At 46.9% G+C, this 129,523-nt stretch overlaps 4 protein-coding genes across 7 annotated transcripts; 2 read left to right on the top strand and 2 right to left on the bottom strand.

Annotated features, from left to right (window-relative positions):
* The first annotated feature begins 8,450 nt into the window (after nucleotides 1-8,450).
* On the top strand, nucleotides 8,451-19,531 carry BET1 (Bet1 golgi vesicular membrane trafficking protein). Its single transcript, XM_068157027.1, has 4 exons — nucleotides 8,451-8,633; nucleotides 12,718-12,824; nucleotides 16,447-16,503; nucleotides 17,982-19,531. The coding sequence occupies exons 1-4, from the start codon at nucleotides 8,615-8,617 to the stop codon at nucleotides 18,135-18,137; spliced, it is 339 nt and encodes a 112-aa protein (XP_068013128.1). The 5' UTR covers nucleotides 8,451-8,614; the 3' UTR covers nucleotides 18,138-19,531.
* A 2,049-nt stretch (nucleotides 19,532-21,580) lies between these two features.
* On the bottom strand, nucleotides 21,581-100,457 carry LOC137450463 (probable acyl-CoA dehydrogenase 6). The gene is made up of 10 exons (XM_068157026.1): nucleotides 100,251-100,457; nucleotides 79,724-79,844; nucleotides 47,081-47,210; nucleotides 42,081-42,187; nucleotides 35,593-35,760; nucleotides 30,542-30,715; nucleotides 25,887-26,048; nucleotides 24,664-24,814; nucleotides 22,135-22,286; nucleotides 21,581-22,005 (listed from the first exon to the last, which is right to left on the bottom strand). Exons 1-9 carry the CDS (start codon nucleotides 100,368-100,370, stop codon nucleotides 22,196-22,198), a joined length of 1,224 nt encoding a protein of 407 aa, XP_068013127.1. The 5' UTR covers nucleotides 100,371-100,457; the 3' UTR covers nucleotides 21,581-22,005; nucleotides 22,135-22,195.
* Nucleotides 100,458-100,638: 181 nt separating this feature from the next.
* Nucleotides 100,639-104,939, bottom strand: LOC137450465 (guanine nucleotide-binding protein G(I)/G(S)/G(O) subunit gamma-11). 2 transcript variants are annotated; one of them, XM_068157030.1, is made up of 3 exons: nucleotides 104,921-104,939; nucleotides 104,379-104,482; nucleotides 100,639-100,933 (listed from the first exon to the last, which is right to left on the bottom strand). In XM_068157030.1, exons 2-3 carry the CDS (start codon nucleotides 104,472-104,474, stop codon nucleotides 100,808-100,810), a joined length of 222 nt encoding a protein of 73 aa, XP_068013131.1. In that variant the 5' UTR covers nucleotides 104,475-104,482; nucleotides 104,921-104,939; the 3' UTR covers nucleotides 100,639-100,807. The 2 variants fall into 2 exon arrangements, with proteins under 2 accessions (XP_068013131.1, XP_068013130.1); XM_068157029.1 differs by lacking the exon at nucleotides 104,921-104,939 and adding an exon at nucleotides 104,624-104,859.
* A 7,289-nt stretch (nucleotides 104,940-112,228) lies between these two features.
* Nucleotides 112,229-119,030, top strand: TFPI2 (tissue factor pathway inhibitor 2). Of its 3 annotated transcripts, none has more exons than XM_068157024.1 (5): nucleotides 112,229-112,495; nucleotides 112,606-112,785; nucleotides 113,271-113,450; nucleotides 114,669-114,890; nucleotides 118,055-118,143. In XM_068157024.1, exons 1-4 carry the CDS (start codon nucleotides 112,414-112,416, stop codon nucleotides 114,872-114,874), a joined length of 648 nt encoding a protein of 215 aa, XP_068013125.1. In that variant the 5' UTR covers nucleotides 112,229-112,413; the 3' UTR covers nucleotides 114,875-114,890; nucleotides 118,055-118,143. The 3 variants fall into 3 exon arrangements, with proteins under 3 accessions (XP_068013125.1, XP_068013124.1, XP_068013126.1); XM_068157023.1 differs by having other exon boundaries at nucleotides 112,249-112,495; nucleotides 114,669-114,842; nucleotides 118,058-119,030; XM_068157025.1 differs by having other exon boundaries at nucleotides 112,280-112,495; nucleotides 114,669-114,842; nucleotides 118,055-119,030.
* Nucleotides 119,031-129,523: the final 10,493 nt, after the last annotated feature.

The raw sequence follows: 129,523 nt of genomic DNA, 5'->3' as shown, positions 1-129,523 counted from the left end.
TTCAGGAAAGATATTTGGATAAGAGGGTTCAGCTGAATAGTTTGATTTCTTAGGTAAAAGGATTAAAAAATACCAACCTATCTTTACTCCTCTCTGTAGAACTAAAGATAGCAACTGTTCAAGGAGATGGTGGTCATCTGGGAAGCAGGGGCATAAAATGGTGTTTTCTAGGATGGATAAGCTGAATAAGGCCTCCTTAACAAAGCATAAAAGAGAAAGAAAATGTGTTGGATAAGACACCTGCTTGATTTGTCCCAAGTCAAACAGCAGGGTATAGAGTTGCAGCAGGCCAAGGTCAGCACTCAGGTACAGAAGACATTAGAGCAGTCTGGCAGACTTTGAGCTGTAAGCCAGGATCTAGCCCACAATAAAGCACTAGCTGCTGGACCTTGAACCAAAGAACTACCCATCACTGGACATAGGCTGGTCGACCTCGAGACATTCTCAACAGGAGTGGTGGACTTGTACTGGAGTTAAATGGGGTAGCCACCTCTTTACCCTATAGGCAGTTCTCCAGTCTTTTTACCTACCGGGGTTCCTACAGGGAGAGAGGATTCTGGTTACTGTCCAGTTATGGGTTGACAAGTATGGCTTGTAATCAAACAGTAGATGTTTGTTTGTGTCATTTACTTCTAACCTACAGATCATGTCCTGTTTGATGGTTGAAGTGACAATGACTTCTCGTGTTATTTTCACGTGAAGATTACTCCTGCTGGTGAATGGGCTGTGGGATGTGAAACCTTTCTTCATAACATCCTAGAAAACATAACTCAAGTTTGCTTCTATCTGCATTTACAGAAAACCATGAAAAGAATCTATATGACTTTTAATCCTGAAATATAATGATCCTTTCTACTCTATAATAAATGACCCTTTCCACACTGTAATTACTTCAGTCTTTGATCACATGCCATAAAAATTGATGAGATTTTATTACTGCCCTCATGAAAACCTAGATAAAATGCTCAGATTTTCAGTAAGTTAAAAGAGCTTTTTCTTGGAGGTGCATTGATGCATCTTTAAGGAAAACAATATTATGCTTTCTTCCCAGTAGCTACATCTGGCAAATAATAGGAATACATAAATTAAATATGTATTCTTACGGCATAATGTAGTGCTGTGCAGAAGCGCACAAGTGAACTTTGTTTGAACCACCTCAGTACAGGAAGCCACGTTGTCCCAGCAGCACCATGCTTCATCACAGAGCATGGGAAAGATCTCTAAGATCATCCAGTACAGGCAATTAGCCCTGCTGCTGCAATCCACATCACAGCCTGAATGAGAAAATTATCTTTATAAAGGTAATCTATAAGGTATTTGTAAGGCTCTTTTCGGTGGTGCCCAGTGACAAGACAAGAGGTAAAGGGCACAAACTTGAACATAGGAAGTTCCATCTAAATATGATGAGGAATTTCTTTCATTTAAGGGTGGTAGAGCACTGGAACAGGCTGCCCAGAGAGGTGGTGGAGTCTCCGTCTATGGAGTAATTCCAAACCTGCTTGGATGCTGTCCTGTGCCACCTGCTCTAGGTGAACCTACCTTGTCAGGGGAATTGGACTCAATGATCTCCAGAGGTTCCTTCCAATCCCTACCATTCTGTGATAGAATAGAATAGAATAGAATAGAATAGAATAGAATAGAATAGAATAGAATAGAATAGAATAGAATAGAATAGAATAGACCAGACCAGACCAGACCAGTTTGGAAGAGACCTTCAAGATCATCGCATGCAACCCATCATCCAACACTATCTGATCAACTAAACCATGGCACAAAGCACCCCATTAAGTCTCCTCCTAAACACCTCCAATGATGGTGACTCCACCACCTCCCTGGGCAGCCCATTCCAATAGGCAATCACTCTCTCTGTGCAGAACTTCTTCCTAACATCCAGTCTAAACCTCCCCGGCACAGTTTGAGACTGTGTCCTCTTGTTCGGGTGCTGGTTGCCTGGGAAAAGGGGCCAGCCCACACCTGGCTACAACCTCCCTTCAGGTAGTTGTAGAGAGGTCTCCCCTGAGCCTCCTCTTCTCCAGGCTAAGCAATCCCAGCTCCCTCAGCCTCTCCTCATAGGGCTTGTGTTCCAAGCGCCTCACCAACTTTGTTGCCCTTCTCTGGAAAACAATGCACTCGCAAGAGCTTTTGTAGTTTTATGTTCAGGCATTATCTGCTATAATTAGTAACCAAACAAATTGCTTTGTGCATGCTTTTTTTGACCCATGAGAAGAGAGAATTAAAGTACATGATGATATCAATTTATTCTTTTTTAAAAGTAACTCTGCAGTGGCCAAGCACAAAGCTAGCACAAAACTTACACACTAGCACAAAGCTTGCACAAAGCTTGCACAAAGCTAGAACAAAGCCTGCACAAAGCTTGCACAAAGCTTGCACAAAGCCTGCACAAAGCCTGCACAAAGCTTGCACAAAGCTTGCACAAAGCTAGCACAAAGCTAGCACAAAGCTTGCACAAAGCTAGCACAAAGCTTGCACAAAGCTAGCACAAAGCTTGCACAAAGCTTGCACAAAGCTAGCACAAAGCTTGCACAAAGCTAGCACAAAGCCTGCACAAAGCTTGCACAAAGCTTGCACAAAGCTAGCACAAAGCTTGCACAAAGCTAGCACAAAGCTTGCACAAAGCTTGCACAAAGCTAGCACAAAGCTTGCACAAAGCTTGCACAAAGCTAGCACAAAGCTTGCACTAAGCTAGCACAAAGCTTGCACAAAGCTAGCACAAAGCTAGCACAAAGCTTGCACAAAGCTTGCACTAAGCTAGCACAAAGCTTGCACAAAGCTAGCACAAAGCTAGCACAAAGCTTGCACAAAGCTGGCACAAAGCTAGCACAAAGCTTGCACAAAGCTAGCCCCAGCATACAGGAATCTGGATTCACATGCTAGGTTCTGCCTGTTGCACAAGGAAACAAGGATGACATCTGATCCATTTGTCTTGGGAAATGTGCTGTAGGAAAATCAAAACAGGTTTTGAGTTGGAAAGGACCTTCAAGATCATCTAGTTCCAAACCTTCTCCTATGCTCTGCCTAGATACAGGTGTGCAAAATAGCTCTCCCCTCACTGAAGTCTGTTTTTGTCAAATCCTCTGTTTTGACTGGTGAAAACCTTTCCACGTGTCCGAAAGGTCAACACAAACACAACGCAGATCATCAAATTACTGTTTAATTGCATCTTGCCAAGCCCTGGAACTGTCTGCTCCTTTCATCCCATATAGTTGTTTAACTTGAAATGAAAAATTACTTTGACTTCCACTTTTTATTTTAAATATATTAGCCCTCCTCTTTAGGCATTACAGTTATTAATGTTCAGGTTGCTGCAATGGCTCTGAATTCTTATCACCCATTCAGCTGATATTGTTACCCAGTCAAAGCTGACATCAGAAATGGGACCTTAATATCAGGAAAAGAAATCATGACTGGAATTATTCATAGATTACACAGCATACACTACTTGGAAGGCAAAGAATCAGCAGGGTTGAGTTTTTAATAAAAAATTATAGCCTGTTCCAAAGTCAATACAAAAATTCCCCATGACTTCAGTAAATTTTGATTCTAGCCCTGCGTAATGAAATTTAGGAGGGGGACCAGCCAGCAGTTGTGTTCATTGCCTTCCTTCTCTATTTTGAGATAATTCAACAACACTGACAAGAAATTCATAAAAATATGGCAAAGATTTCTGGACGTGTTCCCTGCAGAATCAAGCAAGAGAAGCAGCAGCTCATGCTACTAAAAAGTGACTCATGGAAAAAATGAGCAGAAGCACGGTAATAACAATTATATTTATATTAGACTATCCGTGAGCTAATGTAAAGCTCAATATTTCTCAAATATATCTTAGAGTTACAGAGTCAGAGAATGGTTTGGTTTGGAAGAGACCCTCAAGATCATCTAGTTCCAGACCCCCTGCCATGGGAAAGGACACCTCCTGCGAGCCCAGCTTGCTCAAGGCCTCAGCCAACCTGCCTTTCAACACTGCCAGGCTTGGAGCCTCCACAACTTCAGGAATTGATCTGCTGGAGGGTAGAGAGGCTCTGCAGAGAGACTCGACAGGCTGGACAGATGGGCAGAATCCAAGGGCATGAGATTTAACACATCCAAGTGCTGGGTTCTGCACATTGGCCACAACAACCCCATGCAGTGCTACAGGCTGGGGTCAGAGTGGCTGGAGAGCAGCCAGGCAGAGAGGGACCTGGGGGTACTGGTTGATGGTAGGCTGAATATGAGCCTGCAGTGTGCCCAGGCAACCAGGAGGGCCAATGGCATCCTGGCCTGCATCAAGAACAGTGTGGCCAGCAGGAGCAGGGAGGTCATTCTGCCCCTGTACACTGCACTGGTTAGGCCACACCTCGAGTCCTGTGTCCAGTTCTGGACCCCTCAGTTTAGAAAGGATGTTGACTTGCTGGAGCATGTCCAGAGAAGGGTAAAAAAGTTGGTGAGGAGCTTGGAACACAAGCCCTATGAGGAGAGGCTGAGGGAGCTGGGGCTGCTTAGCCTGGAGAAGAGGAGACTCAGGGGTGACCTTATTGCTCTCTACAACTACCTGAAGGGGGATTGTAGACAGGCAGAGGTTGGTCTCTTCTCCCAGGCAACCAGCACCAGAACAAGAGGACACAGTCTCAGGCTGCGCCAGGGGAGGTTCAGGCTGGAGGTTAGGAGGAAGTTCCACACAGAGAGAGTGATTGCCCATTGGAATGGGCTGCCCGGGGAGGTGGTGGAGTCATCATCCCTGGAGGTGTTCAGGAGGAGACTTGATAGGGTGCTTGGTTGCATGGGTTAGTTGGTTGGGAGGTGTTGGATGATAGGTTGGACACGATGATCTTGAAGGTCTCTTCCAACCTGGTCTGGTCTATTCTATTCTATTCTATTCTATTCTATTCTATTCTATTCTATTCTATTCTATTCTATTCTATTCTTTGTGCAACCCGTTCCAGTGCCTCACCACCCTCATGAGAAAGAATTGCTTTCTAATGTCTCATTCAATCGAGCTTCTTCCAGTTTGAAGCCATTACCCCTTGTGTTGTCACCCCATGGCTTTGTAAAAAGTCCTTCCTCAGCTCTCCTGGAGCCCCTTTAGGTATTGGAAGGCTGCTGTAAGATCTCACCCAAAGCTTTCTTGGTTTTAGGCTGAATAGCCCCAGATCAGGGGCTCACAGGACAGGTTCTCCTTGGATCATCTTTGTGGAAATACAACTCAAACAGTGAACATTAATGCTAGTCCACCTCTGTTTCCAGCCTGTGTCATGAAAGAGAATCAGGCAACCTAGAAAACTAACTTTTCTACAAGGCACTTGCAGTATATGAAAAAATAAACAAATCACAAATTCCATCTGATAAAAGCAGATTTGAAACATTAATCATGTTGGTATAATTTTCACACTTTGCTGCAGTAAACTGTGAAGAATTCAGTGTGCTCTTTATAAGCTGCATACAGACTCAGCATGCTATTTTGAGCCTCTCTGCGAGTTGTGAACACCTGACACCTAACAGCTTCCAGGTGCCTCGTTGGGATTTTATTTTACAGAAAATGGAAGTACAAATGAAAAATGAGCCCCTTAACCGGGAATTACAGCCACAATCCTCCTGAGGAGATGTCCCTTCCCTTCACCTAGTTATGTATTCATTGAAAAATGGAAGAAGAGTGACAGGGGGTTTGGGGAAGAAGGGTGACACAGACTATGCAAATACTGTCTAGAAAAACCTTTTCATATAGCAATGCCACCAAATGCAATCATATTGTTGGACAGTGTATGAAGGGAAAAGGGTAAATAAAATTATATATAACCATGAGAAGCTCAGCCCAACTGTTACTAAAAGACATTTTCCTGCTGCCTCTTGCAACCTCAATTTTACTCTTTGCTTATTTAGTTTCTGCATGGACTGTCACCCTACCCCTCCTTCAAGAACTGTTTGCTGCTGATATTGCTCCCAGCAGAGCCCTAGCTCAAATTTGAAGCACGCATGAAGAGGCTTTTCTCAGAATCTCTTCATTTGCTGTAAATCTGACAACATTTAAATGTTGCTGTTACAAGCACATAATTGTTTGGACGACCTCTTTGCCCTGGCAAGGTAAGAAATGGGCCCATCTGTGAACTTCAGATGGTTTTAGCATGAACAACATCTTTAATCTGGTGGTAGTACTCTTCTCTTCTTTGATACAACTGATGTGTTTCCCTGAACTGCTGTAAACAAAGTTTGAAGTTATCAGAGATGACTGCTTGCTGAGCTCCAAACAAAATCCCACTAGATTAGTTTCAGGCTGCATGGTGTGGGTGGTAGTTCTGCAGTTCGTTTCTTCTCCTTAGCTTTCTCTTCTGTTCAGCTAATGCCTTAGTTGAAATTTTGGATAAACCTCTGAAAGTATCAAATATTAAATAAGCTAAAGGGCCAGCTTCCACATTATACTCATTTTACTCTTTATAATGCTGCTTGAGATGTAGGCATCTTGGTGGGACTGAGAAGTAAATAAACATCAGCTTCTTAATGTCTGTAGTAAAGTTGGGCTGATACAAGACTAATGTCTCAGCTGAACTTTGACAAGTGGAGAGCAAAGCAATGCTGTGATAAGTTGTGGGTTTATGCAAAAAGAGTCATGGGGTGTCTTACAGCAACCACAAAGGATGTGTGTACATCTGATGTAATTAAAGATGGCCCTGCTTAATGCAGCAGGGGGTGGATTAAAGGATCTTTAAAGGTCCCTTCCAACCCCATGCAGGAGGACACAAGCCTTCTTATTGACAAGAGTTGTTTTATTCTTCCTTCTACAACGTCTCCAGCCCAGATGAAGATTCACTGAAGTATGAGATTTGGTCTGCATGTATACAGTGTGTATGGTATAGGTGGGTCTTGGTCCACTACTGTGTGGCTTAGTTTGTACTAGAACACAGTTAGTTACCAGGCAGTATATTGTAACTGGGAAAGCCAGGGCAGCTTCTTTAGCCTAATGGAAGCCACACCTGAGACAGCAGCCTCTGAATGGACTCCATGATGTTGTTTGCTTAGTGCTGGAGTACTGATAAATCATTCTGCTATCATCCTGGGAAATAAATCAAATCCACTGGCACAGAGAGTGAGTCATATCTTTAATAAAAGTGGGTAAAACCCATTTCTAATAAAGCATTGTAGGGGGTTAAATAATGAAGACGAAATTATCTTCATAAATGAAATTTAAATCATTCACAGAACTGAAGATTCAACAATAATGAACTCTGCAGGTTCCCAGACTCAGTTTGCTGTATGCTGCAGTAGTCTGCCTCTTACTTCCAAAGAAGCAGAAGGAAAAAAAGGTGGTAAAGCTCCACTCAGCATTGAATTTTAATGTTCTGCCTGCTGCAAGAAAACCACTGACAATCTCTCCTTCCCCAAAATTAGAGTGATAACATCCTGACTGCCTCCTGAAATACAGGCTGAGATTTTTCAGGATCAGTTCCTAAAAGTTTACTGCACACTGGAATAGGTAATGTATTGAGAACATTTAAGAATAGGGGGGTAGTGTTAATAGAACTTGCTCTTCTCCTGAAGCTGCAGAAAGGTGGCTGTATGGAGAGGAAGCTGCTTTGCCACTCTCCACTCTGGCCAGCAGCCAGGCTGACCCTCAATGCTACTCTGCCACCTTCTTCTGCCCCTGAAGCCACCGCCTCAGAGTCTAGCTCTTCAAAATGTACATTTTGAGTCCTGCACCTGGGGAGGAATAACCCCCTGGACCAGTACAGATGAGAGGATGACCTGCTGGAAAACAGCTTTGTGAAGGACCTGGGAGTGCTGGTAGACAAGAAGATGCCCATGAGATGGCAATGTGCCCTCATGGCCGAGAAGGCCAGTGGTCTCCTGAGGTGCATTAAGAAGAGTGGCCAGCAGGTTGAGGGACGTTATCTTCCTGCTCTGCCCTGGTGTGATCGTACCTGGAGTATTGCATCCAGGTCTAGGCTTCCCAGTTCAAGAGGAACAGGGAACTACTGGAGAGAGTCCAGTGGAGGCCACAAAGATGCTGAGGGGACTGGAACGTCTCCCTTACAAGGAGAGGCTGAGAGACATGGAGCTGTTTAGCTTGGAGAAGAGCAGCCTGAGTGGGGATCTTATCAATACTGATCAATAGCTAAAGGGTGAAGGTGACAGGGATGTGGCTGGGCTCTATTCAGCAGTTCCCAGTGGCAGGACAAGGTACAACGGGCAGGATCTAGAAAACAGGAAGTTTCATTGGAGCTCAAGACGACGACTCTTTGCTGGGAGGGTGCTGGAGCAGGCTGCCCAGAGAGGTTGTGGAGTCTCCTTCTCTGAAGCTATTCCAAACCCGCCCGGACTGTGCAATAACTGGCTGTGGGTGACCCTGCCGTGCAGGGGCGCTGGACGGGAGGATCCCCTGAGCACCGCCCTGCCCTCCCCGCGGTGCCTACAAGCCCCATCAGCCCCGGCAGCGCGGCCGGAACCCGCCGCTCCCAGCGGGCCGTGCGGCTGCGGGCGCTGGCGTGGCGCTCGCCGGTTGAATGGTCCCAACGGCCGGGCCGGAGCTGGGCCGCGGCTGCTGCGTGGAGTCCAGTTTCCCCTCGGCCGCGGTGGGTGAGGGAGTCGTTCCCCTTCTCTTCCTCCGTCGGCGGCTGCGGGCGCAGCCATGAGGCGCGCAGGGCTGGGTAAGCGCGGCGCTCCTCGGAGCGGGGCCCGCAGCCCCACTGCGGAGCCGGGTCGCGGCAGCCTCCCGGCCTGGCGGCGCGCCCGTGCTGGTGCTGGAGAGTGAAACAGCGGGGGAGAGGGCGTGAAAAGCTTGGCGGGGAGGGCGGGGGCCGGCGGTGCTGTGGTGTGCGCCGCGCTGTGCTGGGCCTGTGGGAGCCACTGCCGGGCCGGCTGGGCAGGGCCCGGCCCCAGGTAGGGGCTTCGGAGGGGGCGTCCTTGCCTGGGAGGGGCTGTGCTGGGGGGTGAAGGCTTGCAGTGGAGCTCCGAAGTTTTGGGGTAGGGAAAGCCCCTTACAGGTGCTCCTGTCTGTAGCTCATCTGGATTCACAGGGCAGCGCTGGGCTGGTATTTAATTGTGTAGGTGAGTGGTTGTAATGCAGTAATAGTTTGAGCCATGTTTAGGTGGATGAGCAGGTTTGCGCTCCTCATGGAATCATAGAATTGTTTCGGTTGGAACAGTCCTCTTAAGATCATCGAGTCCAGCCATTGACCTAACGCCACCATGGCCACTAAACCATGTCCCAAAGTGCCCTGCTCACAGGTTTTTTTGAATACCTCCAGGGATGGTGACTCCACCACCCTGACCCCTCTTGCACTAAAGGCATTTTTCCGAATCTCCAACCTAAACCTCCTCTGGCACAATTTCAGGCCATTTCCTCTCATTCTATCACTTGATAGTAGTGAGAAGACACCAACCCCAACCTGGCTTCAGCCTGCCTTCAGGGAGTTGTTACGAGGGCAGTGAGGTCTCCCCTCAGCCTCCTCCAGACTAAACAACCCCAGTTCCCTCAGCTGCTCCTCATAAGACTTGTTATCCAGACCCTTCACCAGCTGTGTTGCCCTTCAGTCAAGTCCTTTCCACCTTTTGAGTTGGTTTATTTGTTTATTTATAGTACTTGGGTGTGTTTGGATTAAACAAGCTTCAGCTCTTGTCATTTTATTACAAGTACAGAAAACTGTGTGGCGTGTCTGCTGAGTGTTTTGAGAGGCTTGGGCCTCATTTTTCAACTAGTAGTCACACTGATGACTAAAGAAACTTTGAACTCCCATGTCATGTTCTAGAATGACATAGGTGGCATGATCTCACTGTAAAACTCAAGTAATATCTATGCCTCAGATGTGTATGTCTGAGTTCTTCCTAGAAAGTGAGTATTTAGGAGGTAATAAATGTCATGTGGCTAAAGCAGGTGTGTCTGTTACAGCACCCTGGAGTGACTTCTTTCTACCAGAGAAGGCAATTCTAGGATGCACTTCTTACTGCATCAGGAGAGGGGCTTGGATGTTTATTATAAAAAGGTGAGCATTGGGTAGGGCTTAGGTCATCAGTGTCATGCTGAGATCTGCAGTCCTTTGTCAGACTAACAGCTTGCTCTTGGGTATGAACTGAGAGGGGTTAGACCAAAGGCCATCCAGCTTGGTATGATGAGTCTGAAGAAGTGAAGTGGTTTGGTTTTTTTTCTGGAAGGAGTGCAGGGGGAAGAGTTTGCAGATGCCACCAAGCTGAGTGGTGTGGTTGACACACCTGAGGGATGAGATGTCCTCTAGAGAGACAGGGCAAATTTGAGAAGTGGGCCCATGTGGAGCTCATGAGGTTCAACAAGGAAGAGTGAATGTCCTGCACCTGTGTTGGGGCAATCATCATTATCAGTCCAGGCTGGGGGATAACGAGGTTGAGAGCAGCCATGCAGAGAAGAACTTAGAGGTACTGGTAGATGAAAAGCTGGATGTGAGCTAGCCGTGTGCTCTCATAGCCCAGAACCAACCCTGGCATCGGCAGCCGGTAGAGGGAGGAGATTCTGCCTGTGCTGCACCCTGCTGAAACCTCACCTGCAGTGCTGGAGTCAGCTCTGGAGGCCTTGGTGCAAGAAAGACATGGACCTGTTGGAGCAGGTACAGGGGAGGCCACAGAAGTGATGCGAGGGCTGGAAGCCCTGTGCTGAGAGGACAGCTTGAGAAAGCTTGGGTTGTTCAGCCTGGAGAGGAGAAATCTCTAGGGAGACCTTACTGCAGCCTTCCAGTACTTAAACGAGCCTACAAGAAAAATGAGGACAATCATTTTAGCAGGGTCTGTTGTGATGGGACATGGGCTGATGGTTTTAAACTAAGAGAGGATTTTGACTAGATCCAGAAGAATTTTTTTATGCTGAGGGTGATGAGACCCTGGCCCAGATTGCCCAGAGAGGTGGTAGGTGCCCCATCCCAGGAAGCATTCCAGGTCAGGTTGGAAAGGGCTCTGAGCAACTTACACTGTACTTAGGTGCCTTCGTAAAACAAGGCAAAGGAAACAACCTCGACTCACTCAGTGATGTTATTTTAGTCAACTTTCTACACTTGGCATTGGCACCTTTGACTAGGAGAAGGGCTCTCAGGGGCAGGGCTTTCATAAGACTTCCACTGTGATGCAGACCTTTCACCCAGTCTTACTGACAACTTGTCCTTAGCTTCACATATAGAAGAAGATTAACAGAGTTTACAAGGACCAACTGAAAAACCATCATGATTTGCACTTAACAGAAACTCCCTGAAAGGAGCTGGAGCCAGGTAGGGGTTGGTCTCTTATCCCTAGGAACGAGGGACAGGATGAAAGGAGATGGCCTCAGGTTGCACCAGGGAAGGTTTAGTTTGGCTCTCAAAAAAAAACTTCTTGACTGAAAGGATTTTCAAATCCTGGCATAGGCTCCCCAGGAAGGTGGTTCAGTTTTCATCCCTGGAGGTGTTTTAAAGAGGCAGAGATGTGGTTCTGAGGGACATGGTTTAGCACCAGCCTTGGTGGAGTTAGAGAATGGTTGGTGTTGATGGTCTTTTCCACCTGAAAAAAATACTGTGACTTCCAGAACATCTTTAGAGAATATAAACATTTATATATATATATATATATATATATATATATATATATATATATATATATATATATATATATAAATAAATATAAATATATATATAAAATAATAATATAAAATGATATCTATATGAAAGCAGCAGCATCATTCTCTCCTTTAAAGTCTTAATGTGATGTATGCCCAGCACATGGTGAAACTTTTGAGACGTAGCTGTATCTAAGACTGTGTGGTTGATGTCTCTCTTCTCTCCCTTTCCCCTCAGAAGCAAACAAGGCACCCAACCCCAGAAGTCTCTAACCCAAGGCAATCTGACTAGCCAGATAAACACTGATGTATGGTTCACCTGGATTGTTGAATCAATCTTTATCATAGAGCTTGTGTTGCCTCATTAATTCAGCCCCTATCAAATCAGCTTGTAACAGTTTGTTTTTGTTTGTCTTTCTCAGTCTTGGTCTCTCTTCTTTGGTTTCAGATCTTTGATTTGAGGCCTAAGACTGGTTTTTGTCTAGTCAGGACACAGCTTTAATTCTTCTGTGCCCAGGCTAATGTCCAGCTGTTGTCTGTAGGACATCTTTATCGGAGGCTGGAGGAAGGGAGCATGTTGAGCTGAGGACCTCTTCTGAGTCAGTTGTCTGGTGAATAGTCCTGAAGCTCCAGCACCTGGAAAGCAAAGGCAGGAGGGGCACTAGCATGCACATGGTGACAGAAATGGCAGTGCTCTGCTCACACCTGGCTTCTCAGCTGAGGTCTTGTTTGTAGGGAAGTGCACAAAAAACCTGAGTACGCTTTCTCCTTCGAATGTGAGTGTGATCAGAGGTGGTTGTGTGTTACAGAATGATCCCAACTGTCCTATTTTGAGTTGGGTTTGCTGCTCTACGTCATGGCCTCAATGTTCTCATCACCTCTCCGTGTAATGCTGAGGTTGATTTTCATAGAAGTGATCTGAAAACACCCTGGTTTGTGAAGTTTCACCCTGGTTTTATTGAATTACAACCATTCCTCAGCTTTCCATCTGTGCCACACTGAAAGGTAACTTACACATCAGAAAAAGCTTGGATAGCTGAGGAACACAAGGTGCCTTTTCCTGGTGGCCAAAGTTGACGTTAAGAAAATGCATTTTTAAGTGGAAAAAGTTCTTTTCCACACATGAAGGGCACTTGCTCCGTGGTGTTTGCTGTCTTAACTGCTGACCCTTGCTTTTCCAGGGGATGGAGGTAACTATGGCTACACCAACAGTGGGTACAGTGTGTATGAGGAAGAAAATGACAGATTAACAGAGAGCCTGCGTACCAAAGTCAGTGCCATCAAATCAGTGAGTATTTAATGCTGTTTTCACTTTATTTTGCTTTCAGTTACATGCACCAGGGAAGCCATAAACATAGTTTAAAACATAAGCTTAACACAAGGAAGAAGAATCACAGAATCACAGGAATGGTAGGGGTTGGAAGGGACCTTGAAAGATCATCCAGTCCAACCAAAGTGCACAATCACTCATTTGTGTAACTGGGATCTGCCTTTAATTACATTTTTTAGCTAGAGGTGTCATTGTTGGCTAATCTTGAGGACAACTGTGGTGTTACTATCACAGATTGCATTGGGTTGGAAGGGACCCTCAAAGGTCACCATGTCCAACCCACCCTGTGGCTTGCTGTCCTCCAGAATGAGCTCCTGTCCCTGCAGAAGCTAGAAAAATGGAGTTTAGGTCAGTAAACTGGCTCAGGAGGATGGAATACTTGGGTTTGGTGCTATTAGAAGAAAGCTGTGGTGATAGGACAAAGGGCAGTGGTTTGAAACTACAGCAGGATAGGTTTAGATTTCACATTAGAAGCAGCTCTTTAGTATGAGGGTGGTGAGGCACTGGAAAAGGTTGCCCAGAAAAGTTATGGAGGCTCCAAGCCTGTCAGTGTTCAAGGTCAGGCTGGATGAGGCCTTGAGCAAGCTGGTCTAGTAGGAGGTGTCTCATAGGAAGTTGGAAGCAAATGATATTTAAGGTCCTTTCCAAGTGAAGCCATTCTCTGATTCTGTGACCACTGTGCCTCATCAGCTTCTGCTGTAGCAGCTGACAAATCTGTAATGTCAAAACCACTGTTAGAAATAACATCCTAACATACTCTGAAAGAGAAGTTGGTTGGTTTAATGACGCTGATTCCCTCCAGAGACTGGGGACTTCTTTCAGGCAGGTTGTTAGGATCGTATGGAGGTTATTAATATGTAATAGGTAGAACAGTTAATATAAATACTAATAACTTTATCAATAATAATAAAAATCCTGCATGAAAATATTAATAAAACCTATTTACTGCATCAAAATACTCGGCTGTGGAACAGACACCTCACCAGCAGGAACAGCCAACAATGGAAACAATATGAGCCAAAATCCTGAAACAACAAAGAGCAATTTAAACTGTGAAGAAAAAAGAGAAGAGCATAGGCAACATGTCAGAGATTGCCCACAAGGGGGGCAACAGACCTGTAAGAGATGCTTATAAAAATCAGATCTCATAATTACTCACTGCTCGTGGCACCCTGCGGCGCGCGGGGGCATTTCAACAGCACCAGCGTGGCATCGAGCATGCGAGAGCTGCAGGAGCACAGCTTCACCTTCTGTCAGCTTCTGCAGCTTGTTGCTGTAGCACATGCAGGGTTTATCTCCAAAGGCTTTGTAGCTGAAAGCTTTGTAGGCAAGAGGTTGCCGCCGAGGCTTGCAGGGCTTGTTGGCTTTGTAGCATTGCCTGTTTGGAGAGGTTCTTCAGCTGCAGTCTTCGCAGTGGTGCTTGTTGCTTCTTCCGGTAAAACAGAACTGTGCCAGGGACTCTCGGCTCCTCCTGGGCTTCGTCTCTTGGCCCGGTGAGACGCGTCTGTCTGCGCCGGGACACGTCTGTCTGCTCCTGGGCTTTACAACGCTTACAGCGAGGGTCTTGCAGTCTTTCTGGGTAAACTGAAGCACAGCTCAGATTCCAAACTGCAAGACAAGCAAGGCTTGTGACTTCTCCCAGAGCTTGGACAACTGCAAGGCACTGGCTCTTTGGGCTGGTATTTGTAGAATTTCCTGAGACAGCGATGGCCAGTGACAACAAAGATTCATAGATAGAAACCTGACACTTTCACCTGTAGAAGTAGTTTTCTCCAAAGGTGGCCAAAGGCACACACACCTGGCCCACTTGGACCCCAGGGCATGTTCAGATAAGCCTGGGCAAGGTGGGCAATTTCCTGAAAACAGAGCTGCTGGCTCCTGCCCCATTGTCTGATTCAGAGCATTTTTGTGTCTTTTTGCCCCTTCAGGACACAGGTCTTAACTGTAAGACAGCTCTATGATTACAATTGTGTGTGGAGTTCTTTTACTTAACAACTTCAGATCTTTTAAAATACATCCTTGGCAGTAAGTGGAGTTTCTGTGTATGTAGCCAATAAATTCTTGGGCCTAAACTCACTCAAATTCCTCTTGCTAATGATATCCTGGTGCTTCAAAGTCATTTGTTTAGTCTCAAATAGAAAGTAAGACCTAAGGGTAGGAAATTATCCACCTAAACAATTTAGAAGCAGTTAAGAAGAAAAGGTCTGACTTCTAATTTCTTATCTTCTTTTCTGGTTGGCTTTAGTTCAAACTGGTGTCCCAGGCTATGTCTGCAGTGTGGCTGATGGTGCCCCATGTGTGCTCTTCCTGCAGTTGGATTTTGTAGTGCATTGTCATGATCTTGGTGTATGGGGTAATCTTCAGATGATCCTCCTAGAAGCCTTATGTTTCACTCTTGACTTGATAGTAGATTCTGGTGAGATGCAACAGTGAGAAGTGATGTCACAAAACCCAGACTGGTTTTAGCTAATCCAAAGCATGGGGGCCTGGAGCACACTTCCCATGCTTCTTAGGAGCTGAGCTGGTTGCTCACGTTAAGAACTCTTATGGAGGAAGAGCTGCCAACAAGCCTCAGTTGGAGCTTCTGCCCTGTGTCACTTGGGTGCTGTTTAAAAACAGCTGCTGGTTTTAAAGGCTCTCCTGGCTGCTCCTCACCTTTGCTAACACTGCCGTTCTGTCTGTGCCTGGTCTTACACCTGCCTGATTCCAACCTTTACCCACCATGACTTTGGCTTGCTCTTGGACCTGTCTGATAGCTGTGATTCCAACCTTTACCCACCATGACTTTGGCTTGCTCTTGGACCTGTCTGATAGCTGTGATTCCAACCTTTACCCACCATGACTTTGGCTTGCTCTTGGACCTGGGTCATAGCTGTGATTCCAACCTTTACCCACCATGACTTTGGCTTGCTCTTGGACCTGTCTGATAGCTGTGATTCCAACCTTTACCCACCATGACTTTGGCTTGCTCTTGGACCTGGGTCATAGCTGTGGATGTGCTGGGTGATCACTAGGCTGGTGCTGACCCTGGTTCCTATCTCTGGAGCAATGCTCACTTCCACACACAGGTCACCTTGTCCTGCTGTGAGCTTGCTGCTTCGTGACACAAATCAGAGAAGGACTAGACAAGTTCTCAGAAGAAATGATCTACAGCATAGCAGCAGCTTGTCAGAAGAGATGGGCTAACAAGTTAGAGGTGTCAACCCTAGCAACAACCAAGTCAAAAGGAGTGCTCCTGGTCCTCTGTGCTTTAACACTTGTTCAAGGGGATGGGTGATTCATCCTTGGAATTTCTGCAAGTCCATGCAATAATGCTAGTAAGGAATTCTGTGGAAAAGGGGAGGAGGAGCATTGAGGACCTTCTGTGACTCTTTAGACTCATCTAGTAAGACGCCATTTACTTTCCTAAGGGTTGTTGACAGAGTGCTATGCATGTTGCTTTGCTTTTTGACAACAGCAGGTACTGTTTTCACTTGTTACCTGTGGAAAGCCTAGTCAGGTCAGGTATTTTAGACTGGATACTCTGTATCTGTAATTGCTTACTAATATTTAATACTCTTTTTCTTTTGTTTTTTAATAGCTTTCCATTGAAATTGGAACAGAAGTCAAAAACCAAAATAAAATGTTATCAGAAATGGTAAGTATTTAGTCACTAACTTAAGTATGGGGAGGATTAAGAAGTCAGTGATGTGAAGCTTTTAGTATAAACATTTGTGTTCACATCTTGTGACAGCTTATTGCTTCTTGTAAAATGTGAACAATTCAGCAGCAATATTTCTGGTTTAAAAATAATAGTATCATAGAATGGTTTGGATTGGAAGTAACCTCCAAAAGTCATCCAGTCCAACCCCCCTGTGTCAGCAGGGACATCCTTCACTAGAGCAGCTTGCTCAGAGCCTTCGCCAGCCTGAGCTTGAAGATCTCCAGGGATGGGGCCTCAACCACCTCCCTGGACAACCTCTAGCAGTGTTCCAGCACCATCATGGTGCAGAACTTGTTCCTCACATCAAATCTGAATCTGTTCTGCTCTCATTTCAAACCACTGTTATTTGTCCTGTCCCTGCAGGCCTTTGCAAACAGCCCCTCTGCAGCCTTCTTGTAGCTCTCCTTCAGGTACTGGAAGGCTGCTTTGAAGGTCTCCCTGGAGCCTTCTCCAGGCTGAAGAACCTCAGCTCCCTTAGCCTATCCTTGTAGCAGAGCTGCTCCAACTCCCTGATCATTTTCGTGGCCTCCTCTGGACCCTCTCAATCAGCTCCATGTCCTTCCTGTCCCCTTCCTGTGCAGAGCTGGATGCAACTGTGAAAATGCAGGGCTTTCAAAGGCTTTGTACTTCAGACATAACAGTTTGGCAAGTCCACATTTAAGAGTAGGAGGAGGAAGCAAAAAAATGAGGGAGTCAGAAATGCTTGCTTGTTTGTTTGTCTTGTTTTGCTTGGTGGGGGAGAAATCTCTGGATGAATTAGGTGAAACTTTTTCCTCGTTAATTTTCAGAAACTGCCTCTGAAATAGGTTTGGAAGATTCAAAAACCAAACCAAAATCCTCAAAAAAACCCCAATCCAAGCACCACTAACCAAGCAAAACCAGCAGCAGGAAAAACTATGCTTAGAATGCAAAGTTGGTGGGGGGCTTGGAGCACAAGCCCTATGAGGAGAGGCTGAGGGAGCTGGGGCTGCTTAGCCTGGAGAAGAGGAGACTCGGGGGTGACCTTATTGCTGTCTACAACTACCTGAAGGGGGTGTTGTAGACAGGCAGAGGTTGGTCTCTTCTCCCAGGCAGCCAGCACCAGAACAAGAGGACACAGTCTCAGGCTGCACCAGGGGAGGTTCAGGCTGGAGGTCAGGAGGAAGTTTTACACGGAGAGAGTGATTGCCCATTGGAATGGGCTGCCCGGGGAGGTGGTGGAGTCGCCATCACTGGAGGTGTTCAGGAGGAGACTTGACAGGGTGCTTGGTGCCATGGGTTAGTTGATTGGGTGGTGTTGGATGATAGGTTGGACACGATGATCTTGAAGGTCTCTTCCAACCTGGTTTATTCTATTGTATTCTATTTTTCTCTCAGAGTAACCTCCCTGTTGTTTTGCTTGCTTCCTTGCTTGTTGTTTTTATTTCATGTAGGAAAATGATTTTGAGTCCACGGGGGGACTTCTAGGTGCAACTATGGGCAGACTGAGGACACTCTCCAGAGGAAGCCAGACCAAGCTGTTGTGCTACATGATGCTCTTCTCACTGTTTGTTTTTTTTGTCATATACTGGGTTATTAAACTGAGGTGATGCACGGTACCGCTTGCGTAACCAAGGCCTTGATCAGAGCGGGCTAAGCCACAGGGCAATTGTTGTGGATTGCATTCATGCATTGGTTTAGAGAATTTTCATAATGGATCTGAATTTTTTGCCATCAGCCCCTGTTTTGGGGGGGAATTATTTGTAAATCTGCCAGAAGTATTACTATCATCAATTCCTGGTTTTTTAAGGGGGAAACTGATTTATGAATACAGGCAACAGCAGCTGTTTGAAGGCATTGCAAGTTTGCAAGGCTTTCCTCTTTACTTCTGCTTCCCATTCTGGGCCATGCTCTAAATTAGAGCTCCAGATGCAGGCATAAGATAAATTCTAGGTTGCAGAAGCACAAAGAATATTTAGATCTCTCTGAATTGTTTTTTCTCTGGATTTTTAAAAGTCTGGCCTGAAGCTAACAAAGAGTGGAGCCCCAAGAAGCTTTTTGTGGCTAATTGCCCTACTGTATGGGTTTAAGTAGCTTAAAATCTGTGTTTTGGGGAGAAGTTACTTAAAACTGGATTTAGTGGTGTGGTTTTTTTAATTGAAATGTGGTAATCCACATTCACACATTGGCTCTTGTGAGCAAATCACAGAACCACAGAATGGTTTCCTGTGGGAGGGACCTTCAAGATCATCTTTTCCAACCCTCCTGCCATAAGCAGGGACACCTTCTACCAGATCAGCTTGCTCAAGGCCCCATCCAATCTAGCCTTGAACACTGCAAGGCTTGGAGCTTCCACAGCTTCTCTGTGCAGCCTGTTCCAGTGCCTCACCACCCTCATGGGGTAGGATTGCCTCCCCATGTCTCATCTCAGCCTGGCTTCTTCCAGTTTGAAGCTTGGCCTGTCACTCCATGCCTTTGTCAAAAGTCCCTCTTCAGGTCTGCTGGAGGCCCTATTCAAATCCTGGAAGGCTGCTTGCAGGTCTTCATGCACCTTTCTCTTTTCCAGGCTGAACAAGCCAACTCTCTCAGCCTTCATGGACACAGTACAAACATTTTCTTTATACATAAAGTATCTAAAATGATTCCATTGAATCACCAGAACTTTTTTCCATTCCTGTGTTTACTCTTCAGTCTGTGATCCCTAAATCTGCACTGCCTGATGTCTGAGGTAAGGGATTTGAATTTTTATATTGAAGTAGAAGATGCTGCACCCGCTGGAGGTGCTGTCATTTGAAAGTGTTTTTATTTTTGAAGACAGCTTTGGCTCACCAGTTTCTAATAGTTGAAGTTCTTACACTGTGCAGTTTAATGTTGAAGAAACCTCCTTTTCCTAGCTATTGAAATTCTATCTGCAGGGTTCAAAAGACTTCTAGCAATACTGTACAGTCTGTTGCCATTAATAACTAATGATCAACTGACAAATAAACTCTCCTGTAGTATTGCAGCTGGTGGTGGTCATGGACATTCTTTGCTCCTGTAGAAGACCAGGATACTTTTTGGAAATGGTGCTGCATTTAAGGGGCTATGCTTACAATTGCTTCCTAATGTCTAACCTCAATCCAGCTTCTTCCAGTTTGAAGTCATCACCCCTTGTCCTGTCACTCTGTGTTGCTGTCAAAAGTCCCTCTACAGCTCTCTTGGAGGCACACTCCCAATACTGGAAAGCTGCTAGTAGGACTCCCTGGAGCCTTCTTGTCTCCAGGGTAAGCAACACCAACTTGCAGAGAATCACAGAATGTAAGGGATTAGAAGAGACCTTGAAGGATCATCCAGTCCAACCCCCCCTGCCAGAACAGGATCACCTAGGACATGTCACACACAAACACATACAGGTGGGTTTTGAATGTCTCCAGAGGAGGCTCCACAGCCTCTCTGGGCAGCCTCCTCCAGGGCTCTGGCACCCTCACAGTGAAAAAGTTTTCACTTCTGTTCCTGTGGCACCTCCCCTGCTCCACCTTGCATCCATTGCCCCTTGTCCTATCATTGGACATCCCTGAGCAGAGCCTGGCTCCATCCTCCTGACACTGCTTCTGTGCTCCAAGCTAAAGAGAACCTCAGACTTTCATCAGCAGGGAGAGGGTTCCACTCCTATCTCTGTAGCAGAGGTGCTCCTTGGATCATCGTGGTGGCCTCCCCTGTAGCTGCTCTAACAGTTCCATGTCCTTCTGGTGCTGGGGGCTCCAGACCTGGACACAGGACTCCAGGTAAGGTCTCAGAAGAATAGATTAGATGGGGAGAATCACTTCTCTCAGGCTGCTGGGCACGGTTGTGTGGTGGGCAGTAGTAAAATAAGCAATGTTGGTTCAGCCACTTGTCTTCCCTGTTGGTTTTCCTATGTAATGGAAGCACAACACTTGTGTAATGCAAAATGGCTCCACACAGACTGTGGAACAGCAATTTCCAGCTGATTGGATCTTTTGTCTGTTAAAAGGTCTAAAATACCTCTGCAAGTAAGAGAGCATCCAAGTGCCAGCGCCAGGATTGTCTTGATGTGACAATTGCTAGGCTTGTTAAACAGGCAGAGTATTCCCAAGTGCCTGTGGCTTCCTTGCTGTGTTTCTTCAGTTAAGGGTTTTATCTGGAGGTTGTTGTTGTTCTCTAGACAGGGCTGGAAATGGGGAGAAAGCACAACCACAAGGACTGTTTGAAGCCTCCAAACAACTTTCTATGTCTATTAGACAACACAAAGGGTTTTTTTACTTCCTAAGTGCTGACACACAGCTTTGTTAGGGGCTTTTAACATCAACATGTTGGAATGAAATGCAACTGAAAGTTACCTAGTGAAAACGTGACTTAATTCTGCACTCATTCTGCACAGCTCCCTTACTTCAGCTCCACTAAAAGGTCATGAGAGTGCTGCAACACTGCAGGAGGTTGTCCAGGGAGGTGGTTGAGGCCCCAGCCCTAGAGAGATTCAAGCTCAGGCTGGAGAAGGCTCAGTCCCTCTGGAGGTTCCTTCCAACCCAAACCATTCTAGGATTCTGTAAGTTGGTTTAGAATTGTTACAGTGACTTATATCAGGCTGAAATTGCTTTGACATTATTTCAGTCAGGGAAAGGGAACAGCAGCCTTAGAATTTTCCAGAACCCCTGCACTTTCCTGGTCATTTTTTGGTAGAAAAGTATGATTTGAGGACTCTGGTGTGAGTTTAAGCAGAGATACCACAGGAAAATCATAGTAGCATTAACTGTGCTGTTCCACAGTTGCAGTTCATAGCAGTTATGATTGTTCTGCATTTGCAAATCTTCTGGCCATCATTTTTACACAGTACTTGTGTGCATGTCTCACTTCAATGTAACTTAGCCTCTACCTAGGAACCAGGCAGATTGTTTACAGGTGGAAGGCAATGTCAGCTTTTAACTATCAAACTGTTAACCTTGCAGTGTCATGGAGAGTACCTGGGAATGCTTCATCACCACTTCAGTGATAAGGAGAATTCCACTGATGGTTTTTGGCTTTCCTGGCTAAGGAAGAGTTTAAATAATTACACACATTTTCCATATTGTTTCATATTCTTCTTTAATAATTACACAGAAGACAGGGTGAGGTGCTGCTGAAGTTCAGCCTCCAAAAGCTTCAGCTACTATTCAGCTGTTGCTCACAGAATAATTCTACAATCAAAAATCACCTCTCACTCCCACACATCCGTGGCTGTGCTGTGAGTCGATGTAGACCTAGCAAAGATGCCAGAGCTGATTTTGATGATTCCTAGCTAAGTGAAAATGGAGAAGATATTTCTAATTAAGAGCAAAATCACTTTTCCAGGAGCTGAATACAGCAGGGAATACTCTGCCTTAATTACTGATCTTGAAAGCAGAGCTCCCATGAAGTATGCCTTGATTTTCTTGTAGCTCTAGCCTGACTTCTTTTTTCCTGGGTGCTTAGTTTGGCTCACAGGACTCTCCAAAGCAGTAATTGCTGAAAAAATGGAAAAAAAAACACTTTGCAGGGAATGTTTTCAGAGAGGACACAGAATGGTTATGGTTTTGATGGCAAATGACTGATATCTCTACTTATTTACCCCTAAAAAGATGTAGTGGTAGTTACCTTCACTGTGCAGCTCAGCCGTGCTTTGCTTGCTTAATCTCCATGGCAGAGTGGAGAAGAGTCACTTGCTGGGAAGTATTTCCATGTGTTTGCAGATGATGGAAAGCATGATTTCATCTGCACCACCTCCTATGGAGAGCAGTCTCATGTCTCTAGAAATAAGAGTAGAGTTAAACATAGAATCATAGAATGGTTTGGGTTGGAAGCGACCTCCAAAACTCATCCAGTTCAAACCCCTGCAGTCAGCAGTGACATCCTCCACTAGAGCAACTAGCTCAGAGCCTTGGCCAGCCTGACCTTGAGTATCTCCAGGGATGGGACCTCAACCTGTTGCAGTGTTCCAGCATCCTCATGGTGCAGAACTTGTTCCTTACATCCAATCTGAATCTGCTCTGCTCTCATTTCAAACCATTGCCCCTCGTCCTGTCCCTGCAGGCCTTTGCAAACAGTCCCTCTGTGGCCTTCTTGTAGCCCCCCTCAGGCACTGGCAGGCTGCTATTAGGTCTCCCTGGAGCCTTCTCTTTTTCAGGCTGAACAACCCCAGCCTCCCTCCATTTCCTGCCTGGGTTGAGGGCTCCAGAGCTGGATGCAGCACTGCAGGTGAGGTCTCAGCAGGGCAAAAAGGCAGAATCACAAAAACCTCAAAGCACTGAAACATTTCTGCTGAAGCACCTCTGCTTATTTCCATAACCTGAAGGTTCCCCACCTTAATCTGGGCCTTGTTGAAGGCGGCAGAGCAGGAACAATGGCAGGTTACTTTGTGCTGCTGTGCTGCCTGCTTTTTGGAGCTGCAGAAAGTCTCTCCAGTACCTTCATTTTGCACCATCACAACACTGTGCCGAGAGAGATGAATTCTCGGAATTCCTTTGAGGTGCTGATAAAAATCCCACGCTTGCCTGCCACAGGCAGGCACCTCAATGTTGCGCTCTCCCCCTCTCAAATGATTTTCAACTAGCTTGTTTTCAGCATGACAACCAAAAACCATGGGACTTCCTCCTGCAGGAATTGTGTGAGGCAGCTGGGGAGGATACTAAAAGCCAGGTTGTGTATCAGCTCTTTAATCTAAGGTGATGGTTTGAGAGTTGATGTTGTAGTGCTGCATTATTCACACAGCATGTCAATATTTTAGTAGCTATAAATATTAGAATTTGACAGCCCTGGGTAGCTGCCCTGGAATGCTTTTGATCTGCCTTAGCAGCACTTTGCTTTCTGATTTCTCCCTCACCTTCTTGCTGCTCCCCCATGACACAGCAGCACATCCTGCAGCTCTGCTGAGGTGAGCACTGACCTGTGATGGCTTCACCCTGACCAAGGACTGTGAGGAACCAGCCTGCAATGCACCATCTGGTTCCACCAAGGTGTCTTGAGAGACCAGCCCCCTATCTGCAAAGAGTTTGAGTCAGGAAACCCCATGTCCCTGAAGCAGCCACGGTGGATGACAAGACTTATTCTAATTAGCCACAGTAAGAAATGTCAATGCTGCAAAGCAATCTACTTACTGATGAATACAGCCCCCTATAAAGAATTTCTTCAATGCTGTGCTTAAGAGCCACTTAAGAGGGAAGCTGAGGAGCCCTTCCCACCCACCACATGCAACCCAGGCTACCAAGAATCTAGGCAGCACCAAGAAGGACCCTTTTCCTAAATTATGTTGTCTTTGAGGCATTGCAGACAGGGGAGAGAAAAACCACACACAACTTGACTCTGGCTCTCTCCTGCAGAATCCTGCTGCTAGGGTAAAGCCTGGGAAGTCCACTCTGCCTGCTTTTTATATTGGATTTTTCCATTAAACGCTGAGATTCAGGCTCAAAACTTTTTCAAACCTGTTCCCCTTCTCACAATCCCTGCAACTGAAAATGAGTCATTTATGTACAGAAAATCAGCCCAGTACTGGCACCTAGATCATAGAATGGTTTGGGTTGGAAGGGACCTTCACGACTTTCTAGTTCCAGCCCACCTCCCACTAGCCCCTCTTGCTCCAGGTCCCATCCAACCTGCCTTTCAGCACTTCCAGGCTTGAAGCCTCCACAGCTTCTCTGGGCAGCCTGTTCCCTCTGTGGGGAAAAAGATAAATCTGATTTTCATTGGGTTTGGAAGAAAGCTTCTGCTTTGGTTTAGTTCTGATCTTGCAAACAAAGACCAAGAAGAAAGCTGCCTGCTTGCTGGTAGCCTGGTCTCCTTTCTTCCCTGTCCTGTTGTCTGGCAGGTACCAGAGGACCAGCAAGGGAAATACTTCTTTCACCTGCCATTGAGGCTAACCTGTGGGTAGTTCCAACTCCAGAGTTGGAATGCAAAGCCAAGATACACCAAAGGAACAGTCCGCCTCTGTCCTGACCCTCCAACACATCAACAGAACCCTGATGTCCTTTCATCCATGCTGTGCACCAGAGACATGCCCTTCAGTGGAGCAACACTCCTCACACCAGCCAGGAGCTGGTGCCCTTTTCAAGCAGGTGATCTGTTAGTAGGATACCTAAGAGGCCACAGTTCAGCAGAGCTCTTTCCTGTTCCCACCACTCACTTGCTTACCTGTAATACCTGCTCACCAGAACCTCGTTGGTGAAGCCCATCCCTCCCCAGAACTGGAGACAGCTGTCAGTCACTTCACGGGACAGGCGGCCTGCCTTCAGCTTACCCATGGAAGCAAATTTTGTCACATCATGGCCTTCCAGATAGAGATCTGGAAAAGGAAAAACATCAACAAGCAGAGTTACACACAGTGTCACTGACCACAGCCTGCCTCTCTGCCAATCATCTCCCCCTGTTCTAGCCTGACCATGTCCTTTGCATGAACTTTTGAGGCAACCTTCTTGACATTTGTTTTGGGCCCATTTCTCTTTAGTATCTTTATCAATTATTTGGACAAGGGGATCTGGTTTTCCCTCAGTAGGCTTGCAGATGACACAAAATTAGGTGGGAGTGGTGATCTGCTGGGGGGGGTAGGAAGACTGCAGAGTAACCTGGGCAGGCTGGATTCATGGGCTGGGGCTAACTGCATGAGATTCAACAAGAACAAGTGCCAGGTCCTGCACTTGGGTCACAACCACCCCATGAAGGCTCCAGGCTTGGGGCAGAGTGGCTGGAAACTGCTCAGCAGAGAAAGACCTGGGGGTAGTGGGTGACAGCTGGCTGAAGATGAGCCAGGGTGTGCCCAGGTGGCCAAGACTTACCAGCATCCTGGTCTGGATCAGCAATAGTGTGACCAGGAGGACCAGGAAAGTGTTTGTCCCCCTGGACTGAGCACTAGTGAGGCCATACCTTGAGTCCTGGATTCAGCTTTGGGGCCCTCACTACAAAGAGGTCATTGAGGTGCTGGAGCAGCTCCCAGGAGGGGCAAGGAAGCTGGGGAAGGGTCTGGAGAACAGGGCTGGTGAGGAGCAGCTGAGAGGAGACCTGTCTCTGCAATTCCCTGAAGGGAGGTTGAAGCCACGTGGAGGTTGGTCTCTTTGCTTTACTCTCAAGTGATAGGAGAAGAGGAAATGGCCTCAAGTTGCACCGGGGGAGGTTTAGGTTGGAAATTAGGAAAAATTACTGCAAGAGTGGTCAGGCATTGGAACAGGCTGCCCAGGGAGCGGGTGGAGTGCCTGGAGGTGGTCCAGAAATACGTGTCTGTGGGAGCTTGGGACAGGGTTTAGTGGGCAGTGGGGTGTTGGGTCAATGGCTGGACATGATCTTGGAGGCCTTTTGCAGCTGGGGCAATTGCCTGCTTGTGGGGAGGCAGCCCCTGTGGGCAGGCAGCTGCGGGTGCTCACCCACAGTGCGGAAGAGGAGGGAGCGCAGCAGCTCCACCTCGGTGGCCAGCTCGGCCAGGCGGAAGTGCATGGCCTGGTTGTGCAGCACCGGCTGGCCGAACGCCTGCCGCTGCCGCCCGTACTCGATGGTCTCTTGGATGACAGTTTCCAGGGGTACCAGCACTGAAAGAAGCAAAGCACAGAAGACATCATTTCAGTCACTGGGTCCTTCTCCTTGCTGAAAACCACAGTGGCTCTTCCACATGGTGCAGACAGCATCACCTCCCTTCACGCTTCATCCCTGCGCTGCAGACTGCATCCCACCAACTTCCCCCTGCTGTGGCACTGCCAGAGAGCACTGCCTGCACATGCTGTCCCCTCACATCCCATAGTGTGATCCCCTTTTCCCATTCCCCCAGTAGAAATAAGTATAAACAAAAGTCCTCCTTTTCTACTGAGCATGAACACCCTGTGGCCATCCCACTGCTGCTTGTCTGGGCAAGAAAACAAACTGCTCCTTTCAGGGACATTTCTGCTGGGGAACATCCTTGCCCCATAACACACCACCATGCCATGTAGAACACGGACAGCTTTCTCGTATCTCCGTGGTCTCCAGCTTGAGAGATGCTAAAGAAAGAGAAGGACACATGGGAAGCACACAGCCCACTCTGGGCTGCTGGGAGGAAAACTAAGCAGCACAGGCCAGCAGTGGGAGAGCAGAAGGGAGGTAAGAGTAACAAAATCATGGAATGGTTTGGGTTGGAAGGGACCTTAAAGATCATCTAGTTCCAACCCCCCTGAACTTGTGGATGGCCTGTCATTGGAAGTTTTCAAGGACAGGTTAGGGAGGAACTTGTTCAAGGACATGGGGAGAGACTTTTTACAAGGGCAGGTAGTGATAGGACCAAGGGGAATGGACTGAATCTGGAAGAGGGGAGAGTTGAGACTGGAGATTAGGAAGAAATTCTTTCCAGTGAGGGTGGTGATACACTGGAACAGGTTGCCCAGGGAGGTTGTGGATGCCCCATCCCTGCAGGTGTTCGAGGCCAGGCTGGCTGGGACGCTGAGCAAGCTGGGCTAGTGGAAGGTGTCCCTGCCCATGGCAAGGGGTGTGGAACTGATGATTTTAAGGTCCCTTCCAACCCAAACCATTCAGTGATTCTATGATTCATCAAGCTGTGTGGGGCTTTGAACAACCTGATCTAATGAAAGATGCCTCTGCCCATGGCAAAGAGCTTGGACATGATCTTCAAAGGTCCCTTCCAACCCAACCCTTCCTGTGATGCAGGTATTTACGAGCACAGCTTTAACATGGCAAAGCTCAACTGTGCAGCAAACAGCAACAAAACATAATGAAGACCACAACTACCAGCCTTGCACAACAGCACACAGTCCTCTGCCAGCCATGCAAGCATAGAGAAACACCAGTGTGAAAAGTGAAACTCATTTTCCCCCTATTTGTGGTGGCTTGGGAGTGTTTTTTTTCCTCATATAATGTTCTCCACATCCTCAGACAAGCTTGGCCCCACAGGTTTCAGCTGACAGCACATGCAGGAAAGGTCACCCTAGGGCAGCCTGAGGAGCACATAGTCAACCCCACAGCTGAGGGGTTGTGAAAGCACTTGGAGTTGTCAGAAGCAGAACAATCTTTTCCTCATTCCTCCATCAGCTTATGTGTTCCCACTTGAAACTTCTGCTCACTGCAAACACACTGCCTTCCTACAGCTCTCAAAATCCAACTAAGGATCTTTTTCTGAGGCTGTGGCTGCTCAGTCTCTAGTGAGATGGAGAGTAAGCTCCAGGCTGAGCAACCTGGCTCTTAGGGATGTGCATTGCCCATGTGGAAGGATCTGTCATCCTGCTTACTGGCCATGACTCAGAGGTGCTCAGAAAGATGAGACTACAGGAGCAGAGAGAAGTCACTACAGAAGCACCATTCTGCTCCCTCTCACAGAAGGAACTCCCTTTTTTGCCTCAAAGTTAGGAAATAAATAACCCCTATTTCCTGCCATAGCAACCTTCTTTTCCTGCCATCAGGTCCACCAAGGGACAGTGTTTAGCCAGTGTCACAACTCAAGATACGTGGCAGCTCTGCTCCTCTCTTTGGGCGAAGCAAGCAGCACAGTGGCTTTCACCAAAGCCTTTGCTGAAGTGGCTCTCAGAAGGCCACACCTGTGAGCAAATTTTGCAATTCCAGGAAATTAGTTTTCCATTTATGGTTTAAATTTGTTTGACTGGAAATTTAAAATCCCAAACAAGATGATGAAGGGAGGAAACTCCCCACACCTTCTGAAATCTGGCCACAAATAACACAACTAATAAAGAGAGAAGGGTGGAGGTTTACAGCTTGGCCCAAACCAGTGTGGTCCTGTCCCTGCTGCCAGTGCTTTCACAGAATGGTGGGGGGTTGGAAAGGGCCTCTGGAGATCATTGAGTCCAACCCCCTAAGCAAGGCAGGGTCACCTCGAGCAGGTTGCACAGGAACACAACCAGGCAGGTTTGGACCAGCTCTAGAGATGGAGTTCCCATCACCTCTCTGGGCATCCTGTTCCAGTGCTCTGCCACCCAAAAAGTAAAGTTCCTCCTCATGTTTTGAAGGAACTTCCTGCCCATATTACCTCTTGTCCTGTCACTGGGCACCACTGAAAGAAGCCTGGCCCCATCTTGACACCCACCCTTAAGGAATTTGTAAACATTGACCAGATAGCCTCTTAGCCTTTTCTTCTCCAGGCTAAACACCTGCAGGGCTCTCAGCCTTTCCTTACCAGGGAGATCTTCAGTTCCCTTAATCATCCTTGTAGACCACCACTGGACTGTCTCCAGTAGTTTCCTGCCCCTCTTGAACTGGGGAGCCCAGAACTGGACACAAATTCCAGATGAGGCCTCACTAGGGCAGACTAGAGCATTTTATACCAGAGACTGGATGAAAGCAGGACAAGGGGGCCCAGTGGACCTGGTGCTGAGGGACATGGTTTAGTGTCGAGCCTTCAGTGCTGGGTCGAAGGTTGGACTGGATGATTCACCGGATTCACAGAATACCAGGTCAGAAGGGACCTCAAGGATCCTGAAGGTATCTTCCAACCAGATGTATTGTGTGGTTCTGTGTAACACACTGGGCACTGTGTTTCAGGAGCCAGCTCCATCTCCCTTGGTGAGCTCCAAGGCTCTTCCTCCCTGATGGCCATGCTTGGGGAGCAAGGATGCCCTTTCCCAGGCTGCTCATCCAGGGTGAGGGTTTTCCTGCTCCTGCTGTGTTGTTCTGGGACAAAGAAAGAATTGAAACCTGGTGTCCTACTTCCTGGCAGGGCAGGGTGTCTGCTGGGTAGTTGTGCAAGGTTGGACAGTACCAAGTTGCCAGTGGTTTTCAGAGGAGTGACCTCTCCTGCCAGGCTTTGGCTCTTGATGCTGTCAGTGGGTGTCACTTTTGCCTGGGGCATGACTAAGGCAGCAGGCTGCTCTGCTGCCTGGGAAGCAGCTCTGCAACCCAGAGACTCTCATTGTTTTCACTTCAGAGTTCAAACTGAGCATAAAAACGCACAATGCATGTCCTTCCTCTCTGTGTACACCAGCATTAAAGCAGGACCAGCAGCAGGACCACGTCTCCTCCTTGCCTGAGTCTGCAGCAGCATCCCTTGCAAGCTTAACTGCCTCTTTGCTCAAACTACTCCCACAGTTGCTATTTAAGTCAAGCTGAACTAAGATTTGTTTGGCCCAAAGCGATGATTTTTTTAAAGCTGTTGAACTCTCAAATAGTTGGTCTGGGACCAACCCACAACAGTGGGAGATTTGTCATTTGGTCACTGAACCAGAAATTCACTTCTTAAGAGTTCCCAGCTCCCCAGCCACATGCAGTAACAGACCTGGTATGCACAACAGCTCCAGTAGGGTCACATTATTTACACCACTCAGAGATTTAGGGGCTCAGACTTCTTGCAGTGAACCACATAATACTGAATCAGCAAACACTGAGGGGCTGGTGGGGGGAAGGTTGAGAGACTGAAAATGGCCAAGCCAGACTTGGATCTGGTTATTACTTGGAACCATAGTTGGAAGGGACCTTGAAAGGTCACCTAGTCCAACTCCCTCACAATGAGCTGGGACATCATGGAAAACCCAGATTCAATACGACTCAAATACGTGGCTCTGAGTATAGCCTGAGTTCAGGGTAACAGGAACTCTATGACAGCATCACTTCAGGGAAAGGAATTTGCTGCTACACCACTTGTGTCCAAAGTGTACAGAAACAAGACAGATCCACCAAGCTCTTACATCCTGTAGGAGTCACTTTTTCACACAGCCACCGCATTAACTTTCCTCAATGGAGGATAAGCATCACAGCTTACTGTAGTATAGTAAAAGTCATCAGCCCTCTGTTCCATGCCACTATCTGGCAGCCTTTGTACTGTATTTCTAGCAGACATAACATGATGCCATTTTTTCTTATCAGCAGAAAAACAACAATAAAAAGAAAGCAAAACAGCCTCCAAGCTGCCTCATGAAGTATTTTCTGTTTCAGTTTTTCCTACACAAAGCTTGTCTGCACCCAGGCTAGGACAGATTTCAGAAGCAGATGGTAAGGGATCAATGCAGTCTGCAGTAAAGGAAAGTGCTGTTAGTCATGAGAGGGGTGACCCCTGTGTCCCTGCCTGGCCCCAGAAGCACAAATGATGACTTACCAGAGGCTACTGCCCACAGCCTCTCTTCTTGGAACTGCAACATCTGGTAAGTGAAGCCCTTCCCTTCCTCACCAATGACGTTTTTGCTGGGCACTCTTACGTCTTCAAAAAAGATCTGAGCTGTGTCTGATGACCTCATGCCCAGCTTGTCGATCTTTTTAGCAATGTGAATCCCTGAGAGAAAACAGGGGGCATTGGAAAGGTCACCAAAGGTAGAAGCATTAAGTACAAGCAGAGTGTTTTAATCAGGTGAAGTTTGTAGATGTGCAGGTATGTGCCAAGACCACAGTGAAACCTACCTCTAGGAAAAACAAATAACAGGATCCTGGAATTTAAAACTCAAAATTCAAGTACAACAGAATGGCCCAAATACCATTGTTAAGACTTCCCCCCCTCACCCTTACTCAACTAGCAAATCAGAAACTGCAAATGTAAAAGCTTCCCTTTTCATTATGTCCCCAAACAACACCACTTGGTTCCTAGTACCAATAAACTTACTTCAAGCACGCCTTGAAATGAAATACTTGTTTGCCCAGGGTTGAGTTTTAGTACCCTATAATCAAATGATGGAATTCAGTTTAGGAGTATTTGCCAAGTGCCTGCATTGCTGTGAAACAGCAGATCAAGATTTAAGAGTGACAGAAGCAGAGCTACGTTTTAAGCTGCAACTAGAAAATTTATCTTCCTGGAATTCCTCTTCCTTCTTTCCCTTCCTATACCATCCTGATTTTTTTCCTGGTACCTGCAGCAGAGAGAGCTGACAATCACCCCACAGCACTTTTTCCTATTCAGAAGAGGTTAAGACTCAAATGTGGAACTTCTGCAAACATCCAACAATTCCACATCAATCCCATATTTTGTTGTAACTCTCTTGTGATGCCCTACAAAATAAGTTTTAGTTCATCTAAGTAGCCACAGGAGGGTTCATAAAGAACATGGAATCATAGAATGGTGGGGGTAGGAAGGGATCTTTGGAGATCATCAGGACCAACACCCCTGCCAAAGCAGGGTCACTTAGGGCAGGTCACACAGGAGGGCATCCAAATGGGTCTTGAAAGCCTCCAGAGAAAGAGACTCCAAAACCTCTCTAAGCAGCTTGCTCCAGGGCTCCAGCATCCCAACAGCAAAGGTTTTCCTCATGTTAAGGTGGAACTTCCAGGGTTCCAGTTTATGTCTTTTGTCCCTTGTCCTGTCACAAGTATCATCAAGAAGAGACTGGCCCCTTCTTTCTGACACCTGAGTTTTGCTTGTGAAGAAGCTTTGCCTCCTCACAAACCTCCCAGCACAGCACTGACTCCACAGGCAATAGCCTGCTGGAGATCAGCTCAGTTCCTCCAGGTTTGGCCACATCAGACTACAGCTCCCTATTCCTATCAGGTAGGACTCATCCTGTTGTTTGCTTTTCCCTAGTTACAAGTTCTTTCCTGCTGTTGCTCAGATCCAAGCATAGCTTGCCACTCTGCCAGGAGATCTTAACAGACATCACTGATTTTTTGCTGGCCTTTCCCTTGTCTTTGGAGTTAACCTCCTTGTTGCTCTGGGGCTAATGTGAATATTCAGGGTGGAAGTCAAGAATGTTTCAGAGGTAAACCAAGGCCAACAACCGGGAGTGAAGACTTGTGCCAAGCATCCTTATTGCATCTGCCAAGTCAACATGCAAAGGAAAACTCTCCTCCAAAGCAGCATGTGTGTCTTTGCAGGACAACCACCACTTTACTACCCACATGCTGGTACTCTGACTGGTTTTGTGATGAGCAGGTTTTGGTTATAGCTACCTCTTGATTCTAATGGTTTTTCAATCCTCTACTACTCTGGAATGTGGCTTTGTAGGAGTTGGTCCCTACACAGACTGTCATGGTTCCTCTCTCTACTGTGTACCTTGCTACCCTTCATGGCTTTCAGTCAACATCTGAGTTCATATAGACATCTCAGCTTCTACTGACAGGAGACCTTCAGCCATATGAAAATCACTTTGAATTTGAAGGCTGTGACTGCCAACTTCTGCCTGCAAAGCCACTCTGCCTGGCTGCATGGCATAAGGTTGTGGAAAGTTTCATCTCTTTGCAGAGCGGAAATACTGACAGGACTTCCAAATGCCAAGCCTGCTCTCCAAAGAAGGTCCACATAGACTTCCATACCTTCCACTCAAGATTTTTTTTCTCCACCAGCCAATCTACAAACAGACTGTGAGTTAGGAAGACTTGCTTTGATGTGTGCTCAAGGCAGGAATTAAGTAAGAACAGTTGTGTAAGAATTTCTGACTCTTGGATTGAAAGTTACCCAGCAACTGGCACCCCGTCGTGCCAAAAAAGCATTTGTGGTTTGTACCTGCATTAAAATCAGAGCTAGACAAATACAATCTGAACCCAAACAGACCCAAATGATTGCTGGAACATCTTTTCCTGTTGGAATATCACTGCTGTGTTTCTGTGTAAGTCCCAGAGTCCAGCTCATTTTATGGCTTCACTGCTCCTCCTCCACATGGAGCTGTGCTTACAGCCCCTGTGAGGGGAAGGTTTGCTAAGGACTGTGCTGCAAGAAGAACAACTGCTGCCAGTCCTTTGTGTTGCTAGATGAGTCTTGTTTGCTCCTCACCAGCCCTGTTCTCCGGACCCTTCACCAGCTTTGTCACCCTACTCTGGACCTGCTCCAGCAACTCAGTGTGAATGAGGGCCCCAAAACTGAACCCAGCACTCACGGTGTGGCCTCACCAGTGCTGAGTCCAGCAGGACAATCACTTCCCTACTCCTGCTGGCCACACCACTGCTGATCCAGGCCAGGATGCTGGTGGCCTTCTTGGCCACCCAGGTACACCCTGACTCACCTTCAACCAGCTGTCAACCAACACCCCATGGTCTTTCTCTGCTGGGCAAATTGCAGCCACTCTGCCCCAGGCCTGGAACCTTCATGGGGTTATTGTGACACAAACACTTGGCCTTGTTGATTCTCACACAGATGGCTTTGGCCCATCCATCCAGCCTGGCCAGGTCCCTCTGTAGAGCCTTCCTACTCTCAAGATGAACACTTCCTCCCAACATACTGTCATCTGCAAACTTACTGAGGGTGCATTCAATCTCCTCTCCTAGGTCACTGACAAAAAATTAGCTGGTTTAAGTACAAGCTGTGACAAGCAGGGTACAAAGGGGAAGGGGAAGGAGGTTTGGGGGGTGGGGGGAGAGGGGCAGTGGAGCAGCTTCCCTGGACTCTGGGGGAACCAGAGGGGTTTCTGTGTTGTTTACTAATTGTAACTATCTGTATAATATTGTAAATACTGTATATCTTGTACATATTCATTGCATTCCATTGCAGAGTGTAGTTTTTGCTTGTAAATACAGCTTTCATTTGCTTCTGAGTTAGTTGTGCTGTTGAAGTTAATAATTGGCTTTCAGACTTGGATCTCTTTTTTTTTCCCCGTTATCACCACATGACTCAAGTATGAAACAATTCAGACTTCCATGCAAGGTGCTGGCCTGGTCTCTCTCCATCCTTCCAGGTACACGCAAGGAGGGAGTTACAATCCCTGCTGCAGCATGGATCCCTTCCTTACCCTGTCATACAGGCTGGTGACAGCAGCACTTAGTCAGACACAACATACTCATTCTCTGTTGCACTCCTCCTTGAGCTTTGACACACAAACATCTACAGGCACTTGATAGTGCATCATTTGGTGACATCTTCCAGACACTTCCTGTACAGTCTTACTCTGCTGCCCTCCAAGAAGAACAATCTTTGGCAGACAGATATCCTTAGGATGTATCAAACCATCTGGAGCTTCCTGCTCACTTCTGTGTCAAACGGCAGCCTTTTCATGCTTTTGCTCTTTGCTTTCCTGACACATCTCACTTCTGATACAATCCACTCACTGACCACAATCAACAGGTCTTGGCAGAGTGACCTTTTTGGAGTCCAGTATCTGTTTTAGACCAGATATTAGGAAGCAACTCTTTACAGTGAGGGTGGTGAGACACTGGAACAGGCTGCCCAGGGAAGTTGTGGATGCTTCATCCCTGGAGGTGTTCAAGGCCAAGCTGGATGAGGCCTTGAGCAACCTGGTCTAGTGGAAGGTGTCCTTGCCCTTGGCAAGGGGTGTGGAACTGCATGATCTTTAAGGTCCCTTCCAATCTAAACCATTCTGTGAATCTCTGAATCATACAAGAATGGAAGCATGAACACTTTGAGGCCTGCAATTTTGTTTTTAGGAAGACTTCTCTGCAGATAAGCTTCAGGTGACTCAGGCAATTTTTCTAATAAAACCTTGTTTATCACAGGCTAGGAAGGCTTGATGGGACCCTGAGCAACCTGATCTAGTTGATGTCCCTGCTCACTGCAGGGGGGTTGACAAGATGACCTTTAAGAGTCCCTTCCAACCCAATATGTTCTATGATAAGGAAGGTCTGTGTAGAGGCTGTGTGACCTAACAAGACCCCTCTCTAAAGCTACAGTAACTCACATGAGCAGCTCAGCTTAATCCTCTGTGAGTTTCCATTCAAAGCCTATCCTGCATGAGCAAAGGTTGTAGAAACTCACAACCCACTCAGAACTTGCTTAATTCCCGAGGCAACTCACTTGCTCGAGTTACTCCAGATTGAAATTCACTTACAAGACACTCACAGAACGGTTTGGGTTGGAAGGGACCTTTAAGGTCATCTAGTCCAACGCCCTTGCAGTGAGCAGGAACATAGATCAGGTTGCTCAGAGCCCCATACAACCTGACCTGGAAGGTTTCCAGGGATGGGGCATCTACCACCTGCCTGGGCAACCTGTTCCAGTGTCTCACCACCTTCACTGTAAAAAATGTCTTCCTTATATCCAGTGTAAATCTCCCCTCTTTTGGTCCAAACCCTTTCCCTATCACATCAGGTCCTTCTAAAATATTCAATTTCCTTCTTGTTTCCTCCTGAACTCACCTGTTCTGTGGAAGTGTGCAAATGCATTTCAGAACCCCCTTGCTATGGCAGTGGAAGACTGCACAGCCCTCTGTCAAACATGTATTTGCCATACACAGCCCTGCCAATGACATCAGATGTGAAGAGGAACAGCTCAGTGATTACCAGGCAGATTCATTGGCAGACATATGAGGGATTTGTTTCGATGAGGAGGTCCTTCACTGGTGTTTGCCAGCAGGCACATCCAGTCCGCTTGGCAGCCGGAGGTGATCCACATCTTGCCGCCATTGATGATGTACTCATCGCCTTTCCTCACAGCTGTTGTCTTGATGCCTATCTCAAACCACAGGAAACAAAGGGTTATTCTTGGGAAGGAGGCAGCAGCTGGTTCCTCTAGGACTGGCAGAGTCACTCCCTTGCTCTCAAGACAACTGATCATAGAATCACAGAATGCTAGGGGTTGGAAGGCATCTCCAGAGATCATCAAGTCTAAGCGATATTTAGTTCTCCCTTTGTACTGCTTTGCAGGGAGACAGCAAAGGGCTATGGAGATGACCAGGGGACTAAAACATCTCTTATGAAGAAAGGATAAGGGACTTGGGGCTTTTTAGCCTGGAGAGCGGAAAACTGAGGGAGGGGGGTCACGCAAATTCCTATCAATGCTTAAAGGGTGGGTGTCAGGAGGATAGGACAAGCTTTGATCATTGGTCCCCAGTGACAGAACAAGAGATAATGGCATAAATTTGACTATAAGTAGTTCCATCTAAATTTGAGCACTGGACCAGGCTGCCCAGAGAGACAGTGGAAGCTCAATCTCTGAAGACATTCCAAAGCCTGCCTGGATGCCATCCTGTGCAACTTGCTCTAGGTGAACCTGCTTTGCATGGGGGTTGGGTCAGATGATCTTCAGAGGTCCCTTCCAATCCCTATCATTCTGTGATTCTGAGACTCATAGCCCCCAAGCCCTCCAATCCTTCCAGGTCACAACTCTTGGAAGTCAAGCCAGGGAAACCAAACCACTCCTCTCATCCTAGTTTATAGAATCATGGAATAATTTTGGCTGGCAAAGACTAAGACCATCAAGCCCACACCATTATCTAACTCTACCAAGTCCGGTGCCAAAGGTTAGGTGGAGTCTTCATCGCAGTGGGTGAAGTCGGAAAACCTTCCTACGTAAATGTGGTTGTTATAAACTCAGGCCGGGAACATTTCAGCCTTTGGTGGTCTGTTAGGCTCTTCTGTTCTTGTGAACATGAGTCACTGAGCACTACTGACTTCAGAGTCCTGACTTCAAACAACCATCAGCCTCCATATCTGTGTTTGCATACAGATAAACCCACTTCCTGTGTGTTCCTGCTCACAACAGCCTGCTAAATCCAAAGCTAGGACAATTTCCAACAGCCATCTCTCAATGTGAAGAGTGTCTGGACATGAAGGAGTTTGAAATACATCCTATTCATAATCCCTGGCCAAAAAAAGGTATCTTATTTTAATCTGTGAGTGTTCATACCATGCTGCAACCAGCCCTAGCTGCAACAGCCAGCTAGAGAAAATCAGAGAATCAACTCATAGTATCCTTAAGGTTGGAAAAGGCCTCTAAGACCAAGTCCAACTGTCAACCTAACACCACCATGCCCTCTAAAACCAGGGTCCCTAACGCTGTGTCTACACCTCCAGGGATGCTGACTCCACCTGGGTAACCCCTTCCAATGCTTCACCACTCTTTCAGAAAAGCAGTTTCTCCTAATCTAAACCAAAACCTCCATTTTTTTTCCAATCTAAACCTGCCCTGGTGCAAGTCAAGGATGTTTCCTCTTGTCCTATTGATAGCTGACCTCACTAGAACCTCTTTTCAGGGAGTTGCAGAGAGCAGTATGGTCGCCCCTAAAAAAAAAAAAGAGTCCTTAGCTGGTATTTACACTGCTGCAGAATTTCCACAGGGCTGGCTTCCTTCTCCTGTAATTGAACCAAAACCCCAACTATGGAAGACTCTCCAGCAGATACCTAGCTATAAATAGTTGATGCTATGAGAACTCTACCACACCCCTCAGAGTACCTGTGAGTTTAATGAGACTTTGAAGCCCATAAGAGCCTATCTACTGAGGACTTGGAGGGTAGGAATCAGACACCATTTGAAGTAGGCAGGCACATTTAAGTCAGCTGCTTACACCTACCTCAATCTCCTTCCTGAAGGCTCTAAACGTAAAGCAAACCCAGGTACCTAACCTTCATTTAGAAGATAAATTAGGACTGAGGCTAGCATGGCTGAAAATCAAAGAACAGGGGAGAAATGATGAGAGGAAATTGTCTAAGGTATAAACCAAGGGAATATTGGATACAGCCATAGCTGAAAGGAACTTGGAAGCAGGTAATGAGGAACAGAAAGGCAAGGGCAGGACTAATGTGGGTAAAGTCAGCAGTCGATGAAAGGATTATGCCAAATCTGTCCAAGGGACTTGAGGACTTGATATGAAATCTGTGTACTGATGAAGGTCAGCAACCTGAAGGAATCCACAGTACTGATGCTTATAAGACATGGACACAGACACAGGACAATCGTACTCATGGAGACTAAATAATAAATGAAGGACAGACAATAGCTGGAGGAAGAAACATGACACTGGAGTAGTGTGAGAAGGGTGTAATCACTACACAGCGATTTACATCACACATCCCTTTGTTGTGGAACAGCTACTGAAGAGATTAGATTGAGGTCCCGAGGAAGGACTGCAGAGGAACACTGAGCACTGTAGTGTTATCACAGATGTAGACAGTTCTTGCAGGCATGGCTCACAGGACTAACCATCTAGACACAGATTAAAGAACAATGCTTCACTAGTGGCAACATTCAAGTGCTTCCAGATTGAGAGTTGATAGGCTGCTTCCAACACTTGAGAAATGACTACTTAAAATCAACTGGTGGAGAGTCGATTTTTTAGAGGAAGGATGATCAAGTCAATAAGTCAGTCTTATGTTTAAAACACAGCAGGCTTTGAAAAACTACTTAACAAATTACTGAAGTCCAGTGGGCTCAGCCTCAGGAATCTGGCTGGGAAACTAATTAGGAATATTTGACTGTTCTTATTCTCTCTGACAGCACACAGCTCTGGGAAGATGATACTTCACTGGATGCGCTGTAACTGATTTTGGGCATGCCTTGTAGCGCCTATAACTCAACAGCTTGGAGAGTATGCTCTGAGGGCACCTTCTAGGAAAGGCTACAAAGCATCATCAAAAGACATATGAGACACCCAGTGCCACACAAGCAGCCAGGGATGTTCACTTCACCATACTTGCTCACACAACACACTTGAGCCTCGAGCTTTCTTCTCCACTATGCTGTTGAGCCCACCCATGCAGCTAAATAGATTTGACAAAAGGCAATGTTGGCTTCAACTTCTAAGGTCAAAACTCTGATCAAGGATAGGCATCCTTAAGGTAAAAAATGAAGAACATTTATCTGGAATTAACACGATCAAAACAGGAAAAGAAACCCCAAACTTGCATGAAACAGCTTCAAATCTAACTAAATGAATGAACACTTAAAAACCCAAACCAATCCTGAAACAAAAAAACAGGAGATGGCCTATAGGAAAAGAAAGAAATTAATCAGCAAAGTAAGCTACAGTTTGGAGGTCAGGTAAGAACAGCCACAGCTCAGACTGAGTTCAAACTTGCAGCTGAAAACCACCAAAATCAAAGCAGATGGAGGCAGCAAACAGAAATGTTTCAGCCACAGAAATGAAGAAAGGATGAGAAAACTCAGGGGGCACACAGAGGACACCCCAAACCTAAATATTTCACATGAGATTACACAAGATTCACAATCCAGCTGACAAAGCAAGGGCTGCACAGAGCTGAAAATGAGTGGAAGCAGGGGCTGTTGGCTTTGGCAGGCTGCACAGCCTCAGAACATCTTTGGAAGGAAAAAGAATTCCCTTTACCAGTGGTGTCTTCATAATTCTGCTTGTAACAAAAATGCATTTTCCAGAGAAAAGCAGAAGCGGTTCCTGTTGGACCCAAACAAACTCAAATGGCTGCCACTCAGGAATGAGGAGTTAAAACTTTGAAAAACACAAGAATTAGGACAAAAGTGGAAATGTGGGTGAGGAACTTGGCAAAGGGGAAATTGCATCAGGTTGCATTCAAAGAGGAAGTGCTGACAGGCAGAGAGGGCACTGTTGGAGCTCTTGGACAAAGCCTATTAAGTATTTGCACTAATAATCTTTGAAAGAGTCATAGCATGATGGGAGATGGAAGGGACTTCCAGAGGTCCAACCCCTTGCCAGAGCAGGATTACCCAGAGCAGGTCATACAGCAATGCATCCAGAGAGGTCTTCGAAGTCTCCAAAGATGATGACTCCACAGCCTCTCTGGGCAGCCTGATCCAGGCTCCTTTCTCCTGTTGAGGTATAAACTAATGAAATTTGCTGGTAACATAAACATAGGAGGCATCATCAATCAGAGAGCTGAGATATTGTCCAGCAAGAAATTACTTTAAGTTTTCAAATTCAATGAAGATGATCTGCATAGCTAGCCAGAAGGTGATGCTTCTGCTAGTGTTTGTGCCATTATAGACACCTATTCAATAAAGGTGTGAGGGGGGTTGTGTGCTCAGAAAAGATGAGCTAAACCCAGAAAAGCAGGAAGTTTGGATTCCACTGAGATAAAATGGGCCAAGATATCTATGTTGAAGGGATAGAGATGAACAGCTGCTTGGTGCAGTTGCCTGGAAGAGATAACTTGAAGAAAGAGAGAAGGTCCAGAGGAGACCATGAGGATGATCAGAGAGCTGGAGCACTTCCCCTATGGGGACAAGCTCAGGGACTTGAGTCTGTTCAGCCTGGAGAAGAGAAGGCTCCAGGAAGACCTAATAGCAGCTTGCCAATACCTGAAGGGGGCTACAAGAAAGCTAAGGCTATAGGAGAGAAATGAGCTTCTTGACTCCAAGGTGTGTCCACTGTAGAGAGTCAAGGGTGAAAACTAGAACTGAAATAAAAGAACTGGTGTAGAGGAGGTTCCATATAGACGTAAGAGAAATTCTTCACTTTGAAGGTGACAGAGCCCTGGAGAAGGCTGCCCAGAGAGGTGGAGTCTCCTCTGTAGGCATTCCAAACATGCTTGTATGTGTTCTGGGCAACTGACTCTAGGTGATTCTGCTCTGGCAGGAGGGTTGGACTAGATGATCTTCAGAGGTCCCTTCCAATCTGTGATTCTGTGTGATTCTTTCTGCCTGGTACAAACCAGTGCTACTCAGAACATAACCCAGTGCTACTCAGGCCCAAGTTGTTCTTTTAATTACCCTGCAGAAGCATTTTAAGCTGGTTTCTGGATGTGTATCAGAGCTTCCATGACAGGTGAAAAAGTATCATGACTTCATCTTGCAATCTGCCTGCCAGCTGCAGTCTGGGCTCATCAGAGAATCCCAGCTGATCCCAAATTTCTCTTTAATTCTATTAACCCGAGTGTGTCACAGCAATTAAACTGGATTGGAAACAACATGCAGCTAAGAGAATATTTGTGTTACTTCTCATCTGCAACATTGCATCAAAATATTAAAATCCTATTTAGGAACTTCTGATAATCATCTAATTAAACAAGAGAGGCATTCATTAAAATAAATCACGTTGCATTTCTTACATTTCCAATTGCTCATTTTAATGCAAACCAAGGCTATCAAACTTACTGAGTTTTTCTTATACACAATCAATTAGCTAGAAAGGAAAACAGCAATGGATCATGCAGGAAGATGATGAGGGTGATAGAACACTGCAACAGGTTGCCCAGAGAGATGGTGGAGGCCCAATCCCTGGAGACATTCAAGGTAAGGCTGGATGGGGCTCTGAGCCACCTGATCTAGTTGGAGATGTCCCTGCTCACCGTGCAAGGTGGTTTGGTAAAGTGACCTTCAAGGGTCCCTTCCAACCTGATATATTTTATGATTCTATTCTGTGAATCCCAGAATGGTAGGGGTTGGAAGAGGCCTCTGGTGATCATCTAGTCCAAACCACCAAGGCAGCATCACCCAGGGCAGGTCACACAGGAACACTTCCAAATGGGTTTTGCAAGCCTTCAGAGAAGGAGACTCCACAACCTCTCTGGGTGGGCAGCCTGCTCCACTGCTCCAGCACCCTCATAGCAAAGAATTTTTTCCACAGGTTGAGGTGGAACTTTCTTGGTTCCACTTTGTGGGTGTTGCCCCTTGCCCTGTCATGGGTACCACCAAGAAGAGCCTGGTCCCTTCTTCTTGACACCCATGCTTCAGATATTTGTAAAAATTTAGATCTCCTCTCAGTCTTTTCCAGACTAAACAGCCCCAGGTCTCTCACAGCCTTTCCTCATCAGACAGATGTTCCAGTCCCTTCACCATCTTTGTAGCCCTCTGCTCCCCTCTCTCCAGTAGTTCCCTGTCCCTCTTGAACTGGACACAATACTCCAGATGTGCTCTCACTAGAGCAGAGTAGAGGGAAGAAGAACCTCCCTTGACCTGCTGGACACACTCTTCTCATGCACCCCAGGAAATCATTTGCCTTCCTGGCCAGGAGGACACATGGCTTTTCTTCTCTTGTATTTCTTACAAATGGTGGTGGCAAAGGGAAGGGACAGGGAAACCAGATCCCTTCCATGATAGCACAGGCTGCAGGTTAACTCACTTGCAACATCTGACCCAGCTCCAGCTTCACTGATTCCCAAGCAAGCCACGAAATCTCCAGCGATAGTTGGTGCAAGGAACTCTTTTTTCAACTCATCAGAACCAAACCTGCAACAATATAATGAACAAGACAGGACATTAAAAGTTTTTGGAGGTAAACTTTATTTATGAGTTACTTGCAAATTTGGGCCCACCCACACAGTGCTAATTTTTCCTGTGACTAGGTAAAACCAGTTCCAGAGCCAGAAATATGAACAGATACCTTCCAAAGCTATGATTCAGAGCCTTCACCAGAACATTTCTCCCAACATTCAGCTGCTTTCATCAATTCAAAATGTGGTCCATCTCATTTCATGATTGATTTTGTCCTAATTAACATTGACTGGTTTGGTCTTTCAGTGTGAGTGGTGAGCTTGTGGTCCAGATCTTGAACTTCTCTTGTGCTAGACTGAAAAATTCCTCTGGTCTTGAGATGTTTCTTCTGTGAGCAGAAATCCATAAAAGTCAAGTTCCACCTTAGCCTCCTCTTTGCTAAGAGGTTTCTCAGGTCAGCATCTCCACTCATGGCTGCACAAGCAGGCTAAGTGACCTGGATCCTCCTTCTAAAACACTGTCTCAGTACTTCCAAAGGAGTGATGTTATTTTAGCTAAGACTGACCCCTCCACTCCAAGCCTGACTCAAAACAAAGGACATAGGCTGGCCAAAGAACAGGCTGGGAGCTAACAGACACCACTTTGAGCCCCACTCCTAGTCCTGTCTCTGCTGATAATCACAGCACCTATCCCAAACAGTGAAGCTATCCCAAGAAGTGAGCTTGAAGTGTTTGCTCCTTCCTCCAGCAAACTGGAACAAAGACCTGGTGTCTGTTATGCCTTGGCTTTCCTTGTTTTTCCTGGGGTAAGGTCAAGCATGGCTGGCTGAACACTTATTAGACCAGAAACCCCAACCAACAACATGAAAAACTAGATGTTGAGAGGAACTAACAGGAATTTTTGGCAGTGCTTTCTGACACTTAGAGCTTTGCCAAGCTTCGGTTATTTCAACAGAGGATTTGATATCTTTGGTTGTTTGGTTGAAGTTCCAGAAAACAGTTTAGCTCTTCCCAAAAATCAGGCTGCAGAAGAAGTTGTTTTGCAATTACTAAGAAAATGAATAAATAAATGAATGTCTGGTGTTGTTCTCTTCAGAAGATCAGGGATCTCCATGCCTTGCAGCAAGGCCATGCTGCTCAGCAAGCAGCTGGCTGCTATGTTAGAAACATGAGGGGAGGTTTCCTGCAAAATTCCACCCATCTAACATGCATCCTATAAAAACCTGAGGTTTGCATGAATGCAATACCCACTCATTTCCAATTCAACAGCTCCAGAATTAGAAAACTGCTAGCAATGAGATCATGCTCAGACTCAAGACAGACCAGACCATGCCTGCTTGCTGGCCTGAGGCCATACCCCAGAGCATCGTTTCCCATGCCATTAACTCTGCAGCTCTACCATACATTTCCATGCACATCTGTATGGATTCACACACACCAGTTGTACAGTCAGCTGGAACTCCTTGTTGATGCACAAGTCTCAAGTGTGACGTTCTGACATGTTAAGAGATGGATGAAAGTGTTCCATGCTTTCTTGCCCCACACTTAAGTGGAAGGTCATCAATATAAACACAAAAAAAGATAGTGGTATGAGTTAGCCAGAAGTCCCAAGAGTGAGATTCTGACACATGAAGAGGTGTATGACAGTGGTCCACCCTGGAATATTATGTCCAGCTATGTGTTCCCCAACACAAGAAGAACATGGACCTGCTGGAGCAGGTCCAAGAGGAGGCCATGAAGATGATCAGAGGGCTGGAGCACTTCTCCAATGAGGACGGGCTGAGAGAGTTCTTCTCCAGGCTGTTCAGCCTGGAGAAGAAAAGGCTGTGGGGACACCACATGACAGTATCTGAAGGGGACATACAGGAAGGCTGGGGAGGGTCTGTTTAGAAAGGGTTGTAGTGATAGGAGGAGGGACAATGGTTTGAAACTGCAATAGTGAAGATTTAGGTTGGGCATTAGGAGGAAGTTCTGCACAGTGAGAGTGGTGACATACTGTAACTGGTTGCCCAGAGATGTGGTTGAGGCTTCATCTCTGGAGACATTCAAGGTCTGACCTGATGGGGCTCTGAGCCCTGATCTATTGTTGATGTCCCTGCTCATTGTGGGGGGATGAGGGGGTGGGGGTTGCACAAGATGATGTTTGAAGGTCCCTTGATTCAGATAGTTCTGTTGATGTGCCCTTCCAATCATGAATTTGAAGTCACCATTATTCATCTCCAGTATCTAAACCTCTGCTGACAGGTGAGATTGCTGCATTGAATGAAAACATGTCTAGTGCACATCACTGTTCTGATGTGATTGGGCTGATAATTATCTTGGTAGAACTGCAGAGCTTAGTTTTGTTTCTTCTGCTTCTGCATAAAAAACCCCAAAACAAATGAGCTGAAGTGAACTAATTAAATTCATAAGGCAAGTTCTGAGCAGGACTGAGGGACACACCAGTATGATACAGTGCCCCATGCCAAGTGTGAATTGAAATTGTGACTATGAATGGCAGTTCTGACACAGCTATCAGCATTTGATCAATCACAGAATGGGCTGAGCTGGAAGAGACCTCCAAGGGTCATCTAATCCTCTGCAGTAAGCAGGGGCATCCTCAACTAGACCAGCTTGCTCAGGGCCCTGTCGAGCCTCAGCTTTAATATCTCCAGGAATGAAGCTGGGCAACCTGTTGCAGTGTTCCACTACCCTCATGGTGGAGAACTTGTTCCTCACATCCAATCTGAATCTGCTCTGCTCTCATTTCAAACTATTGCCCCTTGCTCTGTCACTGCAGGCCTTTGGGAACAGTCCCTCTGTAGCCTTCTCGTAGCCCCCTTCAGATACTGGAAAACTGCTCCTAGGTCACCCCAGAGCCTTCTCCAGGCTGAACAACCCCAGCTCCCTCATCCTGTCCTCACAGAAGAGGTGCTCCAACCCCCTGATCATTTTTGTGACCCTCCTCTGGACCTGCTCCATTAACTCATGCTTTCTTACACTGGAGCTCACATATCTGACCACTACTCACCCCCAAAGCAAGGATAAAGCAAAAAGAAATAAATAAGAGAGGTTTTCAGATTATTTCCTTATTACTCTCTATCTGTTGTCATTCTCTTCTAACTATTACCTCAAAGATGACTCAATAGTTTACTCACGAACTTCCTAAGAATATAATAAAGATTTCCTTTAGGCAAGAAGAGGGTAACTCTGACCTATGCTCATTTTCCTTCTTACATATACAAGCAAAAGGTGAAAGTCTCCCAAATCTCTTTCTGCTCTGCTCCTAGACTCAAACTATCATTAATGCAGTAGCCATGTGCCCTGCTTTTGCTTCAGTGTCATCCTGCACATGCATCCCACACCCCATCACCAGATATGTAGGTCCAGCTCTGCAGTGCTCCTTGGATCTTCAAGACACAAGAAGCAAGGAAAACAAAGGGAAGGGATGCTCTTTACAGGCACAGAAAGGGTTAGAACGACATGGTGAACAGCAGCAAGCACCACTGGGTAGCATGGAAACCTCCTGCAACTCAGTGATTGACATAATGTGGATTTAAGAGTATCCATAATGCAATCAGCTTGCTCTCCTTGAGTCCCTAATTCAGGCAAGATAAGAACACATGTGAGTTTAAAAAAAACCAACCTCTGCATTTAGAAAACTACTCTAGTTTTTGGCTCCCAGTGTCTATCAGGCCTTGAAGCTTCAGTTATTTTAAGTTTTTAGGAAATAAACAGCTCAGTTTGAGAAACTGCTGTGCATGCAAATCAAAATCTGCAGGGCTCCTTCCAAGCATGAGCAAGAATGTAACTTCCTGAAAGTTGCCAAATCAACAAACAAATAAACAAATAATGAAATAGAATAAAAGGGCAGGAAGAGTGAAGAGGCAAACAGTTATGGGTAACATCTTGAAAACCCATTGTTTATGTCATTAAAATCTGACTACAATGTACTTCCCATTTAACTGACTATCTCAAAAGACTTCCAGAAACTAAGACTTGCAACAGCTTGTCACTGAAGAAAGGAACAGACTCATGGATGTCGTAGAAACAGTATCCAGGAGGCACCCTTTTATCTAGCAAAAAGATGTTCTTACTTAAAAGTAAACAATAAAGACTTGAGGACATAAAATCATAGAATGGTTTGGGTTAGAAGTGACCCTTCATGATCATATAGTTCCAACCCCCTGCCATGAGTAGGGACACCTCCTACTAGCCCAGCTTGCTCAAGGCCTCATCCAACCTGCCCTTTGAACGCTGTCAGGCTTGGAGTCTCCACAGTTTCTCTGGGCAATCTGTTCCCTCATAGGGAAGATTTCTTCTTCACGTCTTATCTCAATCCAGCTTCTTCCACTTTGAAGGCATTACCCTTTGGCCTTTTCACTCCATGCCTTTGTAAGAAGTCCCTGATAGTGCAGATGGTGAAGCAGCAATCTTAAGAGATTCCCTCCAGTAGCTCCCTGTTCCTTCTTGAATGAGGGAGCCCAGAAATGGACCCAATACTCCAAATATGGCCTCAGCAGGGCAGAGTTTAGGGGGAAGAAAACCTGCCTTGACCTGCTGGGCACACTTTTCTCAGTGCACCCCAGAATACCGTTGGCCTTCTTGGCCACAATGCCAGCTCATGGTGAACTTGTTTTCCACCAGCACTCCCAGGTCCCAAGGTTTTGTGTTTGCAAACACATCACCTGCTACCAAACAAAGCCTATGTTTTACTATATATTACCATAGAATATTCTAACATTTAATTATTTTTTTCTCCTATAGAAGAAACTAAGAGAGGTAGAGAGTAGGTTTCTTCCTCAAGCATAGCTGAAGAGCAATCAGACAATAAACCTTCACAGTGTTGCTTTGGTTCTGCCCTTGGGTTTCAGACCTTAACACACAGTGATTTGGGTTTTAGGGTGACCCAAAACTTACTGAAAGCTACCTTGTAAGAGCAGGAGTGGCCATGCCAACTTGCACTCCAACAGCCATAGGAATAGCTCCACAGCGGATGTGCCCCAGCTCTTCTGCCACTGCCATTCTGTAGGAGAAGTCCAAGCCCATGCCGCCGTATTCTGAGGGAAAACCAAAGCTGTGAGACTCCTCTTCTAGACTGGCCCAAGCAACAAGAGAACAGATTGCTTTTGTAAGGACTTGCAAACTGCAGTTCCACTGCTGATTTTTCAGTGTTTCACAGCTCTCAACTTGCCTTTCAGAAAAGTAACAGAATTGCAGAAACATTAATGTTGGAAAAGCCCTTTAAGATCAAGTCCAATCATCAGCCCAACACCACCATGACCACTAAACCATGTCTCAAAGTGCCATGTCTGTGTGGTTTTTTGGAACACTTCCAGGGATGGTGACTCTACCACCTCCCTGGGCAGCCTGTTTGAATGCCTGACCACTCTTGCAGCAAAGAAGTTTTCCCTAGTATCTAAACCAAACCTCCCTTGGTGCAACTTGAGGCCATTTCCTCTTGGTGCTCTTGTTACTAGGGAGAAGAGACCAATCCCCCACCTCAACACAACTCCTCTCAGAGAGTTGTAGAGAGCCATAAGGTCTCCCCTCATGCTTCTTCTTTCTTTCCAGGCTAAACCACCCCAGTTCCCTCAGCTGCTCCTCACCAGCCCTGTTCTCCAGACCCTTCAGCTCTGGACCACCCCAGCACCTCAATGTCTTTCTTGCAGTGAGGTGCCCAAAACTGAGCCCAGGTGCCACTCTTTCTTGACAAAAATTTCAAATGACACCAGGTCTAACAACCCATGTGCACATCAGATTAACTCTGAATACCTTAAATAGCATCACTGCCGTCATTGGAAACAGCAGAGAAAGTGACAGGCTGCTGAAAACTACATCAGGAGGCAAAATTCTTCTTTGTGACAGCAGGATTATATAAAATCACCAGAAGGAGAAGGGACAGTGGTTGTGAATTAGAGAAGAGTAGATTTAGACTGGATATTAGGAAGAAGGATTTTGCTGTGAGGTGGTGGCACACTGGAACAGGTTGCCCAGAGAGGTGATGGAGGCCCAATCCCTGCAGACACTCAAGGTGAGGTTTGATCCTGATTGGGCTCTGAGCAACCTGCTCTAGTTGGGGAGGAGAAGGCTCCGAGGTGACCTATTTGTGGCCTTCCAGTATCTGAAGGGGGCCTACAGGAAGGCTGGGGAGGGACTTCTCAGGATCTCAGGTAGTGATAGGATTAGGGGGAATGGAATGAAGCTGGAGGTGGGGAGATCCAGACCGGACATGAGGAGGAAGTTGTTCGCCATCGGAGTGGTGAAGCCCTGGAATGGGTTGTCCAGGGAGGTGTCTGAGGCCCCACCCCTGAAGGTGTTTAAGCCCAGGCTGGATGAGGCTCTGGCCAGCCTGATCTAGTGTGGGGTGTCCCTGTCCATGGCAGGGGGGCTGGAACTAGGTGATCCTTGTGGTCCCTTCCAACCCTGACTGATACTATGATACTATGTTCCTGGTGTTGGAGTAGATGGCCATTAAAGGTCTTTTTCAACCTGATGTACTCTATGATTCTATGCTTTTATTTCTTCATGGTAATGTCCAGCTCCCACTGTCACCCCCAAAGCACTCAAGCAGAGCTCATCTTTCTCAAACACAGCAAAGTCAGCACAGAGCAAGACCCCATGCAAGCCATGTCCCTGTGCTAAACTACCACCATGAGATCCAAACCCCACGTGAGATCCAAGCACACCAAACATTCATTTCCTATCCTGGCACCTGCTCGATGCTCTCATTAAAGCCTTTTTCATTAGCAGGAGGCTGACAACTCAGGGCACTGGCTGGGCAACAGCACAGGCTGATCCTCCTTCCAACTCCAATCTGCAAATTCAATTACAGAGGATATTAGTCTTCACCTCCTTCCTGTGCCCAGTGCTGATAAACCCACCATGCAGTGAAAAACCTTGCTATGATGGATGAGGTCATTCCTAGCTGTGTGAAATACAGTCCCAAGGAAATATGGGAGAAAGAGAAGGTCACTGCTTGACATCATTAGCTGACTGAGAAGCCTTGATTAGATAATGTTTTTCTCCTCTTTTTCTGGTTACTCACTTGAGGATCAACTAAAAAAAAAATAAATAAAATCAACTCACAGAATGGTTTCAGTTGGAAAAGCCTTCTAAGATCATCCAGTCCAACCATAAATCCCACACCACCATGGCCATTAAACCATGTCCCCAAGTGCCGTGCCCATGAGTTTCTGGAACACCTCCAGGGATGGCGACTCCACCACCTCCCTGGACAGCCTGTGCCAATCTCTGACCACTCTTGCAACAAAGAAATATTTCCTAATCTCCAACCTAAACCTCCCCTGGCACAATTTCAGGCCTTTGCCTCTCCTTCTATCACCTGACAGAGGGGAGAAGAGGCCAATCCCCAACTCACTCCAACCTCATTTCAGGTAGTTGTTAGAGAGCACTAAAGCCTCCCATCAGCCTTCCTTCTCCAGAGTAAACAGCCCCAGTTCCCTCAGCTGCTCCTCACCAGCCCTGCTCTCCAGACCCTTCACCAGTTTTGTTGCCCTTCTCTGGACTTGCTCCAGTATCTGTAATGAGGGCTCTGGGCAGCCAGCTTCCCCACCCCTCGCACACACAAGGAGGAGCAGACAACCCTCTTCCATTTTCACTTGCTGACATCAAACACTACCTGAGCTCAATCCTCCACTGACCTGCTTTGAAGTTTTCCAAACTTCCCATTAATTCAAAGTTAAAACACCACAGTGCCTATAAACAGAGGGTGTTGTGTGCTATCATCTGTTTCCTAAACCCACAGAGACTATCTTTGTGCATCCTTTTTCTGCTGAAAGAAAGGAAACGACAAATGGAAAAGGCTAACCTGAAGTTCCAAGTTCCAAATACCATTTCACCCTTGGTCATCCTCAATAGCCTGGATTGTCAGAATTAATAAAAAATATCTACTTTTACAATTTTTTACCTGAAAATAAAGCTGGTTTCTTAAAAATAGACACAAAATTAAAATTCCTACTGGAAAATAAGCACTGGGGTGAAACAGCAGTCATACAGGAATGTGTTATCATTGCTCTCTACAACTCCCTGACAGGAGGTTGCAGTAAGGTGGGGGATGGTCTCCTCTCCCTGGTAATCAGAACAAGAGGAAATGGCTTGAAATTGTGCCAGGGGAGGTTTAGGGTGGACATCAGAAAAAATTTCTTTGCTGCAAGAGTGGTCAGGGATTGGCACAGGCTGCCCAGGGAGGTGGTGGAGGCACCATCCCTAGGAGTATTCCAGAAATGTGTGGAGGAGAAGCTCAACATGAGCTCTCAGTGGGCACTTGCAGCCTGCAAAGCCAATCAGATCCTGGGCTGCATCAGGAGAAGTGTGGCCAGCAGGTCAAGGGAGGTGATTCTCCCCCTCTACTCAGCTCTGGTGAGACCCCACCTGGAGTACTGCCTCCAGTTCTGGAGCCCCTATTACAAGAGGGATGTGGACATGCTGGAAGGTGTCCAGTGAAGGGCCATGAGGATGATCAGGGGGCTGGAGCACCTCTCCCATGAGGACAGACTGAGGGAGTTGGGGCTGTTCAGTCTGGAGAAGAGAAGGCTCCGAGGTGACCTCATTGTGGCCTTCCAGTATCTGAAGGGGGCCTACAGGAAGGCTGGGGAAGGACTTCTCAGGATCTCAGGTAGTGATAGGACTAGGGGGAATGGAATGAAGCTGGAGGTGGGGAGATTCAGGCTGGATGTGAGGAGGAAGTTCTTCACCATGAGAGCGGTGAGGCCCTGGAATGGGTTGTCCAGGGAGGTGGTTGAGGCCCTGTCCCTGGAGGTGTTTAAGCCCAGGCTGGCTGAGGCTCTGGCCAGCCTGATCTAGTGTGGGGTGTCCCTGCCCATGGCAGGGGGGTTGGAACTAGATGATCCTTGTGGTCCCTTCCAACCCTGACTGATACTATGACATGGCACTTTGGGACATGGTTTAATGGCCGTGATAGTCTCAGGTTAAAGTTTGGACTTGATGCTCTTAAAGACCTTTTGCAACCAGCACAATTCTGTGGTTAACATGCAACACGATTCCCTTGCCTTATCACAAAGCAATGCTCTGGGGAACAGCAAAGCACGCCTGCACACGCAGGCAAGGCTATTTAAAGTTGTGTATGAGAGAGCTTTGCTAATTTCATATAAATCTATAGCAAAGTTAGAATAGAAAACCCAACAACTCATTTTTAGCACTGCATGAATGCTTTCCATTGGATTTTTTCATTTGGTTTTATATCAATCAATCTTTGTATTGCCAAACTGCAGCTACTGCAGTTTAACTTTTGTCAAACTGTCAAATCTGACTTTTGTTTAGTTTACCAAGTAGTTACATTCCTGGTTCTCACTTCATTTCATAAATCAAAACCTTAGTTCCTTGATTTACCCAAAGCAATATCATGGGAGGAATGCTGTGCACAAAATGGACCCAAAAAATGATCATTTAACAGAATTCTTTGGCTTACACACATTCCCTGTTCAAAACACAATACACCAAATCACAGAATGGTTTGGGTTGGAAGGACCACCAAGGGTCATCCAGTCCAACCCCCCTGCAGTCAGCAGGGACATCCCCCACTAGAGCAGCTTGCTCAGAGCCTTGGCTAGCCTCAGCTTGAAGACCTCCAGCGATGGAGGCTCAACTACCTCTCTGGACAACCTGTTGCAGTGTTCCAGCACCCTCATGGTGCAGGACTTGTTCCTCACATCCAATCTACATCTGCTCTGCTCTCATTTCAAACCATTGCTCCTTATCCTGTCACTGGAGACTTTTGGAAACAATCCCTTTGCAGCCTTCTTGTAGCCCCTTTAGGTACTGTCAGGCTGCTGTTAGGTGTCCCCAGAGCCTTCTCTTCTGCAGGCTGAACAACCCCAGCTCCCTCAGCCTGTCCTCATAGCAGAGTCATTCTACATCAGTATAGGACACACTTGTCTTGCCCTCATTTGAGATTTGAGCAATACATGTAACAAACAAATACTTCCAAAGGCCCCTCTCCAAGTGAAGACAGTGAAGAAGCTTCCTGCCAGAGCTGAGAAGGTGGAGGAGGAAGTCCTACCAGGCAAACGGATGATTTATCCTCCAAAGATTTTATAATCTGGGGATAGATTATGCAAGAGACAACCACAGATGCAGCCAGGAAGGGCAGAAGCAAATGGTAAAAGCATTAATCAGACACCACTTAAGTTTTCATCAGTCCTGTTCCAGGAACCAAGGAGAAAGAGTTTCATGGAGAAAGATGCTGAGGGGCCTGAAGCATCTCTGTGAGGAGGAGAGGCTGAGAGTCCCAGGTCTGTTTAGCTTGGAGGAGAGCAGACTGAGGGGAGATCTTCTCAATGCTAACCAGTGTGGGTCAAGAGGATGGAGCTGGGCTCTTTTCAGTGGTGCCTGGTTCCGGGGCAAGGGGCACAAAGTAGAACACAGAAGGTTTCACTTAATTATAAGGAAAAACTTCTTTTCTGTGAGGGTGCTGGAGCCCTAGAACAGGCTGTCCAGAGAGGTTGTGGAATCTTCTGCTCTGGAGACTTCTGAAACCCAGCTGGACATTGTGACCCTGGGCAAGCTGCTCTGAGTGAGCCTGCTCAAGTAAGGGGGTTGGACTGGATGATCTGTGGAGGTCCCTCCAAACCACACCATTCTGTGAGAAATGTGAGTGGTTTGACAGATAGGGAACACCTCTTTTGCACCCAAAGCACTTGACCAAGACAGAGATCCTCTAGTCAGTGCCGACTCTGCGGCTAGATCCAAGTAACATCTTCTGCCATGGCTAAGGACACTTGTGTCCCACCTCTCCAGAGAACTGGATCATTGCACTCAGATGTGCTGCCAGCAAGAGCAGGCAGTACTGGCTCTGAGCACCAATGGTACTAAATTATGCAGGGTCACCAAGTGCCATCTGAGTCAGCAATCACATCTGCATAAACCCTCACACTCAGAAGGATGTCAAAACCTCTTAAAAAAAGTATAACTAAATCACACAACTCCTCCCACATTGTACACAAAACTATGTAATGGGGAAGGGAAAGCTAAGCTGAGTAATGCAATAGAATGCAATGCCCATATGGCAACAGAAGAAACAAACAGTGTACAAAGATGCAGTAGCCAAAAGCCAAGAGAAAGAAAAAGAAAAAATCCAAGCTCTGCACACAGCTATTGCATCAGCTCCAGCTCAGAGCACAACTTGACTCAAGCACTGCTTACAAATTCCTCAGTCACCTTCTGCCTGCTTTTAAACTGAGATTGTTTTCCCCTCCCCTCAGATCTAACCCAACATCAACTCCATCCAAGCCTGCTTTAATCATCTTACTTTCCTCCCCCCCACCCCTGAAGGTTAAACAATAGAGACCTGAGTTATTGCATGTTTGCAAATTTCAGTTGAAGTAAATGCCACAGCGTGAAGAAAACAGCACAAAGCCTCACCACCGGCAAAAGTGAAGGAAAGCAGCTTACAGGCTGAACAGCACATCTCCTGAGCTTCAGCAGCAAAGCCATGCTACCTCTCATGGGGGTTTGCTTTGGCCCAGCTCATAAACAAACCATGCCTTGGTTTCAAAATTATCAACCTCTGCAACCTCCTCACTGCTGGAGGTCAGTCAGTCAGCAGCAGCTGCCAGTCTCCTTCCACACACTGAACAGAGACATCCCTACAACCTGTTGCACGTTTGACTGGTTTCAGCTTTGCTTTGGATGCTCAGGTTTATCCATCAGGGAATACAGTGTCTCTCCAGCTTGGAGGTTACCACCTTTCTTAGAAACAGACCAACATTTAATCAATAGCTTTCGACGTGAGGTGTGTCCTCTGCTGTCCTACCAACATCACTGTGAAACAGCCCTTGGAGACACTGAAATCTGCCTTTGGACTCATAGAATCATTGCATCATTTTGGCTGGAAAAGACCTGTAAGATCACCAAGTCCACCATGCTCTAACTGTACCAAGTCTGGGGCTAAAGCACATCCCAGAACATCACATCTCTGCTTCTCTGAAACACCTTTGGGGATGGAGCCTGTGCCAGGGTCTAAGAACCCATTCAATGAAGAAGGTTCTTCCAATACCCAACCTAAACCTCCCCTGGTACAACTTGAGGCCACCATCATGTTACTTGATATTAGGGAGAAGAGATCAACCTCCACCTCACTACAGCCTCCTTTCAGGGAGTTGTAGACAGCCAGAAGGTCTACCCCCAGCTTCCTCTATCCCCAGGCTAAACAACCCCATCTCTCTCAGCTACTCCTCACCAGACCCTTCACCAGCTTCCCTGCCCTTCTCTGGACATGCTCCAACACCCCAATGTCTTTCTCAAAGTGAAGGCCCCAAAACTCAACCCAGGACTCAAGGTGTGGCCTGACCAGTGCTGAGTTCAGGGGCACAATCACTTCCCTGGTCTTGCTGGACATGCTACGCCTGATCCAGGCCACAATGCTGTTGGCTTTCTTGACCACCCGAGGACTGCTCAGCAGATGTTCAGATGCCTGCCCGGAACAGCTCTGGCTTAAAGGTTAATTTCCAGTACAGATCCTGTGTTTCACACTCGTGGAAAAACATGGCAGGTTCAACATCCCTGTACACCCTGGACTGGTGGAGACACCAATCCCACACCAACTCCAAACTGTCTCCATGAAGTGCCCAAGGGGCAGAGAGAATGATAGAATTATTTCAGCTGGAAAAGGCCTTTAAAATCAGTTGTTCCAAGACTGTGAAGCAGCTTTTTCAGCATGATCAAAGTCCAGAGCTGGATGCAAAAGCAGCAAAGTGATCTATAAGCAACCAGAGATTTTAATCAGAGCCATTATGGAACTTGTACAATTTCTCACACAAAACCATGATCAATAACCCATCAGCTTCACCACAGTGAGTATGCTGCATATCCTTTCAGTGCTGCATTAGCATCGTGTTTTCTCTGCTTCTTTTTAGGACTGCAGCTATTTTCCAGCTCATTATGCTTAATGAAAATCTAGTTTATAGCATTTCTTAGCATTAGGTAGCCCCAAACTGAGCAGCTCTAGCAACTGTACATCAACAGCCAGCAAAGCAGCAGTGACTGTACCTCCTTTCTCCCAGATACATCATTATACTAAATCACAAAGAGTGAGAAAGTCCACACTAATGACATCAGTTTATACTGTGCCCTCACTCTATGTTTAAAATAGTTGAAGAAAGAACAAAAATGTTATTTGTTTAATACTGAATGACTTCAAAGTTAGCAATAAGGCTTAAGATGATGCTGTGCTTCACTGAAACAATGGAAAGGAACTCTGCCTCAAATGTAAAGCTGAAATTCAAAGTGGAACAGAAAAGGATGGGGAAAAAAGAGAAGGAGGGGCAGGGGGAAGAGAAGAGGGGTGTACAGAATAAAAAAAGACAAGGGGGGGATAGAAGTAAAAGGGGGGAGAGGTAAAAAAGAAGGAAAAAATAAAAGGAAAAAGAAAAAAAAAAGTGAGAGAAGTTTTTCTACCTGTAAAAGATCTCAGCACCAAAGATCACAGCATCTCCTAGGCTACAGCCTCACCACTTCAAGTCAGGGGATGTAAAGCAAGTCAAAGATGAATGAATGCTTATCTTCTCCCTCCCCAAATCCCCCAGAAACAGAATAGAAAAAGAGCTGGTTAGTTTTGCTCCCATTTATGCCACTGTGGTAACTGCCCTGACTGAGCAGCAGAGTCTCTGTTCTTACAGCAAGTGTTGGTGAAGAGTTTTTCTCTGGTCCGAAATCCTTCTCCCATTGTGACTGTGGCTCATGCAGTTTGCAGCACTGATAAAGGACGGATTAAACAGAGTAATTAAAGCAAGACACTGAAAAATTCACAAACTCACCTAAAAATGCTAACACAGAGGCCTTCACAATTACACTCTCAAACCAAGCCAAGCCACTGCTCTCTGCATTGTAAGGTTTACACAAAAGAATCCAATATGTTTCCTTACTGTACAAATTCTTCTTAGGGGTTGGAAGTATTGCCATGAAATAAAAAGCCACCAAAGAAACCCAAACCTATTACCACTTTAGGGAAATATCTGTGTTTGGGAGCTGTGCTGCTGCAGACTGAGGTTATAGCTGATGCCTCAATTTAATTGCAATTCACAGTTGCTTTTGTGTTGGAATGGTTGTGCTGTAGGAGTCTTGTTTAATCTAGCCCTGGGAGCTGAAAAGCATCCTGTCAGCTTTCAGAAAAATTAGTCTTAAAGCTAAATAAGCAAAACAGAAAAAAAACCCACCCAAACAAACAAAAATCCCCAAACAAACCCAAAATAACACCACCACCACAGCCAACCCCAACCCCAGACTCTATTACATTGGCATCAAAGGCTTCAAGAAACTGGTTATGAATCTGTAGATCAATCAAACAAATATCTTGATACCATTTTTGGTTTTCTTCCAAGTAGTCTTCCATCTCTCAATGTGTCCTCCCACCCTGATTTTCTGGAGCTAGGATGACTCTTCAGACAAATTCAGTTCTCTAATTTGTTTCCCATCCCAACCTAGGATAAAACTGCTTCTTAATTTCTCCCTCATTCAAAGGTCTCCATCAGTGTAAACCCAGCACTGGGCACTGTCCATCACCCAACCTGTTCCTTATGCTGGTATCAGAAAATGGTTTGGGTTGGAAGGGACCTTCATCTAGTTCCACCACCCCATCAGGGCCAGAGACACCTCCTACCAGATCAGCTTCCTCAAAGTCCTATTCAACCTGCCTTTGAACACTGACAGGTTTGGAGCCTCCACTGCTTCTCTGGGCAACCTGTCCCAGTGCCTCACCACCCTCATGGGTGACAATTGCTTCCTCGTGTTTCTTCTCAATCCAGCTTCTTCCAATTTGAAGGCATGAACCCTCTTTTTGTTGCATTCAGGAGACTTTCAGAATGTCCTAGTAAGATGAAAGGGCATTACTGATCTGATTGTTTTGTTGATTACAAACACAGAAAAGATTTAAAGACCCCCACAGCAAATCCATACAGATTTTACCGCTGGGTCAGGAGACCTCTCTGCTGAGCCTGCCAGTAATGGTGAATGTGCCACAACGAGGTTATAGAAGAACTAATCATATTGGAATTTCATTATCCCTAATGGTTCCCTGTTGATTCACTTTTTCTGAGTTTTATCCCCCATCTGACCTTTAGCTAAGTTTTGTAACTGCAGCCAACAACAGCCACAGTGCTGGGCAAAAAGCCCTCATCTCCCCATGTCACTTCACTGCTCTCTCCCATTTCTTGATGGTCAGATTGCACTTCGGAGCTACAGATCTTTGCTGCTGAGAAGGTATCATCCCTCTTACCAGCTGCTAAGATCAAACTGCAGACCTCCAGAGCAAACCAGCCCTCAAGTAGAGAGAAGTTGTCAGTCTCCACTGCTTGGAACTGTGATATGGACAACACTGATCAGAGGGCTGAAGCACCTCTCCCATGAAGACAGATTGAGGGAGTTGGGTCTGTTCATCCTGGAGAATTGCCTGGGGAGGCCTTATAGCAGCCTTCTAGTACCTGAATGGGGCCTCCAAGGGAACTGCAGAGGGACTGTTTACATGGGTATGTTGCACTAGAGCAGGGTAGATTTAGGCTGGACATCAGGAAGACATTCTTTACTATAAGGGTGGTGGAACACTGCAACAGGTTGCCCAGGGAGGTGGTGGAGGGAGGCCCCATCCTTGGAGACATTTAAGGTCAGGCTTGATGAGTCTCTGAGCAACCTGATCTAGTTGGGGATGTCCCTGCTTACTGCAGGGGGTTTGGACTTGATGACCTTCAAGGGTCCCTTCCAACCCCATGCATTCTATGACTGAGCAGCGCGGCATTTTGTCTGTCTTTAAAACAAATGGGCGGCAAGGCACTAAACCCAGGGTACTGTACCACAAGCTTTCAAGATGTCTCACTACTTAGGAAAAAAAGACACATTATTTCCCCTTAATGACGATGGCAGGATCCATAAATCCAGTGAAAGGCATGGAAGAGGATGGTGTGGAAAGAGAAAATCCTTGAGGAAACGACTCATTGCTTGCAGTTTCATATATTGTTGTTTGTGGTCTCCATGGCAGAGCAGATGCTGCAAGGCACCTAACAAAGGTATCATGAGCAAGTTCCCTTGGTACACAAATGATGGGATTTTGCCACAATCTTTGGGAAGCCAAAGTAAAAGAAATTGCCTGAAGCTGGGAAGAGTGCAATTAATTTAGGCATACAATACAGAAGTAATTTCAGGGAAGTGCATGGGGAAGGAAGGCAGACAGATGGGGAGAGTGATGCTCTCCACCCCACAGAACAAAGGTGAAGGAAGTTTAAAAATAAAAGTACTTTATTTTTAAACCCAATTCAATGAAGCATGGGGTGGAAGGAAACATGAATCCTCACAACCAACTTTAGGTGCTCTAACTGGAAGATGCTCTTGGCAAACGGTAAGAGAAGGCTGCTTGAGAGGCAGGTGGGGACCTTGGAGAAACACAGACCAGCTCCTTGCTTGGAGTAACTCCGAGGGTCACCTCAAGCACCGGCAGGGTAAGATGCAAACTGGAGACCTGCAGAGCAAATTGTAGATGTGCAGAGCAAACCAGCCCTCAGCTACTGTCACTAATCAATGAATTGTTCTGGTTGGAAAAGACCTCTAAGATCACTGAGTCCAACCTTTAGCCTGACACCACCATGGCCATTAAACCATGGCCCCAAGTGCCATGGCCACACATTTCTTGAATACCTCCAGGGATGGTGACTCCACCACCTCCCTGGGCAGCATGTTCCAAAGCAGAACAAGACACAGATCCCTTAAATCACATACAGGCACATGCAGTGTCTTTATTATCTCCCTTGCTTTGCTGGATATTTCCCTCCCTTCTTCAGCAATATACTTTTATCACAGTAAACATTTGAGCCTACTGACAAGAAGTTTGCTCCTTTAACATTTTGTGCTCTTTGTGGAAATAAGCTACAGTGATCCATAGGCTGAAACCTTCTTTAATTTATCCACAAGTACTGGAGTGGACCAGTTGATTACTGCATGCAACTTAACTACCTCTATGAAGCCTGAAGTCAGATGACATGCTTGAGCAATCTCTTGCTTGTCACTAAATCTGACTTGAAGACTCAAAGAATTTAAAGAATCCCAAGACTCAAAGAAACTAAAGAACTCCACGAGTTCCACAAGAGGAATTCCCAGCTGCACATCTTCTCCTGGCCTTTTAATACAGCTGGCATATCTCCAGCAGCAAGGTTGCCAACTTTTGGCTGCAAGTGATAATTTCACCATCCTCTTTCATGGCAGTTTTTCAGGGAAGTGGAAGAAAATGAGACATTTAGCAAGAACAGCTCCTCCTTTCCTTGTTTAAGCCTGACACATACATTGTGGTCACATGCCTTGGATTGCACTGAACTCACTGAGCTCTTTAATTGCTCCTACAAATAAATCCTTTGAGCTTTTCTTTCTTTCTTCCCTGAACTCATTAATTTGCCAAAAATTTTCAGGCCAAGACATGCCCAGCTAAGAGCTCCTACTCCAAATCCATCTGAGTGGTGGTAAAATACACAGTTAAATTTGGGGTTGGGTAAAAAGCTGTAGAAGAAAAGTCCCTAAAACACAGGAAAGATTAATTCCCTCTTTTTGAGCTCTCACTGGTGATTATGGTTATTAAGCTGTGTCCTTATGCTGGGGACACCAGAACTGGAGGCAGTATTGGAGGTGAGGTCTCAGCAGAGTCAAAGGCCAGAATCCCTTCTCTTGCCCTGCTGGCCACACTCCTCTTGATGCAGAAGGAGACTCAGGTGCATGTTCTTCATGACAATTTGAGATTGATTAAGAAACGCTTAGACAAAAGAGCAAGAGTGATGGAGCATGAGCAAGCTTCTTCTGACTCTACCTGGCAGGTTTTTGTATTTCAGTCTGACACGTTTATTGCAAATTTAGAGCAATGTCCATCTGCCCAGCATAAGAATGCACAGCTTAAGAGTTTGTAATGCTTCACTGAAATTTCACTTGCACCTCCAACTATCAGCATGTCTACTGGTCAAAGGGAAGGATCTTGACACTCCAAAACATGAGGTCAATTATAGGAGGTTTAACAAGGCCAAGTTCTGGGTCCTGCACTTGGGTCATGACAACCCCATGCGATACTACAAGCTTGAGGCAGACTGGCTGGAAGCCTGCATGGCAGAAAAGGACTCCACCATTGCCCTAGCCAAACTGGTCCAATGCCTGAAAACCCTTCCAGTGAAGAAATTCTTCCTAATATCCAATATAAACTTCCCTTTGTGCAACTTGAGCCCACTTGCTCTCCCACTTGTTACTTGGTTCAACAGACCAATCCCCACCTCACTCCAAGCTCCTTTCAGGGAGTTGTAGAGAGCACTGAGTCTCCCCTCAGCCTCCTTTTCTCCAGACTAAACACCCTTTCTCTCTCAGCTGTTCCACACCAAACCTCTTCTCCAGACCCTTCACCAGCTTCATTGTCCTTCTCTGGACCTGCTCCAGCACCTCTATGTCTGTCTTAGAATGAGGAGCCCAAAACTGAACCAAATATTCAAGGTATGGCCTCAACCAGCGCTGAGTCCAGGTGGACACTCACTTCCCTGGTTCTCCTGGTCACACTACTCCTGGTCCAGGCCAGGTTGCTGGTGGCCTTCTTGGCCTCCTGGGCACATGTTTGCTCCTCTTCAGCCAGCTGTTGATCAACACACTAAGGTCCCTCTTTGCTGAGGAGCTTTCCAGTCACTCTGCCCCAAGCCTGTAGCACTGATGGAGGCTGTTGTGGCTCAAGAGCCTTCAGATGGACCCATCTGCCACCATTCCTACATCTGCTGGTCTGGGTCATTAACAGTCAGTGCATTAGTCCAATTGGTTTCAAATTAATTTTTTTAAAAACTCACAGAGAATTATAGCAGCTAACCAAGCTAATTAAATATTAAAGTAATAAATGAAAATAAGCAGCAGGAGAGGGCTTTCTGGGCCCTGCTCCCAATGCACAAAGGATTTAAGGGCATGTGGTGAAACTCATTAATTACACAGAACCACACAGAAGACATTGGGCTGGAAGGGACCCTTGAAGATCATCTTGTCCAAACCCCTGCAGAGAGCAGGGCCACCTCCAACTACATCAGGTTGCTCAGGGCTCCATCAGTTTTGACCTTAAATGTCTCGAGGAATCTGTGAGCTTCTGCTTGACCTCTAACTTTTCTTTAACATACTAGGGCTGTGTAAAATATGTACAAATGCCAAAAAAACCCAAGCAAGCAAATAAAAGAACAACAAACTATGAAACCTTCCCCCCCACACACCTCCAGAAAAAAAAAACCCATCCCAAAGCTTAATTGCTGTGTAAATGATGCAGGAAAAAAAATTGCAATAGCATCTCCAAGCAATATGGAAAGACTCTATTACCAGTGTGCACAATAATAGAATGGTTTGGATTGAAAGGGACCTCCAAAGGTTATCTGCACTTAGCAGGGCATCCTTCACTAGAGCAGCTTGCTGAGAGCCTTGGTTAGCCTCACCTTCAAGATCTCCAGGGATGTGGCCTCAACTACCTCCCTGGATAATCTATTGCAGTGTTCCAGCCCTCTCATGGTTCAGAGCTTGTTCCTCACATCCAATCTAAATCTGCCCTGTTCTCATTTCAAACCATTGTTGCAGGCCTTTGCAAACAGTCCCTCTGCAGCCTTCTTGTAGCCCCTTTCAGGTAATGGCAGATTGCTATTAGGTCTGCCTGAAGCCTTCTTTTCTCCAGGCTGAACAACCCCAGCTCCCACATTCTGTCTTCCTACCAGAGGTGCTCCAGCCACCTGAGCATTTTCATGGCCCCCTTTGGACCTGCTCCATCAGGTCCACATCCTTCCTGTGCTGAGTGCTCCAGAGCTGGATGCAGTACTCCAATATATGGGGAAAAGAAATTCCTCCAGAAATAGCCCAAATAAATCTTCTCACAATAGCCTGACTATATGCAATAAAACCACAGCAGCCCACAAGCTTGGTGAGGAGTAAACATGATGAAAAATGATTTGATAATAAGCAGTGAGACAGTGAGGATAAAAGAAACCCAAACATTAGCAAAAGTGGAAGACAGGATGGAAATTCTTTTTTTCCCCATAAATATTTATCCCATCAGTGCTGATTATTATTCTGCTTGGCAACCCAGCAAAGAAAATAACAATTCAAATGTGGTATCTTTTGCCATCATGTCCAGGGAAATTCTGTCCCAAAAGAATTTCTGCTCTGACTTGGCTCCTACCATCTTGTGCTCCTAAGCGTTTCTATACAACCAGATGTTCCCTCCAGACCCCCAGGCAGCAGCTGGGCAAGCAGCAGTGCATGGGGTAAGCAGCTTACAGAATGATGGGAGTTGGAAGGGACCCCTAGAGATCACCCAGTCCAACCTCTCTGCTAGAGCAGGGTCACCTAGGGCAGGCTGTACAGGAATATGTCCAGAGAAGGAGGCTCCACAACCTCTCCGGGCAACCTGCTCCAGGGCTCTGCCACCCTCACAGAAAACTTTTCCCTTATGTCTAAGTGAAACTTGCTGTGTTCCAGTTTATGCCTGATGCCCCTTGTACTGTCACTGGGCACCACTGAGAAAAGCCCAGTCCTCATCCTCTTGACCTCCACCTTTTAGATATTGATCAGCATTGATAAGATCCCCTCTCAGTCCATGCAAAGGTGCCCAAGTCACAGTATCACAGTATAACCAAGGTTGGAAGAGACCTCGAGGATCATCAAGTCCAACCTATCACCACAGACCCCATGACTAGACCATGGCAACAAGTGCCACGTCCAATCCCCTCTTGAACACCTCCAGGGATGGTGACTCCACCACCTCCCTGAGCAGCACATTCTAATGATGAATGACTCTCTCAGTGAAGAATTTTCTAACAGTGTAAGAAATTAGTAAGTAGAAAACTGCATTATGAAACTAGAGCACTTTGGAAAAGAAGTTGTTCATATCAACAGAGCAGGTGCCAATGGAGGAGGCAAGACATGTATCAGGCCACTAGAGCAGAGAACTTCATCTCAGCCCACCCTGTTTCTCTGTATTCCCTCCTTTCTTGTTCTTTTCATCCATTAATGATCCTCAGACATACAGGAATCAGTTATCTGGTTGGGGCAGTGAGAAAGCTGCAGCAGTTAAACATTCAGGGCAGACCAATTCCTCTGGTTACATGGTTTGAGGCAGCTTGAAGGCTTTGTTAGAAACCAACGAGGAAAGATGTGCTCAGGAAGTGCACTAAGAGGAAACACCTTTATCACATTGCTTCCTTTTCCTCATTACCAGCTCAATTGTCAAAAAAACAAAGCTGCAAATCTGTGTCCAGCTGTCACTGATGCTCAACAGGAAAAAGACAATGACCAACACTCAGACCTCACTTTATCTTGCACTGAGGGTATTTTAACAAAGGTGACATTTGTCACCAAGCAGATAAAAAAGACCAGGAAAGCAACAAGGATGCCATACTCTATTATCTGAGAGTCTCAGCCAGTAACCCAAGTGGCTGAAGCACGGCTGTAAGAACAAGGGTGTTGTGATCTTCACAGGTTAACATCTGAAAAATAAGCTTAACCGTAGACTTATGGAGTTGTTTTGGTTGGAAAGGACCTCCAGGATCATCAAGTCCAGCCTAGCACCAGCATGGCCGTTAAAACACGTCCCCACATGACATGTCCACACCTTTTAAAAACCAGGGGTGGTGTTTTAAAACTGGCTTGAGTTGGAAGGGACCTTAGACATTATATAGTTCCAACTTTCCTGCCATGGACAGGGATGTCTCAATTAGCCTTGGTTGCTCAAGGTCTGATCCAAGCCCCAGGAAAGAGACCTTCACAACCTCCCCAGGCAATCTGTCTCAGAGTCACACCACTCTCTCACTGACAAACTTCTTCCTAAGATCCACTGTAAACCTACTCTCGCTCACCTTCAAACCATTCCCCCCTGTCCTGTCTCTAGACACCCTCAGGAGAAGTCCCTCTGTAGCCTTCCTGTAGGACCCCTTCAAGTACTGAAAGGCAGCTCTGAAGTCTCCTCTTCTCCAGGCTGAACAACCCCAGCTCCCTCAGCCTGTCCTCACAGCAGAGGTGCTCCAGCCCTTGGATCACCTTTGTGGCCTCCTGTAGAATCTCTCCAACATCTCTGATTCCTTCTTATGCTGGGGACACCAGAACTGGATGCAGTATTAGAGGTGGGGTCTTAGCAGAATCCCCTCTCTTGCCCTGCTGGCCACACTACTCTGGATGCAGCCCAGCACACAGCTGCCTTCTGGGCTGCATGAGGGCACTGCTGGCTCATGGGGAGCCGTTCAGCAACCACACCCCCAAGTCTTTTTCTTCATAATCATGGAATGGTTTAGGTTGGAAAGGACCCTAAAGATCATCTAGTTCCAGCCCACTGCCATGGGCAGGGATACCTCCTTCCAGACCAGCTTGCTCAGGCTCCCAAAGGCATCAACCTACCTTTGAACACTTTCAGGCCTGGAGCCTCCACACTTCTCTGGGCAACCTGGTTCAGTGTTTCACCACCCCCATGCTCATCACAGCTCCCCATCCTCCTAAAACCAGGGTTACATTTCTTGCTCTACTGCAGACTGCCTTTGACACCTCTACATTTCAACCCCTAGCTGTGAAGCTTCCTCCTGGCTCAGGCAACTTCCAGGTGGGCATCTACCAAAGACCCAGCACCACGGGCCCTGCAAACACATGAAAACCCAGTTATTGCCACATGAGAGTTTTCATCCCAATTTCATAACCCTGTAAGGAGAGCCTGTAGGTTGGGTATTTTTGGTGGTTTGTTTTTTGGTGTGTGGAAGTTTTTTTTGCCCCCCCCCCCCCCCTCTTTTTTTTGTGGGTTGTTTTTGTTTTGTTTGGTTTTTTTTCCCCTTTCAAAATAAGCCAAGATTTCTCTGGAATAAATAAAGGCAAAAAGTACTCATGTAATGGCTTGTGCAGCTCCAACACCAGGGATAATTGCAAAACATGATCCTTGCTTCACCAGCATTTGTTTTACTGTACATTTTGCAACTGTGACCACAGACAAATTGGTGCCTGCTGTCTACATTAAGTTTTGATCTATCTATTTGCTCTATTAATTTTCTTCAACCCCCCACCCTTCTTTTTCTGTTTGTAAACTTCTGCACTTAAATTAAGGGCAAGGAACCTGGGGAAGGGGCTTTTGAGGAGCAGCTAAGCGAACTGGGGTTGTTTAGTCTGGAGAAAAGGAGGCTGAGGGGAGACCTCAGTGCTCTCTCTATAACTCCCTGAAAGGAGATTGTGGTGAGGTGGGGGTTGGCCTCTTCTCCCTGGTTAACAAGTGACAGGACAAGAGGAAATGGCCTCAAGTTGCACCAGGGGAGGCTTAGGTTGGATATTTGGAAAAATTTCTTTCCTGCAAGAGTGGTCAGGGATTGGAACAGGCTGCCCAGGGAGGTGGTGAATCACCATCCCTGGAGGTGTTCAAATAACCTATAGTGGCACTTAGGGACATGGTGGTTTCAAGTCAACAGCTAGACTTGATGATCTTGGGGGCCTTTTCCAACCAAAACAATTCTATGACTTGCATGTCCAGGAGATGTTAACTACTTCACAGCTTGTAGATATTTGAGGCTCTGAGAAGCTTTGGGGCATTCTTCCATTTCAACTTTTCTCACCAAGCTATGTTATGACTAAAAATCTGTGACTTCAATTAATTCTTCTTCGTTATTATTCAGCAGAATTTAAACTTCAATTCCTTTGCACTCCCCAAACTACTAACATGCTTCAATAACTAACTTTAGGGATACGTCCTTGCCAGAAATTCAAGTGCAGAGCTTCTGAGTGTTGTCAGATTAAGCTCAACCTTAAATTAAAAAGCTGTTTCACAATGTCAAAAAGAATGTGCTGTATAATAATCTGCCTTCTGATGGTAATTTTGTATAATTAATGCCACCTTTTCGTGCAATCTTTTGTGTTGTTAAGCTTATTCTCTACTCCCACATGGAAAAATGAGATCATTCAGCATGTGGAGGCATTTACAGAACACAGCTCACTACTACCCACTGAATCAATAAAGTACTCCAGGGGAAAGTTATTTTACTATGCCAAATAATTTTTCCCCCCCTGTTAAGCACTACTAGCATTTTCATTCAAAAGAGAGCAAAAGGGATAATGGGAGTTGGTGTTAAGAGATCACTACCCTTCACATGAGCTACTCCAACTCCACCTCCAAGACATGCTTGTCACACCACCTGGTGAGATGCAAGGGATAAGGCTCACACCCTAAAACTGCCAGCTATGTCATCATACCCACTCTCCAGCCAGCTACTCCTCACTAAATCCATCAGTGGAAGACAATCCACACCAAGGGACAAACACAAATCTATCCAAATCCAGGAAAAACCCCTTAAACCATGCAGGACAGCTTCACCTACAGTACTCAGCATGAGCCCCAGGCAGCTCAGAAGTAGGACAGAAAACCTGATGTTGTCCTCTAGTCCTGTTGATTGCCACCAAGGAGAAGAGGCTGGCCCCCTCTTGGCTCCAGCTTTCTTTTAGGGAGTTATAGAGAGCCAGAAGGTCTCCCCTCAGCCTCCTTCTTCAGACTGAACAACCCCAGCTCCCCTCAGCTGCTCCTTGTAGGACACGTGAAATAGTTTGAGAACAGACACAAAGCAACTTTACAGAAAGGAACAGCACATTTCCTGTTGAGATGATTCCTACTTCAAGAATGTTCCTCCTGGTATTTGTTTCCTCCTGTACTGTCCTGTTTGCATATCCTCCTCTGGGACTATGGGACTTGACACCCAGCTATGACTTGGGCAGAGACAGAGGGTGGGATTCCCAACACCATGTTTGGAAGGAGATAAGAAGCAAGCACAGGAAACTGCTTTTATTCTGGAGAGAATGTGGTTTATCTGAATGTCTCATTAACATGGTGGCTGGAAGCCTAGGAGAGACCTGTCCAAAGGTAGCAAATCCCCATAATTATTGTTCCATAGGGCCAGCAGCCCACAGGTTTTATAAGCAAAAACCAGGATGGACATTTCACACAACTTTTCCCACACAAAGGCACATACAGAGAACAATACAGCCTACAAAGGGCTCAGAGGATGCATCTTGGGCAGTTCAGATCCACCACAGCGTGCCAAGATGCCAACATTTTCTCCCCTGCCCTTTGAAATGCAGCACTGCTACGTGCCACCACTGCTCTGTTAGCAGAACAGGAGTTACTCTGTTACTTCAAGGAGGACAGCATCCAGGTGGCATGGAGAAGAAAGCCAAGGGAGGCTTTCATCAGCTAAAAAAAGTATTTAAGTGATTACATTTTACACAGTTCCTTTTTGTTCTTCCAAGCAACTCCAAGCACAGTGACACTGCCCAAGCAGCAAAGCTATTCTGCTTCCATGGTGGACCTGGCTAAATGCAAAATAAAAGCAGTTGGAGCGCGATCAATTTATTTTTTAATCACTTGCCAAGTGTGACACCAGCCCTGTGCACAGGAAGCATCTGGACACACTGGAAAGAATTTCCTGACTCTCTGAGAGCCACAAGCTTAGCTAACAGCTTCTTTCCAGCAGCTACAGAAGAGCAAAGGGCTCCTGTGCAGCTTCCCTTAGAAGAAAAAGGGAAAAACAGACCATCAGTCCTCTACCTAAAACTAACAAACAAGCCCCAAAAGAAAGGCAAATGCATTCAGAGCTTTTCTTTTTGGCTAGGTTTGTAAACATGGACTTCCAAGACACCAAGATTTAGCCTCAACTGCTCAGCTGTGAGAAAAGAGGCTTGGAAAGCAAATAGTTCGTAGAATGCTGAAGGAGTGATATACTCCATTTATCTGCCAAAATAGAACTCCTGAAAAGGTTATTGAGCAAGAACAAACAAAAGACCAGGTAAGGGAAACCCAGCATGTTATTAGCTCCAGGGGAAGGAAAAAAAAAAGAGAGCAATGAGCTTTCCCCACAAAGCAAAGTCCCTCTGTCTGCATTTCTCTTAAATGGCACTAACTTTGAAGCACAAATCCACATCAAGCAGATAACAAAAACCCTCAGTTTTCTCCTGACCACCAAAGATGGGGTTTGGTTTGGTTTGTTTTTCTTCCCTTACAGCCAAAATTTCATTTGTTTTTTCAGAAGGTCATAGAATGGTTTGGGTTGGAAGGGAGCTCCAAAGGTCATCTAGTCCGACCCCCCTGCACTCAGCAGGGACATCCTCCACTAGAGCAGCTTGCTCAGAGCTTCATCAAGCCTGACCTTGTATATCTCCAGGCATGGGACTTCAGCTTCCTCCCTAGGCAACCTGCTGAAATGTTCCACTACCCTCATGGTGCAGAACTTGTTCCTCACACCCAATCTGAATCTGCTCTGCTCTCATTTCAAACCATGTCCCCTTGTCCTGTCCCTGCAGGCCCTTGCAAAGGGTCCTCTGCAGCCTTCTTGCAGGCCCCTTCAGGTACCAGCAGGCTGCTGTTAGTTCTGCCTGGAGCCTTCTCTTCTCCAGGCTAAACAACCCCAGCTCCCTTAATCCTTCCAAAGTAACTTTAAAAAGAAGAAACAGCAAATAGCACTTGTTAGGGAAGTGACACTGAGAGCCATCTGAATCCTCTTAGGAGAGCAAAAAAAATGCAAGAAGAAAGAGGTGAGAGGCTCGTTGGGAGAACATGAGGAGACAAAGGTGAGGAATACAGCTGGTGAAGGTTTAGAAAACAAATATGGGTAGTGATGACCTGACCTGAAGAAGGCTGGAAGAGAATAAAATGAAAAGCTGCCTCTCCTGGGCTGGGGGAGGATCCTGAAAAGCTGAAATATCATAGCATTGTACAAATTGTTCAGTTGAAAAAGACCTCTAAGATTATCAAGCCCAAGACCACCACAGCCACTAAACTATGTCCCAAAGTGCCACAGCCACATGTCTTGAACTCCTCCTCAAAAGGTGACTCCACCACCTCCATGGGCAGCCTGTTTCAATGCTTGACTTTGCGGCTCTGGCTTTTTTTAATTACTTGAGCTTTTCAATTCTGGCAAAACTGAGCTTGGAGCAAACTTTTTCCAGCTAGAAGCAGCTGCCCAGAGGATATTCTTTCCACACATGAGCCCTGGCTCTGCCATGCTCCACCTGAACCCCTAGCAGCTCTGCAATAGTGTGTGGGGAGAGCCTTGACAGGGTATCCCTGTGAGCCTAGCCTCTCAGAGGGCTCATGACATTGTTCTGAGGTGAGTAAGAACACTCGGTCATAGTCCTGCTGCTGCAAAACTCCCTATGGCTCAGCAGATAGGGGCAATGTTACAGCTTCTTTCAGAGCTCTTTGGAGGCACATGTCACCCTCCCCAACTACACAGTGATACCCACGCTCTCCAGCTGAAGCTTCAGGGCTGCACCTTGCATCTCAGTGAAGCACTGAACTCCATCCAGAGGAGCACAAACCACCCCTGAGTGGTGTCTGCCACAGCCAACAACTGTACTCACCTCTCAAGCACTTGATGTAACCATCATCCTATACCACATCTTGGCCCAGGGGGGTATTGATGTCATGAGATGAAGTCCAGACTTGTGGCGTAAAACTACAACTCCTTGCTGCGACTAAGGTGTTGTGACCACCTACGTGCTGCTTTAGCCATGCCAGTCTTTGACTCCAGCACACAAAGCAGTGATAGATGTGCTCTTCAGAGGGGTATCAGTGAGCTAGGAGGGGCCACAGACTATAAGAAGCTGTGAGATGGTACATCCACCAGCTGAGTGAGGACAAGAAACAGCATTATTCTCACTAAAGTAATTGTGGATGGTTTCACCATCTACAGAAGTATGTAACAGCCTCTGGATTCCTATTAAACTTTGCTCCCTGTGATTTCTGCAGAATGAGTTTCACAGGGTATACATAATGAAAAAAAGGAAAAAGAAAAAAAGAACTCCTTTCAGCAGGCTTATTACTCACTTATCTCCCACTCTGCCAGGAGACCCCATTTCTTCAATAATAAAGTCAGGGTGCGCATAGCAGTCTCGTTCATTTCCGCTGACGGACATAATAGGAAGCAGAAGAAATGCTCCCTGAAGTCACCTTCAGAGAACTCAAATAGCTGCCCCTGAGACAGGCATTCAAGGAAATATTACATTAATTCCACCTTTTGTTCCCATGTTCAGCTGGACAAGTGAAGCCAGTTTGTAAATGCTTGATGGTGAGGGCACATCTTGGGGACTGGGTTCCGTTTTGGGGCCCTCACCCCGAGAAAGACATTGAGGTACTGGAGCAAGTCCAGAGAAGGGCAACAAAGCTGGTGAAGGGTCTGGAGAATAGGGCTGTGAGGAGCAGCTGAGGGAACAGATTGTTTAGCCTGGAGAATAGGAGGCTGGGGGAACGTTGTGTGAAGCCCAAGACATGAAACAAATTAGGCACAGCAAATATGCCATGAGAGAAGTGAGCACCAAGAGCTCAAGTGCATGTAGACAGCTGAGCGTTGCTCCTAGTAACACACGTGTGACTTCTGCCAGGAAAGAGGTATTTCCAGTTTCTCTCTCAGTACTGTTTTGACACAACCTGCAATTACCAGGAATTCCTAATCTGCCCCTAAGGTAGACACATACCTGAAGTGGAGCAGGTGCTGCTGTGTCCTGCATCATAAGCCACAAGCATGAGGATTAGTCTTATCTCAAGTACGAAAGCAGAATCCCAGAGACAAATCCAATCCCCCTCTCAACACCACGTTTAACAGAAGATTATCTCTTCCTCAAAGACTTGCTGTCTTTCAGTAAGTCAGTTCTCTGATGAGTGTGAATAAGCTATTCCCAGTGTTGTTGCTGCACTTCCTAACCAGCCATGAAGAATGAAGCGTGCCTATTCCCAGGTCATCTGAAGTCATAAAAACCCCAAACATTGACTCAAATGCTCATGTTCTTGCTGATCAGAAATACCTGATGATCCTTGGAATGCAGCAAACAATCTATCTCTTCCTTATAAATTTTAATTGCATTTCATCCTGCATGTGCAAGATGATAGACAGTACTTGAACTATCAGCATTTCACAAGAATAGAGAGTTAAAAAAAGTCTCACCCACACAGAACTTGCATTCACACATCCCAGAATCTGTTTTCCTGGCATTTCAATCCAATCCACCAAATTAAGGTCAAATAAGCACTTGAAATTTCTCAGCCTTACCTGCTGATGGTCTTCAAACCACTGCCATCCATCACTAACTCTGTCATCAATTTGATTCAAATAAAGCAGTGACTAACTTGTGGTTTTTTTAGGGGTTATTTCTTGACTGCAAACCAGGTACATCTCATAGCTGGTCAACATTTCAGAGTGCTGATTTATGGGCTCATTGGTACCCAAAAACGTAGCTCAACAGCTTATCTCTCAAACTTAGCACAACTATTAACAATTAATTACTGCTGCACTCCTTTGTGAGAGAGATGAATCCATTAATTCAGCTGTCTGTACTTAAATCTACTAAATCAGGCACAACCATTGCACTTGGTCCACGCCTGCCATACAAAAGTGGTTTGGAACACAATTCTCTTCTGCCAAATACAAATGGATCTGGGCAGACTGGATCAGTGGGCCCAGGTCAGTTCTATGAGGTTTAACAAAACCAAGTGCTAGGTCCTGCACTTGGGTGACAACCACCTCTGCAATGCTACAGGCCTGGGGCAGAGCAGCTGGAAACTTGCCAGCAGAAAAAAAACCTGGGGGTGTTGGTTGACAGCAGCTGAAGATGAGCCAGTGTGCACCCAGGTGGCCAAGAAGGCCAATGGCATGCTGGTCTGGAACAGGAATATTGGGGCCAGCAGGACCAGGGCAGGGATCACTCAGCATTGCTGATGATATACCTCAAGTACTGTGTTCAATTTTAGGACCCTTACTAAAGGTGCTGGAGTGTGTTCAGAGGACAACAAAGCTGGTGAAGGGTCTGGAGAGCTACAGGGCTGGTGAGGAGCAGCTGAGGGTACTGGGGTTGTTTAGCCTGGAGAAGAGGAGGCTGATGGGAGGCTTTAGTTATCTCTAAAACTCCCTGAAAAGAGGTTGGAGGGTTGGTCTCTTCTGTCCTGCACCAGGTGATAGGAGGAAAGGAAATGGCCTAACATACTGCCAGGGGAAGTTTAGGTTGGAGATTAGGAAGAATTTCTTCACTGCAAGAGTGGTCAGGCATTGGAACAGGCTGCCCAGGTAGGTGGTAGAGTCACCATCCCTGGATGGTGGCCATGGCCCTTTGGGACATGGTTTAATGGCCATGCTGGTGTTGGGTAGATGGTTGAATTCAATCTTCGAGATCTTTTCCAACCACAACAATTCTATGAGTCTATGACCTCTTTTAGCTTCTATCCAGAGGTACACCTAAAAAAGTTTCAGTTACTCTAAGAGGCCACAAAAACCTGTTTCACCTAAACTACAAATTCACTGTTCCTCCCAGGCCCTTTTGTTGCTCATCCCATGCAATAAGGCTTAGCATCACAGAAAGAGAAAACAGGAAAGAGAAGGAACCCCACACACTCCCTCCAAGGGACTCCACTACCAAAGGTTTCATCTGACCAGGTAAATGGATGATGAAAACAACAAAACTAACCTCACAGGGCAGTCCAGATCCATATTCCCACAACCAACACACAGACACTTGCAATAAACAGCCTTTCTTCAGGGAAGCTATTGCATCATTTCCCTATTGCAACGCAATCAATCATCTGAAACATTCATTTTGTTTTATCAGATGCTTATCTGTCTCAAGTGACAAGAACATACTGCTTATTACTTTCCCCAGCCTCATCTCCAGCACGTATGCCAGCAGCTTGAGAAGCAGACAGTGTAAAACCAGACTTTCCCACCCATGTACAAGCCTTACCACAGGGGTTCCTGATTTTCCTGATATATTTAAGAACATATATTCTCCAAGTGCACTGATAACTGTTGGATATTAAGGCTACAATTTGGACATGGCTGTCATCATTCTTCCACACTAATGCATTCTACTACATTAGACTAGACTAGACCAGACCAGATTGGAAGAGACCCTCACGATCATCGCGTCCAACCTATCATCCAACACCACCTAATGAACTAAACCATGCAACCAAGCACCCTGTCAAGTCTCCTCCTGAACACCTCCAGTGACGGCGACTCCACCACCTCCCCAGGCAGCACATTCCAATGGGCAATCACTCTCTCTGTGTAGAACTTCCTCCTAACCTCCAGCCTAAACCTCCCCTGGTGCAGCCTGAGACTGTGCCCTCTTGTTCTGGTGCTGGTTGCCTGGGAGAGGAGACCAACCTCTGCCTGTCTACAACCTCCCTTAAGGTAGTTGTAGAGAGCAATAAGGTCACCCCTGAGCCTCCTTGTAATGGGTTGGGGCAGACCCCCTCCCCACCACGCGCAGAAATAACGACTCAGACAAACAGATTGCAAAAGTGATGAAAAGTTTAAATAGAACAGTGAGTGCGTGCAGAGAACTAGAAATACAGTAACAAGAGAAAAGAACCCAAAACAGACCCAGAGAAATCCCATCCCTACCTGAGGGTACACCCGAGACCCCCAGGGCTCCTTCTTCCCCCTCCCATTGCTAGGCTAGTCTCAGCTGGCCAGATCTGAGACTGCCCATCCCCCCGTGGCCTTGGGCCTAGCCAGGCCCAAAGCCAGGAGACATCTCCCCCATGTTACCGGCTGACGGAGGAGGAAGAAAAGAGGAAGTGCCAGACCCCGCCGCGAAACTTATAGTGGTGCAAGGGATCATGGTAGGAAATAACCTAATTTCCTGTGTCCACCCACTGGGCTGGACTTCTGGACACAGGAAACACCCCTGTAGCAGAGGGCAGCCAGCCCAAACTACGACACTCCTCTTCTCCAGGCTAAGCAGCCCCAGCTCCCTCAGTCTCTCTTCATAGGGCTTGTGTTCCAAACCCCTCACCAACTTCGTTGCCCTTCTCTGGACTCGTTCCAGCAAGTCAACCTCCTTCCTAAACTGAAGAGCCCAGAACTGGACACAGTACTCGAGGTGTGGCCTAACCAGTGCAGTGTACAGGGGCAGAATGACCTCCCTGCTCCTGCTGGCCACACTGTTCCTGATGCAGGCCAGAATGCCATTGGCCCTCTTGGCTGCCTGGGCACACTGCAGGCTCATGTTCAGCCTGTCATCGACCAGCACCCCCAGGTCCCTCTCTGCCTGGCTGCTCTCCAGCCACTCTGACCCCAGCCTGTAGCACTGCATGGGGTTGTTGTGGCCAATGTGCAGAACCCGGCACTTGGATGTGTTCAATCTCATGCCCTTGGATTCTGCCCATCTGTCCAGCCTGTCGAGGTCCCTCTGCAGAGCCTCTCCAGCAGATCAACTCCTGCCCCCAGCAAATTTACTGATGATGGACTCAATGCCCTCATCCAGATCATCAATACAGATGTTAAATATTCCTGCAGGACTGCCAGTGAAAACACAAAGAAAATACCCAGAGGGGGCACTGTTATTACTCACAGTGATGCTGTGTGAAGGACAGCAGACACTTCCCTCTTAGAAATCTTTTGGCTGGACTCAATAATCTTAGAGCTCTTTTCTAAGGTCTTTCACATCAAGTCAAAATGCAAGGTCCTGCATCTGGGTCGAGCCAATCCCAGGCATAAATCCAGGCTGGGTGCAGAGGGGGATGAAAGCAGCTATGAAGAAAGAGACTTGGGGGTGCTAATTGATGAGAGGCTCCCCATGAGCCAGAAGTGCCCTCCTGCAGCCCAGAAGGCAGCTGTGTGCTGGCCTGCATCCAGAGGAGTGTGGCCAGCAGGGCAAGGGAGGGGATTCGGCCCCTTGACTCTGCTCTGCTGAGACCCCACCTCCAATACTGCCTACAGTTCTGGTGTCCCCAGCACGAGAAGGAATCAGATGCTGGAGCAAGTCCAGAGGAGGCCACAAAGATGATCCAAGGGCTGGAGCACCTCTGCTATGAGGACAGGCTGAGAGAGCTGGGGTTGTTCAGTCTGGAGAAGAGGAGGCTCCAGGGGGCCCTCAGAGCTGCCTTCCAGTACCTGAAGGGATCCTACAGGATGGACACAGAGGAACTTTTCCTGAGAGAGAGACAGGACAAGGGGGAATGGTTTGAAGCTAAGGGAGAGAAGGATTAGACTGGATCTGAGGAAGAAGTTCTTCAGTATGAGGGTGGTGATACTCTGGAATAGTTGCCCAGGGAGGTTGTGGCTGCCTCCTCCCTAGGGGGTGTTAAAGGCCAGGCTGGATGAGACCTTGAGCAGCCAAGTCTAATTGAGAGGTGTCCCTTCCCATTCAAGCCATTCTATAATTCCACCTGAAACAATTCTATGATTGCCTTTCTCCCCCCTCCTCGCCCTGAGCCACGGGAGGAGCATTTCTGTGCTTCTGCATAAGCGATAAAAACAGCTTTTACTCCTCGGTGCCAGCACAGGCGGGCACACACAGAACGTCTTGAGCCTGGGTCTTTGGCAACACATCCTGAAATTTAGCAACAGCCAAGGCTTTGATTTATAAACCATAAGATCACAAATGACCACACAGATCTTTTCCTTGCAGCTTTTGCTCACTAATCTAATCTGCACATAAAACACTCCAGAGAATACATCTTACCCACTTCCCTTACTAAGAGACAATGGGCCAGCTACCAAGACTCTTCAAAACGTTTCTGCTATCTATTCTTGATATTTTCTGCCCTAAATTTTGGGGTTGCGAATACCTCAACAGTTCAGAAAGTTTATATTTTCCTCCTTAAATTATAAAGTAAATGAAGTGCAGTAAACTTAAATAAAAAATAATAAGTATGTGGAGACTTGAGGCTCAGCTGAGTGATTCTGGAAACCACATTTTGCACAGAGCAAAGTTTTTGTATAGGAGGTGTGTTTATGTTCATTTTTTCAACACTTCTTTTACTAGTAGGGAGAATTTCCTAATGGAACAGAACAACACACCTTTTCCCCAAGGAAAACTAGCAGATGCAGCACTTCTGAGTTGTGTGAAATACACCAGAGAGAAGAAATGGTTCCAAGAGAAGAATCTTTCTCTGGTAGAAGTCTGACCAGACAGTGGAGAAATGAGATGAACTGATCACCTTAAGGATTCTCCACCTATGGGTGTATGGCTGGGCTTTGCCCAGTGTTTACACAACTTGGTGATCTTTTGGAGGTCTTCTCCAACCTTCATGAGCCTGTTATTCTGTGATTCTATCCTCTGCCTGAATAAGAGCTGTTTAAAGCTCTCCAAGTCCAAAACTCTGACCAGCTACTGCAAGGCAGTAAGGGTAGTAAGAAATCAAAATAATCTGAAAGAAGAGCTCAGTGCTCCCATGGAGATGAAACTCCCTCAGAAACAGGAAGGAAAAAACTTCTGTACTGTGAGGCTGCCAGGGCACTGGAGCAGGCTGCCTGGAGAGGTTGTGGAGTCTCCTTCTCTGAAGACTTTCAAGTCCCATCTGTATGTGCTCCTGTGTGATCTGCGCTACATTATACAGCCCTGCTCTGGCAGAAGGGTTGGACCCAAAGATCTCCAGAGGCCCTTCCAACTCTTAACATCCTGTGATCTACAGAGATCCCTTCCAACTGCTACCATTCTATGATTCTATAACTAGCATCCTGAACTGTTCACTAAAATCATGAACAACTGTGAAAAAAATAACAACACACACACAAAAAAACCCAACCCACACTGACAGATTTGTAACCTACAGCTGCATATGGTGGGGATGGATGGAGCCTTTGCAGTAGGAACAGCGCCCCAAATCAGTTCTCCAAACAGACAAAGTTTCCAGTGATAAGGGACAGACGTAGGGCATGTTCATCTCAAAGCCTGCCTCCCATTAAGCAGCTCATTGTTCATAAAGGGAATGGTGTTTACACAGGAAAAAGTCCAGTTGCAACAAATCTCAGTTCCAACAGATGTTTCCTTCTATCTAAGCAAAACAAGTTTTGTGACCTCTTTCTGCCCAATCAGAAAGCATCAAAATTAATTTCAGGGGGCCGGGGGTGGGGGCAGGGAGGGAAGGCAGCACTCAACAGAATGACCTTGGAAAACAAACTCAGAAAAACTGACACTTCCAAACTGCAGCTGCTGCTAAAATGAATTAATCTGAACGGCTCAGATTTCTTTAAAGAGGATGCTTTGTGACTGTGATCAGGGCTTGAAAGGATATAACATGGTAACTGATTGTGGTTTGTGCTGGAAAGAGAAAGCAGGGCAGGCTGTTACTCATGCGGCTCTGTGCTGCAATTGCCTCCTCAAATCACTTGAACCTCTCTTCTCCAGATCTCCCCATGCCTCCAAAAATCCTGGCTGCTCTTGACTTCCTCAAGCGTCTGAAGACCTCTCATCCTCTTCACACACTAGTTCAATAGAAGTAGTTGCTGAGCAGAGTGGAATTTGGAATTACCACTAGTGGTACATGCTAACCATACCATGAGCATAAGCACTTTGTTGAAGTGCAGAAGATGAAGAATTTGAGGCTTTACCAAAGCCCTGCTGTTTAAACTGTGCTGTCACACACCCAAGTGCTTCACTTAAACATTACAAGAGAGCTCCGGGACTGCCAGTACTTACCTGATGGTGTTACACCACTACAGGGCAAAGCTGGATCATAGAATGGTAGGGGTTGGAAGGGACCTCTAGAGATATCCAACCCCCTGGCCAAAGCAGGTTCACTTAGAGCAGGTTGCAATCACCTGGAACAGCCCACACAGGAACCCATCCAGGAGAGTATTGAAAGTCTCTAGAGAAAGGAGACTCCACAACAGTCTTGCAACCTTCTGTTGCACACCTGAATGTTGCATAGGCAGCACCTTTCAGGGAGCAGGTGCATTTTCTGAACCAAACAATACCTTCCTCCACAAGATGAGCTTTAACCTGGTTTTCATAGCTTTTATAAAATGCAGCTGCAGAGGCCAAACAGATTAGGTTAGCAGCTAGATACAAGTGTCAAAGCCAAAGCTACAATAGTCCTAATCATGCATATGACAAATGTGGTCATGCATGCAACCTTCTGTGCCCATCCTGGCCCCTGCAAGAAGTTATTTTGGAATCCTCTCTCGAGGGAAGCAGTGGATTCCCCTACACTGGACAGTTTTAAGACTCAGCTTGACAGGATGCTGGGCCAGCTCATTTTAACTACATTATTACCTAGAAAGGTTGGACCACATGATCCTTGGTGTCCCTTCCAACATGCCTTACTGTGACTCCTCACTAGATTCTTCAGTAGTTATGCCACATCTCAGTTATTCTGTGAGCATTATTCAAAGTTCCCACCTCCACAACATTTTATGTGCAGCACTTAGGTTCCTGACCCCAGCTGAGTGTAACAAGGTGGGGCTGTAATCTGGCAGCAATGCAATTCACCATTATTACAACCAACATCAGTACCAGCAGTGTGAAGGAGACCCTGCTGAGCCACATTTCAAAACTGCCTATCAAATAATAACAACAGAAGCTACAGGTGTTTTTCTCCCTCCCCTAGTAATCCTGTTTGTCCTTTATATAGAGTTTAACTATAATCTCAAACTGTCAGCATGTTTGTAAAGAAATATCAGCTCAGATCTAATTGGATTTGCCAGACAATCACAACTAAATGGTTCTGCAAGCTCAAACACCTGAACAGCTAGAGGGAAAAACAACCTCCCATGCTGGAATACGTACGAATATGAAAGTTCATTTTGAGGGGAAAAAATGTCCTCTAGAAGTGGTGAAAAGGTATCATTTGTTTCCACAGTTCAAAATATGTCCCTTAGAAACACAATGATGTAGTCTGGCATAGCTAAGGTTAGGTTATCTGTATGGAGCAGTCACACAACACCACCATGGCCATTAAGCCATGTCTCAAAGGGCCATGTCCACAGCTTTCTTGAACACCTCCAGGGATCGTGACTCCACAACCCCCCGCCCTTGGGCAGGCTGTTCCAATGCCCGACCACTCTTGCAGGAAAGAAATTCTTCCTAGTCTCCAATCCCTGACACAATTTTAGGCCATTTCCTCTCCCTCTATCACCTGATACTAGGGAGAAGAGCCCAACCCCCACCTCACTCCAACCTCCTTTCAGAGAGCTGTAGAGAGCAATGAGGTCTCCCCCCAGCCTCCTCTTCTCCAGACTAAACAACCCCAGTTCCCTCAACTGCTCCTCAACAGAGCTGTTCTCCAGACCCTTCATCACCTTTGTTTCATGTACACATGAAACTTGCTCTGTCCTTGCAGTGTGCATCATCAGCTTCTTGTTCTACACATGCTCAATGCCTTCAAAGTGTGGTTCCTCTCATGAAGGCTGAATTATTCCCTACCTGTCTGGATCTAGAAATAAAAAGCCATGATACAGAATGTATGTTGAAAATGGATCATCTCATCAGCTTAAAAATAATAGTGACACAGGTTTTTAACACATATTTAGGAGAATATCAGCTTGAGCACTCAGCAAGATTATTTTTTGTGTTTCATAGATTCATGGAATGGTTTAGGTTGGAAGGGACCTTCAAGACTATCTAGTTCCAACCCCCATGCCATTGGCATTGGCAGGGACACCTTCCACTAGACCAGCTTGCTCAAGGCTGGTTGCACAGCTGGTAACAAGCACATCTGTGACTGAGGCATGTAAATAAAACTTTGCATTAAAATCCAAACATAATTGGAACTGGAGCAGAAGCATTTTGAGATAATATCACGAGTTTACCACCATCAATACACAGGAGTTAGACACTCTCCTACCTTTTGGCTTATCCACGCCAAGGAATCCAGCTTGACCCAGGGTTTTAAATACTTTATGAGCTGGGAATTGTCCTTCCTCCTCCCACTTGTCCACAAAGGGGTTAATCTCCTTGTCAATGATCTAGGTTTGAAAAAAAAAGTTGAGAAGTTCTTGCCACAGAGGGAGAAATTTTGAGAACACATTAGTGCTCGTACTTCCTGCTGGATGTGCTTGTTCTTTGCACAGCCTCCCTCCCTCCCCCCAACTATTACAACAGATGTAAAGAGGCAAATATAAATCAGTCTTTTAGCAATTACAGATCTGCAATAGGAAGTCATTAGGGGTGGTGTAAGTCTCTCCAGGACCTATGTAAGTGGTAGTTCCCCCTCATCATTTGTTACCTCTCTGGGTACAGCTTCTAGAAAGTGACAGGAAGGGAATCCTGGATTGTCCTGAGAGGGACCTTGCCAAAGAAGGCTGATGATCTGTTCATCATGACCCTACACAGCAGGATAGGCAAGCAGGAGAGACCTCATTTCCCCTCCCTTTGCCTGAAACACTCTCAAGGCCATCAGGACTCTTCAGGGCACTTGGTCCAGTCTGCATTTAGACTTCCTCAGAACCTGACAGAGCACGTGCTGGAAATATACATCCTTCTTCCAGTCACCATGCTGAGTCACCCTTGCTCTACCCTTGCTCTCTTTAGGCTGCTATCAGAATCATGGAATTGCTTTGGTTGGAAAAGCCCTCTAAGATCATCCAGTCCAACTGTCAAACCAACACCACCATGGCCATTAAACCATGTCTCAAAGTGCCATGTCCACGTGTTTCTTAAACACCTCCAGGGATGGTGACTCCACCACCTCCCTGGGCAGCCTGTTCCAATGCATGACCCCTTACCTACCTGACCTTTCCTTCCAGGTGTTGTAAGCACACATCTGGACTACAGTCACTAAATTCAGTAACACTTTCAGCTTTCAGAGCACAAGGGTTGGAAATCTCACCCCACAAAGTTCCAGATTTTCATGCCCATGGGAAGTCATCTCGCAGTTTTGCAGATGATCTCTAAACCTGGCAGTAACTCCTGAACACAGCTGGCTCCATGTCAAACAGCCCCACACAGCAGGGTGCAGCAGATGCTTGAGCTTCTGCTACCTCATACTTCATAGAAGGGTTTGAGTTGGAAGGGATATTCAAGATCATCCAGTTCCAACCCCCCCCCAGCCATGGGCAGGGACACCTTCCACTACACCAGGTTGCTCTAGACCCTGGCATGACATAGATGAGGGTTCAATACCTCTTAAAACGAGTCAGACTAGTGCTAATCTCTACATTCATCCACAAGACAAACCAGGAGATGGCACAGGCTGCTTCTGTCATGCCACCAAGTGAACCATGTGCCTGGGTCAACATGCATAAGGGGGCCAAATGTGGGAAAAAAAAATTCATTTCTCAAACCAAGCCTCCCCAAAACCAAGCCCCAACTCCCAACAGAAAGGTAATGTCTTAAATTTATGGCTAGGATTTCACTGCTATGCCATTTCATTAAAAACATTCATTATTTTAAAGGACTCCTCTTAGTCTTCCCTCCACACTAAACAAACAAGTCCTGTGGTGTTATTTCTTGAGCTGGAAATAGACTCCTCTCCCTCCCAAGCTGCTGTGCTCATGAGACCCTGCAGAGCCTTCTCCTGAACTATCTATTTATTGCACATTCTTTGGAGAATTTCAGTCCATATATGGTTGACTTGCTGCTTCCCAGTCAGCCACAAAAATAAGGATACTTCACTGTTGGTAACAGAAAAATCACTTTCTCACTTCTTGCACCAAATTCTGAGAAATGCATATACTGAATGTCCAACTCCTGCAGTAATCAGCATCTCTGTCTCGCTCTTGTACTGAATAACTTGGGTCTCATTATCAACAGCAACAAAATCATACAATCATTTTTGTTGGAAAAGCCCTTTAAGGTCATTGAGTCCAGCCATTCTCTAACTCCACCAAGGCTGAGGCAAAGTCACGTCCCTCAGCGTCACATCTCTGTCTCTTCAAAGCATCTCCAGGGTTGGGGATTCAGCCACCGCCTTGGGTAGCCTATTCCAGGCTTTAAGAGCCCTTTCAGGGAAGTTTCTTCTCATATCCAACCTAAACCTCTCCTGGTGTGATTTGAGACCATTTCCCCTCCTCCTCTCACCTGTTACTAGGGAGAAAGTCTCAACTTCCCTTTCAGAAAAGTATCAACCATGGAATCATCAAGGTTGGAGAACACCTCTAAGATCATCAAGTCCCATCCTCAACCCCTCACCACCATGGCCATTAAACCATGTCCTGAAGTGCTGTGTTGTCCTAGTTCAGAGCGGGACAGATTGCTCTACTGCTCCAAAAGAGGCAAAAGAATGACACTCAAATTGACTGATAGTTGTGGAAAGTTTAAATGGAAAAGCAAGTCATATACTACAAAACTGCAAAGCCTTATTGCTCTCTACAACTACCTGAAGGGAGGTTGTAGACAGGCAGAGGTTGGTCTCTTCTCCCAGGCAGCCAGAACCAGAACAAGAGGACACAGTCTCAGGCTGCGCCAGGGGAGGTTCAGGCTGGAGGTCAGGAGGAAGTTCTACACAGAGAGAGTGATTGCCCATTGGAATGGGCTGCCTGGGGAGGTGGTGGGGTCGCCATCGCTGGAGGTGTTCAGGAGGAGACTTGATAGGGTGCTTGATTGCAGTTTAATTGGTTGGGTGGTGTTGGATGATAGGTTGGACGCGATGATTTTGAAGGTCTCTTCCAACCTGGTTTATTCTATTCTATTAGCATAGCAGTGAGGATAGCAAAGTATATGAAGTTCAAGGAAATCCCCAGTCTAGTCTTAACACACAAGTTCCTTTATCCCAGATCAAAACCCCAGCACTCCCCTTCTCCCCACCTGGCATTCACCAAAAACCCCAGGGCTCTCTCTTTCCCCCCCATTGCTAGGCTGGTTTCAGGCTGGCCAGGCCTGAACTGCCCCACTCTTTTTACCCTGGCATTAAGCCTGAACAGGCCAGGATTGTGCAGGGGAAAAAAAAGTTACAGGCCAAAGAGGCCTCTGATAGTCTCCCATCCGTACCAGGCAAGAGAGAGCCTCTCTCCCACAGGAGCAGAGAAGGAAGAAAGAAAGAGACAACTCTGCAGACAGATTTATAAGGGTGCAGGATTTATGGGTAGAACTTAAGGGAGGTTTAAATCCCACCCGGGCTGTGTGCCCAGCACCATTGTGGTTCGGGAGCAGCCTTTCTGCTGGTTGTGTAAAATAAAAACAACCACCAAACTTCAAACTATGGTAGTCACTCAGACAAAGGGTAGAAAAACAGCATCTACCCAGACAGACTTGCTTCAGCAGCATGCTGGAGTCCAGGCTCCCAGCTGCAGAGAGTGCTCCAGCCTGGCACTTGGAATAGAGGGGGAAGGAGAGAACACCTGTGTCAGATGTGACCAGGTGAACTTTCTCCTCAGTCTGGTGGCAGAGCTGAAGATGAAGTGGCCGAGCTGAAAGAGAAGGTATCTAGGCTGGGGTCAATAAGGGAAAGCAAAAGGGAGTTAAGATTTGTGGGAGAAGGCTCTGCAGATCTCCCTGCTGAGGGAAGGGTCCCTGGAAACGGGGAGGGATGGATACAGGTCCCTGCCAGGGGTGGCAAGAGAAATCCATCCCCGCCCTCTCCTTCTCCTCCACTGCCCTTGCATAATAAGTATGAGGCCCTGCAGGCCAAGGGCAGAGGGGATAAGAGGGCTGAGGAGCAGCCATCGGGAGTGGAGCTTGAGGCCAAGCGGTCCCCACCAACTATAACAACCAGCTCCACAAAGAAAAGGAGAAGGGTTATAGTTGTTGGGGACTCTCTCCTGCGGGGTACTGAGGGACCCATATGTTGTCCCGACCCATCCCACAGGGAGGTCTGCTCCCTACCTGGGGCACGGGTTAGGGACATCGTAAGGAGACTCCCTAAATTAATCCACCCCACTGACTATTACCCTCTGCTGGTGATACAGGCTGGGAGTGATGAGATTGACAAGAAGGGCACCAGGGCAATTAAAAGAGAATTCAAGGCCCTTGGACAGTTGATTGATGGGGCAGGAGCTCAAGTGGTGTTCTGCTCAGTTCCCTCAGTGGCAGGGGTGTACACTGAGAGGAATGGGAGAACCCACACCATCAACAATTGGCTCAGGGGATGGTGCCAGCAGCGGAACTTTGGTTTCTTTAATCATGAGACAACTTTTACTGCACCCAACCTGCTGGGTCCTGATGGGGTGCATTTATCTAGAAGGGGTAAGAGAGTCCTGGCACTGGAGTTGGCAGGGCTCATTAGGAGGGCTTTAAACTAGGTCGGAAGGGCGTGGGTGAGGCAATCGGTCCCTCTGCAGAGGAAAGAGTAGGGCACAAATTAGGGGCAATTGAGAAGTCAGGAGCCCAGCTGAAGTGCATGAACACCAATGCACGCAGCATGGGCAATAAGCAAGAGGAGTTGGAAGTCCTGCTCCACCAGGGTGACTATGATGTAGTCGCCATCTCAGAAACTTGGTGGGATAACACCCACGATTGGAGTGCTACAATGGGGGGTTACAGGCTCTTTAGGAGAGACAGGCGAGGGAGAAGAGGTGGAGGGGTGGCTTTGTGTATTAGGGAGCCACTCTCTGCCACAGAACTTGAGGTGGAGAAAGAAGGGATTGAGAGCCTGTGGGTTAAAATCAGAGGGCAGCCTAACAAATCTGACATCCTGGTTGGAGTCTGTTACAGACCACCCAACCAGGATGAGGAGGCTGACGAATTATTCTACAAGCAATTGAAGGCTGTCTTGAGATCATCAGATCTTGTCCTTGTGGGCGACTTCAACCTCCCAGATATCTGCTGGGAACTTAATTCAGCAGAGAGGAGGCAGTCCAGAAGATTCCTGGAGCGCATGGAGGACTGCTTCCTGACACAGCTGTTAAGTGAGCCTAGCAGAGGCCAGGCTCTGCTTGACCTGCTGTTCTCCAATAGGGAAGGGCTGGTGGGAGACCTGACTGTGGGAGGCTGCCTAGGGTGCAGTGACCACGAGATAGTGAAGTTTTCAATATGCAGGGAGATAGGGAGGAGCACCAACAGAATCTTCACCTTGGACTTCTGGAGGGCAAACTTCAGCCTGTTTAAGAAACTTATTTATAAAGTTCCCTGGGTAACAGCCCTCATGAACCAAGGGGTCCAAGAGGGTTGGACCTACTCTTGAAGGCACAGGAACTGGCGGTTCCCACGTGCCGAAAGGCAAGCCGGCGGGGAAGGCGACCGGCCTGGATGAGCAAGCAGCTCCTGGAGGATTTAAGGGGGAAGAAGAGGCTGTATCACCTTTGGAAGGGGGGGAAGGCTTCTTGAGGTATATTCAAGGAAGTTGTTAGATTATGTAGGAATAAAATTAGGGAGGCAAAGGCCCAGCTGGAACTGAAGCTGAACACCTCTGTGAAAGATAATAAAAAGCATTTTTATAAATATATTAACAATAAGAAGGAGGGCAGGAAGAACCTGAACTCCCTAGTGGACCTGGAGGGAAACATGGTGACCGAAGACGAGGAAAAGGCTGAGGTCCTGAACACCTTCTTTGCCTCAGTTTTTAACAGCAAGGCAGGAGTTCAGGACGAGTGGCCTCCTGAGATGGGTGATGGGGTCAGGGAGCAGTGTAGTGCCCTGGAAATCCATGAGGAATTAGTTTGGGACCTGCTGAGCCACTTGGACACTCACAAGTCCATGGGACCGGATGGATCCATCCTAGGGTGCTGAGAGAGCTGGCAGATGAGCTGGCCAAGCCTATCTCCATCATTTTCCTCCAGTCCTGGCTCACCGGTGAGGTCCCAGATGACTGGAAACTGGCCAGTGTGGTCCCCATCCAGAAGAAGGGTCGGATGGAGGAACCTGCAAACTACAGGCCGGTCAGCCTGACCTCAGTGTCAGGGAAAGTGATGGAGCAGATTATTCTGGGGGCAATAACTGCGCACCTGAAGGATGGCCAAGGGCTCAGGTTCAGCCAACATGGATTTAGGAAGGGCAGGTCCTGCCTCTCCAACCTGATCTCCTTCTATGATCAGGTGACCTGTCTGGTGGACGTGGGGAGGCCTGTGGATGTGGTCTACCTGGACTTCAGCAGGGCCTTTGATACTGTCCCCCACAGCAAACTGCTATCTAAGCTGTCAGCTCGTGGATTGGACCACTACACTCTGTGCTGGGTTAGGAACTGGCTGGAGGGCCGAGCCCAGAGAGTGGTGGTGAATGGTGCCACAACCAGCTGGCGGCCAGTCACCAGTGGTGTCCCCCAGGGATCAGTGCTGGGCCCTGTCCTCTTCAACATCTTCATTGATGATCTGGATGAGGGGGTTGAGTCAGTCATCAGCAAGTTTGCAGATGACACCAAGTTAGGAGCAGATGTTGGTCAGTTAGAGGGTGGAAAGGCTCTGCAGAGGGACCTCGACCGACTGGACAGATGGGCAGAGTCCAATGGGATGGCATTCAACAAGTCCAAGTGCCGAGTGCTGCACTTTGGCTACGGCAACCCCATGCAGTGCTACAGGCTGGGGTCAGAGTGGCTGGAGAGCTGCCAAACAGAGAGGGACCTGGGGGTGCTGATCGACAGCTGCCTAAACATGAGCCAGCACTGTGCCCAGCGGGCCAAGAGGGCCAACGGCATCCTGGCCTGCATTAGGAATAGTGTGGCCAGCAGGAGCAAGGAGGTCATTGTGCCCCTGTACTCTGTATTGGTTAGGCTGCACCTTGAGTACTGTGTCCAGTTCTGGGCCCCTCAGTTTAGGAAGGACATCGAAACACTTGAACGTGTCCAGAGAAGGGCAACAAGGCTGGGGAGAGGCCTTGAGCACAGCCCTGTGAGGAGAGGCTGAGGGAGCTGGGATTGTTTAGCCTGGAGAAGAGGAGGCTCAGGGGTGACCTCATTGCCCTCTACAACTACCTCAAGGGTGGTGGTAGCCAGGAAGGGGTTGGTCTCTTCTCCCAGGCAACCAGCACCAGAACAAGAGGACACAGTCTCAAGCTGTGCCAGGGGAGTTTAGGCTCAATGTGAGGAGAAAGTTCTTCACAGAGAGAGTCATTTGTCATTGGAATGTGCTGCCCAGGGAGGTGGTGGAGTCACCGTCCCTGGAGGTGTTCAAGAGGAGATTGGACGTGGCACTTGGTGCCATGGTCTAGTCATGAGGTCTGTGGTGACAGGTTGGACTCGATGATCTTCGAGGTCTCTTCCAACCTTGGTGATACTGTGCTACTGTAAATACACTATTGCCTGTGGATGGACACTCTAGAGGTCTCCACTTTGTGGCTTCTTTTTTTGGAGGCACCCAGCCTGAACGGCCATACACGTCTTCACATCTTTTGAGCACCCCCAGGGATGGTGACCCCATCACCTCTCTGCCCTCAAATGCCCCCTGCCCTGTCACTGGACACCAAGATGAGGTGCAGGCACCTTCACCAAAATCCTAAGGCATCTGGTGACTTTTTAGCAGTACTTGAGCAGCTGCTCTGCTTGTTTTTCTGTGCCTTAGTGTGAGAAATGTGGAAATCCTGTGTGATGGCATTCAGATGTGGTGGAGTCACCATCATTGGAGGTGCTTAGAAAGAGATTGGATGGGGCACTTAGTGCTATGGTTTAGTTGATTAGATAGTGTTGGGTGATAGGTTGGACTCGAAGATCTCAAAGGTCTTTTCCAACCTGGTTAATTCCGTATTCTGTAAGTTCCAAGACCTGTATCACCAGCACTGTAACACCTAAAGCTCCTCTCAGTAGGAGTATTTCAGCACCACACACTACAGATCCTGTCTGACAGGTAGCCCCTGCCCCAAAGGAAATCTTTTTACCTTATCTTTTCAGCCTAAAGCAGCTCTGTTGAGAAGGACCCGAGAATGCTGATGGACAACACATTCACCACGAGCCAGCAATGTGCCCTCGTGGCCAAGGCAGCCAAGAGTCTCCAGGGGGGGGCACTAAGAAGAGTGTAGCCAGCAGGTCAAGGGAAGGTCTCCTCACATTCTGCCCTGCCCTGGAATACTGTGTCCAGTTCTGGGCTCCCCAGTTCAAGAGGGACAAGGAACTGCTGGAGAGAGTCTAGTGGAGGCTGCAAAGATGCTGAAGGAAGTGGAGCATCTCTGTGAGGAAAGGCTGAAAGACCTGGGGCTGTCGAGCCTGAAGAGCAGCAGCCTGCAAGGGGATCTTATCAATACATATAGATATCTACAGGGTAGAGGCCAAGAGGATGGGGCTGGGTTCTTTTCAGGACAAAGAGCAAGAGATGCAAACTAGGACACAGGAGGTTTCACTTAAACATAAGGAGAAACTTTGTTGTGAGGGTGACAGAGCTCTGGACAAGGCTGGCTGTCCAGAGAGGTTGTGGAATCTCCTTCTCTGAAGACTTTCAAAACCCACCTGGACATTCTCCTGGGTAACCTACTCCTGGTGACCCTGCTTTGGACTAGATGATCTCTGGAGGTCTCTTCCAAGTCCCCACCATTCTGTAAAACATGCATACTCCTCTTGGTTAGGACTCACCTAGGACATCTTGGTGACTCACTGCTATGCATCCTGACAAGGTAACTAATGCCCTAGATGCTGCCAAAACACTTCTCCCCTTTGCAAGTCGTCTTCCTTTTGCCCACACTGGAAGATCTGGCACTCAGATACGATCTGCACCTTTTATTCTGTGTTCACACTTAACCACCCAGCCAAATGCATGATACAGCACCTGGGCAAGTGATGTCTACAGGAGCTGCCACTCAAGAACATGGCCTGTTTGAGTAAGGGATTTGGAACTGAGCCTTCATGATGACATGGAAAGCTCTCTGCTCTGAGCTGTCAGCAGATCGCTGTTGGGAGCAAGCCAAGAAAGTGTTTTCCACAACAACACTGAACTAAAAAAGTTCACTTTAAGTGGAAAACATCAATTTCATGACCCTTTATAAACCACTTGGCAGGGAAAGAGAAAAAAAAGAAAAGTCCTAAAAGCAGAATATCCAGATAATTAAAGAAGAAAAATAAGTCATTTTGACATAAGCTTTTTTAAGCTGTATGACTCATTTTACAAACCCCCAAACTCAACAAGTTATAGAATTGTAACCTAATTGGCAGTTCCTTGTGAAGCTTCAATATTTTCAAGCTATCATCAAAATACTAAACAATAATAATGTGAATGCAGCACATTGATGGATATTTAAAAGGTAGGTTTTTTTCCCCACTCTGTTTCCTCCTTATTCTAACTTTTACAGCCGGCAGCAAAGAATCCAGAGAAGGAAACAGCTTTGCCTTTTTTATTCTTTTTTAATGACTACTGGAAAGGTTTTTTTTCCCCAAAACATTTTGTTACTCAGAATTTTCAATTCATAGAACCACAGAATGGTTTGGGTTGGAAGGGACCTTCAAGATCATTTAGCTCCAGCCCCCTGCCATGGGCACACCTTCCACTAGCCCAGGATGCTAAGGCCTCATACAGCCTGGTCTTGAACACCTCCAGGGAGAAGGCATCCACAACCTCTCTGAGAAACCTGTTCCAGTGTCTCACCACCCTCTCTATAAGAATTTCTTCCTAATCTCCAGTTTAAATCACCCCTCCTCAAGCTTCAATCCATTCCCTCCCATCATACTGTTGTAAGCCCTTGTAAAAAGCCCCTCCCCAGCTTAATGGAAAGGATCCTTCAAGCCAGGCAAAAGACACCAATGAAAACTTAAAAAGAAAGCCAGGTCAAAGAAACTGTGGGGTTTTTTTTCCTTTCCTTTTCTTTTCCTTCTTTTCATTTCATAACTAAAAACCTTAAACAGATGTTAAAATGCAAAATAATGCTTCTACCAAAGGTTGGAAGAGGATCCCCATGGAGATGGTGGAATCCTGTTCCCTGGAGGGCTTTCAGAGAGGCGGAGATGTGCTGCTGAGGGACATGGTTTAGCAGCAGGCTTGGCAGAAATAGAGAATGGTTGGACTGGATGATCTTAAAGAGCTTTTCCAATCAAAATTATTCTACTTAAATGCATCACCAGTACCCATACATTGGTGGGATTACATAGATTCATAGAATGGTATAGGTTGGAAAGGACCTCAAGGATCATCATCTAACTCTTGAATCTACTCCGTGCACATGTGTGCACTTAGACATAAATACAGACAGATCTCAGGCTGTTCAGCTCCCTCCTCTCCCCTTTCCCAAAGGGCAGTACATAAACTTGAGACATGAAGAATCAAGGAAAAAAAGTAAATCCAGTCCAAAGGGGCAGATACCACATCATGGCCAATATCTAGGGTGTCTTTAGGATGCTTCTACTTCTCTGCTCTCTGTTGTGGAGTGAGGGTGTACAAGCCTTGCTCACATCTGTGCTTCTCCACAGCCGCTGCACATAGCTGTGGCCAAAGCTGAGCTTCCACAGAAGATTCCAGTGGATTTAAAAATCAATGTTCAGCAGGCTCATATAGGACAAAACCAGACAACTTTCCTGAGCACTGTAAAACATAGGGTTGAAATGGGAAGAAAAGTATTTTAAACTAATTAGAGCACCACAATTCCATTCTGTACCTTCATTTAGGCCATGCCACAGGCAACAAAGGACTCGTGCAATCTGCTGCAGCACCGGGCACCAAAGAGTGACTGATCAGAAAACACAGGAGGAAACTGTTACTAAATTAATACTTCTGTTTCTCAAAGGGGAAAAAAGGCCTCCAACAAAATAAATAGAGGTGGGAAAAATCCTATGAGGAGCTGGCAGCAGCTCATCACACAATAAAACATGCCTGTCCTCATCTGGGTTTAGAGAATCTGATTTTGAGAAGCAAAAGCAGGCACTCATGAGTGTTCTGTAACTTTGCCTGGTCTATTCCTCTGGCAGGAACTGGACAAGCTTCTGTTGAAACCATCATGTTCTTCTTCCACTGCAGCAGTTCCTCACACTGTCCCTAACACACAAAGCAAAGCTGATTGCTGGTTCTGAAATTTCAGTTCTGCAAATATTTTGGTCCCATACATCTGGCTACAGTTTTAACTTCAGGAAACTAAGCAACAACAACAAAAAACTAAACCCTGAGTCAACCACAAAGTTTTTGCCCCCATGTCCACCAGGGAGTGCAGAAGCATGCACTGACCCTCTGCCCTGCTGGCACATGTGGAAGCCCCAGCACTGGAGCAGAGGCCACACATCACCATACTAAGAAAATAAAACATCCACCCCAGGTCCTGGGAGTTGAACCCAGCTTAACCTTTACCTGAGCAATGAGATGCTGGAGGACCAGCCCCAGCTGGGAAGGGACCTATATGATCCCAGACAACGGCTCCTCCTACCTCCTATGTTCTTCCCAGGATGGCTGCGCAGGCAAATCCCTTCTCTCCAGACCTAAACACCCTGACAGCCCCTGCACACTCCCAATCCCTTTGGCTGCCCTATCCAAGAATATGTCAGGAAGGGAGGATCCCCAAATTGCTTCCCACTCTGGACTCCAAGAATTGCAGCTAGTCCACTAAAACCCCTTCTCCAGCAGAGAAGCATAGGGACACATTTCCAAAGCCTCCTGAGCAGAGGCAACCAGCTCTGTTTAGTTCCATGGAATGTCTCACCCTCTCTCCTTTGAGCACACACAGATGTTATTTTACTTCAACTACCTCTCTGTTGGTAATTTCTACACATTCCATTCTGCCACACCACAACAGTCAAAGCAATGCCATATAAAAAAAAAATTCTCAACAGCTATTCCAGGCTTTGGGAACCCTTTCACTGAAGAAGTTTCTCTTAACACCCAGCCTAAACCTCCCCTGGTGCAAATTCAGCCCATTTCCACTCCCCTGTCACTTGTTACTGGGGAGAAGAAACCAACACCCATCTTGCTACAACCTCCTTTTGGCAACAACCCCCAAAATACTTGATTTCCCAATTTTAATCTCAACACTAATCTTCACACACACAGGTTGTGACACATCTAAAAACTCCTATGTGGGACTGTCCCAGAGCGAAGAAGAATGAGCACACATCATACACTTTCACAATGCAATAGGCAAATTCTTTTTGGCCCATCACACAAGGAACTTAAAATCAGTATCTTCATAGATAAAACCAGCTGCCCTCAGTGAAGCTCTGCTAGCTTGCAATGCTAAATCATCAGCTAAAGAGCTAGACCATCATCTGAACCACAAAAAGCCTACACAGGATTTCTCCAGCATAGAATGATAGAATGGTCTGCGTTGGAAGACACCTCCAAGGGTCATCCAGTCCAACCCCCTCTGCAGTCAGCAGGGATATCCTCAACAGAGTAGGTTGCTCAGAGCCCTGTCAAGCCTGACCTTGAATATCTCCAGGGACAGGGCCACAACCACCTCTCTGGACAACCTGTTGCAGTGTTCCAGCACCCTCATGGTGCAGAACTTGTTCCTCTCATCCCATCTAAATCTGCTCTGCTCTCATTTCAAACCACTGTCCTCATCCTGTCCCTGCAGGCCTTTGCAAACAGTCCCTCTGCAGCCTTCCTGTAGCCTCCTTCAGGTACTGGCAGGCTGCTGTTAGGTCTCCTCAGAGCCTCCTCTTCTCCAGGCTGAACAACCTCAGCTCCCTCCTTCTACTTTTCTTCTTGCCTTTTTTTCTTTTTTTTTTAATATCTTTCTGGAAATACTTAAAATGATTAAGCTTGTCCTGGCTTATTCCTACACATAACCTCATGCTTCAAACCTTCAATGAGAAGTTAAGAAGTTATCTGAGGGAACGCACAGCTCAGGTAGTGCCACCAGGGCTGGTGACCACAGACCTTTGGTTCTTGAAGTAGAAAATGTAACAGTTCCTGTCTAGGTGCACCAGCCTAGCTGCAAGATAGTAAGTAATTTTATGAAGCACACCAAACATCCTGGAAGTCTCCTTCTATCACCTAACAGTATTTATCCATCAAATTTCCTCTTCAAGTACTGGAGCTGGATCTAGGCTTGCATGCTCCTTCTGAGCCCAGAGAGAAAAAGAAATTATAATCCCCTAAAAACTCCAAGTCCAAAGCAAGGCAGACTCAAATTAGGAAGCAATTCTTCCCCATGAGGGTGGTGAGGCATTGGAATAGCTTGGCCAGAGCAGCTGTGGAGGCTCCAAGCCTCCAGGTGTTCAAAGGCAGTCTGGCTGGGACCTTGAGCCAGCTGGGCTAGTAGGAGGTGTCCCTGCCTGTGGCAAGGGGTCAGAACTAGAAGATCTTTAAGGTCCTTCCCAACCCAAACCATTCTGGGAAAAAAAAGCGTTCAGAGCACACTGATGCCTGGCCGGGTGATGTCACATTCATAAGTATGGGTGGAGGACAGGAGCAAGAGATTTAGCTGCATGTTTCCAAGCAAACACAACTAAAAAGATTTCAGTGGAGTTGTTTTCTGAAGAGTCATGGCAAAGCCTCAGCCATCTGCTCAGCCCTAACGACGACACAAGTGTATTTGTCAGCAGCGCATCACTGTGTTGCCTAACTGAATCAGGTGTGACAATGATAAAGCAGTAGCAAGATCCAAGCCACAAAAGCATCCCCAAGTCCCAGTTATCCTCCTATACTCATTTAGAACTCTAAGCAAGATGCAGTGGAAATTTGTTCTAATATGAATATGAGGCAGCATTTGGATACAACTGCAACCTCAGCTACACACACTGCTCTAACACTGAGCAACAGGGTCAGCAATCAAGGACATGAAGCCAACCCTATGAGGTTTAACAAGGCCAAGTGCTGGCTCCTGTGCATGTGTTACAACAACCCCATGCAGTGCTACAGGCTTGGGGCAGAGCAGCTGGAAAGCTGCCTGGCAGAAAAGGACCTGTGAGCACTGGTTAACAGACACCTGAACATGAGCCAGCAGAGTGCTCTGGTGGCCAAGAAGACCACCAGCATCCTGGCCTGGATCAGCAATAGCGTGGCCAGTAGGACCAGGGCCAGGACTGTCCCACTGGACCTGAGACTGGTGAGGCCACAGTATGAATACTGGGTTCAGTTTTGGGTCCCTTACTCCGAGAAGGACATTGAAGTGCTAGAGCAGGTCCAGAGAAGGGCAACAAAGCTGCTGAAGGGTCTGGAGAACAGGGCTGGTGAGGAGCAGCTAAGGCACCCAGGGGCTGTTTAGCCTGGAGAAAAGGAGGCTGAAAGGAGACCTCATTGCTCCCTACAACTCCCTGAAAGGAGATTGGAGTGAGGTGGGGGTTGGTCTTCTCTCCCTAGTAACAAGTGACAGGACAGGAGGAAATGGCCTCGAGTTGCACCAGGGGAGGTTTAGGCTGGATATTAGGAGAAAGTTCTTCACTGAAAGCATGGCCAAATACTGGAATAGGTTACCCAGGGAGGTGGTGGAGTCACCATCCCTGGAGGTGTACAAGAAGCATGTGGACATGGCCCTTTGCAACATGGCTTAACAGCCATGGTGGTGTCGGTTTAAGGGTTGGACTATGATCTTAAAGGCTTCCAACCAGACCAATTCTGTGATTCTAGAACAAATCAGAGAGTTGCTGGTAAAAATTGCCTTTGCTACATTTTTGTGTACAATGTAACATTTTTCTGATGATCAGAAAAAAGCCTTTTCCCACAAGCTGCCTGACTCTGCTGAGGCTCATTTTACCCCTCTCCCACTCTCCTAAACTGATTTAAAAGCAACTCTTGGTAGGGCACTAGTGAATATACTGAATGATGCCTCTCATCACAGTGACAGATCCCAGCTTCCTCTTTCAGTAACAACAAAAAATCAATTCTAGACATTTCCTTTCTGCTAAATTACCCCCCAAAAATCCTTGGCAGCAGTAAAGGATATTGCAATGTTACCATACCAGAAAGAGAATTACCCCCGAAATATATGATGCTTCTGTCCAACACAAGATGACAAAAGCTACTGCAAATATCCCAGGATCCGGGAGTATATTTTGCTCCTCTTAGACAGAAAAGGACTCAGTGGCAAATCTGTGAGCCTCACCAATATCACATTTTAAACCTGTCTCCTTCTTGCAACTTTTACCTCAGGTGCATGATAAATCTGGGTTTAAAATTCAGATGCAAGTCATGCACCTTGAAGATTGAGCTTTGCATTTTCACCTTCCCACTTCAGTGAGAAACTGCCTTTCAAGTGATTTATTTTTCGCAGATTGAGCTCTGTCTTCTCTCTCCTACATCAGTGAGAAACTAATTTTTTTAAGTGATTTATCTGTGTTATCAGCAACCTACTACTTTGGTGTTCTGTAACTAGGTTTTATAATTTGCTACAGAGACTAAATAAACCAACTCCACCCAAGGTGCTCACCCTTCAGCATTTTGCAGGTCAGAGCCAAATTTGTTTGGCAGAGAACTTACAGGAGTTTTAACAGAAAGGTAAGGTGAAAGTCAATACTGAATTCAGATCCTGCATGTTCTACTGGGAAAGGGGGTTAATTCTGGTAAAAACACATTAACAAACAGAAGCTTGTGACACAGAAGGCAAATAAGGTAGCAGTGTGTTTTAGTGGAGTCCCACCGTCACAGGGGGAAAGCCTCCTCATCCTAGAGAGGTGCCATAGAGAGACTAGACCAAGTCACCACTGGGTATAAAATGCAATCACTGAATCACAGTATCATCACTAAGGTTGGAAGAGACCTCGAGGATCATCGAGCCCAACCTGTCACCACAGACCTCATGACTAGACCATGGCACCAAGTGCCACATCCAATCTCCTCTTGAACGCCTCCAGGGATGGTGACTCCACCACCTCCCTGGGCAGCACATTCCAATGACGAATGACTCGCTCAGTGAAGAACTTTCTCCTCACCTCGAGTCTAAACCTCCCCTGGTGCAGCTTGAGACTGTGTCCCCTTGTTCTGGTGCTGGCTGCCTGGGAGAAGAGACCAACCCCTTCCTGGCTACAACCACCTTTCAGGTAGTTGTAGAGGGCAATGAGGTCACCCCTGAGCCTCCTCCACTCCAGGCTAAACAATCCCAGCTCCCTCAAATCACAGAATTATAGGGGTTGGAAGGGACCTCTGGAGATCATCTCTGGGGTCCAACTCCCCTGCCATGGCATGTTCACCTAAAACTCACACAGGTACATGTCCAGGTGGGTTTGGAATGACTTCAGAGATGGAGACTCCACCACCTCTCTGAGCAGCCTTAAATTAAAGAAGTTCCTCCTCATGTTTAGATGGAACTTCTTATGTTCAAGTTTGTGCCTATTATCATAGAATGGTCCAGACCAGAAGGGCCCTCCAAGAGTCACCTAGTCCAGCCAGTTATTCCTTGTCCTGTCACTGAGCTGCACTGAACAAAGCCTGGTCCCATCCTCGTGACACCCACCCTTTAAGCATTGATCAGCACAGAGGAGATCCCCCCTCAGTCTCATTTCTATTACATCCAATTCCAGCCAACCCTCTCAAACTTCTTTCCCAAAGTTTCTTACTCCTAGTGCCAGAGGAAAAGAAGCCTAGACAGCATGTACATCCTAGATGTATATGCATACTGACATGCATACAAGCAGAGTAGCTTAACTTTTATTTTCAAACCACTTTAGAGTGGGATTTAATTACAGCACAAGCTGTAGAGATCTCAGTGCACTGCAAGCATTGTTCAACAAGTTAAGGCCAAGCTACATTTTCAATTTCCAAGAGGAAGGGTGGTGACCTATATAAAGTTGTAAAGGAAACCACTCACAGGGTTATTTCAATACCCTTGCTAAAAACAGCCCCCTGGAATCACAAGAGCCTCTTCCTCATCCTGCTCAGAACAATTGAAAATTACAGATCCCTTACCATACATTAATTTCTTAGATTAAAAAGAATATATAATTCATGGAGACCAAAAGAAAATACACCACAGTTCTGGCTCATGGAACTGCACTGCTCTTTGCTCTGACATCTCTGGTGGAAAGAGTGCTCCAAATTTCACAACGGGAATGTTAAAATGGGTTATGGATCCTGAGTGGTCATTCCCTCACAAAAGCTTCACCTTTCCATTTATCCTGGAGTCACTGGGGACAGGATTAACTTCCGCCAAAAGAGACATCAGTTGGTAGAAGCCTTTGGGTTGAGCAAAATCAGGCTGGACTTGACATAAACTGGCAATTTATTTATTTTCCTGTGAACAGATAGACTCTAAAATAAAGGCTGTATAAGCACTGAGGAAAATAAAGGCCAGTGATAAAAATGGGTTTATGGTGCTTACTGTAATTTCTTCTACAATATACTTAGGCTCGAGGCGAGGAAAAAGTTCTTCACAGACAGAGCTGTTAGCCGTTGGAATGTGCTGCCCAGGGAGGTGGTGGAGTCACCATCCCTGAAGTGTTCAAGAGGAGACTGGACATGGCTCTTGGTGCCATGGTTTAGTAGTCATGAGGTCCTGGGTGAAAGGTTGGACTTGATGATCTTTGAGGTCTTTTCCAACCTTATTGGTGATGATTCTGTATTAATCAGAGGGATTTATGTGATATAGTAGTATGTTCCCTTAGCTCACAGTGCAGCTATCAGAGAATCGAAGAATGGTTTTGGTTGGAAAAGACCTTTAAGGTCATGGAGTCCAACCATTCTCTCACTCTGTCAAGGCTTGGGCTAAACCACATCTCTGCCCCTTGGAAACACCTCCAGGGATAGGGATTCAACCACCTCCATGGGCAGCCTGTTCCAGGCTTTAAGAACCCTTTCAGTCAAGAAGTTTCTTCTAATGTTCAACCTAAACCTTCCCCTGGGGCAATCTGAGGCCATTTCCTCTCCTCCTGTCATTTGTTACTAGGGAGAAGAGACCAACTCCCACCTCAATCCAACCCCCACCTCAATCCAACCCCCTTTCAGGGAGTTGTAGGGAGCAATGAGGTCTCACCTCAGCCTCCTTGTCTCCAGGCTAAACAGCCCCTGGGTCCCTCAGCTGCTCCTCACCAGCCCTGTTCTCCAGACCCTTCAGCAGCTTTGTTGCCCTTCTCTGGACCTGCTCCAGTGCCCTCAGAGCGAGGGCCCCAAAACTGAACCCAGGACTCAAGACATGGCCTCACCAGTGCCAAGTCCAGTGGGACAATAATTCCCTGCTTGGCTTTTATCTGCACTAAACATAGCAAGGTAGTGCATTGTGCTGTGTGCACTTGAACAGGCATGGGGTGAATAAAAACAAGCAGGGGGAGAAAAACTATTTATTTCTAAAAAAAAAGTGGATTGTGCTACACAACAAAGTAAACACTGCAACAGCAGACACTATAGAGACAATTCCCTCCTCTCTTTGCATCTGATCCCTCAGTACACACAGAGATAAAAATCACTGTGTGCCTTCACCTAGTTCTGACAAAGGACGTCCAAAGGCTTCCAGATCCATGTTACTGCCTTCACAAGGTCTGGCCTTGTCCTCTGCGTTTCAGAAGGACACTGATTTTTCACTAAGGCATTGTAACACCCAGGCAGGTTAACAAGGAGCAGTGTGCCAGGCAACAAGCTCAGCGGGCAGATGACTGTGCAGATACCCAGAGTGAAGGCTCACTCCATGCAAGATCAGCACAAATTTGCATTAGCTACAATTAATCTAGGTGAAAGAAGAGGATTCATTTCCAGCTTCTACTGATACTTTCTCTGGCAGCTTATTTCTGCTCTGCAGAAGCTGCAGGAATCTCAACTAGTGGAACTAATTTCTTAGGAAACAGACCAGTCATGCATCTCTTCTCCTTGCTGCTCAGGTTTATTTTTCACAACACGTAAGATGATCCTAGAACTCTAAAGCTCAATGAAAACAGGTCTCAGCAACAGAAAACTTGATTAATTACATGCCCTTTAGGATATCTTGGTTTAATTTTGGAAGCATGAAAGTCAATCTCTAAAATAAAAAAGGAAGTAAACATCCTATGGCTCAGAAGTAGCCTCACTGTCTTTTGCCCAAAGGCAATTTGGAAAGGGTTAAATTTATCTGTGAGCACAAAAGAATCCTCAAGCAGTTTTAAAAGGTCCCTCTCAAAGATACAATAGCAAAGCTCTGAAGCCACCTGAGTTAGTTAATACCTGGCATAGTGGTTTTAAAAAGCCCCAGCAGAGCACTGCAGCACCAGCCAGGACTTGTAAAATCTACCCATAGGCTAATGAGGAACAAGTCCTTACACTCCACAACACCTACCTCTGAATGCACATCCTGCTTTGTCCTATGTGGTTGCCACAAGAATGCTGTTTACTCCTTGTAGCAGGTTCTGAACCTCAGCACTTTCGACACCATTTCAAAGTTTAAAGGCACACAGCTGGTCCCAATATGCTCCACGGCAAGGCTTCCAACCTCCAAACCAGCTCACTCTCGTATCTTCAACAGGTGTGCTGAATTGTACCAATCTCCTACAGGTGACACTTGGCAACGTTCAGAGTTCACCAGCACCACCGCGACCTGCAGGCTGCCATTTGGCATTCCATTTTCATGCTACTGTATCAGGGTCGCCTCTTTTCCTCCTGATTTATGACTTGGGTTTACAGGAACCCTCTAGGTACTCCCCTTCTAGAAAGAGCACAGTAACAGATGGGCTCTGCTCTGCCTGTTCTTGAGCTCTGCATCCACAACCAGACCTTAACCTTACGTTTGGCTCTGGGGAGAGGGTCATGGGAGTGCAGGTGGACAAAACGTTGACTATATTCCAGCAATGTGCCCTCAGGGCCAAGAAGGCCCATGACATCCTGGGGTGCATGAAGGCTGAGGGAGGTTCTTCTCCCCTTCTACTCTGGCCTGGTGAGGCCACAGTTGGAGTACTGTGTCCAGTTCTGGGTTTCCCCGGTTTAAGAAGGACTGGGAACTACTGGAAAGAGTCCAGCACAGAGCCATGAAATTGATGAGGTGACTGGAGCATCTACCCTAGGAGGAATGAAGGAAAGAGCTGGGGCTGTTCAGGCTGCAGGAGTCTGAGGAGGGATCTCACTGATGTTGATCAATAACTAAAAAGCAAGGAACAAGGAGGATAGAGCCAGACTCTTCTCATCAGTGTCCAGTGGCAGGACAAGGGGCAATAGGCACTTAACAGGAGGTTCCACATCAGCCTATGCGTGACCTACTCGAGGTGGCCCTGCTCTGGCAGGGGTGTCAGGCTAGATGATCTTTTGAGGCCCCTTCCAACCCCCGACACTGTGATTCTGTGACAAGGAAAAACTTCTTCCCTTTGAGGGTGGCAGAGCCCTGAACCAGGCCACCCAGAGAAATTGTGGAGTCTCCAGCAACATTCAAACCCATCTGGATGTGCTCCTGTGTGATTTACTCTGGGCGACCCTGCTGGCAGGGGGGATGGGACTCGATGACCCTCGGAAGTCCCTTCCACCCCCCACCACGCTGGGGTTCTGCGATGTCGCAGCCGCCGGGAGGAAGCTCCGGTCAGGAGTTCCTCGGGCAGCAACAGGAACAGCTTGGGTCGGGCTGTGGCACAAGCAGCGAGGCCTTTAGCCCCTCCGCGTGTAACACACAGGGGACAATGGCTTCGTTTCTGACACTAACGAGGCCAAATTAACTTTATAAACACATCCCGAGGCCTTCCGGGGGCCTTGCAGCGGCGCAGCCGGGCAGCTCGCCGTCCTGCGCGGCCACCCGCCCGCTCCGAGAAAGTGCCGTTGCCCCCCGCTCCCTTCCCCCGGTACCTTCCTGAGGGCCGCCCGCAACTCGTGGTGGTGCGGCGCCTCACCGCCGTCCCGCCGCCCCGAGCTGACGCCGCGCCCCGAGAGCAAGCGCAGCCAGCGCCAGCCGCCCCGCAGCGCCATGACCGTGCCTGTCCCGCCGGGCTGAGCGGCGGCCCGGGCTGCCGAACTTTAACCACCCGGGCACGGCCGCCTCGCGAGGCCCCGTACCGCCCCGTCCCTCCTCCTGCTCCTCTGCCCTGCAGGAAGCCACGGCAGGCTCTCGGATTACAACTCCCATTTAATAGCAACGAACGGGTGGCGAAACCGGGCGCCGCCGAGCCAAGGGTGCCGTTCCCCCGCCGCGGCAGGGGAGAGGGTGCGGGGCGAGCCATCCCTGCCTAGCGAGCGATGCGGGTCTAGGCTGCTTTATTTTAAGAATAAAACCAACGACAGCAACAACAACAAAGGACAGAAATCGGCTCCTGTGGTCGTGCATCAAGGACCGGTGGCGGCGGGGACAGGCTAGTGACTCCCTAAGGGTACAAGTGTCTGCTCCGGTGGCAGGCGCTGGCTGCCTTCTAAGCGATGACGCAACCTCCCTTCTCCTTAAATGGGTTCTTGTCCTCGGGAACCCCCTTCACCAGCGGGTCCTCGCCCGACCGCTCCTCGATGTAGTTCTTGATCTCTTCGGAGCATTTGGATACCTGGAGGAAAAGAACACAGAAGTGGCCGCGTTACACCACGCACGTAACGACAGCAAAGCAGGGAATTCACAGCCTTCACCCCTTTCCTTACCATCCCATCCCAAACATCTGCCCACAGAGCCAACACTAAGCATGGGCAGACTCGGCTTCCTTCCCTTCTCACAGCCCAACACTCACAAACGTGCGAACACACCGGGAATGTGTGCGCCACTTGGCGCAGCAGTTGCTGCATAGTTAAACTTGATGGGGTTTAATTAGCTAATTATCTAAACTTTGGGGAAATAAATCGTTTCTTTTAAAAAATTAGCTAGCTTTAATCCCCTGCCAAACACAGGCCCCTTCAGCATCCTGATGAGTTGTGGTCAGTGGCTTCAAGATTATTTTCAGTTTGAAAACATTTAGGACTTTTAAGTGTTTTTGCCAAACAAAACTTTCAGCAATTATTTTTTTCAGTGGTAACACAAATTTCCACCTCGCTGTTCTGTAATAGCAGACATCCATACTGAATAGGAGTAAAGACCTGCCTGTGGAGACAATTTACTTGCAGGTTACCTGGTGTTATTTTGAACAGTGGTTAATAAAAGAAGACTTTTGTGTTAGGAGAGACAATACCATGCAACTGGTATGGCCAGCAAACTACGCATGCTGTGCTAAGCGTGCACAGAACTGAGGAGAAGGAAAAAGGATAAGGAGAAAAAGAAGAAAGGGAAAAGGAAGGAATGAGTTTAGTTGGTGTCCATTCAGGAGCACACACAGCATGTGTAACAGTGTCTGCAAAGTCTGAGGGTGCACAGAGCCTACCGGCTCCAGAAGATCCTGGCCCATGCACCTCTCATTTCCCTTCCCTATGTCAGCAGAAGCTTGTCCTTCAGGTGGAGTACCTGATGTGCCTGAGAACATACTCCTCCGCCTTGCCCACCAACAAAATCCCTGAGGAGCTACAGCAGTGCAGAGTCAGCAGCAGGAACCAGCTGTTGGCCAGACCACTGGATACATTTCTAATGCAAGGCCTCTGCCCATCTTTATTAATTGTATTTTACCCCATAGCCAAAATTATGACCAAAGACCAAGTGAATTTACCTGCTGTATCACAGATCAAGAGCATGGCCTGTGGAAAATTAAGCTTTACGCCTTAAAAACTCAGAGTTAATTCCCAACTACCCATTGCGTAAAGTAAGGTGTAACTACCTCTAGCTGCTTTACAGCAAAGAATTGGGACCTATAAATCCCACTACACAAACCTTACTCATCTATGCCTCATAAACCCCTTTTAATTCAAATTTGGGCTCCTTATACCATGGTAAAATCGTGCACCAGAGCATCTGCAGGAGCAGGGTTTGTCTCACCGCAGCACTACCTGGATCCTTTTCATGTAGGGTAAAAAAAAAGTCATCCAAAAAGTTGTTCAGAAGGGTTATTTCTGCGCTGTAAAGGTTTAGGAAGGTGCCAAGAAGACTTTAGGTGACAAAAGAGGGGTGGCTTCTCCATTTCCCGATCCCTCCCTGGCGCACCCATACAGGTACCAGGGGACTGTGACAACACCAATTTCATTCTGACAGTGAAACTTCTGTTCTAACGCTGTAGTAAAACTGAGGGTGTTCAGGTTTTACTGTAGGTGATCTGAAAATAGCCATTTCCCTAGAGTGACCTGGCTTCTGGCCTTTGGGTTATTATGAAAATGCTGGCAAGATTTATATTTACTATTATTATTATCATCAATATTATTATTGTTGATAGTGGTTTATTGTTGCATTGTTGTTATAATAATCAAAATTACTGTTGACATTATCCTTAGTATTGTTGATATTATTATTATTCCCTGAAGGATGATGTAGGTATCTACAAAGCTTTGATGTGGAGTTTTCAGTATTGCTGGAGATTTAGACTAAACCATCAAATCTAAAGGGTGAGTCTCAGGTGGATGAAGCCAGACTCCTCTCAGTGGTGCCCAGTGTCAGGACAAGGGGCACTGGACACAAACTGCAACACAGGAAGTTTCACATAAACATAAGGAAAGAAAACCTTCCATTTGAGGGTGGCAGAGCACTGGAAGAGGTTCAAGGGATGTTGTGGAGTCTCCATCTCTGGAGGCATTCAAACCCACCTGGATGCATTTCTGTGTGATTTCTCTGTGTGACATTGCTCTGTGAGAGAGCTTGGACTAAATCGTCTTGAGAGGTCCCTTCCAACCCCCACCATGCTGTGATTCTGTGGTCTATAATCACTGATACCTAACTGCCAGCTAAAATATTAACTGGCTTTATCTCCTGGGCTAAACCCCTAAACCTGCAATGGAGTTAACATGACTAAAGCCACTCATTCTCACATAAAAGTGTATTTTAATCCAAACTAGATGAGTTTATTTAGACAGAGTTTGTTTCTGCTGGCATGCAGAATAAAAAAGAAAAAGACCGTGAGTTTTGTCATGGAGGAAGATCAGTTTTGCATGCCTTGCATCCACAGAAAATGTGCAAAAATACCAGAATTTCACTGGAAACTACATCACTGACTTGAATGACTAAAACACAACGGTTCTGTCGGACAAGGCGGGACGGATGATGGCTCTGTGCCAGTAGTCACGGGATCATAGAATGGTTTGGGTTGGAAAAGATCATGGAGTCCAACTATTCTCTAACTCTGCCAAGGCTGGTATTAAACCCTGTCCCTCAGCACCACATCTCTGCCTCTTGGAAACACCTCCAGGGATGGGGATTCAACCACGTCCCTGGGGAGCCCGTCCCAGGCTTTGAGAACCCATTCAGTCCTTCGGCTCCCGCCCGTTGCCCGGGTGTTGCACAGCGAGGGAAGCAGGACATTGAGGCCGGGGGGAGCACGGGACCGCGGGTCTTCTCCCGCAGCCCGGCGGATCCCAACGCGTTTCACGGGGCTAACTGAGCTCCATGCGCTCGCCCCCTCGCCAGGCAGCACTGCCTTGTGCTGGCGGGGGTGCGCGGGCGATTCGCAAGGGAGAGGACGCCGAAGGGTGACAAATGTAACGGGAGCAGCCGCAGACGGCGGGCCGGGGCAGTCCCCTCGGGCCAGCTTCTCCCGGGGCGATGCGCCCCTTCCCTCCCGCTCCACAGCCACCCCCTGAAGCACCGCTACACCCACTGGATGCAGTGTCGCCAGCTGCCTGTCCCAAAAGGACTCGTCGATGCAAACTGCGGCCGTCCCAGCATAGCCGGGGCTACTCGGGCGAGGGACTCCCGAAGTCCCCGCTGATCGACTCCCGGAGCCCCCGGTGCGCTCCCGCCTCCGCCGGGCCCGCTCTGCGCTGGGCTGCTGCGCCCGGCCCCGCCGCCCGCCGGACGTGCCCCCGGCCGCCGCAGGAGCCCCAGCACCCCTGCCCAGGGGAGTAACGGGCTTGCCCAGGGGAGTAACGGGCTTCTCCTCGTTCCCAGCCCGGCCAGGCAGCGCCCCAGGGGCCCTCTCCACGGCCACTCACCGGCTGCCTCTCCAGCTTCACTTCTTTGCGGAGCTGCTCCACTTCCATTTTCAGTTTGTCCTTCTCGCTCAGGTCCTCGATATTGATGGCTGGCATGGTCTACACTGCCAAAGGAAAGAAGAAGGAGGACAAAAGGTTATCTCTGGGCAACCGAGGTGCCGTGGCCGGAGCCCCCCTGGGCGGTCGCGGCGCGTCGGGGCTGTGGGACGGCCGCCCCCGGACCGCCCCCGGCCTCTCACTCACACGGTGCCGTCCGGGCTGTCTCGCTGCCCGGCGGCGGCCGCTTCCTCTCCGGTACTGCTGGTACCCCTTCCCCGGCCTTTAAACCGTCACGTTAATCCCCTGTAACCGGATTAAAATCCCGCTGTCGAGCCGCTGCTTCGCCCCAGGCCCCCGTGGGACAACCGGTGGCAGCACAAGACCTGCAGCGACCCTCCTTGTGCTGGTCGCACTCCTCCCCCTCTTCACCACTGGGAGTTTTGGCCCAACAGGGAGGTCTTTCTCCCCTGCCCCAGCTGACCCTCACGGTGATTCTGGCTTGCCTGTGCCACCAGCACTCCTAGGCTCTCTACTCCTCTGCTGCAGGAGCTAAGGCAGCAGCAGGTGGTTTGCACAGGCACATTCCAGGAGATTTGTTCATTACAACTATGAATGGACACGACTCAATAGTAGAAAGGGGAAGGAACTGCTCTTGGGTCAAGTGTCCCAACAGACTGCCAGCCCATTGATGGGCTTTTTGTAGAATCACAGACTAGCAGGGGTTGGAAGGGACCACCTCTGAAGATACCTAGTCCAACCTCCCTGCTAGAGCAGGATCACCCAGAGTAAACTACACAGAAACCCATCCAGGTGGGTCTGGGATGCCTCCAGAGAAGATTTCATAACCTTTCTGGGCAGCCTAGTCCAGTACTCAGCCACCCTCACAGTGAAGAATTTATCCCTTATGCTTAGGTGGAACCTTCTGTGTTCCAGGTCAGTTTTTAAGAATGTCTGCAAAGCAGAACTGCAGCTCTGCACCTGAAGGCTTTTGTGCCCAACCTGCACTAAGTATCTCTGAAGTCATGGAATTAGGTGGGGTGTTGAGAATGGAGCACTCCCTGTTGGAGAAGTAATGGGCTCAGAAGACACTAGGATCTAGGAAAGTATTCTCCTGATGTATATATGTTCAAGGTCTAGATCTCAAATCAGGTGCTGTGCTCTTTGGGACAGAGTGGTCCCTCCATGGGTACAGTTTCTACAGCCCTTAGCATCTTTTATCCTAGCAGCTGCTTTCCCACAAAACCAGCAGCAGAAGATTTAATGACCCTTTTCACTGAACAAAGCTGCAGGCCGTTAAAATGGGCCTGTATGATCCTATTTTTCTGGCACTCCAAAGAGTTGTATAGGGCTTTTTCACTCTTCTTCATTCTTTCCTGCTCTGGCTTTGCCCCTCAAGATGCTCCTTTCTCCTCCTCTGCCCACTCACCATGTGTAAGTGGCTGTCAGCAGTGAGATTCACACCTTTCTTCTCCAGTGCTGCTCCTATAGTGCTCTCAGTGTTTATATTTGTTTTATTTCAGCCAGTTCACAAAAGTCAGTTCCACTTCCCCTCCCTCTGGCTACTGGTAGGCAATTTCTACACCCACCATAATCTGCATTGTCAGCTGCATCTCCAAACCCCACCAACCAGTGTGTGGTGGTGAGAGAAAGTTCAGTTCTCCCTCCCCCACAAAGAAACCACGGCTAACTCAGTCAGAGAAGCAAAGATGAATTACGAGCTATATTTACAAGCAGGATGAAATGCAGTGAATATATATACAATATACAATATTTACAATATATGCAGAAATACACAGCAAAGAAAGTAATACAGAACAAAACTCCCTCCTCCAGCCAGAGGAGGGTTCCCCCCTGTACCCCCTCTCTCCCCCCACCTCCTTTTTTTCCCAAAAGGGTTAGAGAGAGAGAAAAGGTAATTACTAAGGAGGAAATTCTGTTAGCTCAAAGCGCATGCAAGAATTAGTTTTCTTATCCAAGGTTAACAGGTTCCACAGCTGTTGCTGAGAAGCAGACAGGCTGAAAAGCCAGAACAGACTGGAACTAGCTGAGATTCAAACTGAACTAGAACTTAAAGTTGCATTTCACCTATCTACCAATGAAATTTGTTTAGAATATCTGAATGTTTTTCAAAACATTCAGCCAGAGTGTTCCAGCAACTGTCCCTTTCTTAAAGGCACAGCCTGAAATGGTCACACAGTGCTTAGACCATCAAAACAGGTGGAAAGAACTGGTTGTCCAAGGTCTCAAGATGCCAGTCTTGAGTCTTGATGCCAGTCCGTTGGTGCGGGCAGAAATATTGCAGCATGGAGAGGCAGAGACAGGTCTAGTGGTGTGAAGTGCAGGGTGCAGGAGTGAGCTGAGGGTGGGCACTGGCATGGTTAGGGTAGGAAGGACATTTGCATCTTGGTAACAATAACCCTTTAATGAAAACCCTGCAGTGAGCTGTGTGCTGACATGATGGCAGTTAGTAAAGGACTTTCTCCCACTTGCTGTGTTAATCACAGAATGGGAGGGGTTGGAAGGAACCTCTGGAGATCATCTAGCCCAACCACCCTCGCCAAGGCAGGTTCACCTAGAGCAGGTCACACAGGAACACAACCACACAGGTTTGGAATGTCTCCACAACCTCTCTGGGCAGCCTGTTCCAGTGTTCTGTCACCCTTAAATGAAAGAAGCTCCTCCTCACGTTTAGATGGAACGTCTTATGTTCAAGCTTGTTCCCGTCACCCCTCGTCCTGTCATTGGGCACCACTGAAAAAAAGCCTGTTCCCATCTTCCTGATGCCCACCTTTAAAGTATTGACCAGCATTATTAACTTTTACTCCAGTTCATAAATTTTTACAGATACTTCCCTAATCTAAGTGAACATCTTTCCCGATACAGCTAAGGAGCAGTTGAACAAATGCTGCACTGTGCCGCAGCACTGATGGATAGGTGGGATCAGTGCCGACTTTGATTTGTGTGCCTGCAGAGGGAAAATGGAGAGCATGGAAAATGGCATTTACATGACAGCATTTGTCTTGCTGCTGTTGTTTAGTGATATTTTGATGACTTCCTTTGCAATTCCAGCAAAACCTGATGGAAACTAAAGGACATGGGTCTAGTCATATCAAAATCACTCAAGAGTTTCCTGGTATTACAAAGGTGGCCTTTTCTGGAACTTGAAAGTGTATGTTGCTTTTTTTGGTTGTTCTTTCCTACCAGAGGGACATGATATTATTAGAGTTATTATTGGAGTTGCTGTGCTAAATAAGCTGAACAAAACCCCTGAAAATGAGGGTTGCTAACAGTTGTAGCTGTGAGTTTCTGAAAAATAGCAGATGTGTCCCATGATGGTGACATGATTCACTGTCATGATTCTATGATGCTGTGGTGCCTCAAACTGTAATAGGGTTTGGGGGTTTTATGTTACTAAAGCACCCACTTATCATTTGCCAGTTGGTGATTCTGGAAAAAAGAAAAAGGAACAGTGCTGAAAAAGAAAGGGGAGAAGTACACTTCTTATCCTCTCAGGAGCCATGTAGGTAGGGTAGGAATTAAATTTGCTCCTCTTTCTTGACTTTATGACAGATATGTCAGGAAATAAGGTGTAATCCTCCACAGCATGAGAAGCAGAGAAGCCGTGGGGAGAAAGTCAGTTCCTGAAATAACCAGGGTGCTATCATGTTCCTCCTCCTTACAACATGGACTGTGGCCAGGGCCCTGTCTTGTAATCCCATGGAGGGCAGTGACTGTCTGAAGGACTGGGGCCCAACACCTTTGCTCTAAAGAATCATAGAATCAATATGGTTGGAAAAGACCTCAGAGATCATCAAGTCCAAACTATCACCCAACACCTCATGACTAACTAAACCATGGCTTCAAGTGCCACTTCCAATCATTTTTTGAACACCTCCAGGGACAGTGACTCCACCACCTCCCTGGGCAGCACATTCCAATGGCAAATAACTCTTTCTGTGAAGAACTTTCTCCTCATCTTGAGCCTAAACTTCCCCTGGTGCATCTTTGAGACTGTGTCCTCTTGTCCTGGTGCTGGTTGCCTGGGAAAAGAGACCAACCCCCACCTGGCTACAACCTCCTTTCAGGTAGTTGTAGAGAGCAATAAGGTCTCCCCTGAGCCTCCATTTCTCCAGGCTAAACAACCCCAGTTCCCTCAGCCCTCCTCACAGGGCTTGTGCTCAAGGCCTCTCACCAGCCGCATTGCTTTTCTCTGGACATGTTGAAGAGTCTCAATATCCTTCTCAAATTGAGGGACCCAGAACTGGACACAGTACTCAAGGTGTGGCCTAACCAGTGATGGCTACAGGGGCACAATGATTTCATTGCTGGAATGATCTAACAACATCCTTAAACGTATCACAAGTTGCCTCCCCCGCCCTCCAAAGGCGACACAGCCTCTTTTTTCCCTTAATTCCTTCAAGAGCTCCTTGCCCATCCAGGCCGGTCGCCTTCCCTGCCAGCTCATCTTTTGGCACATGGGCACAGCCTGTTCCTGTGTCTTAAAGAGCTCCTGTTTGAAGTAGGTCCAACCATCCTGGACCCCTTTGTTCTCAAGGGCTGCTGCCCAGGGTACTCTCTGAATTAGTTGCTTAAATAAGCTGAAGTCTGCCCTGCGGAAGTCCAAAGTAAGGGTTCTGTAATTGCTCCTCCCTATTTCCCTGCATATTGAAAACTCCACTATCTCATGGTGGCTGCACCCTAGACAGCCTCCTACCATCACATCTTCCACCAGCCCTTCTCTGTTTGAGAACAGCAGGTCAAGCAGGGCCTGACCCCTGCTAGGCTCACTTAACAGCTGCATCAGGAAGCTGTCCTCCATACACTCTAAGAACCTTCTGGACTGCCTCCTCTCTGCTGAGTGAAGTTCCCAGCAGATGTCTGGCAGGTTAAAGTTGCCCACAAGGATGAGATCTGATGATCTTGAGACAGCCTCCAGTTGGTTATAGAATCTTTCATCAACCTCTTCATCCTGGTTGGGTGGTCTATAACAGACTCCAACCAGGATGTCAGTTTTGTTAGCCCTCCCTCTGATTTTAACCCACAGGCACTCAATCCATTCATCCTCAACCTCAAGTTCTGTGGCATCAAGAGATCCCCTAACATACAGGGCTACCCCTCCTCTTCTTCTGCCTTGCCTGTCTCGCCTAAAGAGCTTGTAACCCCCCAATGCAGTACTCCAATTGTGTGAATCATCCCACCATATTTCTGTAATGGCAACTACACCGTGGTTTTCTTGCTGAACCAAGACTTCCACTTCCTCTTGTTTGTTACCCATACTGTGTGTGTTGGTGTACATGCACTTCAGCTGGGCTGCTGATTTCTCATCTAACTCTAATTTATGTCCCACTCTCTCCTCTCCAGAGAGACTGGTTTCATCACCCACCCCCTTCAAACCTAGTTTAAAGGCCTTCCAATGAGCCCTGCCAACTCTTGTGCTACAGCCCTCTTGCCCTTTCTAGATAGATGCACCCCATCTAGGTCCAGCAGGTCAGGTGCAGTAAAAGTTGCCCCTCGATCACAGAACCCAAAATTCTGCTGCTGGCACTATCCCTTGAGCCATTTGTTGATGACATGGGTTCTCCTGTTCCTTTCAGTGTACACCTCTGCCACTAATGGAACTGAGCAGAACACCACTTGAGCTCCTGCCCCATTGATCAATTGTCTGAGGGCCTTAAATTCCTTTTTTATTGTCCTTGTGCCCTTCTTATCAATCTTATCACTTCCAGCTTGGATTACCAGCAATGGGTAGTAGTCAGAGGGCTGGATTAGCTTTGGTAGTCTCCTGGTGATGTCCCTTACCCAGGCCCCAGGTAGGCAGCAAACTTCCCTGTGGCATGGGTCAGGACAACATATAGGACCCTCTGTTCTCTTCAGGAGAGAGTCACCAACTACAATTACCCTCCTTTTTTCCTTTATGGCATTAGTCCTGATGGTTGGTGGGGACTGATTTGCTTTAGGCATCCCCTCTTCTGTCTTCTCATCCACATTGCCCTCAACCTGTAGGGCCTCATACTTATTGTGCAAGGGCAACAGGAGAGGCACAGAGGTCCAGGATGGATTCCCCATGCTTCTCCTAACAGGGACCTGTATCCATTCTCCTGTTTCTGGGGATGCTTTCCTCAACAGGGGAGGTCTGCAAAGCCTGCTCCCACATATCTAACTCTCTTTTGCATTCCCTTATAGTCCTCAGTCTTGATGCCTCATCTTTTAGCTCAGTCACCAGATTGAGAAGTTAATTCACTTGGTCACACCTCACACAGGTGTCATGTCCTTCACCCTTCAGTCCAAGTGCCAGGCTCCAGCACTCTCTGCAGCTAGCAGCCTGGACACCTTCGTGCTTGTGCACCAGCTCTATCTGGGTACCTATGTTTTTTCTAGTAGCCTTTGACCTAGTTGTTACCATGGCTGGATCTCTTCAGGCAGGTGAAATTAATTTGAGGGCTTCTTATTGTTTGTTGTTAATAAATATATGTTCCACCTGACTACTGTATTTTGCCCAAGCTACCACAGAGGCTTCTGCACTCTGTTGGCTGGCCCAGCACACACCGCTCGCTGCAATCCAGCCAGGAGGCTCTCTTGCCAAACGGCGTTGCGTGGCCTTGCTCTGCTGCATTTAAATGTCCCGCGGCTGACCTCACCCTCTTGAGCAGGCATGCGAGAAGATGACCCTGCCGGTCCTCCCGTCTGCCGAGGTCCTCCCACCCTGAAAAGCCCCCCAAAGAAACCAAAATAGAGCACCTCTCAGCTGGAGCACGCAAGTCCCGGTGCCGGTCCTGAGCAGCTCTCTTGCCAAGAAGCTCTCTTGCAAGAAGAACAATAGGAGATCAGATTAGTTTATTGTTATCTATAGGGAGCACGCCTAATTTGCAGACACTCTTATCTCTCTTACTGTATTAAATCTGGAGTGAACACTAATTAATGTAATGGCTCTGATGGGTTAGAGAGGGAAAGCATGCCTTTTTCTCCTCACCCTCTCTTTCCCCAATCATCCTAGATTGTCTGATGGGGTTAAAAACTACAGAATATATCAAGTCATTGATTCATAGGATCTTTTTGGTTGGAAAAGACTGTTGAGTCCAACTATTCTCTAACTCTACCAAGGCTGGTGTGTCCCTCAGCACCACATCTCTGCCTCTTGGAAACACCTCCAGTGATGGGGATTCAACCACCTCCCTCTTCCAGGCAAGAGCCCTTTCAGTCAAGAAGTTTCTTCTGATGTCCAACCTAAACCTCCCCTGGTGCAACTTGAGGCCATTTCCTCTGGGTCCTATCACTTGTTGCATGAGACGAGACCAACCGCTGTCTCCAACCTCCTTTCAGGGAGTTGCAGAGAGCCAGAAGGTTTCCCCTCCATTTTCTCCAGGCTAAACAACGCCAGTTCCCTCAGATGAAAGCCAGCTCCTGGAGCTAGGCAGAGGTTGCATCCCTGAAAGCCAGCCTCTGTCCGGAGCGTCCCAAACGCGGAGCAGCCGCCGTGGGGCGGCGGGGGGGGGGGGGAAGACTTTCGCTAAGTGACCCGGCGGATCCGTCCGTGATTAACAGGAAGCGCCCTGAACATCATCTATAATCCCGTAATGTGAAAGGGGAGGGGACAGCCGTGGACCCTAGCCAGCTCCCCGCAGCCACGCGATACAGACCCCGCCCCAGCCCGACGGCGCGCCAACCCCGGCAGCATCCCCCACCTTGCCCTAGCTACAGACACCCCTCCCCCCTCCCCCCAGAGACGGTGGCGGGGCTGGGGGCTGCCCGTGGCCCCCGCCTCTGGGATTCAGGAGGCGCGCAGCCCGGGGCCGACCGGGTCAGCGGGGACTTGCCGCTGCCCGGCTGAATCAGCCCTTCCCCTCCCACTACATGCGCAAGGAGGAGGCGGCCCGGGGAAGCCGGCTGGCCGCATATAAAGCGCTGCCGTCGAGCCGGGCACCGCCGCTCTCTCCGGGGATCGCGCTGCCACCCGTCCGTCTTCTCTCCTTCTCTCCCGCCCGTCCGCTGTCGCGACATGGCCGCCGGCCGCCGGCTGCCGCTGTCCGCACTGCTGCTGCCGCTGGCCTGCGCCGCCCTGGCCCCGCGTACCCTCACAGGTAGGAGCCGAGGCTCGGTGGGACCGCGCGGGCAGCTTCGCGGGGCCGGGGCCGCCTCCACCTCTGCCGCCGAGGTGGCCTCAGACCCGGTCGCCGGTGTCTTCCCGCAGAGAAGCAGCTGGCCTGCCTGCTGCCCCCCGACGACGGGCCCTGCCGGGCCATGGTGCCGCGCTGGTACTACGACAGGTACACGCAGAGCTGCCAGGAGTTCACCTATGGAGGCTGCCACGGCAACGCCAACAACTTCCTTACCCTCGACGACTGCGAGAAGAGATGCTGGACCATCAAGAGTGAGTCCGGGGAGGGGCCCCTGCTGTCTTCCTCGGCCTGGGGAGGGGGCTGACCCGAGGGGGCCCCAGTTCCTCGGGGTACTGCGGGAGTCGCAGGGGGCTGAAGAGGGCTGTGGGAGCATAGTGTGTGTGTGTGTCTTCAAACTCACCCTCTCTGCCACTCCTGCTTGTGGCAACTTCTCGCTGATGTTGGTTTTATGCAGAGAAACCAGAGCAAGTTGTCTTAGAGTTGATGTGGAATTTAACTCTTACTATTGTAAATGTCACTTAATATTATAGCCAGTTGTTTATTAATGCATCAGATTCCTCCTAGAAAACGTAGCAAATGTTATCAAACTTAGCAGTCTTAACCCATTTTAAATGCAGGCAGTGGGACAAGCTGGGACTTGCCTGCAGCCGGAGTGTTTTGTCTACACTCTCCTGTTGCTCAGGACAGGGAGCCTGAAGAGTTGCTTGTACAGAAGATGAAATGACTTGTTTTGCAGAAGTGCCCAAAATCTGCCGGATGGAGGCTGATGGAGGACCTTGCAGGAGTCATCTAAGAAGATATGCCTTTAACTTGAGATCGATGAGATGTGAGGAGTTCATCTATGGTGGCTGCTATGGAAATGCCAACAACTTCAGAGATTTGCAGTCTTGTGTGGACCACTGTCTGCCAGAGAAAAGTAATGGTTGTTCCAAGTTTTTAATAAAATAGATGGTTTGAACATGATATGAAGATGATATTTTATTTGCTGTTTTCCTCTGGATGCATGGACAGTGGTAGCTTGCGAGACTTTCTGTGGAGCAGATGTTTGTACTGTCTGCGTCATGTTGCCACTTGGTCTCAGCTGTTAGTTGAAAGAGAGACAATGCTGTTGAATCTTAGTTTAATTTTATGACCTTAAATATGCCCAGGGCTACAGCCAAATGGTCTTGACTTCTAGAGAGCCGTACCTGCATCATCTGGAGGGCAATAAGGTTGGATACGTGTGCTGGGGCAGGTTTGTGAGGTGGTGTGGCAGTCACGTTCAGGGCAGTGATACTGGAGCATAAAGCAGAAATGGCCTTTCTAAATTTGGGGCCTGAGATGGTGTTAGTTGGCTTGGGGTTTGTGGCACTCACCAACTCAACTGCTGATACAAGTTTTCTGCCTGCCACAACTCTCCAGTGTCTCTGGTTGGAGAGATGGTAATTAAGAGCAGGTGACTATAGCTAAGTGCTGTCATAAATGCCAGGTTAATATCCAGTGCAAGACTTGAAGAAGAGAGATGGATCAGAACCTATAAAAGCTGTCACAGCCTGAGGAGACAGTTATTTTTTGCCAGTGGCAGATTTCTTTAGGTCTGTGCTGAACTGTTTTCACTTTATTTGTTGCACATCCATTAAATTGATAGAAGGTCTCCATAAAGAAGAGTAAAGTTTTGGTGAAGCAAAATGAAATATGATTCTTCTGAGGAAAGTGGTGGAGTTTGTACTTTTTGCTGCAGGTGAGCAGGTTTTGCTGGCAAAATCATGGTAGGAATAAACAAAGTGTGCCTTTTTCCTCTACAGAAGTAATTCCACTGGAATTGTTGTTCTATGTCTATATATGTATATAGAATAAGACTTCTGGTCAGGCTATGTAGGTCTCTTAGCTGTCCTGTGTATAGCACCATGAATGAAGAAAGCCAATGTATTTCACCTATGGGGTAGAAATTTTAGTTTCTGGGACTGCCTGTGGCTTTCTCAGTTTCATAACTCTCAGTAATAAGCTGATGTCCTTGGTAACAGTCACATCAATCCAATGGGAACAAGAGCTGTTTAGCCACAACATTTATTGCAGAGTAAATTGTAAGAAGCCAGACCAGAGGTTACATTGATGTAATTCTTTTTTCTCTCTCTCTCCTTTTTTTTCCCCCCAGCTGGTCCCTTGCTATGCTACAGCCCAAAGGATGAAGGTCTGTGCTCTTCTTCTGTGTCTCGCTATTACTATGACAGCAAGACCAAGTCATGCAAGGAGTTCAAATACACTGGCTGTGGTGGAAACGCCAACAACTTTGTCACTGAAGCTGACTGCTACAACGTCTGCAGGAAAGGTGGGGAGTTCTGGCCAGTCACAAGCAGATAGCCCAATCCAAATACCTGTAAGAGCTGCTCACAGCCTTCTCTTGCTCATCTGGCTTTGCCACAGGTTGTTGATGCCTTTTGTATTTTAGGTTTGGTGTTTTCAAAGGCAGGAAAGGGGCTTTCTACAGGGGCTTGTAGAGATAGAAGGAATGGATTGAAGCTTGAAGAGGGGAGATTGAGGCTGGAGATTAGGAAGAAATTCTTTACAGTGAGGGTGGGGAGACACTGGAACAGGTTGTCCAAGAAGGCTGTGGATGGCCCCTCCCTGGAGGTCTTCAAGGCCAGGTTGGATGGGGCCTTGAGCAACCTGCTCTAGTAGAAGGTGAGGTTGGAACTACATGAGTTTTGGGGTTCCTTCCAACCCAAACCATTCTATGAATCTATGAAAACTGGTAATTGGAACTAAATTCTTCTTCAAGAACAGTGCAATGTGAGAAGGTTGCACCACTTTTGAGTGAAGTATAGAGAAGGGCACACAGACTGATTAACTTGCTAGAGCCCACAAGTCTTTGAAGTGTTCAGTACCAGCAAGAACACTCATTAGGGTCTCATTTTCTTCTAGATATTTTTCAGTAGGAGTAAAGTGAGTTTTGAAATCAGTTTAATTTTTTCCCTGCATATTTTCAGTATTTCCTGCTGTTCCCGTTTCCCATGCCCATTGCTAAAGATTTCTGCCCTCATCACTTGTGCTGACTCAACTGTCTCTCTGACCATTGGAGGAAGGCTTGGGAATGCTAATTGATTTTTTTATGTAATGGTTTTATTCAAATCAGCTACTAGCTGTGCTTGGAAGTCAAAACAGTTGAGCTTTTTCCTGCAGTCATATGTTCATTACAACTGTTGAAAGTTTTAATACTCCAGCTTAATTAATTTGATATGTAAATCAAGGAGAGAAAAGCATAATTATATGTTGAAGCCCAGGGCACTCAGGAAGCAGACACAACACAGCATTTTAAACATTAATACCAACAGGGGGGAAAAAAAATCTCCAGGCTGTATCTAGCATGGCTTTGGGAAAAAGGAGAAGAGCCAACAAACAGCATGTTCTAAACATTGGATATACACAAGGTCCCAGTACTTCAGTATTTAAGAGTAGTTGGAAAGCTGAAGTCAGGGGATGATTCTTGAGTTCTGAGCTAGAAATCAGGAGCTGGGGCGAGGCTTGCACTCCTGAGCACAGTCCTCAGAAGGAAAAATACTGTCTGCCAGTTAGTCACGATAGGAATATTTCTGTGGATGACAAGGCCGAGTGTGCCTCTTCCCTTCTAGTATTATAAGAGAGTCTGTAATAGCATGCTAAGTCTATCTGACACGCTTGTGATGATGTAATTTGCATTGATTACTAGCTGGGCAATGGTAGGGCCAGGTTCCAGCCTAAGTGTGCAGAGAGAGGAGGAAAGAAACTGCCTCTTCAGCATCTCTCTCCTGCCCACACCCAGCCAGCTCCAGCTGGAGCTGCTCCTTCCTCTTTTGTGGAAGAAAGAAGGGTACACAGTCTGTCTCCTGAGGTGAGCAGGAGGTAGCCAGATGGAAAGGGTTTTAAGCTTTTTCACCAACTTCTGCATTTCACAATTCAGTAAGGCTTGGCACAGCCAAAGCCCATAGTTAAGGGCATAATTAGTGCTAATTAATGTTGTGCTATACATATTCATTTCTATAGCTTGGGAGTGTACAGAAACATTCAGCAAATCTTTCAGGCAGCTTAAACCACTCCTTCTCCCATAATTCCCTCCCCAGCATTTTTCCTGTTACCTTTTGGAGTCTGAATTCAGTTGACCTTCCCTTTGTAAACACACAACTGCTGTTTACATTGATTGATGGCTTTTGGAGTGAAAAGGTTTCTGACTGATTTCATTACATAAAGTTTGTATTGGAAAAGAAAATAAGTACATTGGAGTTGACAATGAAAGGGTTGAGAACTGGGCTTTCTGGGCTGGTACATAAATAGCTGATTTTCAGTCAGATTTGCACAGTGCTTTCTGAACTGCAGTGACACATTTCAGGCAGTCTTCCTGAGCATTTCTGGACATAACCCTGATGGTCTTTGTCCACTCTTCACCCAGCTTTGTGCAGAAAGCTTGGGGAAGTGTGGCTGGAAGTCTGTCTGGCTGAAAGAGACCCCTGGGTTCTAATCAACAAACAACTGAATATGAGCAAGCAGTGTGCCCAGGCAGCCAAGAAAGCCAATGGCATCCTGGCTTGTATTACAAATGCTGTGTCCAGCTGGAGCAGGGAGGTGACTGTCCCCCTGTACTCGGCTCTGCTGAGGCCACACCTTGAGTATTGTGTCTAGTTTTGGGTGCCTCAGTGCAAGAGGTATGTTTTGGTGCTGGAGCCAGTGCAGAGGAGGGCAATGAAGCTGGTGAAGGGCCTGGAAAATAAGTCTTACGAGAAGTGACTGAAGGAGCTGGGGCTGCTTGCTTTGAAAAGGAGGCTGAGGGGAGACCTCATTGCTGTCTACAAGTACCTGAAAGGACACTGTAGGGAGGCTGGTGCTGGTCTCTTCTCCCAGGTAATTAGTGATATATCAAGAGGCTTCGAGCTGTGACTGGGTAGGTTTAGACTGGACATTAGGAAAAAAAAAATTCATGGAAAGAGTAGTCAGGACTTGGAATGAACTGCACAGGGAGGTGGTTGAGTCACCAACCCTGGATGTGTTTAAAGGTCATTTGGATATGGTGCTTAGGGATATGGTTTAGGGGTGAACATTGTAGAGTAGGAAGTTGGTGATCCTGAGGGTCTTTTCCAACTGACTGTTTCTGTGATTCTGTGATCATTTCATCTTTACAAGCACTAGTTATATTTTGCACTTCACTGCTGTTCAGAGAAATGCTGTAGTCGCTCTTTTTTGGTTTTCTTTTTGTTTTGGTCTGTTTTTTCAGATAGAGCAGTGTGTTTACTTCCATTCTGCTGTCACTGCAGGACAGCTAGAAAAGACTTTGATGCTTGCTCAGGAAAAGAGCAGCAAAATAGGACTCTAGTGCCAGGGGTGGACACATTGGAGACCTCACAGTGTGTGAGAATAGGGTGTCCAGAACACGTTTTACAGTTTCTGATCTGTTTGTTGTTATTGGATCAAATGCTTAAACAGCATAACATGGGAAAAAAAGACCCAACCTAAACAAAGAGTAGTAATACTTTTGTCACCCTGTTTCACGAACTGCTTCCTTTGTTTTCTTAGCAGGGACTCAGAAACCAAGAATCAGCAAGCCAACCAGTGCATTCCGCAGAAAAACAATGATCAAACTGGTGAAAAAGCCTCAGATGTACAACCCAAAGTCTTAAAGCTGCTGTGCACTTGGATGTTTGAAACACCACCTTCTGATTCCACTTGCCTCTTTTGTGAGATAGTTTCCACACAGGTTTACACACCAGTGCAGGTCTGTCTTTCGGAACTGCTTTGTATCTCCAACTAACTTTGTATAGCGAACTGCATTTAATAGAAGAAGAATGAGCCCAAGTTTGGTTCTTCTGCTCTGTTGCCTTTGCAGTAGCACTTTGGCAAAGCAAAGTGTTGAGATTTCCGTGTTTTTATGGGGGAATGTTAGTACTGCCCTGGGAGAGTATTTCAGCTGTTCCTTAGTATAACTAAGAAGATTACAAAGCTAAATCTCCACCATGGATTTTTTTGTTGTCATCCTCTGCTTTGGATGGGGTGTTTGGAGATTCATTGCCCTGCTGGTTTACACCCTTTGCACTGTTGATTAAGCAGGCTGTCCTTTATAGTAATGCTCACAACCAAGGCTTTCAAGAGCTTTCATAACAATAAAAGAAACACAAATTTCAGTCTGGCTCTTCCCACAAGGGAAGGTGTGAAAAGGGATACTTTGCTAAACACACTGACAAAGGCAATGAATAAGCTAGGGGAGGATTCGAGTGGAAAACGTAGGCATGACTTTTTTATGCTGTTTGAAATTCCTGCTGAATTATACTCCAGGTTCTCCTATGGCATAAACCAGCATCTCTTTGATTTTAATGGAGCTATGCTGGTTACATCTGCTGAGGATCTTGACAGCTGTGTTTGTGGTGGCTGTTACAGAGGAAGAGCAGAAGCTTCTGCGGATCTCATGCAATCCCTCTTTGGAAGCACTGTTGTATTTCTTGTGACAGATTGTGCCTATGATGATAATATTAAACCTTTTATGTTTTGTATTTGAGCTATGTCTGAATTTCAATTAATTTCACCTACACTATTTTGCTAAATCTGAATTCCTAAGTAATGCTAATAAAATATTTTTGGGGAAACAAAAACCCCCAAAAAACCCCAAACAAACAAAAAAGGCAAGCTGGTTCTGTCATTATCTTGAATTAGCAGGTACACCAATATGTGTAATGGAACCTATTATTTACTGATTATGACTGAGTAGAGCTTATTTGGCTCTTCAATAGTTTCCTTAGTGCTGAGGTCTTTTATTTGAAGAAAGGCAGTAAATTGCATTGATGTCATTCATCCCCAGCAGTTCTTATGGCTCAGCTGGCTCTCCCTAAAGAGCTGCTCTCAAAGGGGTGCTTAGTTAAGCTGATTGTCTGCTGCTGGGTCTCCTATTTGATGTTGCTCTATCATCTGAAGAGCTTTTGTGGGGGTAGCAGGCTGTTTCCTCAAAATGACTTTGGCTTTCAGTTAGAAAATTCCAGGTGTGTGCTTTAGCCCAATTTCAGAGGGAAACCTGATGGGGAAACTAGAGAAGATTTGTTTTTCTTACTGATTTTTCTTTCACTGCTGGATTTTCAATGAAAGCAGTCAGCTGTGCTTGCTGCTGTTCTTCTACCACTCCATTTCTGGTTCTCGATGTCAAAACCCCCTTTTTATTTCAATAAATCTGTTGCTGAGTGCAGATGAGTGAGCATGCTGCAGGACAGAAAATTGCAGGCAACTAGTGTCACAGTTTTGAGTTTGTCCCACACCAAACCTCTCCTCTGGTAACCAGCCTTCTCTAACCTCCCTTCCCTCAGGCTGTGAATTGTGGCCATGCTGCTTAGAGCAGCAGCCCAGAGTGTCCCACCAGAGTGAAGTAGAGGGGGAGAATCATCTTCAACCTGCTGGTCAGCTCCTAAGCTGCTCTAATATCTTTCCAGACTTCTGTGGCTTTGACTAATCTAAATAATTCTCTATCATCCCGCAGCATGTTCTCTGACTCATGACTTACTTCCTTTTCAGTTTGCTGATGAAACAACACTGGCCCAAGGCTGGCTCCATTGTTAGCATTTTGCCCTGTTGAAAATAAACACAGCCCATACCATCCTGCAAATTAACTTTTATTACAGTAGCCAGTGTCCAGCAGCTGGTTTCATGTGTCACAGGACAAATCTCCACTGCAGAGGAGGGAAGCTGTCACTGTAATCAGTTGAGTTCTTGTCTTGCATTGGCAAAATGCCACTGAAACTCCTGACTGGTGATTTGCATGGGACAGTCATACCTGCTGCTGAAATCAGTAGCTTTGATTGAGCTCCATTGCAAATAACATCACTGCTCTTTAACTTTCCATTGCAACCCATCGTTCAGGATCCATTCTTAGTGACATCTTGTGAAAAACTGCATCAAAATCTCTTCAAAAATGGAAGTCTGCTCTGATTCTTCATCCTCAGCCTGTGGCAACACTCAAGGATTTGCTTGGTGAAGTATTGCCAGAGTAGAAGAGTGACTTCATATTTCAGCAAAATTTTAAGTATCAAAAAGACAAGTTAAAAAAAAAAGGATTAAAAAAAAAAAAAGATAAAAGAGGAAAAAAAGGGAAAGGGGGAAAAGGAAAAAGGAAGAAAAAAGTAAAAGGAGAAAACAAAAAGGTAAAGCAAAAAAAGGGGGGGAAAGGGAATGTAGAAACATGTAGTTTCTCCTCAGCCATTAAGTAACTAATCAGATGATAGGCATTGTTGTACAGGACCACTACTCACTGAGCAATGAGGCTCACTTCCATGGGAGCAGTTTCCCTGCACTAATTATCACTAGCAATAGTTTTCTCTTTCTAGAAAGGTAATGAAGCAGATTTTGCTTTCAATAACACTAGTGTAAGTGCACAACAATTCTGGCACATCCACAGTGTGGTTCATCCAGCTTTACATAACCATGCCTGGACTGCATTTATCTAGGAGAACAGATTTTTTTTTGTCCCTGCCTGGATCCAGAACAGCTGCACTCAGCAGCAGAGCTGACTTCTAGCTCAGTGACAGAACCTTTCATCTGTGAAAGAATCGTTTGGGTTGGAAAAGCCCTTTAAGGTCATTGAGCCCAACCTTTTTTGTAACTGCCGAGGATGGGGCTAAACCATAGCCCTCAGCATGTCTCTGCCCCCTGCAAACACCTCCAGGGGTGGGGGTTCAACCTCCCTGGGGAGCCCATTCCAGTTTTTGAGAACCCTTTCAGAGGTTTCTTTTAATGTCCTACCTAAACCTCTCTGGTACAACTCGAGGCCATTTCCTCTTGTTCTATCACTTGTTACCCTAGTAGAAGAAACCACCCCCCACCTGGCTCCAGCCTCCTCTCAGGGAGTTGTAGAGAGTAAGGTCTCCCCTTAGCCTCCTTTTCTCCAGAATTAAGACACTGAAAGTGGTATTGAGCACTCAGTAGCATTTATGATAGAGATTTTCCTCTTTAAAACCCTCCTTTCATTTTATTTTGTATTTCCTCAGTTTATCACTTGCTCATTTCAGCCCAAAGGTGTTAGGGCGGAGCACACTGTGACAGGGTGAGGCTCCAGACCTCAGAGCTACAAAATGACCTTGAACTATTTATTGCTGAAACCCTCTGTAAAGAAACCACTGAGGAACAGCTGGGATGGCTCTAAGGGGAGAAAAGAGGTGGGACATTATGTTCAGCACTTGAGGAAGGGAAACAGTCACAGCACGTGCTGGCTGCTTCCTGTTCACAAGAGACTTTTCTGCAAGTTGTGCAGCAATGTTCATCCCCTGGCTGGGAAGCTAAGGCTGGGAGGAGGAGAGGGGAGTCTTCTCTGACTCATACTATGTTCATGCAACAGCCAGGAAATGCTGGACCTGACCATGTTCTTGGTGCTTATTAGCCAGAAGACCTCTAAGATCCTTTCATCCTGAATTTTCATGAGTATGAGTAACTGAAGATTAGCATCATGCTGGACATGCAAATATGTTTTCTGAGGACATCACATAATTTCTAAAGATCCAACTGAGTCCATCACCCTGGGTACCCAGGGCACTTCCCATTGCCATTACCTGGGGAAATTCCTTGTTCCCAGTGCAAGTCACAGCCCATGCTGGGATCTTAGCTTTGATCAAGGGATGATGTTTGTCCCAGCATTGTGCAGAGCTGCTGGGGACACAGGCTGGGAGCTGCAGCGCAAGAGGAGCAGGGCATGGGAGTGATGGGTGCATCACTCTAGGTAGCACTGGAGAAGTGATTATGAGGAGAGGGAGAGCAGGAATGAACAGGAGGTTCCCACCATGCAGTCTGGCCTGCTGAGGCTGGTGAGAGTCCTCCTTCCCTGCCCCTTTCAGCAGCATTGCCTTTTCTGTATGCTATCCTTCATGGTCCAAGCAGCAGCTTCCATTCTAAGGAACAATACTGATTTATAACAAGTTGCCCAGCGAGGTGGTGGAGGCCCCATCCCTAGAGGCATTCAAGGTCAGGGATGATGGGCCTCTGAGCAACCTGAACTATTTAGGGATGTCTCTGCTTACTGCAGGGGGGTTGGACTAGATGACCTTTGGAGGTTCCTCCCAACTCAGTGCATTCCATGATTCTATGATTCTGTGGTTCTATGTTTCTACATCCTTTGATCACTATGTGACACACTTGTTGGCCAGACGTCATATTGCAGCACTGCCAGCCATGAGCTAAAGTACAGAAAAAAGTAATACAAAATGCAGCTACCTGACCCCTCAGGTGGGAGCATACAGAGTTTGGAAATGCATCAGTGTACTCAGCAACAGCCTAAAAGTATTATTTTCCTTCTTCAGACATCCAAACCCATCAAATAATTACTATTTTGTCAACTGATGCAGTAAATCTCAGCAGCACTAGACTGAATCATAATTGTTTTGGTTGGAAAAGACCGCTAAGGTCATTGAGTCCAACCGTCAACCCAACACCACCATGGCTTTTAAACTGTGTCCTCAAGTGCCATTTCTACCCATCCTGTGAAGACCTCCAGGGACAGTTAGTCCACCACCACCCCAGGCAGCCCGTTCCAATGCCTGCCCGTGCTTTTAGTAAAGAAACTTTTCCTAATATTCAACCTAAACCTTCCCCGGCACAATTTCAGGCCATTTCCTATTGTTCTGTCACCTGATACTAGGGAGAAGAGACCAACCACCACCTGCCTCCAAACTCCCTTCAGGGAGTTGTAGAGAGTGAGGTCTCCTCCAGACTAAACCACCCTCAGCTGATCCTTACCAGCCCTGTTCTCCAGACTCTTCACCAGGTGCATTGCCTTTCTGTGGACCTGCTCTAGCCCCTCAGTGTCCTTCTAGTGAGTGCCCCAAAACCAAACCCTGTACGCAAGGTTGCAGCCTCACCACTGCTGAGTCCTGAAGGACAATGCCTTCCCTATTCCACAAAGCACACCAAAGAATGACTTCAAGATTTTTGCATCTGCTGAGTGTCAGCTCTTCCTCTATTTTATTGCATTCAAACTAAGTAGATGTGAAGAGAAATAGTGATACAGAACTAAACAGTGGACTGTTTGGGTTATTGGTAGGACTCATTTATTGATGTCAAACCTGCTTCTGCTCTCTTTCATCCACTTGCCTAGTCATCTTTGATTCATGATTAGGAGTCAGTCTTTCTGTGTGTTTTGTCTGATAAAAGTTTCCGTTTAACAGTCACAGTATCACAGTATAACTAAGGTTGGAAGAGACCTCGAGGATCATTGAGTCCAACCTATCAACACAGACCTCATGACTAGACCATGGCACCAAGTGCCACGTCCAATCCCCTCTTGAACGCCTCCACGGACGGTGACTCCACCACCTCCCTGGGCAGCCCGTTCCAATGATGAACGACTCGCTCGGTGAAGAACTTTCTCCTCACCTCGAGTCTAAACCTCCCCTGGCGCAGCTGGAGACTGTGTCCTCTTGTTCTGGTGCTGGTTGCCTGGGAGAAGAGACCAACCCCTTCCTGGCTACAACCTCCCTTCAGGTAGTCGTAGAGGGCAATGAGGTCACCCCTGAGCCTCCTCTTCTCCAGGCTAAACACTCCCAGCTCCCTCAGCCTCTCCTCATAGGGCTTGTGCTCAAGGCCTCTCCCCAGCCTTGTTGCCCTTCTCTGGACACGTTCAAGTGTTTCGATGTCCTTCTTAAATTGAGGGGCCCAGAACTGGACACAGTACTCAAGGTGCAGCCTAACCAAAGCAGAGTACAGAGGCACAATGACTTCCCTGCTCCTCCTGGCCACACTATTCCTAATGCAGGCCAGGATGCCATTGGCCTTCTTGGCCACCTGGGCACACTGCTGGCTCTTGTTTAGGTGGCTGTCAATCAGCACCCCCAGGTCCCTCTCTTGATTGGCAGCTCTCCAGCCACTCTGACCCCAGTCTGCATGGGGTTGCCATAGCCAAAGTGCAGCACCTGGCACTTGGACCTGTTGAATGCCATCCCATTGGACTCTGCCCATCTGTCCAGTCAGTCGAGGTCCCTCTGCAGAGCCTTTCCACCCTCTAACTGACTGACACCTGCCCCCAGCTTGGTGTCATCTGCAAACTTGCCGATGACTGACTCAATCCCCTCATCCAGATCATCAATGATGTTAAAGAGGACAGGGCCCAGCAGTGTTCAAGGAAAATGCTTCTTTTCCTGATCAGCAGCTATGGGGCTTATGTCTTGTCTCTCAGAGAGACCTTACTGGATATGTTTGGTCTGTACAATGTCCCCTTTACCCATAATGCAGATCGTGCAGCCTGTACTTTCGTCTCTGTCGTTTCCTCAGTTTAAGTAAGGAAGGAGAAGCAGAAGGAGGTTTCTGGGGAAGGGTTTGTGCATCCTGTATCTGTACAGAGTGTGTTTGTACAGCTGAAGGTGCAAGTAGAAGGGGTCAGGAAACAAAGACCTCATTTACAAAGGTGTTTGACTTGTGGGGTTATAATAGATGTCTAGCTGCTTAACACCTACTGATAGAGTGGGAATTTCCCAGTCACCTTTTAAAGCGTCTGGGGCACCTTATCTCTGTCCCTGGACATTTATCTCTATCTTTTGTTTACTAAAGTAAATATCTTTGAAATTCTGGTTCTACCTCTTACTTTTAAAATTATTGAAAATCAAATGATTCACATCTCATTGTCCTGCTCAGAATCAAATAACTTGGTGTTGCCTAATGTTGAGACCTTCCCTTCTTGTGTGCCAAGTGCCAGGATGCCACCATGTGCTCAGTGGGCTAGGTGATGAAGGAAAGGATGGTAGAATTTGGCCCATTAGTTGGGCAGCTCTTTAAGACAGGAAAACTGAAAACCAGGAAAGTAAGTGAAAAGGCACATGCATGTAGAATTATAGAGCTACAGAATCATAGAGTCATGGAATGGTTTGGGTTGGAAGGGACATTAAAGACCATCCAGTTCTAACCCCCTATAAGCAGGGACCTCATCTACTAGACCAGGTTGCTCAGGACCCCATCCAACCTGGCCTTGAACACTTCCAGGGATGGGGTATCCACAACTTCCCTGGGTGACCTGTTCCAGTGTCTCACCACCCTCACTGTAAAGAATTTTTTCCTAATCTCCAGTCTAAATGTCCCCTCTACCAGCAAAAAGTCATTGCCCCTCCTCCTGTCACTACAGGCCTTTGTAATCATAGAATCATAGAATGCACTGGGTTGGAAGGGATGTCTAAAGATCATTTAGTCCAACCCTCCTGCAGTAATCAGGGACATCTCTAACTAGATCAGGTTTTTCAGAACCCCATCAAGCTTGACCTTGAATGTCTCCAGGGCTGGGGGTCTCCACCAGGTGAGGCAACAGGGCAACCTGTTTCAGTGTTCCACCACCCTCATAGTAAAGCACTTCTTCCTAATGTCCAATCTCAATCTCTTCTGCTCTAGGTTAAAACCATTGCCCTTTGTCCTGTCATTACAAGCTCTTGCAAACAGTCACTCCCTGGCTTTCTTGTAACCCTCCTCAGGTACTGGAAGACTGCTAGAAGGTTTCACATATAAATACCCAACTTGGTGCAGCTGCTAAACTGGCCAGACATTAATGTCTCCCTCTATGCAGAATCCAGGGCCAGATGTCATTTGAGCCAATATATTTGGGTCAGTGCATTTGTAATATTAGGATTTGTCCCAGATTTAATTAATTGGAATAAAGAGAAGAAAGCAGCAGAGTTTCTGTGAATGCTGCAGTATGAGAAGATGAAGATGTGAACCACCCCTGGTTTCAGTTTTGCAAAGCAGAAACCTGTCTGACATTTGGTGCAATCAAAGCCACACCCTTTTCCATTCAGCTTTGATTTATTAACTAGAGAGCCCTCGTATCATTCCCTCTTTCCACGGCTGCTGGTGCTATCTACAGCTCCAGATAGCAGGAAAGCAAGCTCTGTGCTCCAAAGATGGCAGTGATTATAATTTTTTAACACAGTCATCATTTTCTGCTTTTTGTGTTTTCCAGCTCTGAAATGAATCATGCACATAAAACTAAACCAAACCAAAACCAAAAACCTTCACATTAAATTGGTCTCAGACATTAGGAATAAAACATCCACCACACCCTGTGATGAATTCATTAATCCATCTTTCAAAATAAGTAATCTAATTAGCTTGCAAACAAGAATATGACACACACGTGGCTCTTCAAATAGTGTTGACATCCTGAATACTTCAGATTCCTGTGATACCCAGCCTTTCACTTGCTGCTTCCAGTTCCAGTAAGACCCAAGAGCAGGACTTTTCTCACTCTCAAAGGTTACTTGGTGGACAACACGGAATGAGATCATGGTCCAAAGCTGGGATGAAAAGAACAGATCTCTGAGAAAGTGAAACTTTCAGTGCTTCCAACCAAGAGCCCTGCGCACAGCTGACTCAAAAATATGCAGCTTTTAAAAGAGCTGAGAGCTGTCATTTGGCCTCCTCATGAGTACTAAAGCTCCAATCAGAAGTTCAGTATCTCATGGCATATACAGCTGTTTGTATAGATGAAAGAGAAGTGAGGGAAGCAGACCGGTGGAGAATGCAAGGAGCTGCATTTCAGTATCTGAAGGGGACCTACAGGAAGGCTGGGGAGGAGCTGTTCAGAAGGACTTGTGGTAATAGGACAAGGGACAATGGTTTGAAACGGGAGCAGGGGAGATTTACGTTGGATATAGGAGGAAGTTCTTCACAATGAGAGTGGTAAAACGCTAGAACAGGTTGTCCAGGGATGTGGTTGAGGCCCCATCCCTGGAAACATTCATGATCAGACTTGATGTGGCACTGGGCAGCCTGACCTAGTTAAAGATATCCCTGGTCTCTGCAGGGGCGGTTGGACAAGATGACCTTTGAGGGTTCTTCCTAACCCAGTGCAGTCTGTGAATCTGTGAGACATAGTTCTGTCAACTCAGACAAGAGAGCTGCACTATGTCAAGAGGCCACAAAGCTGAATGAAATTAGGGTGGTAGTTTGGAGGGTGAGGAACTGAAGGTAAATTTCAGATAGATCTATCATCCAAATGAAAGGAAATCCAGAAAAAGGGCCCAAAAATCCATTAACATTCCATTCATGCAATCATAGAATGGCTCAGGTTGGAAAGGACCTTAGAGATCATCTGCTCCAACCTCCCCACCATGGAGAGGGACTCCTCTTAACCAGACTTAGCTACTCAAGGCCTCAACTCAGCTGCTCAAGGCCTCAAACTCATATGACACAATTAGCTTCAAGTATTTCAGAAAGATCCACCAGGATAAACAGGTGGGTTATGGTCTGTTGTTGTCATCTGTTTTTGCCCTAAGGTGGTTTTCCCTCCACCCCCTCCTTTTACATCCAGCTTTGCTGCCATGCCACAGAATCTTAGAAATTAGTCCAAGGTGAATATTTGCCAACCACAGAATCATAGAATCATAGAGTCATAGAATGGTTTCAGTTGGAATGGACCTCTAGAGGTCATCTAGTCCAAGGCCCCTGCAGTAAACAGTGACATCTCCAACTAGATCCATAGATTCATGGAATGGTTTGGGTTGGAAGAGACCTTAAAGATCATCCAGTTTCAACCTCCCTGCCCTCCCATGGGCAGGGACACCTCATACTAGCCCAGCTTGCTCAAGTCCCCATCCAGCCTGACTTTGAACACCTCCGAGGGGGAACATCCACAACCTCCCTGGGCAACCTGGTGGTGTCTCACCACCCTCACTGTAAATAATTCCTTCCTACTCTCCAGTCTAAGTCTTCCCTCTTCCAGATCAAAGCCATTCCCTCTTGTCCTATCACTACAAACCCTGGTAAAAAGTCCCTTCCTGGCTTTCTTGTAAACCCCTTTCAGGTACTGGGATCATCAAGCTGTCTGTCACTGCACCCACACTCTCAGTCCCTTCAGCTAACAGAAGCGCTGCTGCATTGAGTTAATCCTTGCCATCACCCAGCAAGGAGAGGTTTCTTTTCTGGTATTGATTTCTTGGCTTTTTGCTAACATTTTTTTGGCACAGACTGTGAGATAAGTAGAAATTATTTCTCTTTCCCCCTTTTTCGTGTGTGTTTCCCCCCCCCCCCCCCCAAGTTCAATTCAAAAGAGAATTGAAGTGCTAATTATGTTGTTCATTGTCGTCTTCATTTTGGAAACCTATAAGACGCATAATCAGATTCTGAGAATCAAATTATCCTATTGACTACTGAAAAAAAAAGAGGAAAGATCACAGTATCAGAGAATGGTGGGGGTTGGAAGGGACCTCTGAAGGTCAACCCTCCTTGCTAGAGCAGCATCACCTAGGGTAAATCCCACCGGAACACATCCATGCTACAGCAAAGACAAAGCAACAGAATTAACTGTCAGAATTATCCATGTCTGAGATGATGTCTTTCTGCAGACCACACATTATGATGAGAAATGTGCAAGTACAGGGAGCTGGCTTGGATTTCTTGGCCCAGAAGGCTCAGGGGGGGAAATAGGCTATTTCTCTAAAGTCATAATCTTAGGAGCAAGCATTTTTTGTTTATTTTTTTTTAAACTAAGGGTTATTAATACACTAAAGTGTGAAAGAGGCTGTTGTCACCCACTTCTTCACTACATAATATATAGGCCACTAAAAGCTATTTGGGAAAACCATAGATAGCTCCTTCACTTCCTTCACTTCACTTCCCCCACAGTTAAAATAGAAAGATTGCTTTAGACAGTGTTTGCAATTTGCTTTTATTATGCACCTCTGGTTTTATAGCCTGTTGCTTTATGATGTTCCATAAAACTAACCCAGAAGCATCTCACTGTGTTCATAGAACCACAGAACCATGCTTTTTTAGAAAAGCCTAATCATTCTCTAACTCTCCCAAGGCTGGGGCTAAACCATGTTCCTCAGCATCACATCTCTGCCTCTTTCAAACACCTCCAGGGACAGGGATTCAACCACCCCCCTGGGGAGCTTGTTTCAGTGTTTGAGAACCCTTTCAGTGTAGAAAGGTGCAACTTGAGGCCATTTCCGCTCCTCCTGTCATTTGTTATGTGTTATTAGAGACAAGGTTTGGATCATACTGGGCTGGGTTTGGACAGGCCAGTCACGTGGCATCCCAAGACAA

The sequence above is a fragment of the Melanerpes formicivorus genome, unplaced genomic scaffold, assembly GCF_026170545.1.
Source record: "Melanerpes formicivorus ecotype bairdi unplaced genomic scaffold, bMelFor1.0.p_v2 SCAF_35, whole genome shotgun sequence".
NCBI classification, from domain to species: Eukaryota; Metazoa; Chordata; class Aves; order Piciformes; family Picidae; genus Melanerpes; species Melanerpes formicivorus.
This window is presented reverse-complemented; position numbering and strand designations above follow the sequence as displayed.

Excerpts from the sequence above, each read along its gene's own strand:
- BET1 (XM_068157027.1), top strand. Across the intron at positions 12,825-16,446 it reads AAGTCAGTGCCATCAAATCA|CTTTCCATTGAAATTGGAAC; the intron begins GTGAGTATTTAA and ends GTTTTTTAATAG. Across the intron at positions 16,504-17,981 it reads ATAAAATGTTATCAGAAATG|GAAAATGATTTTGAGTCCAC; the intron begins GTAAGTATTTAG and ends TATTTCATGTAG.
- LOC137450463 (XM_068157026.1), bottom strand. The coding sequence starts at position 100,370 with ATGGCGCTGCGGGGCGGCTGGCGCTGGCTGCGCTTGCTCTCGGGGCGC. Across the intron at positions 79,845-100,250 it reads TGCGGGCGGCCCTCAGGAAG|ATCATTGACAAGGAGATTAA; the intron begins GTACCGGGGGAA and ends TTTCAAACCTAG. Across the intron at positions 30,716-35,592 it reads TCTGCCAATGAATCTGCCTG|GGATTCACATTGCTAAAAAG; the intron begins GTAATCACTGAG and ends GTTTTCTCTCAG.
- LOC137450465 (XM_068157030.1), bottom strand. The coding sequence starts at position 104,474 with ATGCCAGCCATCAATATCGAGGACCTGAGCGAGAAGGACAAACTGAAA. Across the intron at positions 100,934-104,378 it reads TGAAGCTGGAGAGGCAGCCG|GTATCCAAATGCTCCGAAGA; the intron begins GTGAGTGGCCGT and ends CTTTTCCTCCAG.
- TFPI2 (XM_068157025.1), top strand. The coding sequence starts at position 112,414 with ATGGCCGCCGGCCGCCGGCTGCCGCTGTCCGCACTGCTGCTGCCGCTG. Across the intron at positions 112,496-112,605 it reads GGCCCCGCGTACCCTCACAG|AGAAGCAGCTGGCCTGCCTG; the intron begins GTAGGAGCCGAG and ends GTCTTCCCGCAG. Across the intron at positions 112,786-113,270 it reads GAGATGCTGGACCATCAAGA|AAGTGCCCAAAATCTGCCGG; the intron begins GTGAGTCCGGGG and ends CTTGTTTTGCAG.